General features: G+C 35.5%; 5 protein-coding genes and 1 long non-coding RNA gene across 13 annotated transcripts; 2 read left to right on the forward strand and 4 right to left on the reverse strand.

Annotated features, from left to right (window-relative positions):
* Positions 1 to 18,566: 18,566 nt before the first annotated feature.
* LOC113042538 (neurogenic differentiation factor 6-A-like) lies at positions 18,567 to 21,551 on the reverse strand. Of its 2 annotated transcripts, none has more exons than XM_026201460.1 (2): positions 21,417 to 21,551; positions 18,567 to 20,935 (listed from the first exon to the last, which is right to left on the reverse strand). In XM_026201460.1, the coding sequence occupies exon 2, from the start codon at positions 20,921 to 20,923 to the stop codon at positions 19,946 to 19,948; it is 978 nt and encodes a 325-aa protein (XP_026057245.1). In that variant the 5' UTR covers positions 20,924 to 20,935; positions 21,417 to 21,551; the 3' UTR covers positions 18,567 to 19,945. The 2 variants fall into 2 exon arrangements, with proteins under 2 accessions (XP_026057245.1, XP_026057246.1); XM_026201461.1 differs by having other exon boundaries at positions 21,397 to 21,551.
* Positions 21,552 to 30,516: 8,965 nt separating this feature from the next.
* Positions 30,517 to 45,724, forward strand: LOC113042539 (uncharacterized). The gene is made up of 17 exons (XM_026201462.1): positions 30,517 to 30,771; positions 32,399 to 32,596; positions 32,921 to 32,969; positions 33,141 to 33,178; positions 33,766 to 33,822; positions 36,496 to 36,544; positions 37,400 to 37,474; positions 37,572 to 37,774; positions 38,587 to 39,062; positions 39,146 to 39,206; positions 40,036 to 40,160; positions 40,664 to 41,599; positions 44,201 to 44,328; positions 44,422 to 44,533; positions 44,742 to 45,011; positions 45,109 to 45,157; positions 45,615 to 45,724. The coding sequence occupies exons 2-16, from the start codon at positions 32,488 to 32,490 to the stop codon at positions 45,154 to 45,156; spliced, it is 2,736 nt and encodes a 911-aa protein (XP_026057247.1). The 5' UTR covers positions 30,517 to 30,771; positions 32,399 to 32,487; the 3' UTR covers position 45,157; positions 45,615 to 45,724.
* LOC113042542 (uncharacterized) lies at positions 40,183 to 46,525 on the reverse strand. The gene is made up of 4 exons (XR_003275592.1): positions 46,402 to 46,525; positions 45,873 to 46,025; positions 44,828 to 44,944; positions 40,183 to 40,301 (listed from the first exon to the last, which is right to left on the reverse strand). It is a non-coding gene; the product is annotated as an uncharacterized LOC113042542 (long non-coding RNA).
* Positions 46,526 to 47,226: 701 nt separating this feature from the next.
* Positions 47,227 to 48,819, forward strand: LOC113042541 (protein phosphatase 1 regulatory subunit 17-like). Its single transcript, XM_026201471.1, has 4 exons — positions 47,227 to 47,283; positions 48,165 to 48,249; positions 48,471 to 48,593; positions 48,689 to 48,819. The coding sequence occupies exons 2-4, from the start codon at positions 48,180 to 48,182 to the stop codon at positions 48,757 to 48,759; spliced, it is 264 nt and encodes an 87-aa protein (XP_026057256.1). The 5' UTR covers positions 47,227 to 47,283; positions 48,165 to 48,179; the 3' UTR covers positions 48,760 to 48,819.
* Positions 48,820 to 48,903: 84 nt separating this feature from the next.
* On the reverse strand, positions 48,904 to 118,916 carry pde1ca (phosphodiesterase 1C, calmodulin-dependent a). 7 transcript variants are annotated; one of them, XM_026201466.1, is made up of 19 exons: positions 118,583 to 118,916; positions 109,305 to 109,355; positions 108,688 to 108,853; positions 70,569 to 70,682; positions 68,810 to 68,992; positions 68,423 to 68,489; positions 65,339 to 65,455; positions 64,827 to 64,967; positions 63,566 to 63,666; positions 63,351 to 63,479; positions 62,481 to 62,582; positions 62,190 to 62,310; positions 59,310 to 59,391; positions 59,103 to 59,223; positions 58,334 to 58,506; positions 56,581 to 56,931; positions 55,318 to 55,374; positions 54,181 to 54,303; positions 49,846 to 49,974 (listed from the first exon to the last, which is right to left on the reverse strand). In XM_026201466.1, exons 1-18 carry the CDS (start codon positions 118,665 to 118,667, stop codon positions 54,215 to 54,217), a joined length of 2,250 nt encoding a protein of 749 aa, XP_026057251.1. In that variant the 5' UTR covers positions 118,668 to 118,916; the 3' UTR covers positions 49,846 to 49,974; positions 54,181 to 54,214. The 7 variants fall into 7 exon arrangements, with proteins under 7 accessions (XP_026057249.1, XP_026057255.1, XP_026057251.1 ...); XM_026201467.1 differs by lacking the exon at positions 49,846 to 49,974 and adding an exon at positions 53,965 to 54,054; XM_026201469.1 differs by lacking the exon at positions 55,318 to 55,374.
* Positions 118,917 to 133,023: 14,107 nt separating this feature from the next.
* Positions 133,024 to 139,814, reverse strand: LOC113042543 (vimentin). The gene is made up of 9 exons (XM_026201473.1): positions 139,193 to 139,814; positions 138,134 to 138,194; positions 137,096 to 137,191; positions 135,782 to 135,943; positions 135,195 to 135,320; positions 134,652 to 134,872; positions 133,928 to 133,971; positions 133,556 to 133,638; positions 133,024 to 133,473 (listed from the first exon to the last, which is right to left on the reverse strand). The coding sequence occupies exons 1-9, from the start codon at positions 139,717 to 139,719 to the stop codon at positions 133,435 to 133,437; spliced, it is 1,359 nt and encodes a 452-aa protein (XP_026057258.1). The 5' UTR covers positions 139,720 to 139,814; the 3' UTR covers positions 133,024 to 133,434.
* Between the last annotated feature and the right edge of the window lie 3,798 nt (positions 139,815 to 143,612).

Below are 143,612 nucleotides of genomic sequence, written 5' to 3' on the forward strand. Positions count from 1 at the left end.
TGCCAGGCTCAACACATGAGTGTAATCCTCTTTAAAGGGCATTGAATGGCATTCATGACTGGGGGGTGAAGGCTGTGTGAGCATTTCGAACACCTACCACAGCATGACAGTCTGAAGTTGAATGTCTGGAAAATAATTATTTGCAATGATTAAACCATTTAACCGTTTGCATTTTGGGACAACGCAAGGTCCTTTTAATAACTCAAAAATGCAACATAAGTGTGAAAAGTAGTGTTGGGCATTTTGTTTCCACCAAAAATATTTGTTCACTGAGTTGTGAGTCAGCTGAATCATTCATCATTTACCTTCCATATCAACTGCACGGAGTGACTTTTACCAAGCTTTAAAAAAGAATAAGCCTAAATAAACTTAAAAACTATTTAAAATTGTTTCTAGTGCAAAAATAAAAAAAAACCACACACCATCACAACCTTGTGAGTCTCTACTGGTAATTGGTCACGTTCTATTGGTGGCTTGGTAAAACAAATTCTATTAGAATATGTCCCAAAACACTACAGAAAACTATTTTAATGGTTAAAAGTTGATGGTTTGTAATAGTAGGTTATTTGTAGTTGAAACCATTAGAAGTTCGGGATGGTTCTATTGTTAGATTTGTTGTTGTTTTCCAGCAGGGTCAATGTTGTAACAGCACAATTTTGTATATGATCATCAGTCATTTTTACATATTTCTAAACCCCATATCTCTTTGTATGTGCCTATTATCAAGCTATAAAACCGCAATAGCCCAATCAAACACAAATTATATATATATATATATATATATATATATATATATATATATATATATATATATATATGTCGCACTTATTTTCATAGTTTGGCTGGTCCTGCGACTTATAGTCAGGACTTATTTATCAAAATTAATTTGACATGAACCGAGAGAAAACATTACCGTCTCCAGCCGCGAGAGGGCGCTTTATGCTGCTCAGTTCTCCTGTAGTCCACCCCTGAAAACATAGAGCGCCCTCTCGCGGCTGTAGACGGTAATGTTTTCTCTTGGTTATAGGTAACGATTCGCTCGCTACGCAGGGAAATCTGTGTTTTTTTCCCCGGAGTCCTGCTTGTAAAAAAACAAAGACATTTTAAGACTATTAAGATGTGTAGCAGAGAAGTGCTGAGTTTAGTGGCTGGTGTCTGGATGAGACGGAAACAGACGGAGCACGTGTGGATGCCTGGGGCTGTCCACCGTCCTCTTCGCTCCACTTCATTACCTTCACCAGACAAACACACAGAGTTAATGATGGATGTCTCCGATTCATCAGCACGCGCTTCCTGCTCTTAATGCGTTATTGTTTTCTTTTTCCCCACTCATTTTAACAATCAGTCCATTCATATCTGAACAACTGATCGCTATCACTTTAAAGCCATTTTACAGCTCACTGAGTTTTATGCGCTTATTGTGCGTTTAAATATGAAAAAGGAAAGGAATGGCTACGCATGCATAGCCTATGTATTAATTCCACATGAGAGCTTGATATTGGACAAAACTGTTAAACGCCCGTCTGGCAGTCAGCAGATTCCATTATTTTGGTTTGTGTTTAGCCAGAGGCCAGCCAGCTGTTAATGTTTTTGTGTGGTATTGCATTCCCGAGCATTCACCCCTCTCCACTCACGTCTCTAATTGATTCAGCTTCAGATGCTGTGAATGCATTGCGGGTTGATATTATTGATAAATAATTCAAGTGACACTGACCCTGAACTCCAGGTTTTTTGAGTAGCCTATATCGGTCATATCTGACCAACAGGCCGAGAATTAAACCGAGAACCGGTCTTAGTTTAAGTCATTCTGCAGTCTAATGTTCAGTGGATTTAGCTGACGTGAGGAAATTGGTCTGACATTCTCAGTTCTCACCTGCTAAAGTAGGCTATATTACCTTTGAGATATGGAAAATTAATTTATGAATTCTTAACATTTATAAACCAGCCTAAGATGAACACTGAAACAAGGAGCCTATGAAATAAAATAATTAATGCGCAAAATGTCATTAACAAATAGTTTAAAAGCATGTTAAAATAAATAAATAAATGCATTTATAATTTAAATGTATAATTGTGACAACCTGCCCCAATATGCCATTTGTCTCAAGTATGGTTTTTATAATTAAATCTGTCAAAAGCATTATTAACTGAAGTAAAGCTGAAATTATAAATATATATGCAAAATGAATTTGTTAGATGAAAAAAATAAGCAAAATGGGAAATGTTTTAAATTTAAGTAGAATTACTGAAATTAATACATTGAAATAAACAAAAACTGAAATGTAAAAAAACAAAAACTAAAAAAAAAACTAAAGAGTAATGTTGAAAGGAAAAAAAAGACAAAAGCACATAATAAAATGACAAAAAAAAAAAAATTATTAACAAAAAAATTTAAGAAAACCAAACTAAGGCTAATTCAAAACATTCATTAAAATTTTACTAAAATAAAACTGGTCTTGAGAACATGCTTCAACTTTTTCCAATGCTAATTATCTAATCCATCTTTATTTTCACTTGTTCATCCAGCAACTATACTGCAACATATATGATAATATTGTTATGTTTGTTTGGATGACAAAATTGAGAAATATTACTCTAATTTAAATGTATTAGTTGTTTAAAACTAACATATAACACAGTTATAGTTCAATTAAACTTTTCATTCTTTATAGTTACCTCCTCTCACTCTGTGCTAAAAAAAATAAACTCTACAACCATTATCTGTGCGAACTCTTTATTAATCAATCATTATTCCTTTGAGAAAGGAAGAAAGACATGCTCAGAGAAGAAAAGTTGCACTGATTTCCCCATGATCTTTGCGAGAACGCTGTCTGTAGAAATTAATCTATATGTCAGTGCTTTTGAAACCAGCAGATGGCGATATATAATTGATATCGGTGTACACCTACCTTGCCAATTTATCACTTTTGATAGATTTAAAATAAAATATTAAAACTGTTTTCTGCGCACATCTTTAAGCAGACGCATCCTATACACAGATAACATACTCCGTTGAAAGCAAAGCACTGTAGGCCTCTATAAAAGTGTAATGAATGCTGACATAACATATGGTGTCAGTCCCTCAGAGCCCAAACACCCCCTCTTTTCACTCTACACACTCAACCTCAAAACAGCAGCTCCTCAAAAAGATGGCATTCATCCAGTTCTTCTGTTCTAGTCTTAGCTCACCCTTCATCAACGGAGCAGGTTGCCAGACACATCCGCCGTTTGCTTTCGGAGACACCTGAGTTTCTAGATTGTACCTGGTTCAGTGACCATGACGGGGTGCGGATCTGCATTTGTAATGTTTCACGGGAAGGAGGTGTAGAGCCTTTGCTGCTAATAGCACCAAAATTTCCCAATTAAAATAGGGAACAGGGGACTGCGTGTTTTCATTGGCTCGTGCTCACGGTGTTGGCATCTGCCAGGGAAACGGACGGTCTGGCGTCGCTACAATATGTTTTTCTGAGTGATCCGTTTTTAGAGATGAGAAGGGAGTCGTTGAGAATGGCTGCGTACCATATGCATGCAAAAAGAGTGCACACTTATACTTTTTTAACATGCTCAGATAATGTATGTACAGGGTTACCTGGCGAGACATCAAACTTGATCGTAATTACATCTTTTGGAATTTTTATACTGGTTCCTCTGGGTTTTGTGGGTCATCCTGGATGCCTCGGGTGTTTTGTTCATGGAGATCAGCTTTATAATATCAGCCAGAGAGTATTAAACAGCTTTGACTGGAGGTAGATAGAACTGGTGATGATAGTAACGCTCTGGGCCTCATTGTAAACAATAGCAACGTTCCAAAACCAAGCAAGCTTCCTATCTAGACAGCTTGAGGTGTCACAGACTTGGTCCCAACATGAAGGCTGTTTGAAACAGTATGCAGAATACTAATTATTCAATCTAAGATATTCTAGACAAAATTTGAAGGCAGAATTGTATGTATACTTCAAGGTTAGGTTTATTCCAGAGCAGGTTTTTTTGTAGTTAATTAAAACTAAAATCCTACTTGAAATGAATTTATCTTAAACTGAAATAACACACACACACACACACACGTTTGTTTCTGTGAACTGTGGGGACTTTCCATAGACTTATATAATTTTATACTGACCAAACAGTTTCAATCCCCTAACGCATTACAGAAAACCTGTTTGGATTTGTACACTTTTATAAAAAAAATATTTTACTATTTTTAATAATTTTTTCCCCCTCGAGGGGACTGCCTCTCAACGTAAAAAATAAAAAAAAGAATTCAGGTTTTATTATTCATCTAAAATTAAGCGTAATTTTCTACGTCTTGCAATATTCCAGTGCAACATTTGTTATTTTAATTTAGCTATAAAATAACTAAAACTAAATAAATAAAAATAAAAACTATGTAGAAATAATTTTGGGAGTATTTAAAAAATGAAAAAATTTAAAGTGAAAACAATACACACACACACACACACACACATACACACACATACATATATATATATATATATATATATATATGTATGTATATACAAATTAAAAATAATAATAAAAACTTAGTATCTTAATAATACTAAAATAACCTATCCTAGAACACGTAGAGTCAAGAGTTTAGAGACATGTGAAAGCATACAAGCAAATGCATTGTTTTACCTGTTCAATGTGATGGGGTTTAATTAATGTCCCTAACAGCTCCTGTAGTCCCATTTATCCACTTTAGCAGCTGCCTATTTCAAGACAAAACTTTAGAAAACACAAGTGATATTGACAATGGAACCAAAAGTGCTAAAATGCTAACTAGTGGCTGACAAAAATACAACATCCTTTCAGCACTCTATTAGAGATTTCTTTGTTAGCTTAGCAACATGCTAACATTTGTGTGATTGTGATGATTTTGTAAACAAATAAATTTATTTATGCACCCTCAGGTCATTCAAAACAGTTTTTCATACAGATATTTCCATACAAAGGTGGTTTAGTGTGAGAATCAAACATTTAGGACGTCATTGTAAGCAATAGGCAGTTATTAAGCACCTCAAAAGAATTTGAAAGCTTCTTATTCATATTAAATATAAGTACATGAAAATCCAAATTAAAGGACCTTACATCACAAAATCTGTGCATCAATGTCAACATTTCATGTTATGTAATGGTATCTGTGAACTGTAAGCTTTCACAATCTGTGCAGTCCTCAAAATGCTCCATACATGAGGAATGTGCATGTGTCTCTTCTTGTATTTGGCCAGTTGCTGCAGTATGTGTCAGGCCGGTCTGTTGCAGTATGGGAGCGTGTTTTGATACAGGAGAAGATGACGACCCCCTACAGAGAAGCCTAGCTGCTCGCTGCATTTCTGAGAGATTTCAAGTGATTTACAGCCTCCTGTCGCACACAGAAAGACAACTTGACAGATACACACACACACAGTCAGACATGCTCGTAACACTCAGTCAGACATAAAGACAGGACTGAATACCAGCAGTCTGCCTTCGACTGAGAACATACGCGCTTTATAGAATTTCTTTAGACCAGAACATGTTTGTGGTTAGGCAAGGTTTGTTGTAGGGTTATGTTTAATTATTTATTAGATTTAAAGATATTTGTTCATTGTTTGTGCAAGCTTGTGTGCTGTATTAGGGTAAACACTACTTTAACTTAAAGTATAGATGATTTACTTTTTCAAACTGAGAAAACTCCCTAATTGTGGGCAACATTTTCATTAAAATACCATTGCAAGAGAATTTTCTTTAAGGGTTCCTTAGTATATTCCATTCAAAATAAAATAAATTAAAATAAACTAAAACATTTTTTAGATTTAAATCAAACCAATCATTTACAAAATGAATAAAAAGCACAGAATCTGTAAAGAAATACTTGCAGGTTGTAAACAGTTTGGGGTTATGAAATGATTCCTTGGTTCAAAATGTTTGAAGTAAGTCAACAAAAAGAATTTTACAAAATTAGGACATTTTTAATGAGGGGGCGGGGCAGAAGGTCATGATTGTTTTACAGAATATTAATTTGCCAAAATGATTCGCAAATGATTTTTGAAAATATTATATTTATCATATATATTAAATAATATAATTATCATTGTGTTAATTTTTTAATTGATCTTAAAGGTTGCACTTGGCTTCCTGTTATCAATAACCTGTTTATGTTCTGAAAAGTACTTATTTAGATTACTTAATTGTTAGAATTATATTATGTTTATTGTGGACTTTGGAAAGGGTGACAAAAACTTCATTATCCAAAAGTGAATTCCTCTTTTTCTCTCTGTCTCTCTCTCTCTCTCACACACACACACACACGCACACACACACAAAGTTCAACCAAAACCACATTTTTCACAGGTGTTTACCTGTTTTATTTTGAATTATCCATGGCATTGTGTTGGTTTTTTAAAGAAAATGTCCATAAATTAAACAGCAGTCATTTCCAGTACCTTTTGCATTTTTATATGTATTTTTGTCTTACATTGCATATAAATGCATATAAATTGTTTAGTTTAATTAGGTCTGAACAAAACTCGCTTGTATTTTCATGCAAATTCCCTGATGAAGACATTACCTCCATAGAGGCAACACACAGGCTACTGTAAATACCCTAATTGACTAAACAAACATTTGTCTTGATCAAACAGTCTTAATGTAACAACATAATCCCACTTCCTCTATTCTAATGAGCTGCACTCATTTCGAACAGCAATTCTATTAGAACTTAAAATATCATTAAGCAAATGTAATGAATGCATTTTGTTTTGTTCAGTTCTCTGGATGTATTTATAATGTATTATTTCACCACAACTGTTTCAAAAACTTAATTAAATATCATAATTAAACTTAGAGTGTTTTGTTAAATTCAAATGTGATTCAACAAAAAAAAAAAAAAAAAAAAAAAAAAGAGAAAGAGAAAAAAGAAAAAAACCCCATTTGAATGGCTCAGTATGCTGCTTATGTTTATATTACATGCAAATGAATAAACACAACAATTTCTAGAATTCAACATGATGGAGATTTTAGTTTGCTTTGACATTTGCTTTTTCCCAAAAGACAGGGTTTAAGATACAAAATCCTTTCCTTTTCACATTTTCTGTTCCATCGTCTTATTTTAATCTTCCATTCTCATTCCAACACTGTCAAACTTTTAAAAAGTGGACCAAAGTGCTTTTAAATAGTACGGAGCATGACTAATGAGAGAAACATGTTAAAATCATTGCAAAAAAGTCCTTGGAAGACAAATGAATTTTCAGCAGAATAATTAACTTAATTAACAAATTTGCATGCATATTCATCAAGCTACTGAAGTCTCTCCAGCCCGGCTTGATGAACGTAGCCGTAATAACCATCTCATTTACATTCTACCATCTACTGCTATTTAGAGATGAAAATGAAAAATAAAAGAAGTGGCACATTTCTGAATGCACACGCACGAATGATCGTCTAGTGTATGATTTCACAGAACCTCAGCCCACGTTTGCTCTATCGTGTTGAGGTATCGCTGTAATGAGCTCCAGAGGAAGTATCTGTGTGTGTGTGTGTGTGTGTGTCTCCTGCCCTCGGCCCCATCCTCTCTCTCCTGGGCATTGTGTTGGCAGCCGTCCCTGACTCGCTGTTCTCTGGGGCTGGCAGACTGTGCTACTCGCTGTCTCTGCAGGGCAATCTTAACAGGCAGCAAGGTGTAACAGCACAGACTGCCGCACAAGGCCCGAGGATACCATCTCAACCCAGCCCACCTCAAACACACACGCTCATCCAAGCAGGCATCAGTGCTTTAAATGTAGCTGCATTTTTCTACATTATCCAAGCATCTTTTTAAGCCACTTTTATTCACAATGTTATATGAATTTACATTTATGAATTTGACAGGCACTTTATGCAATATGACTTACACTGTATACACTTCAGTTCATGGGCATCGAACCCATGACCTTGGAGTTGCTAGCACCATGCTCTACTGTTTGAGCTACAGGAAATATAAAAAATGGCAAATGATTCTTTAATGATTCTTTAATCTAAAATATAGCTTATACTTTATCAGTTCATTCATTTCCTGGGATTCAAACCTATGACCTTGCCGCTGGCACCCTGCTCTACTCTTTGAGCTACAGAAATGCAATTAAGAAAAAACGGAAAATGGAATGCAAAGAGAAAAATAGGGAACAGGAATTCAGCAACATATATTTGCAACAGAGAGTTTGAAGTCATTCAACTTCAAACACAAACGCTTATTCAAGGAAGCATTAGTGCTTTAATTGTAGCTGCATTTTTCTGCATTATCCAAACATATTTTTTCCTATGTCACTTTTACTCACAATCTTATATGCATTTACAGGTATGCATTTGGCAGACACTTTTATCCAACTTTGTATATGCTTTATTAGTTTATTAATTAATTCCCATGGGAATTGAACCCATGACCAACATAAATATGCAATAGTGTTTTAAAGTCAAATTCAACTTGAAACCAGCATCAGCTCATTAAATGTCACTCTATTTTTATGCATTATCCAAGCACTTTCATTTACAGTACTATATGAATTTACACTCCAACACAACGTACATGCATTTAAGGTTTACATTTGTTCAGTTCAGATTCAGATTTAAAATTCATATCTGATCAAATACATAAGCAAATACACAATGCCACGGCTCCATTTGAAGCATTTAAAAAGTTAACGGTAAAAACTGCAATTTGCTGCATTTCCTGTGTGATTGTTTTTTTGTTTTTTGTTTTTTTAAACCTGTATGCTGTTATTTTACATTTACACATTTGGCAAATGCTTTTATCCAAAGCACCGCCATTACATTTCATTAACAGCCATGCATGCATTCACTGGGAGTCGAACCCATGTCCTTGACAGTGTTAGTTCCATGCTCCTCTGATCAAGCTACAGGAAGGATAACTTTTTTAAACCTAAAATATGTCTAAAGGTGGCATATTTATATTCCTGCAGAAGCATTTCATTATTGCACACGTTAAATGTAGTACATTTATGTTGCTTTCATAAGATTTTTGTCATTTTTGGAACTTTAAAGAGCTGCATGATGAGCTGCATCTATTTGTGTATCCCACATAAAAAAAATAACAACATATGGATTTTATACAACATGGGTGATTAAATAATGACAGAATTTTCATTTTTGGGGGAAACTATTCCTTAAAGTGTGCATGTGTTGAGCATACAACAACTCTGATTTATGAATTTATGGGTGTGGATGACAGTTTTTATGTTAAATTGCTGGAAAATGCTTCAAACAAATAAGATGGTGAAGTTTTATTGGTTTATTTCATTCTTTTTTGTCATTTTAAATTTAAGAGAGTGTGTTTCTTTGCATATGGAACAATTAGGAAGTGACAGCAATTCACAGACATGTTTGAGAGGTTCATTATAATTGCTCTGAAACAGAAAAATCACCCAAAGGCCTAACCTGATCACCAATCTTATGACGGTTTCAACTGAACGTAACATATGCTCGACATATTCTAGAGGGCTATGTTTCAAACAGCATCTCCCTAAAGATTCATTCATCAGATTTATAGAGTAAGGGATCAGAATCAGGGAGATGAGTCTGTATTTTGTTAATGCATGTCACTTTTAGCGGTTTGTGACATTTTTATTAAGTTTCATAAAATGTGAGGAGACAGTCAAAGTGGTTTTTGTAAGTGTGGATAATTTGCATTATAGAGATTTCGATTTTAAAAACATTTTGCAGTTTTGCGGAAAAACATCATTTTGAATAAACAATCACAAAAGATACCCAAGGGATTTTCTCTACAAGCATTAGCTATTTGTCCAGCTTTTGTACATTATAAGGCTAGATGTTCTAATATGGTGTTTCTGCTTATACTGTGTCTGAACCTCGTTGTTCAGAGATGTTTGAACTGATAGATCTGTCTTGAGGGCATCTCTCAAGGTTTATACACTCACCTAAAGAAGAATTATTAGGAACACCTGTTCAATTTCTCATTAATGCAATTATCTAATCAACCAATAACATGTCAGTTGCTTCAATGAATTTAGGAGTGTGTTCCTGATCAAGCCAATCTCCTGAACTCCAAACTGAATATCAGAATGGGAAAGAAAGGGGATTTAAGCAATTTTGAGCATGGCATGGTTGTTGGTGCCAGACGGGCCGGTCTGAGTATTTCACAATCTGCTCAGTTACTGGGATTTTCACGCACAGCCATTTCTAGGGTTTACAAAGAATGGTGTGAAAAGGGAAAAACATCCAGTATGCGGCAGTCCTGTGGGTGAAAATGCCTTGTTGATGCTAGAGGTCAGAGGAGAATGGGCCGACTGATTCAAGCTGATAGAAGAGCAACGTTGACTGAAATAAACACTCTTTACAACCGAGGTATGCAGCAATCATTTGTGAAGCCACAACACACACAACCTTGAGGCGGATGGGCTACAACAGCAGAAGACCCCTCCGGGTACCACTTATCTCCACTACAAATAGGAAAAAGAGGCTACAATTTGCACGAGCTCACCAAAATTGGACAGTTGAAGACTGGAAAAATGTTGCCTGGTTTGATGAGACCCTGATGATTTCTGTTGAGACATTCAGATGGTAGAGTCAGAATTTGGCATAAACAGAATGAGAACATGGATCCATCATGCCTTGTTACCACTGTGCAGGCTGGTGGTGGTGGTGTAATGGTGTGGGAGATCTTTTCTTGGCACACTTTAGGCCCCTTAGTGCCAATTTGGCATCATTTAAATGCCACGGCCCACCTGAGCATTGTTTCTGACCATGTCCATCCCTTTATGACCACCATGTACCCATCCTCTGATGGCTACTTCCAGCAGGATAATGCACCATGTCACAAAGCTCGAAACATTTCAAATTGGTTTCTTGAACATGACAATGAGTTCACTGTACTAAAATGGCCTCCACAGTCAACAGATATCAACCCAATAGAGCATCTTTGGGATGTGGTGGAATGGGAGCTTCGTGCCCTGGATGTGCATCCCACAAATCTCCATCAACTGCAAGATGCTATCCTATCAATATGGGCCAACATTTCAGCACCTTGTTGAATCAATGCCACATAGAATTATGGCAGTTCTGAAGGCGAAAGGGGGTCAAACACAGTATTAGTATGGTGTTCCTAATAATCCTTTAGGTGAGTATATCTATCTATCTATGCGATTGTGTTTTGCATGTTTTTTGAGCGATATTCAGACATGAGTGCTTAAGGTGCTTTACCCTCATTATCATGTCTGTGACTCGTCAAAGAGGTTGGCACCCGAAGGCAATGATGGAATGAACACTTGTGCCTAAATTGTCTTTCAGAACTGTACACCATGCTGATTCCTCCCTCCAGTGGAGCTGCACAGCTCAGGAAGTGTTTGATGGTGATATAGATAGAGAAAGTTCTGAAGAAAGTCCCAGATTTACAGAGGGATTTGATTACATCTATCCATTATCCACACAGTGAGTGATGGAGTCGCTAACCATCTGTCATCTGATTCATTTGCATCATCAACACCTGCCTGCCTGTTTATGGCTCACCATATTTTTTTTATAACCCTCTCACACTTTTTTGCCACTTTGATGGAATCTGAAAATGTTTTGTTAAAACAGAAATGAAAGCACCCTTGCTTAAAGCTATGCTTCACTTCATTACGCTGAGGCGAAGCTGTCATCCCTGGCTCGAAATGGCACAATAAGGCAAAGAGAAATGTGCGCTTGATTCATGATGCTTTGGCAGTAGAAGACATGAATCACTCATCTTTTAAATTTTTTTTTTATATCTATTGTGATAATGCATAATATTGCTCTATTTTGAGTAAAACTGCTGTTTAATTGGAGTTGATCAAAGTGTCCTTTTGTATGGGTCATACTAACTGAAGCAAACAACCAACATGAAATATTTGTCGTCTTACATGACCAAGAACATTACAAATCTAAAGTTCAGTTTAAAAGATATTTTAATATCTGTTTCTGACATAACACAGATTGTATATATCTTTGATGCTTAAATTTGTAACTATGTAACAAAACTATGTATAATCTATAGTTTTCATATTATACAATATTATTAGAACAGTAGCCTTTATACTCTCTCTCTCTCTCTCTCTCTCTCACACACACACACACAACAGTTCAATAAAAGAGACGGTTTATAGAGTCTTTCATTTCTGGAATCTGCTCCACAGGTCACATGTGTGTGTGTGTGTGTGTGTGTATATATGTATGCCTCCTGTTACTTATAATGTTCACATGATATAGTTTATTCTATAACAACACAAAAGACAAAGCCTACCTTGCTATGCTGTTAATGTCCAATGGAGTCTTGGGGAATGTTGTCCACTGGAAACAATTAAGCATAAAGGCTTTGTCGCATATGAGATCGGACCTCTTGTTGATTTTAATGAAACAGCCCACTTGCCCACTTAATTCAGAACCAAAATAAATCTTTAGAAACTTCTACTGTTAGACTGAAAACCTGTGTATTTTTTTTTTGGGGGGGGGGGGGGGTTCATTTGGTCAGTATCTAAAAGTGGGGCTGCACTGTTGCCTTTTATGGGAACAAAAACGGAGAGATTTTCGCCTGAAATCTTCTTCACCATTAACTGTGGTGATAATTTATGGCACTGAATCTGGAGCCAAGAGACCATTTGGTCATTGTGTCTGTGTCTGTGCCATTTTACAAAGACACACACACACACACACACACACACACAAAAACACATGTGCATTCTCAGTCACCTATGTTTTTTCTCTTTTTAAATTTGATAAAGGACATTTTCATCATGTTTTTTGTTGTTCAGTTTTTAATAACTGAATTGAAATAAGAATTGAGTTAAGTGCAAAAATATCAGGATTAATCATCACATTTAATACAATATAAATTATTTACGAAGTAGTACATTTTACTGCAAACTGCATTTCAGTGCAAAAACTCTGGATTAATCATCACATTTAATACAATACAACTGATTTAGGAAATAATACATTTTAACAGTGTCTGTCTTCAGCCTTGAAAACCAACCACTGACACTGATCGTATAATTCCCAGAATAAAGTCACAGAACAAAATTTTGGACAGATTCATACACAAGTTTATGTAATAAATAGCAGGTGAGATGAACATGGAGAGAACATGGTTCAGATTTGTAGGTCAGGCCTGTATCTCAAAAACCACTTAAGCATTCTGATCCATATAAAATGAGGTTCTCAATTGATCTTCATGCCGAGATGTGCGCTTAGGGTCCAGGCAAAGACATTCATCAGAAATAGTCATTAACTTTCCTTTAGTCTAGATTTAACATGGAATACAAATTACTTTACTGTCCAACGTTCGGTTTTAATGGCTGCATAATGTGTCTGTGATTAGCCAACATCGACTTCAGACAAACTTCATGTAATTTGTCCAAATGGGAATAGTTCATACATTTTTAATATTAGGTTTTGAAATTCACATTAACGACCAACCAGATTGATGAGCTCTAGGGCCTCTTGATGTCACGATCTCTGCCAAATAGCTGAAAATCAGCTTTAGTTGAAATTCAGATGACTTTGTGACCACTGACGGTCAGGTTCAGAGATTTGCACCCGAAAAATTGCAAGTCTCTATTAGTTTAAGTTAAGCTTGTGGGTCAAATTTAAGGGCTGTAAAATAACAGAGAGATCAAGTACCCCGGAACCCTCATACTGAAAACACAATCACGTCCCGTGCCAGGATACGCACACACCGTGCCAAGTCTAGAAATAGGGGCGTTCATCTCAGCCAGGATGGGTGCCAAACTGACACCAATCTAATATGCAAATGAGTTGCTGGCTGATGATGTGGTTGCTTCTGTGGGGAGGATCACCTGCACCTCCTTTCGCAGGACATGGTTTTCAAAGGGGTTTATCTCCTTAAACCCTCTAATTAAAATGAGAAATCCCTAAGCCACCAGCACTAGCGCGAAAAAAGAAAAGAAATAAAGATTGTTAGGAAAATTCTATGTCCCTCACCATCTGCGACCCGGGACTTGTGGAGATTTTTTGGGAATGAGACGGAGAGAGGGAGCAGGAGAGGGACTAACGTATGACAACACCCTTTCTCCACCCGTTAGAGGGGCGTCGAACAGATAAATCAACATCGCACCAGCTCTACATTCTTCATTCCTAATTACCGTTATTATTAACAAGCAATTCATTCCAGAAACTGTCTCTGAGGCTCTCAGGTGTGAGTTACCGAAAGCTACTGAGTGAACCTTCATTAACAACTATAATCAAACGACCTCCCTCTGAAGCATGCCGTCAGAGATCTCGACATCTGCATTGCATGTTTAGCATGAGCTCGGAAATGTGGGCTGCGTCCAAATTCCCCGCACTTTCAATAGTGTGCATTAAATTTAAGAGCTTCTCAATATTAGGTGTGTGTTTATTAGGAATACACTTCTGGAACATCTATAAAGCTATTTGTTACGCATTCCCATTCATTTCAATAGCATGCAGCCCTGGAAGTACACAATCTGAAATCTGCCAATCTTCAATTTTGCTGCCAGGTTGTTTTTAAACAGTCACTTGATCTGTGTATGCCATGTGACTCTGATGCCATTGTGACAAAGCTGATTGGCTGAGGGCCAAATAGCTATGCATAAAAAAACATATTTTGAAGAATTTTGGTAACCAAAAGGTTTCGGGTTCTATTGACTTCCACTGTACGAACAAAAAATACAATTGAAGTAAATGGAACACAAAACTGTTTGGTTAACAAAATTCTTCAAAACATCTTTTGTGTCCAACACACACACACAAAAAAAAAATCAAATTTGGAATGACACAAGGATGAGTAAATAAAATAAAATACAATTTTTAGTTTGGACAGTCTGTCCTAGACTTGAGATGAAAAGTCCACTGCATGCTTTAATATCCCTACAAAAACTGATAAACAAATACCGAAATATTATTTTAAATGTTTTTTTGCTATCATATGATGTAGTTGGAACATTGTCCAGCTAGGGCAGAAGGAACAATGATAACTAGTAGCATCCATAGGCTGCATCCAAGTATGCACACTTGCCTTCTGGTGAAAAACACAATATGAAATGAGTAAAACAGTATGTTGAAATTCCCAGTACCATCTTAAATATAAAAGAGAAAATAACCATTATCTGGTTCCTCAAAGAACCTTTCAATGAAGAGTTCATTAAATAATTAGGTAACACTTTAGAATAAGGTTCCATTAGTTAATATTAGTTAACTACTTTCGTTAACATGAACTAAGCAAGAACAATCCTTCTACAGCATTTATTAGTCTTAGTTCATGTTAATTTCAACATTTACTAATGCATTATTTAAATCAAAAGTCGTGCTTGTTAACATTAGTTAATGCACTGTGAATTACCATCAACTAACAATGAATAACTGTATTTTCATTAACTAACATTAACGAAGATGAATAAATACAGTAATAAATGTATTATTCATTGTTTGTTCATGTTAATTAATACATTAACTAACATTAACTAATGGAACCTTATTCTAAAGTGTTACCAATAATTATTTAAGAACTTTTTAATAATCCAAAAACCTTCTGTCCGATGTAAAGGTTCCATGGATCTGAAAGAACCATCAATGTCTATAAAGAACCATTATGAGTGTATTCATCAAAACAGCAGGCAAATAGTAAGTAGAATACAAATATCTACTCAGAGAGTATATAATGAGGTCATAATGGCAGGTTGGCATTGACCTCTGACACTTTATTCGCGTTTTGTTTAACAAGTCCAGTTTAACCACAAGAAACCACTTGCTTGGTCCCTTGCACTTACACTTAAAAAAAGAGCCATTTATAAAAACAAATCTCATGGCCAATGCATACATTTCCTATGGCCTTATGGGATAACAAACTTGAGAACTGCAGCGTTAAGGATTGTTTAGCATAACACTTAGATGTTCATTCTGTTCACATATTATATATCAGGATACATAACTGGATGGGTCATTCGACCCAACTGACCATGTACAGCTTAACCACTCTGGACAGATTGTATTTGGTGCTCACGTTTGGTGTGACTCATCCTTCAATGATAGGATCTGGAACAGAAGGGTTGACATTAGAACACAGAAGGGAGCATCACACGTGGACAAGAGCTGAGTGATCGTGATTGGGATCGTGATCATGAACGTGAGTATGTAGTAATTCACCTCCAACTGCCCACACATACTAAATATACGCCCACAAACTTGTATGTATACACTCACATACACCCACCCACATACATCTGTACCATATGCTCTTCCACACAATCAACTCAAGTAATTTCATTTAATCATTCAAACGAGATGAATGAAATTCATACTCACCTAGAATATTAAAAACAAATGACAACTAAAGTTTTTAACAAGGGTATGGCATCTTTTAGGTTAAACGCCATATTGAATTCTACGCGGATGAAAACGAGGCTGTGAGGATAGACTTTACAATGGCACGCACTATAAAGTCCTAGATCACGTAATTTTCACAACTGACAATTTTCCAAAGGTTTTTTTATTTTATTTCTGTATGTTGTTGAACACCAGTATAAATAAACACATCGTTGCCTCGTTTGTGTTTCACAGCCTAGTTTTCATTCCTGTCAAAAATTAACATGGCTGTACTTTGACTAAGGCCGCTGTACATTATGTGAGCTAGCTGATAAAGTTGAGTGATGATATTTGAAAAATATATACTATATTATGGTCCTTGTCACTTATGCACATTTGTATAGCATTTTCGTTTAGTCGTCTTTTACATTTTTTTTTTTTTTTTTTTACTTTTTTTATCATTTAGGCCTAGCCTAATCATATAATCGTATTTTAATAGATACCATGTTGGGACAATAATTCAACTGTCACATTTGTTGTGAATTTATTATAAACAGTAGCCTATATGCTGGCCAGAACAGGTGTTTCACAAATTGGTTTGTGTTTGATAATAAAAACATAATAATAATAATAATAATAATAATAATAATAATAATAATAATAATAATAATAATAATATTTTGCAGTTTCAAAAGTACTTTAAAGTGTATTTTATATTTTACATTTTATATCGAGTGCTATCTATTTGTTTAGGAATATAATAGGCTATCTATTACATATAATTTAAATAGGCTAACTTGAAACAGGGGCTGGCTAAAATAAGGCATGCATCTTCTCCCTCAGTAAACATATTAGTTAGGTTTATCTAAAAGTAAATAACGCTCTAAAACGTCGACAGAAAGCGTGTAGTGAGAACTTTCCACTGTTCACATAGAGAAGTGTTGCTGCTCATTTTTCAGCTGTTCGTTCCTGACAGCTTCGTCTCTGGGGTGGCATATGTTCTGCCTCTCTCGGAGTTGTGCGAAATATCGCCACTGTGGGGTTTTTCTGACACCTCAACATCCCCACAGCAAATCAAGAGTCTCGTCTCACACGAGCGGTGATTGTGCAGGTTGAATTTTTGCACCTGTCAACAGCATTAGGTGTTTTAGGACAACGTGATGATTAATTGGATATTAACGTAAATTACTGGTCTATTTTTTCGTTGAAAGCGTGAAAAAGAATCAATTAGGACTATAGGCCTACCAAAAAAAAAAAAAAAAGTCTTGTGAGATATTGCCATCTAGTCAAAACTGTCAGTGACTGTGAAGCTAACTTTAATTATGGACTATTTTGCTGAGCATTTTTTCCTATAAAACAATTCACACTGCATTCATATACATATACATATCTGTTAGTCGGGAATCGAACTAATAACCACGTTTTTTTATTTTTTATTATACATTATTACACACACACACACATATACTTTATATATCGTAATAATAAACTATTAGTTGTATGGCTTTTAAACCCATTCATTGCAACCTACGTATTATAAAGGCTGTCACTTTGGTTTCTCGGGGATAACAATGCACATTCGCGGGGGAATAGCTGTTTTTGGGCTCCTGATCCGCAGTCTGTCGCTGTTTGGCTCCTGTCCAGCTCACTGCTGAACTCAGAGACAGGAGAGAGTCCAAGCCAGACAACCTTTACTCCCCTAAACCCAGTCCTGAATAGCATCTCAAGAACGTCTCATTTTACAATTAACCTTGACCAACGCGTCTCGTATAGGCGTGCAAACTAATGCACGAGATGGATTTGGTGATTCTGGCGACTTCATGACTTAAATTCCTTTGTCCTCTGTTGATAAACGGGTGGATAAACAGATGTTGGTAGGAATTTATGACCTCTGTAAAATGGTTATGTGATTGTAGCAGATAGGCCTATATATTTTAAGATTTTAAATTTATAGATCTGAATAATAGAGGTTATTATCTTCGTCAATTTTAAAGCGTTGTTTGTGCATTAAAGGTTTTGCAATTATCCTAGAAAACAAAATGCGCCATTGCATTACATTTTGTTTTCGTTTTTTTCTAGGGATATAACGAGGTTTAGATAGCATATATATATATATATATATATGTGTGTGTGTGTGTGTGTGTGTGTGTGTGTGTGTGTGTGTGTGTGTGTGTGTGTGTAAACTAGACATGTCTATTATATTTTATTTATGATTTGATTTTAGAGACTGTCGTGCATTCAGAGCAGTGTTTTCAACATATAATTGTATTCAATTAAACTTTATTTTACTGTACAAAACAACTCGACGGTGTACAAAGACCAGTTTCAGTGCATTCAGTCATTACACACAACAGAAAGATCCCGTTTGGTGATAAAAATCAATTTTTTATCAATGCACAAATCCACCACTGCAGACGTCCATGACATTGCATAAATGATGCGTGACAAATATATTAAGGCAGGTTTTCCCGTGACATGAGTTCACTAGACAGCACACAGACCTTTCCATTAGAGAATTTACATGCATAAAATGCATTTGCTTACAGTGATTGTTCCGAGATTGTACGTAATGCCACCAAATATATCGACGACTTTACATTTGAGAAAACACAGAATTGTCAAACAATCTGTTGCATAATTACATCGTAGTGTTGTGATATTCCTTCATCATACTTTTGAAAATGATGCGCATAGACAAGTGTGATATATTTGAAATATTTGGAAATTAAGAGGGTGCTTAAAACTCGATTGTCCACATTTGTAAAGTTAAAATACACATATTGAAATCAATGAAACAAATGTTAACTATAGCTACCCTTATTTTTTCGTTTTTCAGAATTACATCCATTGCCTATATATTTTAAATATATCATATTCTAAAGGAAAACAAATTGATTCAATAATTTACTCTTAGTGCTGGTCGTTAACATATTATTACTATGATTGTAAATGATAATAATAATAATAGCCAATTGCTGAATACATTTTTGCCAAGATATAGTGCACTGTGTAATAGCCTACATCACGAAACTTTTTTAAATAAAGATTAATTGTATTCAAAGGAAATAAATACAACTAAAGTTCTTAACGTTTTTATGTTATTTCTCATAAACGAATAAACGATTTTATGTATTACAAAATGATGAGCAACAACAAAATTTTAACACCAACATTTTGAAGTTTTTGCGAACATTATTCAGACAAATTAAGTGGATAAATAAATGGCCAGATCGAGAATTCTAGATTTGTGTATTGCATAGCACCCTTAGCAATTATTGCTCTCCTATTTTACTGAATTTTCATCGCAGATATTTGAATGACCTTATAATCAACAGATGTATTTTGGAGCAAGACACCTTAAAGACAGATTTAGAAATACTCACACACTCAATTGAATACCGAAAATAAGCAAGAAACTCTGCGTAAAACAGTTATTGTTTATGAATTGTTTTTCCATCAGATCACATATTTTGTCGAACAGTTAAAAAAATCTATAATTAGGAACAAGTACGTTTCCAATTTAATTAAAAAGGATAAATAATAAAATATCCGATGGCTTAAAACCCAAATCAGAGATGACTTTATAATTATACATGTGCGATTGAAAGTCCTGCATTTTCAGTCCTTTTCACTCACGTTTGACTTTCTCTCATTAATTATGAAAAGTGTTTACTTCGTCTTGCATGGGGTAAAACTGGCCGCGGAGGTGAATGTCATATGGGAAATGGAGATCCGAGGAGCCTCTCGCGCTCTGGCTGATGGAGGAGCGCGGCGGCACGGCGCAGTAGCGCGTGCTGTAGTGGCAGCTCTTTCCGTATTCGACCGGCTCTTCGTGCTTGAGGGAAAAGATCCCGTTAAAGTTAATAGGCGGGCTTAAGGGACCGTCAAACTGAGGGCTTCCGCATTCCGGCGAGACACTCTCGTAGAAAGACTCATAAGAGCTGCAGTAGTTGAATGGCCTGAAGGGTTTGACCGCATCTACCGAGGGTCCCGAGGGCGTCACCACACCCGGACTGTGGTAGGTCGTGTACACGGATTCGTATGGTGACCTGCTGGAGAACGACGCCTCGCTGTTGATCTGATCCGTGATGAAGTTCCTGGCATTCAGCTGCAGGCATCCGGCCACTAAGTTGGTGGTGGGCTGCGAGAGCCCTTTGCACAGGGTCTGAACAAAGGTCAGGAGGTCAGGCCTCTTCCCAGTGCTCAGGATCTCGGAAAGCGCCCAGATGTAGTTCTTGGCCAGCCGCAGGGTTTCGATTTTCGATAGTTTCTGGGTTTTGGAGTAGCAGGGCACCACCTTGCGCAGACTGTCCAGGGCGTTGTTCAGACCGTGCATTCGGTTCCTCTCCCTGGCGTTGGCCTCCATGCGCCTCATCTTGACCCGGTCCACCCTGGCTTTGGTCATTTTCTTTTTCCGAGGCCCTCTCCTCCGAGGCAGACCATTCTCGTCCTGTCCGTCTTCCCGTTCATCCTCATCCTTCTCCGAATCCTCGTCCTCCATCGTGAGCGTCTCTTCCTTTTTAAATGGCTCTTGTTTAGTGACCTTCATTTCACCCACGCAGTCCCGTGGAAAGTTTGCCCCAAATTGACTGTCCATTATGACAGGATCATCAAAGGGAAGAGTCAGCATTGTGCTCTTTTACTGGGGATGATGAGAAGATAATAGATCTTCTGAATCAATCAGCAGCGATTTAAAAAACAACCTATGCATGGTGCTCAATAAATACACTCTCGCAGGTACAAAAGATGTCACTGAGGTGGTACCCTTTATTACTAAAACCTACCTTAAAGGTACTAATATGCACCCATTAGGGGTAATCATGGTACAAAGGAGTACCTTTTAGAAAGATACCAGTATGGTGACACCTTTTGTACTTTTTTCTGGTGTATTAACATAACAATTACAGACAGAATTCCAGAAGATATAGATTCTCTAATCAAATCACAAAAATGTAGCTCCAACCAACAATGCAACAGAAATACATCTGTAAACTTGTCTTCATGTGTGAAATTGCATCACATTCATGCATTTACAAAAACATAAAGCTTTAAAATTAGGTGAAAAGGCAGACACAGTCATGCAGCACAGATGTCCATCCTTACCCTCAAACAATCCAGCTTACCTGGATTATGATGGTTTTCATATTTCCTATTTTGAACTTTCTTTTTTCCGCGTGCTGTTTTAGCAGGTGATCAGCTCGTGCGTTTTTCTCACCTCCCCACTGTTCTCCTTGTCTCGCGCTAAGAGAAATGACACTGATGCCAACTGCCAGAGCTGGTACCCATGCCATCTGCCGTTGACGTCACGTGGCATGGGTTGGTCACGTGACCGGCTCCCGGGGGACCTGTATTCCTCCCCTGATCATCTGGCGTGTGCCTCGAGCTGTGTACCACTGCAAAACCACAAAGCAGCCTCAATAAAGGACCGGGTACCAGCATCCACCATTAGAATCTGATGCTGTGGATGAAGAGGAATGCTGTGAGACGGTCAGGGAATTACATTTCTTAGTCTTTGCTTATAGAAATTAAGAAATTGGGATTCGATTTTCATGCATAAGTGGACTAATTCTAAATAGACCCAAAAATAGCTTCTTATTTATATATTGTGTAAACATGTATGAAAAAAAAGGTCAGTGCTGGTTAATGACAGGAGGAACTGGATGATTGATGGCTCTTGTTTGCCTGGTAAGTCTCTTCAAGGGCGTTTGCCAAATGACTGATCCTACTGTCTGTCATCATGAAAGCATTTTCAATGTGACTATCGCCTGATTATGAAAACATACATTTAGATAAAGTTTAGATTAATGGGCCCAGTCAACATGGATTCTGAGATTTTAACTTAGTTTTTCTATATGTGAAAATAAATCTGGGTTTTTGTTTACACTCTCTCACACATGCACACACTCACACCATCACTCCCCACCTTCCTCACACACATTTCACTTAAAGACGTTATACTGTGCATGAAGAAAGTGCCGCCTTTTTAAGAGCTTTATTTTATTGTTATTTGTTGGATTGTGACGTCTTTCCCTCAAATTCTCAGCTGCTGTGCATCTGAATGGTGGATTCTCATTCCTGCACTGTCAATTTACATGTAATTTACAAAATGTTTTTACATATTTTGTAATTTTATGTGATGCAAAGCTAAACTTTCAGCATCATTACTCAGTCTTCAGTGTCACATGATCCTTCAGAAATCATTCTAATATGCCGATTTGATGCTCAAGAAACTTGTTATTATCAATGTTGAAAACTATTGTGCCGCTTAATATTGACACAGAGTCACATTTTATTAGTTTTTCGGGAAAGTTCAAAAGAAAAGCATTTATCTGAAATAATAAAACTTTTATCTTATAAATGTCTTATTCACTTTTTAACAGTTTAGTGCATCTTTGTATAATTTTCTATAAGATTGTTTTTTTGTTTTTTAGTGAATGAGAACTGGAAAAATTTAATATGTCCTCGATTGTCATCAAAATGTGCTAAATTGTCAAATAATGTCACAAATATGTAGGCCTAAGTTTTAACTTTTTAATTTTAGGATCATACTGAACAGATTTGTGACCGGTTTATTGTGAGATTCACCCGTGTCCAAAATCACACAAAGATTTTGGAGCATGGTCATCTGGCTTATTCTTGTAGCAGTATTGGCCAGAGCTTTGGCTCCTCCCACATGAAGACCTGACACTCATGCATTCCATAATCAGTGAAAGCTCCTGCTGCTATTGAACCTGTGCCTGGCCTACTCACATGCACACACATTCATAATTCAAATCAGAAGCTCTTTAAATGCCCCCCAAGTGCATTTATCCCTCTCAGAAGGACGCCACAAAAGATTAATGCCACATAAACGGCACACAACACCTTTCTGTCCCTCTCTAAGATTAATTGACTCTTTAACCTGATATTGAATTAATTTGGTGGTCCTGTTAGCATTGAGCCAGCTAGACACAATCCACGGTTAGTCATGAGTGATCTTGGTAAAACTGTCTGCTGTATTTTTCATTGGGACAGTCGGCTTGATCTGCACTTATCAGCTCAACAACAACATAATGAACACAGCATACAGATGCAGTTTGCTGACAGCGACAGCTCAGTCACGCATGATTAGCGGGTACCCTTGGATGTTTGTGTTTAGTAACACACACACACAGAGTCCCCTTCTGTCCCCCTCCAAAAATGCCTCAGCTGGTGACGAGCTTTCCGGTTCAGCACACACACCAGCATCAGATGAGTCAAACTTCCCCATTTCAGACTAATCACTTGACTGCACTAATTGCAAATGCAAATATGCAAATTCATATTAATTAATTACTCTGTTAATTAGTTCTCTGGTCTTTTTGGGCAATAAATCATTGTGTTGCAGAAAAGAAAAGGGCAGGCCCATCCCGCATACAAAATTTAGCATGCACTCTCGGAGAAGGACGGGGTGAAAGGACCTGTAACATTATAAAAGAGCAAAGACCAGAAAAACGACAACACAAAAGCAATGGCTTGGCCAGACACATGCTCCCCTGACAGACTCTTGCTCCCCTGACAGACCTGCTTTATACCCTGCAGACTCACAGTGGAGGACTGGCCCCTTCTCATGAGGAACATTCGGCTGACAAGAGCTGTCTGCCAGTGATTTCATTAACACATTATCAGCTTTTAAGGACAGTGTGATGCCAGGAACAGGCAGCAAATGAAGGCATGGATGTTCACACGTCAAGTGACACACACGCACACACACACACACACACTCACTCAAGTATTAAGATCACTAGCTCTGCTAAAGATGGTCTTTTGAGAGTTCTAGACGTCTGTTGATGATGGGCCTCGAAGCTAATCTCGAGCACACGTATTTGATGAAAAATAAAAAACTAAATATTATCATCAATAAAAATTCATTTTAAATAAAAATAAGGCATTTTTCATTAAATTTTTTTTTATTAAATATGCTAAAATATTTTAAATATAATGAAACAGAGTTGACACACAAAGAAACCCGTGTGTACAACAGCCACAGTGTTAATGGTTTGACAGTATGGCATATGCATAATTCATAATACAGTTTTTAAAAATGAATAACATCAGTTTTTCAGAAGAGAAGGACGGCTGCATGCAGAAGGAACTGTTGCTTAAAATGGCACCTTTTTGTTAATTGTACATAAATATTTATATATAGAATGATTTCTGTAGGCCCATCAAAAACAACTGGAAGCATGTTATAGAAAATGTGCAACAGTGTACTACTATAAAATAATATAATATTTTTTGAACATATTTTAAAAATATAATAAATATATTTAAGTATTTTATTATTGTTATGTCATTTTTAATGTGCTAATATATAATTCTTTTTATTTAGTTCAAGCTAGTGTGTAATCTGTTTTCCAAAATGTTTTTTGGCATACCTCGACTTACAATGGCAATGATTTAAATTGTAGAGCTGTCAGGATGGATTTCGTGGGAAGTGCATACGGTACTTTCATCACTCCTGCGTGTCTTCTCATGTCCATAAGTAAAGAGAGAAGTCCCGGCTACTATTGTAAAATAAGACATCTATAGATATATAGATACATGACTCAAACCATTCGCGCACAACAGCACAACTTACATTATTAACCATACAATATTCCTCCGTACCAGTTAAGAAATAAACACATAATAAACAGTTAATAATATAATGTAATATAGTATAATATTTGTTATTGTTAAATGTTAATTATACATTTAAATAGATTTATATCACAGAAGAACTTCATTGGTGCATCAGTAGTTCTAAAGTGCTCCTTTCCCTTTTCTCGTTAGAATTACAGTTACATGCAACCACATACCAGCCAAAACAAAATATGAACTTGTGCCATGCTTGAAAACAAAGGCTTGCATGAAGAAATGATCTGCTCAGTGCCGCTGATCCACACTGTTAAGTGATTTTAATTTCACTCTTGTGCCCACCCAATGCTATAGTCCAGGGACTAGTGGGAGCGGATGGGGAAATGTGTGTGTGTGTGTGTGTGTGTGTGAATGTGTAAGGATGCCACATGCCAGAAATGTTGATGCGACTGTGATTTATGTCAGAGTCATGCCAAGGATGTCCATCAGGGTGAACCTTCTCCGAGCAACCTCACCCTGTGTGCAAATCTTATCTGGTAGGAAGCTGGATGTATATCTGGCACGAGTGTAATCTTTGGCATGGGTTAAATGGGTCGTACCCTCTCTTTTGGCCCTGTGGAGTCACACATTGGACCGATGCTGTCCTCTACAGTCTCCTGCAGTCCCCTGTGCATGTTGCCCAGTCCAGATTAGGTTCTTCTGGCACGGCTCATGCTGGGCTTCTTCCTAAAGCTTCTGGCATCTGCTCACGAAGCAACCCTGAATGTGGCGATGTTGGGGCCACATTTGGCTCCTCATGTGACCAGAGTTGTCTAAATAAAATAAAAGATCCATTTTGTGATGTATTCAATAAAAATATCATCTGAAATTTTTCCTGAGAACTAAGCATTAGTTGTTCAAATGAGTTCGAAACATCTTTGTACAAAAATGCAGGGCACAGCCGTGATGTTGATGAGACGAGATCGGCTCTCTACTAGTTGTTGTAACACGAACGTTGCTGGAATGTTATGGAAATGTTATGCATGAGTGTGGCCCCAGCTGCTTTTTTTGCATGTCATTTCATCACCGGCCATCAGCGGCCTCTCCAGGCTTGTCTGATCATCTGCCCAGATGCAATGAGAGGCACTACAACAAACACTGTTTTGGAAATCGGCCTGTTTTGTCTTTCATTGTGGCTTATCCTTCACTTTTACCTAGAGAAAAATCATCTCAGAAGTTCAAATTAATTTTTGAAAGCTCTCCGGTACATTATTTTTTGAGTCTTTAGCAGCTAATAAGACTCTAGAAGTGTTTTAGAGTTTTTAATGATCCATGGCATTAAGAAAGAGATGACAGAAATGACTTAAAACAGTTGTTGTTGTTTTTTTCGAAAAGATTTGAAATGCTATTCTTCTTTTACTCTGCAAATCAGAAACAGACTGTGCGCTCATTAAAACATGCATGGGTATCTACAAAGACACACACAAACACTTAGAAGTGTGATTTGTTCCATTTAGCGCAACTTGTATATTGTTCCTCTAGTGCCAAAACCCATCTGGCTGTAGTCATATCTCCAGTCGCTCCCAGCGCAAGGATCCTCACGCTGGAGCCGTTTGGACAGCCTGCTGGACAGATCACCCTCAGGACCGAGCCTAAATGTCCTTGGTTTCAGCAGGCAGCTGTCCCCACTTAGGCCTTAATTTAATCTCTACTCTCCGACCCTCTGAGGCTCCTGTGAATGTTTTGGAAAACAGAATCTGGCAACCCGGACACTCGCTCTCATTCAAACGCACTCGCTCTCTGAAGCGAGCCACCAGGGTTGATGTTTATGAGATATCTGGTACATTTGTTTGCTTACATTGGATATTCTTGGGGGCCTCGCTCTAATGTTATGATAAGTTTATCTTCAGTTTGCAATATCTACATTTTCCATAAACGTTGATAAAACGATTACGTAACAATGCCACTGTGGTTGTTCTGTGTTTGTTCTTGCCTTGTCTGAAATGTTGGCCTGCTCTTATTTTCAGGAAATCTGAGGGCCCCATCTGGTCAGCCTGGTGGGGTTTGGATTAGTCATGGTCTGGACCCGGTGACCAACCAAAAGCCTCGTGAGGGTCTGCGCAACCCACCCACAGACAGCCTGTAACGAGCTCCATCCAAAACGAGCACAAGCACACAAAGTCACAGTCAAAAGCACTAGCGCCATGCTGCCAAGACCTGAGACAGTGAGACTTAAAACCACACGAGATGGACGGAGTTCACACATATAGAATCTGTTGTGAGTATTGTTAATAATATGACATTTTCATCCAACAATATTTAAAATTCCCTCTCTAGATTATAAAAAGTTCAGTCAGAACAATGATCTCTTCGAAAAGCTGTCTTCATAGACAGTGTAAAAAGGCAGGTTTACATAATAGCTCATCTAAGCTATTGAGATGCCTTCAGCTGTTTCAATTTTGAATGTGTCTAGATGTGTCTTTTACAGATTATTAAAAACAACTTGCTAAAAAATGACCGAAAACAAATGATTATTCATTTCCTACTTTTATTGACTAATTTGGACACTAATTTTAATTTTATATAAAATTTATGTATGTATAAAACCATTCTTATTTAATAATGAATGCAAATAAAGTATTTATTTTAAAATAACACTAATATTTAAATATTATTTTAATGTTAATTTAAAATAATTTGCATTAGATTTGTATTGATTCGTTCAGATAAATGTCATTTTATTAATTTATATTATATTTATTCTTTCTTTACAATAACAAAAGTCCATCAGTTTCATTCAAATATTTATTTTATTTTATTAAAATAACACTAATGTTAAAATGTTTATTTTAATATTAATCTTATTAAATTTGCTTCATATTCATTTTTTAGAATAAAAAATGTCATTTACAAATTAATTAAAATACTATATGTATATATATATATATATATGTATATATATATATATATATATGTATATATATATATATATATATATATATATATATATATATAGTATATTCTAATGAGAAATATGCATTGCAATCACTAAATATTTGTGTGGTTGTCTCTAAAGCTCACTTGAATATGCTTTAAAGCATTAGATGTGATCTGAAATTTTCCTTATGCTAGAACATTGTCTAGACTTGGTTTTAGACACAGCTAACATAAACTCTCCTTGAACAGTTATTCACAATATTTTTTGTTCTAAAGCTTTCTCCTAACAAAAACACTCTACATTTGTATCTTGTAGCCAGATCTTGGTGTGGAAGCCAGAATAATTGTAACAGATGTTGAATGATTAAATTAGCAGTTGCAGGCTGCTCAAATATTCATGTCGCGTTGAGGACATGTACCATTATGAAAAAAAAAAAACATTGAATACTACTTGATTATTCTATGCTTTTGTTTCCTTCACATAAGACAAAAATCTCCAGAAGATATTCTAGGTGAAGATATCTGACTGTTTTATGCCAGGGTACTCGTGTAGGAGAAAGAGATGTGTTAAAGCCCTATAGCCATTTAAAACCTTTTCAGCGCTGTACCGCTGTGATTACAGCATTTTATTCAGCTCTGAGGTTCATGAAAGTTTAAGAAACGGACTCTAAGTGATGTCATGGGAAGCATCACACTATGAATTGAAGGGGGGAACTGCTCTTGTGCCCTGGAGCGAGACACTTCACACCCGTCTGCTCCAGATGTGCTCAGTGCCTGCCCCTGTCAGGACGTGTCAAATCCCTCTCACAATATGCAAAGTCTGCATGGAGATTTACTCTAGGACTTGCCAAAATAAGATTCAAAAACAGTAAATAAAACAAATAAGAGTATAAGACTAAGCATTTTTATTAGCCCTATTAAAAACTTAGGCATAGTTCTTATATCATTAGGTGATAAAGTGACCCCAAAAATGATTTAGACATCTAAGGTGCAAGCAAAAAATTAAGAAATGTCAATGCATTAAATACTGAACAAAGTGGCATTTATTGTTCGTGTACAACTATCTACATTGATAAAGACAGAACATAATGCGAAACTCTGACTGTCAAACGTTATTGGATCATAAATTTAATGTGATTAACTACACCTGGTTGCTCTGCTAGAACACCTGTGTAAATTAGAGAAGAACCGACTTCAAACATCTGCTAAGAAATAACCAATACACAAGCATTACAAGCCACTGAGCCTTTATGTGCAACATTTATTTTCAGAACTTTTTAATTTAAAATAAAGAATTGCTAATAAAATATGATCTGATAACAGTAAATAGTAAATTATGCTTGTTTATGTGAAACGTTCAGGCTTTAGGATTTATATTCTAAAATATAAAAGTGATTGGGTTGCTTTGACAAAACATCCAAACAAACAATGTTCCGCCAGACATGCATAATGCAGTCCAATCTGTGCCAGTCACCTAGTTGTTTGTGAATAGTTTACTGGTCCTTAGTGTGCACAGAATATTAATTCACACAGAGATATGATCTAGTTTCCACCTTTTATCCTAGGGAAAAACTGCCGCACATTTTTATAGCTTAATTATGCGTGGTGGCATTCATTATTATTGAGGATGGAGGCATCAGCTCATAAAGCTTTTCATATGCATTACAGTTAGACCTTCAGTGACATCTAGTGGTTCGAAAACAGAACTGCAGTCAAATCAACTTGGTTTAACAAACACAAATACAAATACAACAATACATAGTTATAACAATAATGATATATAATTATAATACATTTGAATGTGACTAAAGTGTCTAAATATTTTAGACGTAGCTACAAAGCTACAAAGAACAGTAAACAACGTAAGGGGCGTGTTGTAACATGGGGTTAGTTGTAACGCTGTCCATTTGACCAATCAGAAACAACCTATGGTGATGTCACTGCCATTTCCATTTTGAGCTAACAGAAGTGAGTGACATGTATCTTTATTGAGAATTTTATCACAAAAAAAAGTGATTTTCAGGGGGAAAAGTATTATTTTCTTTTAAATCAAGATTATTTTTGCCTAGCATTCATCATAGCTAATGTAGACAAAATTGTTTACTTAAATGATCTTAGGTAGCCATTATTCTAGTTCTAACAAACTACAACACACACACACACACACATCAATTTGTTATAGTCTTGAGTTTAAAGTTGCAGAATATTTTGTTAGTTTTAAATTGTTCATTTCCGTTTTTTAATAAAATTCTTGCATAATCTGGAAAGTGTCAATCTTGTTTGACCAAATCTATCCCCATAGTGTTGCAACTCTCCTCAGTGGGGTCGGCTGTAACAACGGAACTCTTTGTATTTGACATTGACTCACATAATCTGTGATTACAAATTTAAGTAAGTTTTATTTGTAGTAGACAAACGTATCAACGTTTGAGAGGTCTAGCATGAACAACCACTAAATTACTGACCCTAAAAACAAAAAGTGTTACTATCATCCCGCATCTCCCCATATAAATTAGATTTTTAAAGCGGCAGAATATGTATATGTTTGCGCATAATTTGTATTTAAAAAAAAAAAAAAAAAAAAAAAACTTATTCGCACACTCACTTCAGGTTCTTTGGCGGTATTTCGAAATGCCACAAACTTCCTTCTAACTGGTTAGGCAACAAATATCATGTTTCTGCACGCAGGCAGAGCTCAATTCCTCTTTCAATCGTGCTCATGTAAATACTCATCTGGATTAAAGCAGAAGGCGATAACAGCGTTCACACATCGGCTTTATGCTTCGGGGTGTTTCTATGCACTTTATTTGCATACGCGTTCAGCTTTTTTTCCCTGTAGGCTATGTGAACCAAATTAGTTCGTGTGTTTCTGTTTTTAGCCGAGGTTTATATTTTGAGAGCAAACTTTAAAGCAGACGAGCTGTTGCAGGTGTTCGAGTCTGGATGTGCTTCGGTAAAGCTCAGGTAGGCTAAGTGTTTGAGATGGCGCTCATACTGCGGTTGATTACAGATCTTGATACTTTTATAACTTATTTATAGTGTTTAATAGTATTTGCTAATCATATGATTGTTTAAAATCGTTACTAGTTTAATCGTAATCTAATATTCACCCTAGTTTTAGTGGTTCATAGTTTATTGGTTTATTTTTGTGAGTGAAAAAAATCTGCATTTATTCACCGATAAGTTTGCATGTGGAGCATCCCACATGAAAAAATACTATAGTAATTTATAGTAAAAACTAAATACAATGTTTTTGAACCGTGCTATAGTAAAGTAGGCCTGTTTGAATTAATTTGTTGTGGTAATTCTATAGTTGCTGTGGTAAAATAATAACTAATATAAACAAATTACTTTACCCAATACTGTAGTAAGTTTTCCACAGCTACAGGGTGTAATATAGCCTACAATACACTACAGTTTACTGTAGTAAAAACTAAAGTATATTACAGTATTACAGTTTGTCAGTTCACTATACTACAGTATGTAGTGTTATAAATACTATAATATATACAGTATAATACACTTTACTATAGTATGGTTCAAAAACACTATAATATTTACTATAAATAATTACTATAGTATTTTTTCATATGGTATCTTCTCACAACTTCTGAAATGTATGATTAATCCTATAATTTCTGAGGTGCCCAATCCTGTTCCTCGAGATCGACTTTCCAGCAATGTTCAGTTGCAACTAAAATAAAAAAACACCTGAACCTGAGCCAAGTAGGTTGTTCAGGAACATGTGATCATTACAGACAGGTGTGTTGGAGCAGTGCAGCAATACAGGAACAGTAGACACCCATCTTTTATAATGAAAGAGAAAGTAAAATTAACATTCAAATAAAATATGTGTAAAAATTATGTTAATTATATGAATGTTTTATTTAGTCATTACTGTATGTGTAAACACACAAATACAAAGACACACACACTACTTTCTTACTTTTTTTTCTTTTGTTTCCAAAATATACCATTTATAAACTATTGGTCAAATCAAGTGTTTATTATATTTTTTATTTTTATTTTTAGGCGCAATCTAATATCTTTAACTTTTTGTAACCTTTTAACTAAGTAGTTTAGTATACTTCTGTATTACTCTGATTTATACTGTTTTTGTGCCTTTTTGTAGTGTACATCTTGCAGTGTTATTACAGACATGATTACAAATATATTTTCATGTATTCAACAGATAACTGAAAAACTCTTTATTTATTCACCTTAAACAAAACTCAGTATTACTCAAGTACTCTGTCTTTCAGACATTCTCATTTACCACATAAATCTTCAAAAGCTATTAGATCCAATTACATCAGATTTGATATGTTGTCATAGTATGCAATGGATTAGGAATATATTGCAGTAGACAAGTATTTAGAAAAGTAGGCCAAGTTTTGTGTTTGTGTTGTGTTTTAGTCTTCAGCCCGGTTGTGCCATAGATAAATTCAATAATGTAGCATGAATGAAAAAGCATACATACAGTATATACCACGAATATTAAATATGCTTGGCATTTTCATGTACATTGTGATTTTTCTTTTTCTGACTGTCATCATTTGGGAATTAATAAACACATATTTGTATCTTTTAGTGTTGGAACAGAGAAGATGAGCTGATCTTGAGGTGTTTGCTCACTACCGAGGTTGATTTTTGAATGGGTTGAATCGCGTGACCACAACAATGTCTACCAGTAAATCTGTGGCCAGAAGAGCAATTCTACAGGCCGCCAGGAATCGGTGGAACAGGACGGATCACTTTGATATTGCTCCTATGATCAATTCGGACACAAGTGAGTAACAGATATGTATTCCTGTTAGATGTTGCGCTGTTTCATGGAACTGCAATGCAGAGTTTGATATTCGAGTTGTTTCAGTGAACTGGGAAATTTTAGTATGGTAATCAGTGTTAGTCAGTGTTGGTAAAATTCCATGGATTATCCTTAGAAATCCTATCACTTCACTGAATATGCAAAGAAGTGCAATAAACAACACCCATTTATGAAGCTCTGTAATCCAATGTCTTATCCAAACCTTAAAAAAATGTTTTTCGAAGCATACTGAACATTTAAGTAGCAGGGTGAATGTAACAACTGGCCATCCTTTGTTTTGAACAGGAAAGTGTGATGAAGATAACGTAGAGCGCTGGTTTACGGCAATCTCAAAGTAAGCCGAATCTCACAAGTGTTCATGTCTCTTTCTTTGAGGGATGAACCTTTCTCAAAAGGTTTCATCTGCTTTACTGTGCAATCTGTTATAATTAGCATTTCTTCCCTTTTATACTCTTTAAAGAATTTCCGCTATGGTCACTAATATAATTTGACTTCCTTATTTAAGGGATGACACGGAACCAGAAGTTGACCTGGAAATGTCAGGTAAGTTTACATGTCCCATTTGCACAAAAAACAAAAAAAAACAAAAAGAAAGATAAACTGAGTTTATAAGATTGCAATCCAGTAAATGGTTACGTTTTACTTCATGTACACATTTTAAAGTAGTAATAATTAAGAATATAGAATAAAATGTTATATTTGTATTTATTATTATAACATTACAAAAAATATATGCATTTTTTATTATTTATCATCATTTCCCAATAAAATAATGCTAAGAAGCTGAGGGATAAAATGCAACATTTGAGAGTATTTTGGTTTATATTTCTTGCTTCGGTAGACTGTTTGATAAATGTGATCAGCTCAATGCATATGCAGTGTTCCTGTGAATGCCTCTTTCACCCTGGAGCTCTGTGTAAACGTTGTGTTGGATTTGTCATTAACATACTAATATGATTCACAATGAGTCAATTAGTCATTTCTCTGTGATTGTTGACAACAAGATGGTTTATGTAATTATAACAGGGTTAGCAGGTCAGCTGACCTACTGACCCGAGGGCATGACTTTAATGCCTCTGAATTTCACACTCCTAAATACTGTATTGTTAAATATATTGCTTTGTTTTCAGTGAAGACTATAAGAAGAAACAAGAGCGGAGAAGATGATCTGGCACTGGGAGTGGAAGGTAAACATTCTCGGTTTTATTTTGCTCTTTTCAGTTTAACCAAATACCCATCTGAAACAAGACATATGAGCGATATGAATGAGTGACGTTGGTTGGCATCAAGGTCTGAGCTGTTCTTTATTAAAGTACTGAGCGTACAGTGGCATATGGGGTCTGTTTTTTAGAATACATTGACTGATGTGTTCAGAAGGACTGTGCTAACCCTGGATTTTAAACATTGTCAAACCTCTTCATGCCATCTAACACAAACATTGGCAGAAATTGAGACAGTCCAGTCTCTGCTTGTCTCCTGCTTCAGGGGGCGTCAGTCTGAGATGCGTCACGGCATATTTGTGGAAACTTCACCTGCTACTGCATGATTTCCAGTTACACAGGAAAGATAAGGAGTAGATAAAGCAGACGTGCGCCTTAACTTAACATGATTTACCCAAGTACGACATGTGCCTGGATCAACATCCGTGTAAGTCCTGGAAGAAAACTAAACAATCAGGGCATCGTACAGTTTCCCGAAAGCATTGTAAGCCTAAGTTGATTGTAGCTCCATTGGTTTCAATGGTTCTGCAATGTACTTAAAGGAACACTCCTTTAAACTTTTATTTTTTTGAAAATAGGCTCATTTTCCAACTCCCCTGTGAATCTAACCGTTTTAGAATCCATTCAGCCGAACTCAGTGTCTGGCGAATGCACTTTTAGCTTGGTTTAGCATAGATCATTGAATCAGATTAGACCGTTAGCATCTCGCTCAAAAATGACCAAAGAGTTTCTATATTTTTTCTGTTTAAAACTTGACTCTTCTGTAGTTACATTGTGTACTAAGACTGACAGAAAATGAAAAGTTGTGATTTTCTAGACCGACATGGCTAGGAACTATACTCTGCAGGAACTGTAACTACAGAAGAGTCATGTTTTAAATAGAAAAAATATAGAAACTCTTTGGTCATTTTTGAGCTAGATGCTTACGGTCTAATCAGATTCAATTGATCTATGCTGAGCTAAGCTAAAAGTGCTACTGCCAGACCCGGAGATCAGCTGAATGGATTCAAAAATGGCAAAACTCAACTGTTTAACTCTAGAGGAGTAGGAAAATGAGCCTGTTTGCAAAAAAAGTGGAGTGTTTCTTTAAGCTATGATGCTTTTGGGAAACGTAGCCCAGATCAACTAATCCTATCAGATTTTAGAGTTAGTGTTTATGGGCTTCAATAGTATTCTTATCAACTTATAATTTCCCATTCAAAGTTGGTTAGAGTTAAGGATACTCTTCAAAAAAAGATTGTAAGTTATTAATGCAGAAAAGGTCACCTGAAATTGACTTGATTGTTGTAGTGTTTTTGTTTACTTGCCACTCTGAAATTTTCAAGTGATTCATTTCGATGTAGCTTTCCTGTACTTTTATTTTTAAAGAAAAGAAAATTGCACAATAGATGAGTTAGATTTATGATTTATAGTTCAAATACACCTACACTGAAAATTCTTTGTAATTAAGTCTTAGTCACTCTTTCCCCAGAAGGCAATGGGCCATGATTAGTTGCATTGCATTGTCTGACTGTTCATTTATAAAGCTGTTGTTGATTTCATCACATTTAGTCACTTATTATCTTATGACATTCAGATTTGTTTGTTATTCTACTTAAAATGAATGTTAGTTCAGTGAAGATGTTTACTTAAAACAATTAAAATAAAAAGATTAATAAAAAAATTTGCAAACCGTTGCCTTCATTTTTAATTTCTATGAATGCTTTGATATACATGGAGGTACATGTCCTACTAGGCTAAATCATCCTCTACATAATTATTTTGACTACTGGTGTTAGGACATATGAATGCGATATATGAATGAGTGAAGTTGGTTTGGCATCAAGGTTTGAGCTATTTTTTATTAAAGTACTGAGCATACAGGTGGATATGGGGTCTGTGTTTTAGAATACATTGACTGAACTGTTCAGAAGCACTGTGCTAACCCTGGATTTTAAACATGGTTACATTGGTTCTTAACTAATTTTAAGACAAATGCAGAATAATAGACAACACAATGGATATAAAGACATAATGATACAAGAGCATACAATCAGCTGCATCTCTAAATGTTTTTGCTTTCTTGCCAGACATTCTTTATATCTGTTAACATTTCTGAATGATCATATTCACGTCGACCACCTATAGTTGTTTTCTTTCTGCTCGGTGTGCTGTCTTTCTTCAGGGTTCTGTCTGTCTTCTTATCTGGGTTCTTCCTTTTCAGGGTAACTTTGTGAATGTCTTCACTCTTGTCTGTTGCTGTTTGACTCTTATTAGGAAAAGTTGATCTCTGAAACTCTCATTTATGTCAGTTGTGCTGCCAGACACTCCCCTTTTAGTGAATGAGGTGCTTTGGTTTTGTAACTCAGCTAGTAGCTGGAAGGTACAGGACGGAATGGATCGTTGCTCTTCGGAAACTGCTGAGATTAAACAAAGATGCTGGGCACTTTGGATCAGGGTCCGCTTTTGAGAAGACATCAGCATGTCCCTGACAAAATGCCAAAGCCTTCTCTACAGTTGTTTATGAGAAGACATCAAAACAACAATGAAGAATATTGACCTAATATAGCTACTGTACTGCTGTCTGGAGGTGTTTAATTGAAATCGGAGATGTTTTCCATCTTTATAAGAACTCCTTTTTGTTTTTTCTGTCTGATGCAGCATCTTTATATGGCAAACACTCTCTCAAGACTGTACGAGAGCTTCTGAGGTAAGAACAGATTCAATGTTCATTTTCTTTTAAGCAGTACTTTCATTTATAACTTTAATAACTTTGACTTATTTTATGTGATATGATATTCATATGATAAGCTAAATGATAATATTTACATATAATGGCAGATATTAACATTTTAAACTATTTTTGTCACTAAATCAAAACTAAAAGCAACTATCAAAAAGTGTGAACAATGGATATTCATTTTGAGATTTACTAAATATTACATTTAACTGTTATTAAATTATTCGTTTTTCAAAATTAACCTGAAATGAGTTTTAGATGACAGCAAAAGTCATCTAAATGTAAAAACTAAGAATGTATGATTAAATATCCAAAACAACCAATATGGTACCAATATTGTGAATCCCAGTTGCGTTTCCGAAATTGATCAGACAAAAATTATATAAAAATGTATGATTATATAACTGCTTGCAATTTTTTGTAACAGCACTGTTCTCTATTCACTATATAAAGGAATACACTGCATATCTGTCACATCAAATTGTTTTATATGACCTGAAGTGGTACATCTGTTATATGAATATGTACTATGTATGCATGTGTATACACTATATATCAGACGGAGTGCTGTGTAAGAGTGTATATATGTGCATGATGTAGGCTTGTTCAGGCACCTGTCAGAGACCTTGGGCACATTTCCCATGCAAATGCTGATTTGCTGACATACCACTTCGTGGGATGCTGGGTGGATTTGCATGAGGCGGTGTGTCACTGATGGGGAAGTGAGATAGGAGAAGGGCAATTCTGACCGGAAATGGGTGAAACAGAGGATAATGAGTGTTTGTTTTCTATACACTGATGTTTGCTGGTGTCATCCACATGCAGGTCATCTCAAGATCCTCCTGCTCTGTCAAAGAGGAACAGTGTTGCATCGAATGTCTCAATACCATCTGACGTCAGGTCTGGTTGTCTTCAATAGACTCCTCCACCTGTCGATCGTTTACTTTAAGATCTTAATGTGTTGATATTGCTGCTAATGTTGTTTTTTGTTATGCAGCATAATGGACATGTTGAACATACTGCAGGATGACCCTGAGGAACTGTTGCTGGATTTGGGTTTTGGCACTGAGGAGCCTGACATTACAGGGAGAATCCCAGCCCGATTCCTCAATAACAAGTCCTGTGCTCGTGGCATCAGCTTTCAGCTCTTTCTGGAAGCTCAGCAGAACCGAATGGACATTGAAAACGTGGATGTCAGAAGTGAGCAAGCTTCCTCAAGTTCACACAAAAATGAAAGTATTTTTTCAAAACGCATGACTTTCGAACTCATATGACTTCTTGTCTTCCATGGAACTCAAACTGTGAATTTCTGAAAAGCATTCTTGCCACAGCTTCCTTAGAATGAATGTGAAAGGGCCTGTCAAATTCCAATTAATTAATTAGAAAAATTACACAAAACCGGTCTGTATGACTTGTGCATTATATAAGTCTTCTTAGGCCAAAACTAATGTATGACTTAAGATTACTTTGAATATTGTGCACTAGACATTTTGTCCTTTTAAAGATTGAAATATACGTTATTATAATTACATAATTAAAATGTCTCCTTTTGCTTTCTGTGGTAGAAATAAAGCATACACACATTTTTAGAGGTGAATTACCCTTTTAGGTACCTCTCTTTATAGCCACATGCTGAATGTTACAATTCAGAAAACCATTCAGTGGAGCGGTAGCTTATGGTTCCATTGACGTTAAACGTGCAGTATGTATTACTGACAGCTTGTGGTTGAAATGGGTACAATATTCAAAATACTGGAGAGAGTTGTTAAATAACATAATACAGGGCCCTTAAAGGTTCTTAATGGAACTATGGATTCCACTGAAGTACTTTATTGGTCAAGAGTGTAGGATTTTTCATTTCACAATCTGTTCTTTTTATCGGATATGTAGATTATAATACGGTTCTTGGCACTCCTTTCTTGTGCAGCTGCAGTGTGTTGAAAGTCTGATAAGCAGAGTTTTATGCATGTCAAGAGTCTTGAAACACTATCTTTTTTCCTCCCGGTGTTCAGATCGGTTTAGACAACTCGAGGTTCTTCAGCAGGTCACCACAACGTTCTCCTCTCTGGTCGGTGGAAATACTCAGAATGTGGACACATCTACAGCCTCCCAGATGTCTGCAGAAGCACGAGAGAAGAAAAAACGTATTGCCATGATTCTGCGTAGAGCCTACAAGAAGAGCCTCAGTCAAGCCAAAACGTTACAGAATCAGCACATGCCCTCTCGTGTGACCTCCTCAGCCATATCCAGCCCAGAATCACCTGGGATGCCAATGGTAGATAAAAGGATCCCTTCCAAACGCACAATATTGTTAGAAAACGGTCTCTCCCCATTAGAAGAAGAGCAGAGCATTAATTTAGAGGCAGCTGAGCCGGTTTTAAACAGTCCGACGGTAAGAGGAACATCAGACCTTCTGAAGCTTGACTCTATCCCATCTTCAACTGAAGAGAGTCTGCAACGGCCTGCTGAATCTTTTGAGCTGGAAGAGGTGAAGTATTATTGCTCTGCAGTGATTCCCTCTGTATTTACTTCCACATTGTTCCCTTTTTAATGTTGTCGATTGCTTTTCAGGTCCAGAGTTTCGATGAGGGAAGTGTACCTGGGAGCTGCAATGGTCCAGTGGACCCTGGAGGTGCATTTGGTTTTTAAAACACCCTAGCAACTGCATAGCAATTTTCAAAGCCCTGCTAACTGCCCTTGCATAGCAGACATAACATTTAGTAGCAAGTTTTGAACAGGATAAAGCCCCTTTAACACCAAGAGCAAAAGTTATAACGATATTAGTGTAGACACCAGCAGACAATATTGTATGTTAATTCTAAGCACACGCTCATCTGCTGTTTTTAATTCTGGAGCTCCTTATAGCAGGATGGATTCTGATTGGGTGTCAATGTTTGTATCATTCATCATTTGGAAAAAGAATCACTCTGAAAGTGATTCCAACATTATCGTTTCTCTGTGCCTTTTATTGTTATAGCTGTGGTGTTGACGCTGCTATGCTTTAATATTGAGAATGGTTTTTAGAACTACACTATCTGTATCGATACCTTTATAGTTATCCTTATCTTATCTTTACCTCTGTCCTTATCTTATCTATATCTTTATACTTAAAGATAGTCCTATAGTCCTTGGTGTGAATGGGCCTTAACATCTGAACTTCTGAAAAAAGTTCTGATTTAAAATGCAATATCGGTCCTTTTGCTTCCTGAAAAGCGAAAGTTTGTAAAAGCCACCGTGTGGATTCAAATAGTTTACTTAGGACAATTTCCATCTCTGATATTATGCAAATGTGATTTTCGTATGTGCAGCAGGCTATATGGTTTATAGTTGAGGTAATGTCCACCTGACCACGGTGCTATGGTAAAATGGAGTTGTTTGTTTATTCTGATAAAGTGGCTTTAGTGTTCTTGAACGCTTGTGAGATGTGGACGCATGCTTATCTTGATCTTGGTTCATTGTAGGTGAACGAAACGGGTCTTGCGTGATGAGAACAAACAGTTGTCAGTCAGACAGCAGCGGCTTCCTAGAGGAGCCCTTCATACCTGCGCTATCCCCGCAAAACAGCCCAGGACCCAAGCTCACGAAGGTAAGACGCATTTTTTGTTCTTTCTTTATTTACATACCTCAGAAGGTTTAAGTGCATGTATTGATGCTACAGAATGTTTTTATCTGTTATTGTGTTAAATCTTGTTGTTTCCTGTGATGCAGTGGTTGATTAAATGATTTCCTGTAAAAAAAAATAAGAAAATACAATATTATCTAAAATATTTTTTTCAGAAATATCTTTATATATTTTTTTCAGAAATATCTTTATATATTTTCTTAATCCATACTTTAAAAAAGGTCACAATGTAACGTGGCCAGCCAATATTACTGTAGCTCAGTTGAGTTTGAGGTGGGATCGGTTTGTTCAAACAAAACAGACATCAAAGTTTTGGGGAAACCTGTTTGGATACAATATCTATAGCCATTATTTTTACAGTTACTTTTTGAGTTTTTAGTGGAGTAGGCAATCTGGATAATATGCACTTGCTGGGGTCTGTTTATGAGTATTTGTCTGATTTCCCATGCCGTTTCTGCTTTTTGAAGATGCTGAATGCAATATCAAAAGATAGTAAAGAGGATCAACAGAAGAGATTACAACAGCGAGAAATGGAGGATCCCCCTGCAGGTGAACCGAATTGTGAAATGGAGTCAAACCAAAAACCCTCGCCTACAAAAGACTCTGGCAAAACTGTTTTGGGAACAGCAGACTCTGAAACTATGTTTGACTCAGGAGAGTTGAGGAAAATAAGAAGTGAAAAAGAAATCACTTTATCCCCAGATATTAGTAAAGTTGGCAGAAATAATGTTTACACTCTAGCATACTTTGTTCAAATGGATCCAGTCCAAAATTATCCTACCGAAATTCGTGACCGACTGCGCGGATCAATTAGTCCAGACAGTCGTGTTTATAGGGAGGGCATGTCCTTGCTTGAGGAACTGAAATCTGCTGAGACGAACTCACACTTGAGTCCTACTGATCTGAGGACAGATGTTTTGGAAAAGGGGGTGGGTAACTTTACAAATAACCTTGAGGTGAGCAAAAAAGATCCAGCTTTGGATTTGATTCAGGAATCTCCTGCTTCTACCCACAACAAAACCGTGACCTCTGATGCAGCCGCTGGACACAATTCCCCCACAGCACTCAAACTCAGGAGAGAGTCTTTCTCCAGGAGATCCTGGTCTGATGGGATCACAGATAATGACTCAGGAACAGCACAAACACCCACTACACAGACACCATTCACATCTGTGGACACATCCCCACCTCACTTATGGAACTCAGTGGAAAGTTCTGGAGATCTTGGGCGTTTGCATACGCGGTCGATATCTCTGGACACGGGACTGTCTTGTGAGGAGGAGGATCACAGACTGCAGGATGCATTGGGGGCAGGGGCGCAGAGATGCTTCTACTGTGGGTCCCAGATTGGCTACGACAATGGCTGGGCAAAACCTAAACCTGATCTGTCTTCCAGTCTGCCTGTAAGTAGAAGTTATTAACAATAATCCTTAACTATAACGGACTGGGGAGTTTAATTCCAATCATGCTCTATATTGTACATTTAAATTATAAGAGATGCACGATATTGTAACGTGGGGTTTGGGTTTTGTTTCTGGTTAAGGTTTTCATTTACAGCAAAGACATAAAACATAATCCAAACAGGCTTGGCTCAAAATGACAATAGTGATGGCCGCTTTTGAAACATTGCTTCATGAAGCTTCGAAACCTTTGCAAACTATTTGTTCTGAAACAGTGGTTCAGAGCATGGATAAAAATGCCACAGTCACATGATTTCAGTAAACGAGAGATTTTCGAAACGTTTTGAAATTTCAATAGTTGGCCTTTGGGGGGCGATCTCTGTGAATCTGTGAATCCAAGCGTCGAACCATTGATTGTCTATGATCTCGGATCAGTTCTATCAATTTGTAGACATTTTTAACGAGATGTGGAATTAAATTGAGTTTTAGTCTCTTACTAGCCTTTTTAAGCTCTCCATAAAACAAACAAATCAAGCCCTGCAAATTAATAATAATTATTTAAAAAACGCATTTTATACAGACACTTCATATTGAATAGTATTTCATTATTTTGATTGCATTTTATATATTATACTTTCAAGAAAGCATTTACTTTGGGTTTGTAAAAAGCAATTTTTATGCATGTTTTAACCTGAGTTTTTGTTGCATATACACAGTTTTGATCAGCAGGTGTCACCAGCGTGTGGTGTTTCGAGCGCTTCTAAACAGTGAATCATTTTGCGAAAGCGATTGGTTCAAATGATTCAAAGCTTTGAAAAGGTTAATTTCTCCCATCACTACTTGACAATGGCTAGACATAAACAACTCACCAACAGCAGGGTTACAACTTCAAAGCTAGACAAGGAACAATGGCAAAACGAGGGCTATAAATACTAAACAATAAGGGTCACATGACAAAATCAACCAATGAGGAACAAGTCACATGACTAAAACAACCAATCACAACATGACACATCTAAATAACCAATTAGAAAAAGACCCAAGAACAAGAGGATCACATGACAGGAAGCTATATAGGTAGCATATTGATTATGAGTTGTTTTTTTAAATTATCATATCAATATTGGTCAGTATTGGATATTGAATTGCACATGCCTTTTCCCTTTTTTTAAAATGTAGATTGCTATAATTTAAAGCTCGATAAAATTCATATTTTAAAACAGTAATTTAATAACACTGTTAAATGTGATCTGTAGCAAATTTCATAATGACTATCCAGTATATATATATATATATATATATATTATAATGGTGTGATACCTAAACTTAGTACTAGTATTTTACTTTTATTAAATATTTTACGTTTAATTTACTAAAACTACATTTTATAAACAGAATATATTTTTAATATTTGTCATATATTGGTTATCGTCCATAACATTTACTTTAAATCATTTTTGTCTATTTGGTATTTTGCTAGAATTTTGTTGTTACTGTATCCCTATAAATCATACACTGGTTTTCATTTATGAAAATTATTATTTGTAAATCATTTAAGCCTTTTGCATGAAATTCAGCTGAATGCAGAGGTGGTTTACTTAAGAATTTTTGTGTAAACATTTTATAATTTTATAATGCAATATAATTTTCACAGAAATTTCTTTTCAGTTGTTGCAATTGTGCCCCATTGTTTTTCTATTTGGTTTAAAAAAAAACACATACTGGTTGCTTCATAATATGTAGGAGGAGCTTCACATTTGAAGTATGGATTTCCATGGGCACTTTCCTACCAGTATATCTTTCCTCTGATTTTAAGTATAAACTAAGATTAAACATTCTATTCTGGGAACAGCTCTTCTGCCACTCAAACATCTGAAATTAAAAGCTATGTGCACTGCTTATGTTTAATGAGGCTCATTTGAATTTGTATAGTTAATTTGCATGTGTAATGGAAAACAGTAGCGAGCATTGACCACTTCAGAACCTTCACAGGTTTTAAACACATGCACCAAAATCCCCTTTAACTCACATCCTTGCTTACAAACACTTCACTGAAGCTGCCTGCATTTGGAGGTCAGAGGTCGCGAAGTGCAAAATACTCCTCCCTACTGGAAAATCCAGCTAAAACCCCAGCTTCAAGCTAGTTTTATTTTTGTATCTCAAATATATATATATATATATATATATATATATATATATATATATATATATATATATATATATATATATATATATATATATATATTCTCTGTTTGTTTTTTATTTCAGGTTTAATGATTTTAGTGCATCGGGTTAATCTATATGAAAATGAGATGTTGCCTTGGCATCTTTCTGAAATAAAATAAGCTTAAGTGTTTTTTTAAATCTTTTTTTTCAGTTAATGTTTATTGTGTTGACAAAAGAAAAACAGGTTTTTGATCTGGATTAGGTGGTTTATCAGTTGGACCTACCAGTTGGCAGGACTGACGTCATGTTTTAACCAGCCTCTAGCAATAAAACAGCTGTTATACAGCAAAAACCAGCTTAACCACTCTTAAAGACCTTGTTTTCCCAGAATGAATCACGCAGGAGTAGACAAATATCCTTCTATTTCTCTATTTCCAGTACTCTCTGGATGAGTTTGAAGACATGGTGAAATGTTTGAGGAAGTTCCAGGCAGTTCTGACAGAAATCGAAGAGAGACTAGAAGAAGAACACGCATCCGTGATCAGATCTCTGTCAGATTCCCACAGGTGATAACAAATACCATCTTTAAAGATTACTGATTAAAAGTGGTCATCAATAGCATGTATTTTGCAGTGTTTAAAGTTTACTTTATGTCTTAGGGAGGAAGTGGAAGATGTTTTGAGGCTACGAGAAGCTGTCAAACATGAAGCTGGGACGCTTGAACAGCAGCTGTCTGATCTGGTACATCACTCTGATGACAGCATTAAAATGGTATTCAATCTACTCATAAACTTAACATCACACAAGGGTCAGAATGTAGGGCTTGGTGCAAAAATGCCACAAATTGACGAAAATGTTTCAATATGGGGCAAAACACTTTCTAGCATGAATCTGAACCCACTTTGTTACCAACCAACATCCTTCAGTGGTGCAATGTACACAACACCTTTGCTTAATCCCTGTATTTTTATGTTTATAGAAGCTGAATCGGCTCATGGACGAACAGTCTCAGCTGTGCACCCAACTGCAAATTACCCCCTCTGATATGCATCATTCAGAGCCCACCTCTACCAGGAGCGTGGCCATTCAGTGCTGCCTGCCGCCCGTCACGTCCAGTCAACAGCAGTGTGTCCATCATCACTGCACCTGTCATGGGGCATGTCAAGATCCACACCGGTTCCCCTGTCAAACCCAATGGGAGGCCAATTACAAACCAGACAGGCTAGACTTCGTAGCTTTTATTAAAAGTGTAAGAAACATCTTCTCATACCGTCATCATCAGAATAATGAGATCTGATAATGATAATGTCCTAACACATTGTTAATTGTGCATTTTTATCTTTCAGTTGAAAAATTCACTACAACATTCAATGAAAAATAATTCATTGGAATAAGGTTTGTTATCTTCTTTAGTCTGAAATCAAAAGTTAATTTTACTTAATGACCCAATAAAATAATTTGTTGATAATGGTTTATATTTTGTAAATATAACTTTCCCTCCACATTCTGATTTTACATCTTGTAATTCAGTTATTTTTGTTTCTACCACAGAATTAAAAAAGATGACTGGGACTTTTTATCTTTTTTTCTCACATTTGCAAGTGTATATCTGACTTTTCACAATAATTGACTTAATATCTTACAATTCTGACTTGTCTCATTGTGAGAAAGAGAGCATAACTGTGATATATATTGTCTAAAAAAATTACAGAATTTATCATGTGGCAGAAACCAGTTTCTATAAATATATATGAGAAAAAAAATACAAATATTTTATGAGGTCTGAGTGGAATTTAATTTGACTTGAATGCAACATACAAAACCAATAATTTTGTTCTTTCCTTTAATGTAGTGATGCAGCAGTGATGAAGACCCATTTCACCGTTTTTTTGAAAGTCACTTATAAAGTGAAGTGCTGACTCTTGAGCACAGAACTAATAAAGAATTATGAATATACTATTATCATGCGTCCACTTGAGTTTTTATGTGTGCACAGACGTCTCTTAATGTAGAGTGAACCTCCTCCCAGTAGCCTAACCGTCTCTCCTGCTCTCTTCATCTTTGTGTCTTTGTAATGAAACACTTCATATCATTGTGGTGTTGCACTTACCATATAAGGAAACTGCTGCTCTCCTGAAGAAGCAGTGGATGACATAGTGCTGGTCCCCCGGTCTGATTGGACAATGATCTGATGGTTCCTCCACTGTTCCTGAGATGCTCTCTCCAGCAGTTATGGCCCAGTCTCAGGAACTGAAACCATTTGCTGTTGAAAATGTCAGTTGGCCTACTTTTTAATAACTTCATTTAAGAACGTTGTTGAACCTTAGAAATAAACTTTTCCCAACTGGGACAGCTATGGGGACCATTTAATACTAATAGTGTTACATTTTAGAATAAAAAACTATTCATAGATTTAAAAAATCCAAAGGTAGCTATTATAAGTCATCATAACAGTTTTTAAAACACGTTTTGTGCAATAACCATTCAATTGTTTATCATATTAAAAATATTTTGGGCAATGTTAAGGAGTTTTAAGCCAATGTTGCTGTTAAAATGCTTTGTGCCTACAAACTATTCAATGTTTTGCCAAGTAACAGAACAATACGGAGTAATAATAACACTGTGAGAAACATAGCTACCTGTTTGAAACGTTTTAGCAAAAATAGGCCTCCTTCGATGTCACTTCCTCAAATATGTTCTCAGAAATACAAAAATTATATTGGTTCAAATCGTTGTCCTACCACCTAAACAAACGTAAATGTATCAAAGAAACAGATCAGTATGTGTTTAAAATATCAGTTAAAAAGGCGCTTTCAGAATTTAGGGATCATGTGTAAAGTGCCACACTGTATCCTTATCCAGACTGACCAGGTTTTTACGTTTACATTTATGTTCTTGGCAGACGCTCCCTTACCAGGCGTATAGGTTGGCATATGGACTTGTTGTGTTCAACAGGGTAGTAGAGTATGGTTCAGTGAATGAAAATATAATAAAAACCACTTCACACGGGAGGAAGAAACACCATTCACATCAGAGGAGAATAGAAAGACATCAAAGCCTGTCAATAAACAATGTCCACATTGTTTTCCATTATTATTCATTTCCTCTTATTCACGCTCTCAACTATGGTAGTCACGAGCTGTGGTGAGTGTAGATGTGTAAAATTATGTTAAATATAATTAGGCTATTTATGATGTGGTATATTTAAATTATATATGGATGCACTTAAAATGAAAACCAAATGAAGTGGGAATAACTGAAGACATAATCTTAACACACTCCATTTTACCAAACCTCACCTTCATCGTGTTTGAATCACTGCTTAAAGTGTTGAAGTTGTTTCATTAACCTCGATGACGTGTGTTCATGGAAGCTGGGATGATTGACACATGACAAGGGCCTCCGTCACCATGACAACAGGCTCTAAAGGAGACAGAAATAGAGGAGGCCCCTCCTCCTGAAGTACATAACCCCTGTCTTTGATCTGGCCTGCACTCGCTCTCCATCTCTGCTGCACTGAGGTAAGGCCTCGCTCTTTCTTATAATTCACTTATTTAGTTCTTTTCTAGATTGAAAGATAAATACAAAAATATTTCAGAAGATGTTAATTAATTAAATAATAGTTTTAATAGTAAAATGTTTGCAGTATATAATCAAAGTTTTTTTTTTTGAGTATTTAAACAGGTATTTTTTTTTGTTTAATGTTTTATAATTTATTACCATTTTATATATATATATATATATATATATATATATATATATATATATATATATGTTATTTGTTACTTATTGAAATATGATTTATTTATTTTCATATATATCAGATAAATGTTAATTGATAAATTCAATTAAATGTAATTTGTGTTGTATTTTTAATTTAATTTTACTGAATAAATTAAGTTTGGTCAGAATTGTATTTTTATTAAAAAATGTTTGACATGCTTATCATATATATATGATTGTTGACCTAGCCTCAAATGTAAATTTTGCACATCTTTAATTGCATTGTCATGTATTGGCATATATATATATATATATATATATATATATATATATATATATATATATATATATATATATATATATAAATATATATATATATATATTGGCATTTTTTGGGGGGGGGGTATAAACGTGTAATTAAACATGATAACAGTATTTTGTAAATTTAATGTGATGCATTTAAGTATTATGCTTTGACATTGGATAATTAAATTAACTATAATAATATTAAATTCAGAGCCCAAAGTGAGAAGCTGTTTTGCTGAATTGGTTTGCTACCATTAACACATTCAGCAAATATGCTTTCCAGTAAATATGACAGAGCCTTTGTCATGTATATGAGTGTGTGTGCATGTGTGTGTGTGTGCTGAACACGAGCTGTTATCTGATACCTGAACAGACTGCTGTGGGGAGCATGTCCACTGACTGTGTGAGGTCACTCTCAGACAAAGCCGAACACACACTCACCATGCACGAACATCTCTGTGAGTACCGCAGCCTGCTTTTCAATGCTTTTTTGCATGGATATCTGCATGCACAAATGTTTTTTTTTTTTAAAGGAAAATAAATATGTAATGACAATAAAAGGGTCAACATTTAGTGGAACAGTATCCAGTGGGAATAACAAGGCGTAACAGATGGCGGCAGTCTGACTGATGCACACAGACCAGTTTTGTGAACCTGTCTCTGAAATGTTTTCCTGCAGATGGGAAGGCTGAAATGGACAACCAGAAACACAGCTCCAAGGAACATCAGCAGGACAAACCGGGACAGAAGAAACCCCGCAGAAAAGACACTCCGGTACTCAACAGCCCTCCACTCATACCAGGCAAGTCTTTGATTTCTGTCATCCTTTCCATCAATCACCCTCACGCCCTGTCCATCCATCTCTTTGTCTCAGTTCTTTGCGCTTTTCTTTCACAGGCGTGAGACTGATGAAGACAGAGGCTCAAATGATTCATCAGGAGGATGAGGAGAAGGAGATGACGAAGTAGATGTCTTTAAAATCCTTCAGTTTTCATTCTTGTTAATGTTATTTTTGATTGTTGTCTGAGCCTTCATTAAAGGTTTTGCAGATATTTTTTTGCGTTGCCATTTCATCATTTGAGTGTTATATGCTGTAGAAACACAACTTGCAATGATGCAAAGAAATTTTTTTTTATTTCCAACATGAACATCAAAGCATAATAATTGGAAAAGTGTGAATTTGGTGCATGTGTTTTATTTTTATGTCATACAGACAACAGAGACGATATTTATCTACATTAACCTGCAAAACTTCTATATTAATCCTGAAAGTGGTGCTTAACATAGTATGTACATGTACAGGGGTTTTTAGTATGGATTACGCATGAACAGCAGCTTACATTAACTGGGTACATTTCAAGACCCTCAAAATCAAAAGAAGAAATGTGTCTGTGTGTGTGTATGTATACATTTTTCTTTTGATTTTGAGGGTCTTGGAATGTACATATATATATAGCGTTTGCTACATAATTCTCATGACAATTTAAAAATTTCTGATTTTTTTTAAGTATTCATACTTTATGGTAACATTTATTGGAGAGCCTTAATGTTGATTTACCTCTTTTTTTTTGTTATTTGTATTACACTATTTTTATATGGAATCAATTAAAAGCATACATTAAGACAATGTGCATCACAACCGAAAATAAGAATGAAAAAAAATAAAATAAAAATAATTTAAAATAAAGCACAAGCTGTCTTTCCTTCCCAATTGTTATCATGGTTAAAAATCATAATAAAAATATTATATATATAAAATTAAAATGTAAATAAAAATAGATTTTGTTTCTATTTTAAATTAATTCAGTTGTTTATTTATTATTTTATCTATTTATTTATCTTCTGTATACAAAACTGTAATAAGAATCATCAGCAAAACTGCTTAATTCTGGAAGTCCTGTCTTCATGCAGAATATAATTTTTTGTTAGTTTTTTTTCTTTTGACTTTCGGTTGAAACAGCATCTCTCAACTCCATCAACAGTGCAGAACAGACAGAAATGTGCGTGCTATAGATGGGGTCACCTCCCCCGTCTCAGAGAGATGCTCTGTAGGTGTCTGGCCCTGCTACGGGGGTCTGTGGGTTTGCGGTCCTCTTTCTGCATGCGGGAGGGCAAGTAGGAGTTGGCACAGTAACTGGGTTTCTTACTGTATCTGACCAGGTGGTATTTGCGGCGAGTGGCAGCTGCAAAAAACAGAGCAGATTCTTAACAACCATTCTGTTAATGCAGCTTCTGTAGATATTTAAATCAAAATGAAGACTCAAACCCGTCATCTGAGCCCTTTGAGTAAAGATTTATTGTCACAAAAGTGCAATTAAGGAGCATCAAAACAAGCATGATCACATGACCACACCTGCCTTATGACTGATTTTTTTTTCTCTTTTTAAAATAAAAAAGTAATGAATGCATCAACAGACATTAATGTAGAAAAAATTATACTTTGGGACGTAATAAAAAGGTAAACAAAACAATGTGTTGTTCTCCAAATGTGTTTGACTGCAGTGATGCAGTACACTAGATAGCCAACAGATGGCAGTACAGCACTATATGATTTATGCTGCTAGCTCACTGCTGATCAGAGCATCCTTTCATTTTACTAATAGAAATTGGTCGAATTGTGTCAGTGTTGGAGAAGATACACAGTACATGAAGATAAAAAAAAATAAAAATAAAATAAAAATAACAATAAAATAGCTTAGTTTTGACATTGAGGTTTCCTGGCAAACACATAACTGAGCTGAACACATTGACAGTTACTAAAGCAGAACTAAACACACTTATTAAGGCAGAATCTCACTGTGCCATATTTACTCATAAACTTCAATATTCTATAAATGTACAGCATTTCACCTAAATAATCATACATTCTGAGCCTATGTGTGCTTACAAAAGACTTCAAGACCTCAACACCTCAAGATCTGAGAGGCAAGACATCTCTAAAAACACAGTTATAGTCAGAGAGCGAGTGTGTGTAACTTAGTATGTACTCATTTCATCCAGCAGGGAAGTTTCTTAATCAGTATTTGTGTTGTTTTTAATTTCAAAAATATCCAAACATTCTTAAAGACTTTTCTCCTTTTAATCAATAATTTTAATATATATATATATATGTTTGAAAAAAGAAGAAAAATCTTTAAGAATCTATCTTTCTATATCTATCTATCTATCTATCTATCTATCTATCTATCTATCTATCTATCTATCTATCTATCTATCTATCTATCTATCTATCTATCTATCTATCTATGACATTGTTCTATCTGAACAATACTGATTTAGAAAATGATATTTGCAGAATGTCACCAAGTCTGTGCTTGAGGAAATTTCATCGGAGGGGAGGGGCACTGAGCAAAATTAAAAACAGAACAAAATGATATCATTACTACATTTATAACATTTTATAATGGCACAGTATCGACCAATCGAATGAGTTTTCAGCTTTCACAGCTGAGAAGAGCAACATGCTGCCATTCACATCTGAGTGGACTCTCCAGTAAAATCAAAACGATGAAATCACATCAGTGTCTCTTAGATATGAAGAAATGATGGGTGATGACTCAGAATGGAGTCAGAAGAGGACAATTAAACAGGAAAGATGAACACATACAACAAATATTCGATGAACGTCAACAGAGAATAATTCACAAGGATTTGTAATTAATTATAGATTTAAGGCAACGATGCTTCTTTCTTTTTTATCTTTCATTTTGCTTTCCAACCAATGACTCATAAGAAGTATGCATGAATGATGGCTTGCAATGACCTCCAGATAAATGGCATACAGACATTATAATCATCTTTGGTTGAGGCAGCAGAGACATTTACACAGGATTTTGCTGCCTATTTATAACAGCCTTTTTACAAGGAGGCCTTTTTTTTCTTATTTTTCTTATTTCCTTTTTTTTCTGCATTTTACAATTTATGTATGAAACTGATTTACAGAGATTCACATGGACAGGTGCATTATACTTTGAGAAGATGAGCGGCACAGACAGGGACATAAATACCTCGCTAGCACAGTGAACTAAAGTGTAATATCAGCACCTGACAGAAGATGCTCGTGCTAAAACATACGTTCTAAACGTTCTGTTTCTTCTTTAACCAGATTGAAAAATACAAATAAGATTCCTTTTATTCTCTGTCATAATTCTCTAAGAGATTTGATTAAGCATTAATAGTACACCTTCCTACAATTAAGCTATTTTGTTCATTGTTCATACCAGATTTCCCTATAAACACTTCATAAATAATATAATCTGTTATATACATTAAATACAAAAATAGAAGAACTCAAACTATATTCAAACTATAACCTAATGTCAAAATAATTACATTTACTGCATTTACTGGTTTGAAGAGTTTACAATGTTTGCAGAGGTTTAATTGGCCCATCGTATTTGGCTCTTAATAACACAGAAATCAGACAGAATTTGTTATTTAAAAGGGCAACTGTACTGTCATTCATTTTTAAAAGAATAGTTCACAAAAAAAAAAAAAAAAAAAAAAAAAATGAGCTCACTCTCAGGCCATCTAAAATGGGTTTTTATCATCTGAACAGATTTGGAGAAATTTAGCATTACATCACTTATTCACCAATGGATCTTCTGTAGTGAATGGGTGCCGTCAGAATGAGAATTAAATTACAGTTAAAAGGCCTTAATGATGGATTTGATTCCTTACAAACATCCACTTCACAATAGGTGAACTGATGGACTGGAATGATGTGGATTATTGTGATGTTTTTATCAGCTGTTTGGCACCCATTTACAGAGAGGATCCATTGCTGAGCAAGTGATGCTATGCTAAATTTCTCCAAATCTGTTCTTGTGAAGAATCAAACTCATCTACATCTTAATTTTCTTTTGTGGATGAATTATTCCTATTATGTAGAGTGGGGTTCAAAAATCTGAAGCTAATCTAATATTTTTTTCCAATTTAATGAAAAAAAAAAAAGTATTTACCGTATTATTTTCATAGCTTGGCTCATCCTGCGACTTATAGTCAGGTGCAACTTATTTATCAAAATTAATTTGACATGAACCAAGAGAAATTAACCAATAGAAAACATTACCGTCTCCAGCCGCGAGATGGCGCTCTATGCTGTTCAGTTCTCCTGTAGTCTACACTGAAGACATAGCGCGCCCTCTCGCGGCTGGAGACGGTAATGTTTTCTATTGGTTCTTGGTTATAAATAAATTAACTTATAGTCCAGTGCGACTTGTATGTGTTTTTCCTCTAGGCATGACATAGTTTTGGACTGATGTGACTTATACTTAGGTGCAACTTATAGTCCGAAAAATAGGTATTCAAAAAATGTTTCAATTACAATATACTTAATGTATTAACAATTTTAATTAAAAGTTGAAAAGTGTACAAATTTATATTTATTCCTCATTTTACATCATATATATATATATATATATATATATATATATATATATATATATATATATATATATATATATATATATATATATATATATATATATATGCGTATATAATTTTTTTCCTCCCCCCAAGAAAACCCCAGATTTTCAATGTGGCTTCAGACTCTTGGACCCCATTGTATAAGAATTAATTTTCTTTGTAATTTCACAATATCCAGCTGACGTGTACATATATATACGTCAATCATTGGAATAGTTTGTCAAAGTTATGCCAAATTGTGACAGAACTGAACTATTTGTGTAAACAAATTTCTATGATCAAAGTGATGTTGACAGAGGATACTGGCAAAGGATTATGGGTTGTTAAACTATCAATCAAACCCTCAGTCACATACATGGTTCGACATCAAGAAGCTCTTGAAAGCATTTCAACAGAAGAACACACATGATGGAAACTGTACAGTATATCAACGCAGAAAAAAAAAAACAGGACGACAGCAACATCAAATTTACAACTAACAGAAATAAAAATAAGCAGTTCTTCAGACATTCTTTGGACGCGGTAACGACGGCCTGGTGAAGGTGCTCTGAGGGACTGAAGTTCTTTGAAGTTCTCTGCTCGCTGTCTGTGAAGGTTTGGTGCTTCAGCGGTCGGCAGATGTTGCGTTGTCTCCAAGGGAAGAACATCTGCTGGGGTTGGTCTTCATCGACTCGACAAGGGACACATTTCATCTTCATGCGTGTGGTTTGGATCCAACAGTTTCCAAAAACCACCGTGGCACCATGCATTACTTTTTTAAAACATCCAGTATGCACCAAAGTCTCAGTTCTCTACTGGTTTTGTGTACCTCTGAACCAAAACCTGAAGTATACATCCTCAAAATCAGATGTGAATTAAAGAAAGAATGAAAAAAAAAAAAAACGTCAGAGAAAGAAAGATCTGATTTTAAGATGTGAAACGTCCTCAAAAAAGGAAAAGATGAATAATAAAAAAATAACCACCAGGTGACAGCACAGTACAGGATTTGGAGTGCTGTTAGTTTGCATCAGGCGCAGACGCAGCGGCTGCAATGTCTGCCAGTGAAGAGGGCGAGATCCCACAGTGACTGTGCTCGTCTTCTGAGTCTGCAGAGGAGAGCAGATATTTGGCACATTTAGAGCTTCATTCCACAGCTCTGACTGATGTCTGACAGGGGAATGAGGCGCTACGACAAATGACATGCCACGTGTTTACAATCAGATGGAGGAATTGAACTAACCACATATATAAAGAAAATCTTTGTAGGTGAGTATGTACAGTAGAACATCCTATCAGGTGATTTTAAAGGTTTCATACAGATTTTTTGGAATACTTCAATTAAGAATGAGAATTTGGTCATGTCAATTCAAACCCATATGATTTTCTTTAGCGGAACACAACAATTTTACAGAATGTCTGTTCTTTCATAAAAGTAAATTGAATTGGAAAAGTGAATAAAAGTGAATTGGGAAGGGGCTGTCAAAGCTCAAAGCAAAAAAGCACCAAAGCAGCAATTAGAGCTCAGTTTAACATCAGTCAAACAGAAGTATTGTACATAATGTTACATGGACTGCTATTTTTCTGGACCTTTTTTCAGAGCAAGAGCCCCATTCACTTTACAGACCAAAACGTCTGGGACATTGTACCTGAAAGAAAGCCAAAGAGGTTTGGAACAACACAAGCCCAAGTGCACTGATTGATTTTTGGGTGAAATGCAGTGGTGAAAGAAAATGCGTGAAGATGTCAAATCAAATCACCATGGGGTTTTCTGCCAATCGTCCTGATGAGAGGAAATGAACCTAAAGTAGCTCTCCTGCTGATGGCGACTGAATCCCATTTTACATACGATCTGTTCTAAATAAGAATGAGCTAGGGAGTGTGTACCAAATCATAATATGCTAATATAAAAATGATGCCAAAGGTGACCCGATAGCAAACTACTTCCAATAGATTTTGTAGCCTCGTCCTCATTGGTTAAAACATGGACAGACTTGTAACTGCAAACTTGTCGTGTCATGCCTGGTTAGGACACAGTGCTGCAAATTTAGGTTGCTAGTATGCAAATTAGCATTCAGCCGCTATGTGATGCCTACAGCAGTTAAAAGAGATGATGGAGTTACCGTCCGATCTCTTGCTTTCACTGTCGTCACTGTCAGGAGAGTTCAGTTCCTCGTTCCCTGACATCCAGATAAAACACAGGTCACTAACTGAGTCCACTCAGGGGAAACAAACAATCAGACAAACAAAGAAAAGAAAAGACGAGCGCTTATCTAACATAAACATCCATTTGGTCGTTCTTTCTGGAAAAGTGTAAACTCTGTTGTATCCTTTTCTAGCTCTAGTAAAACAAGTTTGACAAGAACATAAATGCATATGCACACAGAATTCAGCATACTGCAGCACACAGCGCTTGCAAAACACAATACATTGCAGAGTGCAACACTAGTAAGTAGTATAAACTAGTTAGTATACTTGCTTGAGAATGTTAAACACTATACATTGCATGACGCTCTACACACCGCACAGCACACTGTAAATTGTACAGTACAGAATACACTATAACAGGTAATAACATGGACCAGTATGTACACTACAAAATGAAGAGTATACTAATGTATATTTAAAAGAAAACATTTAAAAACAAAGCCACCTTCTTTCCAACATAATTGTTTGTAATAGTTTGCCTGCGATTGTGCTTGGTTACAACAAACACAATAGTACGCAAGAAAAAGTGGTAAAGCAAGAATAGTCGTTTATGGTAGTGAGTGATAGAACTGTTTATACGGTCCCACATTTATACATTTTGGAATACTGATTATTAGCATAGTATGAGAACTTTGTCATTATCACACTCTACATATTCTGTACACAAAACTTTTTTTTTTTTCATTTTGAGAAAAAAATGTGTTTGTGTAAATTACAATTGCATAATATTTTTTTTTAATTCTGAGGAAATATTTTAAAATAGATTTAATTTGGAAAATACATAAGTTATTTAAATTCAGCAATTTCGTTACTTTTCTTTGGGCATTGGATAAATATATAACAATAAACAATATTATTACATATTTAAAAGATTGTTTTTAAATATTAATGTATTTTTTGGCATCTGCTAACAACAAGCCAGTATATGAATATCATTATTGATTTTGGCCATTACCACTGGTTTACATCATGTGCATTTTTTAGCAACATTATATACAGATGTAATGTCAATAATAATAATAATAATGATAAAAATATTAAAATAATCAAAACCCATATCGGTCAACCACTAGTTTATATCATGCATAAGTTAAAGCCAAATATTGGTCAGTAAAGGTGTTTAGGATTAGTAATAGTTTAGGATGAGTAAAATCCAATGTAAAAACTTTGACCCTTACCGTTGTGTGCTCGCTGGCTGTTGTCCGTGTCACTGCTGGTCTCGGGCTCTTTGGCATCGGACACTGGTGTTTGAGCCCCATTCACCCCCCCTGGGTCTTTATTGCCCTCTTCCTCTCTGGGCTGTTGCTCTGTGGGCTCCTTGTTATCGCCTGTAGCATCTCGATCTGTCTTTGAATCCTTCTCTTGTCTCGTGTCTTCCTTCCGTTTGTCTTGAGATTTCACACTCGGGTCTGTGTTGATCTCGTCTTCTTTTTGAGCATTATCGCCTTTGCTGTCACTGCTTTGTGTGTCTGTGTCGGTTTTATTATCTTTCTCCTCGTTCTCTTCCTGTTTGGCCTTCTCTTCCAGATCTAACACAGACAAATTCAGTTCATCATTACTGGCACTGTGAAAGTGAGGTCAAATTTAAGCATGAAAGGTTACAAATATGGGATATTCGAATTCTGAATACACTAGTTGTGACCCTGGACCAAAAAAAAACTGAATAAATAAGCTTTCCATTGATGTATAGTTTATTAGGATCTGACAATATTTGCCAGAGATACAACTATTTGAAAATCTGGAATCTGAGGGTGCAAAAAAAATGTAAATATTGAGAAAATTGCCTTTAAACTTGTCCACATGAATTCTTAACAATGCAGATTACTAATCAAAAATTAAGTTTTGATATGTTTATGGTAGGAAATTTACAAAATATCTTCATGGAACATGATCTTCATTTAATATCCTAATGATTTTTGCCATAAAAGAAAAATCAATACCGTAATTTTGACCCGATATTGCAAAAAATATATACCCCAGCGACTTAAGACTGGTATATAAGACACAACTGTTTAAAAGTTTAGGGTTAGTAAGAATTTTTACTGTTCCTGAAAGAAGTTTCTGATGCTAACCAAATACATTTTATTGAGCTATATTGTTAAATAGTATAGCTATTTAAAATGACTGTTTTCTATTTTTTTTTTTTACATCTTAAAATGTTATTTATCCCTGTGATGCAAAGCTGAATTTTCAGCATCATTACTCCAGTCTTCAGATCTATAATCATTTCTGTTTATTATCAATGTTGACATTTTTTCATCATTTCTGTGGAAACCATATTTCTTTCAGCATTTATGTGGAAACCATTTTTCTTTTTCATTATTTCTATGGAAACCATATTTTTTTTAGTATGAATAGAATGTTCCGTTCTCCAGAATTTGCCCTAGTATGAATAGAAATGAATGAAACAGGAAGTCTAATGTGACCGCAGCTTACCAGTATTGCCAGAAAACATTTCTTTGAAATGATAAAGCATTCCTCTGAGATCAGCTGTCACATTCTAAATCAATCCACACATGTACTGTAGTCAATCGTGATTTAATATCACAACATTTTTCATCTACAGAATCTGTGCCAAAGGGAGATCTAGATTCATGTTATGAAGATTTATTTTTGTTTATTGGTTAAGCCTGAGCTCTTAAATCATGTCTTCATATTGAATTCATTTATATTTCTGAATGAAAGCTAGATTTTTACAGGTTTTTAAGAGATGAGTGGTGCTTGGCCTTACATACTAAGGAAATGCAAATAATTGCCATGATATTGCTATACAACTGATAAGTTGTAACAAAATAGCCAAATATTAATATTTTAGGGGTTTGTTTGAATCCCTAACTCTTAGCACGAGCGACAGGAGCAAGCATTACTAATAATCTACAGCACATCATCTCGATTTTTTTTAAGTGCATGTGTATATGTTTGTGTTCATACCTTTGGTAGCCTGTGCTTTCCATTTTTCTCTGTTTTTATGCACTTCCTCATTCCATGTGCTTTTGAAGGTCTTAAAATCGACAGCGCTTATGGAGCAGTTCAGGGAAGGGCCGCTCTCCGAACCAGAGCCTCTCACAGTAGAGCGTTTACCGTCCGACGGGATGTTATTCAGACTGCAAAAACCCACACATAGACACATAGAGTGAGCATTTATTTAGCTTCCAGTAAATGTTTGTCTTTAGATTACACAGGAGTACATCACTTTTAAGTGTAACATCATTAGCTGATGAAGTTTCCGTGATTTCCAAGAGTTTCCGTGAATAGATATAGTATGTGCGTCCAAATACTACATTACTCACCTGACACCCAAGCGTTGTCTGGTAGTTCACACATTATGACCTCATTCAAGTATGACTTTTCCAGATGTTTAAGAATTAAAACAAATCATTTAGATTCAGATCAATTCGCTGTTTACTCATTCGGACTAATTTGTGAACCACTTTGACTGACTCACTGAGACAAGAACAGATTTTCATTTAAATTTTAATTTACACAAGCGCAATGTCTAGTCGATAAATATGTTCAATTTTAGCTTTTCAAAGGATAGTAAGCTCAAGTTTATAGTCTCTTAAGCTCACCAATGTCATATTTATTGATCCAAATACAGTAAAAACAATTGTGAAATGTTACAACTTAAAATCATTTTTTAGAATAGAGCTTTAATATTTTAATAGACCAGCTCTGTTGCCGCCCATTCATTCGTCCTCACCTGGAGCGTCTGAACCCGGCCAGGCCGGAGGGTGAGGCTTCTTCGATCAGCGGAGTCACGATTTTCTCAATCATGTCTGTCAGCACAGTGAAGGTGGGTTCCACGATGAAATCAATGAAGCCTGTTTGGGAAGTGAAATGAGCATCATCACACACAGACGTGGGTATAACATTTACTATTAAATCACACACAAGCTTGATCACTCACCGATCTGAGACTGGGCCACCATGGTAGACTTGCGATCACATAAAGGAGAGAAAGGAAGTCCAAGCTCTGCCTCCTTATCGCCCTAAAACAAAAAGAAGAAGAGCACCAGCACCAATTAACATCTTACCAGGTAAAGATTTCTGATTATTAAAGTGGTCATATCATAGACTGTCAGTATATCTTTAGTTGGACCTCAGCACTATTTCAGCACAATTAAAGTCTATTAAACATAAAATTAGCAGAAGATATGAAGTATAACAGTATATTATACCAAAAGTACAATTGCAGGGTATTTTTTATCAAGCACACAAATATGTAAATGTATTTGTAGTATACTTAGCTCAAAATAAATATATTTCAAATACATTTTATTTACTCTGTGTATGCTAAAATTGCCCAATTAAATCATGTTTTCACTTTTTGTGCATAATTTTCCAGCTTATTTGGAAATGACACAACAAAAATATGCAGCTCACAAGTTATATTTACTAATTTCTCATATTTAATTTTACTAACACCATTGTCTTTTTTTCTGTAAATTTAAAAAGCACCAAAAATAAATGATGAAAACAAAGTAAAAACTTTTATAATGTGACACTGATACAGTGTAATACCATATATATATATATATATATATATATATATATATATATATATATATTATTATTATTTTTTTTTTTTTAAGTCTAAACCTTACAGAATGGATACTGACTTTTTTATATATATATATATATATATATATATATATATATATATATATATATATATATATATTGATAAATTAGATAACTTATTATATGACCTCTTTGGTTACTGACCAATCCATAAAAAATAAAGCTTTTGGTTTAGGTTTCAGTTCATTTGACCAGAACGGAAATCCCTCGTGTTCAGCTCCGCTGCATTCTCATTATTCTCTGAATCAGTCCATAGCACTTCATTTACAAACATCAGATAATCCTGAGAAACAATAGCTGTAATTATCTTTGCTATGATTGTCTTTTGACCAGATAATACAGCTATGACCTCTAAACAACATATCTCCTATACAAGTGACGTTCCTCTGGATGTTTTGCCAGTCGCACTTTTCATAGTCACCATTAATTTCCTGCGCAAAGCTGAACAAAATTTCCTTCATGACTCTTAAATCGCAATTGTAATTTCTGGGGGTGATTTACCTGTGATGAACTGATCATTTATTAGCTTCAACATGTCAATAAATCAAAGATTTAATTTCACTCTTGTAGGAACACTAAGATGGGACCGGTGTGATATCAAATCAGACAATGGGAAGTTAATTGGTTTGGCACTGTGAGGAGATACTCATCTCTTAAAAACACCACTGTGTTTGGATCAGAATTAGATCCGTTCTCATTTAGCAAAGAAATTGAGCTCTACTTCATTATTTATTCAATCATACAACAAAAAAAAAGTCCTAGAAAGCAATTCTGAATGACTTTCGACATCTTCATAGAGATGCAAAAGCCGATGGCATAGAGTGAAGCAGCAGAGATTCAAATGTTGAGGTTAGAATGCAAGAAATGGATGTTTAGAGGAGATTAATGGGATTTTTACAGTGGACGTTACAGGCTTGGAATGCTAAATAAGATTAAGACTCAATTCGAGATTAGATCAGAGTGCTGATGACCACAGAATAGGAATATGGACGATGAAGTGAGAGAGCAACAGATAGAGAGAGAGAGAGAAAACTCTCTCACTGTATGATTGAAGAACTATAAAAACGTCTACAGGACACTGCTCTCTGCTTCAGACAGCATAACCACAGGCCATTCACACCCCGCCTGATGCATACTGCCCACAAAAATAGCAAGAGCTTTCTCCAAACTTCAATCTGCGGTCTGATTGTGAACACAATTTCCGGGAGTCAGGGTGCTCAGGGTTTTTATAGGCCCACTGGGAAACCGAGTTGTGTTTACAAGGTATTGGGCTGCTGCAATGATGAGCACTTCCTAGAAAGATGGATTTGCAAGGTTTTCGACGAATGAAATTCAAATCAGAGATTTGTTCGAGGCACTTATTTGGTTGCTAGTAAACAGGATATTCTCGACGACAACTGTGTATTTTATTTTGTTTACATAAATTTACTATTAGTCTATGTAGTTATGCAGCATTTATTCTAATCAAATCAGAAAGGAAAAATAAGAAATAATAATTTTCATATGGAAATACAGTATATTTTTTTGTTTTGCATTTGCACAGTACAGTTTCAAGACAATTAAGGGCATTTTTTTGTTGCAATAAATAAATAAATCAATCAAATATCATTTTAATAATTAATAAAATAATTTAACTTGTTTTTGTAATACACACACACACACACACACACACACACACATTATAGTATAGTTTAAATATATTTTACTTTTATTTATTTTTGTTCACTAAACTAGTTAACAAACTGAACAATACAAAATATGTTGTCAATGTTAATTTCAAAATTTATTAACACATTAAAATAGAAAGTCCGTGTCTGATCATATTATTAAATGTGAGTTAACATGATTGACAATGAGTAGTTACATTTTTATTAACTAATGCTAACAAAGAAATAAATACTCTAATAAATATTATTAAATAATGTTTTTATTATTAAATAACCTCTATTATATAAATAACCTTTAATCTTTATTTTTATATTATTTAAACAAACAATCAATTATTATTTTTATATTTTGAATTTAAAATAACAATCACAATACATTTTATGGTCTTAAAAATAGGCTTTTTTGTTTACTTGTTGTCAGGCAAAATACAGAATTTGTTATTTCTTTCTTTTGAGTTCATGAAATATGCCCCAGAACAAGCTTTGAAGAGATTTAGATGCTTTTATAATTATTATAAGAACTGTCTCGGGACACTGACCTGCCTGAAGAACTCCTCCAGCAGTGAGGTGGTCCAGCGGTGGTGCATGTTCCAGTTTTTGGCAGGGTGGCTGATGTCAGCGGTGTGCAGTAACAGGGATAAGGCCTTGGGTTTATCAATCCTGCAGAGGACAGAGATGTTCAGCCCCTCAGAGCTGTTAAAATCACTCTGTCCAACCTCTCATTATGTGGATATGAATATCTGTAGATGCAGAAATGTTTTTGCGTGAACAGTGTGTGGTTAGCTAAAGCCCCTCCTCCTGGTTACCCTGATGTGTGCGACCGCACTTACGCTTCAGGCTGCTGCAGGAAGTTCTTCATGGCCTTAATCTGCTGGAAGTGACAGGACATGTCAGTGGCCAGGACCATCTCGACCACCAGTGCCCGCAGTTCTCTGAAAGAAGGAGACATTTTCAGGATTGACTTTAAAACAGGTTACGTTCAGTCTTCTTATGAAAAACCTGTTATAATGTACATGGTTCTTAGGTTGATTCTATATATAATATTATACTTATAACTAATAGCATATTAGTTACTTATTAATTGCTAGATTCTATAAAGCAGGGGATTTTTGAAACTAGGGTCTCAAGGGGGTTGGTGAAAAAAAAATGCATCCAAAAACAACTAATAAAATGTATTAAATTGTGGCCAATAGTGACTGTTTCATTCTGTTTTCTTCTGGACGTCCTGGTCAAAAATCATGAGTACAATTACTATTATTTTACTTTACTGACAGTCATCGTTTTATTTTCTGTAGGTTTATGCATTCTATATTCCATAGGTTTACACATCTAAAAGCCAGAAAACAATATACAGAATCAAATGAAAAAGGAAATATTTTTCAGAACACATTATAATATATATATATATATATATATATATATATATATATATATATATATATATATATATATATATATATATATATATAAAATGTAATATATATGAACTATATATGAATGTTATTTATTATTATTATTTTTTTTGACACTATGAAGTATATCTTTTATACATAAATTATATTTCAATTTCAAGGGCATGATCATATTTAAGGAAATGGTGCACCAAAATGTTTGAAAACTTTTTCTATTAAAGCACCAGAACTAAAATCAAAGTTAATTGTGCATATGTTGTCCTTTGAGGTTTGCAACACTTTTCTAACCTCCAGTCATCTTTCGACAAATTGAAGAGGATGTTCATTTCATCATCTTCCTGCAGGAGGCGATACGCAGCGCTAACATGGTGGTTCTCCTGTACGGCACGGTCATTGTATAGTATGGCTGTGTCGGATCTGTCAAACACACATTAGTTCTGTTGAAGACCGCTGATGTATTCGCTTGCTGACTGAATGATGACAGGGTTTAATAGCAAGAGTACCTAGTCTGTATGTGGAAGTTGTTTGTGGTGCCGGTATGTTCGTAATCGTGCACAGCAGCAGCGAACAACATAGCAAAGATCTCCAACTCAGTTAACCAGTGCTGGAAGAAGTGAGATAACAAGATGAATGCAGTAGCAGCAAAAAAAATTCAATTTTCATGGAAGTGTTTTGATACAGCCGGTTCAAACTTTTGGGTATATTGCTGTTACAATGTCCATTAGGCCAACAAGTGAAAGAAATTCTCTCTCTGCTAATGCTGTAAATTATACAGGACAGTAAAAGAACCGAGACATAGGAGTAGGAATCAGACTTTACTGCTCATCCAGTATATATACGATTCACCAAAAAGAACCGGCTCTAAAGATTCATCTGTTCAGAAATCAGACGACTCGTCACTCAGTATACGTATATCTGATTCACTGAAAAGAGCTGACTATTAAGAATAATTTATTCAGGAATCATCCTGGTTCAAGAGAGTTATTCATTCAAGAATCAGACTACGCTGGTCAACCTGTAATTTATTTGATTCACTAAAACGAACCGACTCAGAGTCATTTGTTCATGAATTAAACTACACGAGCTGTGCATGTTTGTTTTAATATGCAGACTGTGAGGAAAGCAACAGATGGAAATTTCATACGAACAGAAGCAAAAATATGCTAAAATAATCGCTCCAAACACCATTCACTTCCAATGAAAAACTCCTTATCAGAAAACGTAAAGCCCTATTACCTGTTCTTTAATAAATAATATTGTGAAGATAAGCATGAAAGGAAATGAAATTATATTAGTTCATTATTCTTCTGTGCATAACATTATCTTACATTAACACTAAATCACCAAAGTGCCAGAATGACTAAAGAAATCATCAGCGGCGTAAATGCTAGGGGGCAAATCATTTGTCAGCACGGCGGTGTGATGTCCACACATCACAGAGAGGTTAATGAGCCCACGGCGGGAGTGACAGGAGCGTGTTTTGAGGCGTCGAGGGAGATTAACTTCCTATTGATTGGTATACGAGCAGCATCTACTTCCTTTACAAGAAGCCCAACCTCAATAAATACCTCAAGTGCAGTGTCAGGCTTAATAAAACATACTTCACCGGCTCGGTTCAGTAGAAATAACAATAATAAACAACAGAGGGGGCTCGATGTACATGATTATTTTACCCAAGCATACATAAGCATACACAAATATTGCTTGAATCCACATGGTCTAGGACTCCTTTTTTTGCGAAGGATGTTACAACCGTGGACTTACAACCATGCCGGTCTTGAGCAGGAGGTAATGCACTGTCTGGGTGACGTCTGCGGCGTGGATTAGGTTGTGGTAAGGGTTTCTGTGCTTGCCGTAGCCCACCTCCAAGGCCTCCACAAAAGACACCAGAGCAGAAACAGGGATCTGAGGAGACATACAGTGTTTCAAACAGCCATCTGAGTGAGGATGATCATCTGGACTTTTCTATTAAATGTCATTATGACATAGCAAATGCCATTTCAAAAGTGTTTGTACGTATTGGTAAATACAAAAATACATTTGGCAGTATTTCTCAGGTTAACATATTAGTTAAAAAATTGTACGTGGAAAATAGTGCTTAAAGAATCGAATTAAATAAAAAAGAAAATCTCATAAATAATAATCAAATATTTTTAAAACTGACCAAATATGCTTTGTATTTTCCTGTTATGATGTTCTCAGATCCACAGATATCACTGAGGAAATCAATTTTAAAATAGTGTACTTTTAATAAAAAGAAAGTGAGAGCACCCTACCTTAAAGCGATTGATTATGTCATATCTGGTGAGAAGTTCATAAAAAATAAATTTCAGTGCATGATCTCCGCTGGCATCATTCAGTGTGAAGACGTCAAATGACCACGTGTCCACATGCTAGACCAACAGCAAAAAAAGACATCTTTACCATTACCATCAAAATATTAACTGTATTATTACCAATCCAAAAGTTTGGGGTCTTATGTGCAACAAGCCTGGATTTATTTGACCAAAATTATAGTAAAATCCTAATACTGACTGATATCTATTTGAGTATCATTTAAAATGTAATGTATTTCTGTGAAGGCAAAGTTGAACAGCATTTATTTGAAATAGAAATCTAACATTATTAATGTGTTATTTTGAAAATAGAAGTATTAATTTCATTCAAAAAATAAATATCTTCTTGACACTACTTTGTGTATAGCAGTGTATACAGTATAGCTTTTAGTAACTTCCTATAGAAAAGAAAAATCCCTTAGTAGATCTCTTTGCATCTATAAAATAACAACTGAAACTTTATTTTATGAAGCCTATAAATGTGATAAGATGTTCACAGTCCTGGAGCCTCAGAAATCGCTGCTTTTACATAATGTAGTAATACCAGCCTCATTTCTTTTTTTTATAACGTATAAATTACTTTCACCACCCTTATAAACAGGGTCTGTGATGAACGATGTGTGATTCTATGGTTGTGCATTCCAATCCTGAGTCATGAAATGAACATCAGTAATAATACAGGAGATTTGGTCTACGTTATGGCCGCCTGTGGTTTATGCGTTCTGGATTTTTCTCTCTCTCTCTCTCTCCTCCATCCACTCTAAGTTTGACCCTCCGTTATTTCATCTCATCACTTTCAAAGAAAGTTCTGTGAAGGTTTGATTAGTTGGTTGCAATGAACATTTGCAAAATGCTGCATTAAATATTCACATCCTCAGATTGGAATATTTGTCCTGCACTCCGTCTAAGTCACGGCTGAGAGCTTTCAATAGCTTTAGGCTGTATGTGGAGATATATATGCAGATTCACGGACTGCTGTGAAATCAAGAGAGAGAGGCCGAAATCATGCTGCAAAGCCACCAGGACATCCAGTACAAACCTGCTGCCTCATTTAGAAAACTTAACTCTTACAATCAGATCTGATCTTAAAATCTGTGCATTTGAGAGACTTTTTTTTTTTTTCACAAGCATGCATTAATTACATATTAAAACATATTGAACACAGAACAGTTACTGTAAACTATAATAATATTTCACAATATTACCGATTTTAAGTATTCCTGATCACATAAATGCAGTTTTGGAGACTTCTTTAAAAAATATTAAAACATGTGACTCTACACATCTTTAGAAACGAGGTCTGGACAAAGCGGAAGGATTAAAAACTCTTTATATAAAAGGAAGCCGTCATTCGTTTCAGCTTATTAACTTCATTTTCTATTAAGAAAAGGTGGACAGAGCCAGCAAATTACTGCTATTGTTTGACAAGAACGTGTGAATTAGTATTCTGTTACTTATCCTTCTCACCTAGCAGACTTTATACATTTACCTGCACATAAAGCAACGAGAAGCAAATGGACTCACTCAAGGGCACAAGAGTTATAAGGGACTGCAGGAGATCTCTATTCCATTTCCAAAGTTTGAACCTTCGCCCTTTGTCATAGCAGCCTTGAGGCTTAACCACTAGGACACCACATTATTCTGTTCATCTGACTTTCACCCGCACACCTCAGAAAAAGGTTTGTGCTGTGTAGCATGTAGAATTTAAATGGGGTTGGGTGTTTACAAATGCTGTATGTTCATAAAAATAGATGTTTACTCATAGTACTCAACAAAACAGAGGCTATGGGTAAACGCATAGATTTTTTTTACATCTGAAGTGACCATATTGCACACTTCTTCTGGTTCATTTGACACAATAAAAGGATTAGTAAGAGTAGAATATGATATGATATTTCATCACTTTTAGAATTTTAGAATCACAATAGGCAACAGAACAAAATAATATTATAAAAGATTATAGATTTATGACTAATATGACAAAAGGGAGTAACTCTAAGCCGTCCCGCCACAAATTGTTGACATCAAAAATGAATGAGAAGCTGATAGGAGAACAGATGCGGCTGATAACAGCTCTGAAATGGCATTCATGATCGAATCACAGCAGATAACTGGATGTATAATTTAGACTGTAATTTCATGTGGAGAAAAAAGGATGCAAATCAGCATATTTCTGCATTTGCCTAATACACTAGCATTCAAAAGTTTGGAGGTTGGTAAGTTTTTCTTATGTTTTGGAGTCTCTTGAACACAAAAGCTGCATTTATTTAATCAAAAACAGCAATCTTGTGAAAAACTATTGCACTATACCTGCTTTCTGTTTGATTATATTTTATTCCGGTGATACAAAACTGAATTTTCAGCCTCTGCTGAAAAAATCATCAAACCATGCTGATTTGCTGCTCAAGAAGCATTTATCATCATCAATGTTGAAACCAATTAACATCTCAGTGGAAACAGTGATACTTTATTTCAGGATTCTTTGATGGACAAAGATAAAAAGAAATCTTTTGTAACATTTGAAATGTCTTTATTGTCACTTTTGATCAAGTTCCTGCTGCTGCTTTGCTCAACAAAAACTTTCATTTCTTTTAACCGTTCAATCTTTCTTACTGACCCATGTTATACACATCAGTATATGATTTAGATTCTTTCCACAGACATTTAAATGAATAAAGTGCGTGATTTTGTGCATTTGTGATAAAAATAAATCTCTGTTGTCCACATATGCTGCATTCTATTAGACAACCATCTGAAAAAGAGGAACCGCGCGTGTGTGCCAGGTAACCCAGCTGGCCGAGGGAAAGATCAATTGTGCACTTCGGTTGATTAAACAGGGCTGTTTGCCTGGAGACGGTTTGATTTTGCAATCTCCCCCTTGTTGTTTCTCACATAAGCTATTGTGCATACAAAATGTGTCGCATTCACACATCTCGCATTCATGCTGTGACCAGGTTGTGCGTGTGTTTGTGCATATGTGCATTTGAGGTCACAACCTAGAATCTGATTGGCTCGTTCCATTACCTTCAAGGCCGTGATCACGCTGGGTGGATAGCTCAGCCCCACCATGTTGGAGGTCCGTCGGTACATCCTGTCAGAAAGAGATAACACACTCCTGTCAGTGTGTGAGAGCTTCTGAGAAATGAAGAAGGAGGATATCCCTTGTTTCACTCTGGATGTCCTTTACATTAATATTTTAGGAGCATGCAGTGTTGGAAATATGAGACTAGACAGGAAATGCACAGCAGGGTCACAGGTCGGAGTCTTGATCGATCTATGAGTCAGGCCCTGCTTAAAATGTATCAGCTCTTTATCAGTTCTTCGAAGGTTTCCATCTTTTACCCGTGGGATGCCTATAGGGTTTAAATTAGTTGACTTTATACCGTAAGCTTTGGAGAAACCCTCACACACCTTTCCACAAATATCCCTGCTTGCACTGCATGCACGATGCTGCGAAATCGCGGCTTCTCCTCCGACCGTCTCAACATCAGCCCCATCTGACGTGTGAAAGTTGACGCCAGCCAGTCGCGCACTTCTGAGGGAACAGAGTCAGACTGGATGTCACTGAGCTCATCTTCTGTATCCACCAAGCGCCTGCAGGAACACACACACACACGCACAGAGACATATAAGACACGATTACGGTCTGAAGACACTAAATGGGTAAGTCATGTCACTTTCGATCATGTCAGATGAAATTTCAGCCAAAACGCCTTTGAGCAAGAGTGATGGAAAGAAAAAGATATACAATTCCACTTCAAAGACAAGGGGAATACAAACTAACATATCTGATCACCTAAACATAACTTACATATGGAAAACCATCTCCACCACAAAAACAAAAACAAAAACAAAAAAATCACGTTTTGATAAATAATAATTCTAAGATAAAACGTTGTTACTGTGACAGAAAAAGTCTAAATTCTTTATAAGATAAAGGACGAATTATGACTCAATTCAAAATTGAAATACTGATAATTATGACAAAAAGTCCAAATTGAGAAAAGTCCAAATTATGAGATAAAAAGACATCATTTCGGATAGTTGACATACTAAATGATAATTCTGATACAAAAAGTCCAAATTATGACGTTATAATGAGATAAAAGACGAAATTATAAGTCAAGTCAAAATTATGAGATAAGACATCATTGTGACATTTGAAATTGACATACAAGATAATAATCCTGACGCACAAAAAAACTAAATTATGACATTAAAAAATTTAATTGGATGTCAAAATTTTGACAAAAACTTAAAATTGGCCATCAAAATTACAAAAGAAAAAGTAATAATTGTGACTAAATTGTAACTGACATACTAACTCATATTTATGCCAAAAAGTCAAAAGTATGAGTTAAAGTCATAATTATGATAAGACGAGTCAGAATTATGACAGTCAATTATGACATAAATTAGACTTTCTCATAATTATAACTTAGTATTTCATAATTTAGACTTTCCATAATGACGTATTTTTATGTCAAGCCACATGGTGCTGAGAGTGGATCACTGAGTTGGTCAGAAGAACTCTAGTCTGATTTAAGATTGAATCACTGAAACTGGTTCTGTAAACAGAATCAAATAGTTCATTCAATATAGCATTGCTATTTCCCTCATGAATTCTTATGAACATGCTGAAAAGAGTGAGGAAGGATATCAAGACTTTTTGTTTATTAATTTGGTATGCTATTTTTATAAAGTTAAGATATGGGAAACCCAATATGGCACACAAACTTTTATGAACTATAATTATGATACTTTATGGCATTTTGCATCCAGTTTGAAATCTGAAAGCTCCAGTCCCTATTCATTACAAGTGCATAATTTTTTTTTTTCCTTTTTAAAAAGTATATCAAACAGGTTTGGAAAAACATAAGGGGGAGCGAATGATGCAAAATTTAATTTGGGCACATTTCCCTCTCAGATGGTTGCCAATGTTTCCATTTCTGTCTGAACAACTGAATAAAAACACATCAAATGCTGGAGCACTCATGGCAGTAAGAAGACATCATTACAGAGCACATGCAATCCCTCTCACAGAGGTTTAAGAGCAGCTTTAGAGATTAAACACACTCTAGGAACAACATATACCTCTGACCCCAAACTTGTTGGTTTAATATTTGCCAAATAAAGACAGGGAAATTCACAATGTCTGTATTGTGCTTACCTTGTTTCTTCAATGTAGACAGATTCCAAAACGGATGCAGCATATTCTAGGTTTTTCTTCAAGTCGACAACAGAAGCCTCACCTCTCTCCAACTGTTTCACCAAACATCTCAGCCTGAAAAAAAAAAAAAAAACTTTTTTAGGAAAAAGTAGTTTTTGGATTCAATGGCTTGTATTTAACTGAACAGGGCAGTGGAGAAAAAGATAAATAAAATAAAATAAATTATTTTCAGTCTTGGATACCGAGTTCCAACAGTGCTAAAATCCATAAAATAATAATAGCTATGCAGTGAAATGCCTGCTTTGCCTTAGTTTAATGTCCTCTTGTCCCCCACCCCCCAAATATTAGCAGCATCAAGTCTCGGGCACCATGGCTATAATTCAGTGAATAGTCTGCATCACTGTTTTGTTTATGAGCCACACACAGTATCTCTGAAGTGAACTATGATCTTCAGTCATGTGGACAGAGGGCCAGATCATAAGGCCAAACGTCCCAGGTGTGTGCAGCAGAGATATTTTTCTGCATCGGTCTGGGTGATGAGGTGCATGTTTGCATGAATGGAGAACACAGGAAACACGTTTGACCCAGTTCCAATCCCAAAAAACTGGAGTGAGCGAGCCAGAGCAGCATGCAGGGATGAGACAGAGTGAAATAAGGCAGTCAATCTACTGTATAAGATGATATTCCAAAAGCACATTTAGGAAGATGCTGTTTTTTAACCATTTTATTTGACACTGACTGTAAATGTATGGTCAAAAAAATACAATGAAAGTTAATTGGAACCAAAACTGGTAATAATTATTTTTTTTTAAATATTGCAGTGACGTTTTTTTTATTTTACTCAAGTTATAAAGTCACAATTGTGGAATATAAATTTGCAATTGTGAGAAATAAAGTCAGAATCGGGAGACATAAACTCACAATTTCTTTTGGATTTTTTTTCTTGCAATTGTGAGTTTGTATCTTGCAATTTTGATTATTTTTTATATTTTTTTATAAGTTATAAAGTCTAGTTGTGAGGAAGAAAAACAATTCTGTTACATATCTCTTAGCTCGCAGCTGCGAGTTAATATCTCGCAATTCTGACTTTTCTCTTAAAAAAAAAAAAAAACTATATGTAAACTCAAAACTGTAAGATACTGTAAAAAGTTGCAATTACCTTTTTTATTTTTTATTTAGTGGCAGAAACGGACCTCCATATAAGGGTGAGTAAGGGCTCGCAGAATAAATGTTTTTGGGTGGGCTGTCCCTTTAAATAAAAAACTTTCGGATTTATTTTAGAAAAATAGTATGGTTTGACTGTAAATGCATAGTTGCATGAAAGCAGTCTTGCAAAATGCGTCTTGATACACTGAATTACTTATTTTTAAGTTTGGTTAATTAAATTGAAGCAGTCTTTATTAATTGAAAATTTGGGAAAATTACCATTGAAAAATTTTAATTAAATTAAATGATATTTCTGTGGCATAGCCATGATACTGAAAATAAAATGAAATTGGAATTATAAAAAATACACATTAACAAATCTTGAGAGTGATCAGTTTACAGGTTTACAGGTATTTACATATTTAGTCCATTTCTACAAAAAAACGGACAACTTGTGAGTCTTCCCTCAATGATCTCTTGTCCTCTGTCTTCAAGTGGTCGGCAGCTGTGTTATTTGAATCAAGTGCTCTCGTTCAACTGAAAGCGTGACGTCAGAAGCAGGGTCGAGGACACGCTGTTTGAACAATGTTATCAAAACAGGCGAAGCGGAGCAGAAACACATTCCGCTGGTGTCCCCAAGGAATCCCCTCCTTCAGACAAACACACAATCGATGCCGCAAGTCAATGCCATCCCATTAGAGGATTAGTACTTCCTAGAATCTGTCCAGAGCAGAAATGATAAGAGCAAAAATTCTTTAGACATGCGCGTCTGCTCGGCCACCACTGCACAATGTATGACCTTTCTAATACAGAGAGAGAGTCAGATTAGATGCTTATGATTAGACCATTAAACCACGCCTTCCATTTCAGATTGGGAGCAGATCGGATTTAGACAGCATGTTTCAAATAGGAATGTAAATGTGTTTTTGTCATGATTTGCGAGCTCGGTAATGTCTGTGAACAGGAAATGGTGAAGCCTAAATGCAGCAACATGTTGCAATTTCCCTGAGCTGAATTCTACAGGGAAATTCACTTTTAATGTCCATCTGACAGTCAGTGGAAAAAAGGGAACAGCTTTTATTGATTGCTTGTGTGTGTGTGCTTTTCTTAATATTGCACGTGTTGTTGATGAGGATGGATTATGATGTCAGTATACCCTTTGCACCCAACAAAACATTTTCTACTGCATAATTTTCTATTATATACTATAATAGAACCGCAAATTCACACAGATTTTATTTTAATTAAATGTTAACATTATTATCAGGTTTTGGTCAATACTTTAGGCTTATATGCTAGTTGGTTGTATTAATACTAATAATACATTTATTATTATAATTATTATAATGTTTATTAATAATATTATTGCAAATGATAAATAATATATAAACAATGACATGTTCACATAAAATTTTAATAATAAATAATAATTAAATGTAAACATAATAATCAGGATTTGTGTAAATACTTGTACTTTGACCATACTTTTAACCCATTGATCTTTGTTGGTTATAATAATAATAATAATAATAATAATAATAATAATAAAACTACTACTACTACTACTACTACTAATAATAATAATAATAATTATTATTATTAATGATTACAATTATTATCAAACATTATACATATTATTTAAACAATGACATTTAAACAAATCATTTAAACAATGTTGGAACTTTCAAATTGGTATTGAAGAATGTAAAAAATAAAATAAAATAAAATAAAATGCAACGCAACAACAAAACAACCTGGCAGGCATTATCATAACCTACAGTTCAACAGAGCAACAGTTTAAAGTTAAGGTAGATCTCTTAAAACATTCTAGCTGCACGACTAACTCCACATTCGTTTTAATGTCACAGACATTTGAAGGAAACTCTATTGTCCCCTTGAGCGCTGAGGTTTGTCACCATGACAGTAGCACAAGAACGCACGTCGTTATGTACAACAGGACGCATGCAGAGCATTGGCCAAGCATTTGTGACTGCATTTGCATATTTACATAGAGTATGTGTGTCTGGCCAAAGGCGAGCTTTGTATGTAAATATCATTCTATTCAATGCTCATTCACGGTCATATTTTGTCTGACAGACATGCAGTTTGTTTTGTACGAACAGACCACCAGTGGCATCACACACTAGGCTTCCTGTTCATTAGCGGCTCCTAATGAGGATGTGTGCTGATGACTCATCATGAATGTTTGACTTTCGCAGAGCAGATAAACTCCAGCCTAAGGGGTTAAGACTGCAAACTTGTGAAGGAAGACGTCTAAGCTAGACTCTATGGCTATGTAAAAAAAAAAAAAAAAAAAAACGGTGAGCTTCTTACATAGACAGCATTTAAATATATAAAATGGCTAGATAGATAGATAGATAGATAGATAGATAGATAGATAGATAGAGATTGAGAGGTAGATACAGATATGCTTAATCTTATTAGTTTTTATATTGTATTTTATTCAACATGTATGCCTGCTACGTGTTTTAATGTCATATATTTCAGTATTGTGTTGTTCACTTGTGTTTAGAACAGAGGTTTTGTCACCATTGCCTTTTATGTCTGTGCCGAGGCTCCAGATCTCAAGGGCCTCACAACCAGATCACTCAATGGAGTATCAGATGCAGCACGAACAGGGAAACACTATTAAAACACAGACCTCTGGAGAGACGTGACAATGTGTGGACTTTCTTGTCTGCCTTTTTTCACCTCTTGAGATATTCCAAGGTCACTTTTAATCCTCCTTTTGATCTTGTCTCCCACCTTTTTATTCTTTATTTTAAAATATAACACACAAACACATACTGTATGCATTAACTTACACAAACCGCTTACCCGAAAATCAACACATGCCCTCTTTCGTTCCACCCTCCCCCACGCTCTGAGAGATTTCCATTTTTCTCTCTCTACTGAAGGTCAATGGGTGGTCTTTTTTAAGGTTAGTCATTGAAGATCTGAGCTATTATCACACTTTACTGACTTTGCGAAAATGCACAAAAGCTTCGGGACGTCTAAGGACACAGAATTTATTCAGGACGCCCGTGTCACGCTTGAGTTCCTGCATTGTTGCACTGGCAGACGTTTCCCTCACTAAGCAGAATCTCTGGATGGTTAGTTTGACAGTCTGGCCATCAGATTGAGGTTCTGTTCCAAATCCTCATGAGTTGCCTCAATGTCTACATACTTCTTACTTGAAATAAACATGCATAACTGACAGATTTGGAGTGTTCTTCATATAAAGTAACTCATACATTAGTGTTTTACATACTGTATAACACTTGAAGAGAAATCAGTTCACAATTGATTTCAATGAAGTTTGACGTTAGCATGTTGCAAACAGCAATACTGATTATGTGCTGCATTCAAGGAATACATTTTCATTGGTTTATGCATTCCCTGGCTTGGGAATTGAACCCATGACCTTGGCAAAGCTGTAATACCTTTTAAAACCTTTAATGAAGATTAACAGAGGACAGAGAAAGAAAGAAAAAGAAAAAGAAAGAAAGAAAAAGAAAGAAAGAAAAAGAAAGAAAGAAAGAAAGAAAGAAATGGAAAGAAATAAAGATAAAGATATTTGCTTGACAAAATGGACAAAAATATATAAATAATTAAAAAGAAAAGTTTCAAATAAAATAAAATAATAAATAAATAAATAAATAAATAAATAAATAAATAAAATAAGAAATAAGAAATAAAACAAAATGCATGGCCACAGAGACAAAAGATTTGCCTGACTAAATGTTGGGAAAATACATAAATAAAATAAAAATAAACAGAGGATTGATAGATAAGAAAAGAAAGAAAGAAAGAAATATGTTTAGCCAAATAGAGAAAAAATAAATAGAATAAAATAGATTTGCTTGACAAAATGGAGGAACATTTTTAAATATATTTGACAAAAGAGAAACAAACAAAACAAACAAACATTTTCTCATTATTACAAAATATGCAAAAAAAATAAAAAAATAAAAATAATAATCATTGAATTTAAATCGTTACTATAATCCTGTGAATTCTGTTTTGTCAGTCTTGCACAGAACAGCATGGCTGCGTGACATAGCAGGAAGTGTTAGGTTGTTGATGGGTTTGTAAGTCATGTTTGCTGTCGTGAGTTATTTCTCCTGGGTGTTTGTGCTGAGTGGACTGTTTACTGTGACCTTGACGGATCTGGTGAGCTCAAACTCTGTTATTATGAACGCAACGTTCCGGCATAGCGGAGGTTGCCACGGTGATTCACGATGCGTCAGTCGACTGGCACATGTAGCCTGAAACATATGTGGCGTCCACGGGGGGGCCCAAATGCCTTCCTTCCGCATAGTGGGGGACTGGACCACAAGGATATGCTGGTAATCAGGTCCTAAACAATCAGTGCTTAAATCTCCATCCGGATGTGGTTTCAGAAAGGAAGAGGGGTCAGCACCCCGATTTCCCATTAGTTCATTAATTCCGGCTCACAACCGGAGTCCCACAGGGATGAATACTCGACCAGGGACAAAGATACAAGAAACCACTTGGATTGAAAACAATGACATAATATTCTCCAGTGACATCTCCTAAACCTCCAAAGATCAAAGACAACAAAATAAACATACCATAAGCCTGACAATCTTTTAAACCAGATTGGTCTCAAAACACAATTAATTTTTGATGGGAAGAAAGAGAAACACTATTAGGAAATCAGATTCAAACTGTGTTTCTCGCATAATAAACATATTTCAATGTGTATTAAAAATGTAAATATATTCAGATGTTTCACTCAAAAAATCAAAAAGAAATCCCTACACGATTTTGAATATAGAAAACATTACCCTAATTTTGCATATTTTTATGACATTTAAGCACGTTCCACCACAAAAAAAAAATTAATTCCTGTAAAAAATCTAATATTTATTAGTTTACTTATTCTAATGAAAATCATATCTAAGAATAAAAAATCAATTCAACAAATACAACCCAACCATGATTTATGCATACAATTTTACTTAAAATTAATTACAATTTAAATAATAATATAAATAATTTTCTCGTCAGCAACAGGTTCAGTGTGTTAAGCCTTTCCAAAACCAAAGCACAGTGGTGGATGAAGCAGAAAAACCAATGTTAGGCCGATCTTCTCAAGCACATCGGGTTTAAACCTGTCTGTAAAGCACCACACTGTAAAAGCTCTATAAACCCTTTAATCAGGCTGGGGAGAGCAGGACTAAGTGCGCCGTAATCCCCTTTAACGGCTCTCTAATTGGATTTTGGCAAAATTACTCATGCACATACAGGACTGAAATGATGTCTGTGGCTCCAATAGCTTCACTAACTGAACTCTGACAAATGTGTAAACAAGGGACCAAAAAGAAAAAAAAGAAAACTGAAGGTACTGTTCCCGGATTAATCATTCAGGATTATAAACAACACATTCCTGGCACATCCACGATGATATCATGTTGAGCCATATAAGAAACACTAGTATTATCACAAAGGCTGCATATTAGATGTAATCATCCACATGTAACTTTACATATTATCTATTTTAAAACCTTTGACGGAGAGTTCAAAAAGTGTTAAATCATTCTGACAATTGAAAAAAGGTTGTCTATTGCATTTTCCTCAGTATTACAAATTACACTGACACCAAATCGCAAAATAAAAACTTTTTTCGCCCTGGAATATTAACATGCTCATATGTCATGGTCTACGATGGCTGCACTTTTTCTTTTGAATGCTTTATCATCCAACCAGGCAGGAATGAATTACAATAGAAATTGTAGAAAAGTAGAAGAAATCATTTCAGATTTCAATCAACCCAAAAATAAGGAGACTGTCATCATTTATACACCCTCACGTTGTTTCAAACTTGTACTTCTGATTTACTTTCTTCTCCATACAATGAAAGTCAAAGGGATATTCAGACCCCCAATGTTCTTCAAAATATCTTTTTTTTTTTCTCCTTAATAATTAGGTTCAGGTTTTTTTTTTGTTTGACTTAGCCAAAGTATGAGCAGTAATAATATCAATGCTTGCCTTAGCAAACACCACTAATTACTGTTACCATTATTAAAAGTCACTTCTGTGGTCAGGTCTGTAATGGATTGGTTTGTAACTCTAATCTGCACAAGGACAACTAGCAGTCACAGTCAGGCTCAAACCTCTAGAGAGAAATGTGTGGCTTACAGTGCATTGACTCAAAGCGTCGCAATACGGCAAATCACAGGACTGCCCTAATCTTCTCCAGTCACATGCAGAAACTATATCCACACACACACACACACACACACACTCACTATGCACACAATGGGCGATGCAATCATTAAAGAATTCACTTTATCAGATTCACTCCATCTGTCAGACATTATTTTCACTCTGTTTTTAAAACACTTTTTTTCTTATGAAGCACTAAAACAGATTAATGCATTAGGCAGGCGATGTGAATATATAAAGTAGGTGATAAAGAGACTGGAATGCTTTTGGTCTGCAATCTGTTCATTGGTTTGGAAATGGAAGTGGGATGTCAGCTCTGCATGTTAAATATACTTTATAGACTATAAACAACTAAAAAGAAGATGGATTAGAAAGATTGTCTAATTACTAAATCTACAAACGTGCGCAAAGAATTATGGGTATGTCAGTAAATGATCAACAGAGGTGATTTTGTGAGAAAATGAGATAAGAACCAGTGAAATATTTCTAATTGTTATCTTGCTGAAATGGGTTTTGCCTCAATTCTCTAAAACAATGAATGGTCAAGATTCACTAAATACCAAACCTGCAAATGTGTGCAAAGAATTATGGGTATGCCAGTAAATGATCAACAGAGGAGAAATTGTGAGAAAACGAGATAAGTAGAGATAAGAACCAGTGGAATACTTCTAATTGTTAACTTGCTGACATGGGTTTTGCCTCGATTAATCCAGAAAACATCCACATGGGAAGAGATTATTAGTGAACCAATGAGAGGATCAGAGAGGGAAAGTCCAGTGCCTTTCAGCACTACTACACACCACTTCATCTGTTCACATTTGTTTAATTACAATGATAAATTCAAATATTTTAGTGAAGTTACAAATGGAGATTTCAGTGATATTTCCAATACTGCATGCTCCAGTCATAAACAGTAAGGCTGTGTAAAATGTGTAAAACAGATGGTTTATGAGTCAGTCCTTCTACTGAATCATTCTAAACAAACAAACACAAACTCTGAACTAGAAACCTATATCTGTAATACATCATGGATATCGACTTGTTAATATTTTTTAGAATATATAAAATTAGAAGTTTTACAGCATGATATGAGCACTGTTCCTTAAATATACCCAAATGAATCAGAAGAATTCAAATCAAAATTTAACCAAACTGATGGTAAATCAAAATATTAAATCAAATCAAGGGCTTGCGAATCAGAATCTATTTGAATCTGAAAATGCACCCAAATGAATTAAACAAATATTAAATCGAATCAAGAGAAAAAAACGAATCAAATCAAGTATTCAATTAAAGCAATTATTTAATGAATCAAATAAAATAAAATCTGTAAATGTACTCAAATTAATCAGATCAGAATCAATCTAATATCAAGTGAAATCAAATAATCAAAACCAAATCAAATCATATTGAATTTAATCAAAATAATAATTCAAACTTAATCTAAAAATTTACTCAATCTAAACAAAACTAAACTAATACTGAATCAAGTCAAAATCAAATCAAGGGCCTATGAATCAAAATCGAATCTGGAAATGTGTATTTTTTATTATTTTTTTATTTTACATTATATATTGTAAAATGAATAAAGATTTATTGTATATATGTATTTGTTTTACATACAATAATACATATATTGTTATTATTTATTAATTATAAAACAGTTATTTATTTTTACTTTTTTAATGTATTATTTAGCTACATTTTAGAACATAAAATAAACAGTTATACATATGTCTTTTAATTTGTCCATTTAATACTCAGCTATAATGAATGGGGATGCTAACAGTTCTCCAGCTGTGGACCTCCTTGGCCTGCTAATGGGCCATATTTAAGTCAACTTTTTGCGGCTTAATAGTTACAGATACTATTCCATATCGCGATTTGATTTAAAGGTACAATTTGTAAGATATTTGCAGTAAAATATCAAAAAACCACTAGGCTAGTGTTAAATATTTTGTCCAGTTGACTACTAACAATCTCTCTAATATTTTTTTTAAAGTACTTCTAAATTATGAGAAAATTCCCATTCTAAACAGGGACATGGGGAAGTGCAGTCACCTGTCAATGAAGTTAGTTACCTTTTGTTACCGCCTTTACTGACATAGAAATCACACGACAACAGTGTCTTGGACAAATGCGGAAGTAGTGTCTAGCGTCCAGCAAACCACTTGCTTGCTTCAAGAAGTTCCTTATTTATTTCTTCTTGCACATTTTATGGTGGACTGTGTTACTTATTAATGGAACATAATCACCGTTTACCGTTTGCCGCTGGTTCTGTCAACAAGGACAGCTCCCACAATCGTTAGCGTATGGGCCAACCAAATGACCCAAGAAGAGTTTGGGACAAGAGGAGAAAAAGAGCGAGGATACATATAAGTGTTCCATTTTCTAGATGGAGAGAGCTTCACAACAAACGTCAACTAGAAAGAGATGCCGATCTCGCTTGTGTTTTACTCGACAGGTGAGTTGCTATACAGAAAACGTATACTTTTATAACGATCAACAAGATTAGTATTATGGGGCATACACGGCAAACGCGGGGCATCGCGTCTCTAGACCCGCGCGAGGACGCGTCTGATCCATAGTCTGATAGCGTCTTTGCATTGACTTTGTATGTTACATTAATCTACTCGTGCAAATCGTTGAACTCGCGTTTGCTATGTTTTTAGTTGTAAACCCTTTCATTACTCGGGTCTAATTCAATATAATAAAAATATGTCATCAAACACAAAATTAAAAAAACTTTACCTCATCCTCATTAAGTCCATGATTTATCTTTCCGTTTGATTGCGGTTGGGTAGAAGACAACAAATCCCATCATTCCACACTCTTTCTTAGCGTCTTCAAACCACACGATTGTTATTGTTTAGGTAGTGCGCCCTCTAGCAGCAGGTCCTACAACCTGTACCTTTAAGTGTCATTACCTACTTTTGATTAATTCAATCAAAATTTGACAAATTCCGTGACATTCCGTGTTAAACTGTGAATTCCATTTTTATGACTGGACTCCGCGATTCCGTCAGCGTTTTCCGCATCAAGGAAATCATAGGGCCCTATATTAGCATGTGTCATAGTGTATGAATAAGGAACTTTCAAAATCCTTTGAGTTATCCTTTATTACATTTATGCGAGTGATGAAATCTGCAAACAGCTGTGGGTGAAAAACAGTGGGATGGAAAGAGATTTTGGGGCTGGCACAAAAAGAGGCAACTTGGGCTGATTTGAAGTGACCATCTGTGGCATGGTGAAAATCATGTTCTTCACGAAATAGCATTTATCCATGCTGCCACAGGCGTTCACAATGCGCTGGCAGCTTTGCAATAAAGGGCAGCTTGTTTATTGAGCGGGACACAATATCTCACAAATGTTACTGTGGTATGAAGGTCAGTCAAAGCTTCAGGTTACAGGTCACATGCTTACTTTAACTGCCTTCCTAAACTAAACAGACACAGGGCAGATGGAAAAAAAGATAGATGGATGGGAAGAGAGAGAGAGAGGAATTCATTAAATATTCAACTCCTATTTTGTTCAGCAACACTTCAGTGGAGACGTAAGATTGATAATTGGTGAAGATCCAACCGACACTGAACTGTCACTCAGCCCTTACAATCCCATTTATCCTGAACCCCCCTCACATTTCACTCTCTGGTGACGACATGAAGGTCACTGATACACAAAAGTACACATACACACTTCACTGCACATTCTACAGGGAATTTAGATTATTTAGCTGATTTGATTAATTGCACATAACTAACTACTCAGGGTCTCTTAGACAGCTTTGAAATACGACCTGGGTTTGACTGTACAGTGTGTTATATATAGCCGTAGAACAGAACAAAACAGGGTTCCATACAACTATGGATCCATAACCTTGCTGTATGACCTGATCACCCACACCCAGCCCCCACAAACCTAGCAAAACTGGTGGTTATCACAGAAAACGCTTCTGTCTACATGCTAAACCAATTTACTCAATGCAATTCATTAAAATTCATCTTGTTTGCTCTCATTCACGATTAATGACCGCAGGTAATCTGAGGTTGAAGATTTGAAGCACTAGAGGAGATAAAACACAGCTTTAATGATTTTTCCACATCTGAGAGTAAACCAGAGCATCAGACAATTGCAAGGAGAGAAATCAAAAGAAATTACATTTCTTTGCAACGAATGAGAACGAAAGAGCTGAAAAAAACACTATAGCATTCAAAAGTCAGGTCAAAAAAATTTTCCTTGAAAGAAATCGATCATTTTATTTATACAGAAATATCTTATATTTTTATACAGAAAAGATGCATTAGATTGATAAAATGTATAATGTTACGAAAGATTTATATTTCAAATAATTGCTTTTTGTTTGAATTTTCTATATTTAATAAAAAATACTGGAAAAAAAACGTATCATAATTTCTACAAAATACTAATAGCACAACTTGTTTTTAACATTGATAATAATAATGACAGGAATAATTAAATTTTAAAATATATTTAAATAGAAATCAGTTATTTTAAATTTTTATGTAATTCTAATAAATAAATGCACTTCATTTCTGACACAATTTGTCAGTTAATCAAAATACAATAAAAATCATAAAAATCATGCATTAAATTGATGCTTTTATCCAGTGTGTCCAAGCATTTTATCAGTAAAAATAATAACAATAATAAAAACACCATACATTATAATTTTTATAATTATTAATATTTATGTAATATTATGATAATGAAAAATATATTGTCCATATACATTTTCTTATTTTAATTTCATTAAAATTTGTAATAATAACAATAATAGTCCACTGTCAGATTTGACTGGTGATTTGACATACTATTAATATAAGAGTATTATGCCAACACTGATTTTATTTCTATCCCTTTTGATTTATCGATATGGGGATGCAGCAACTGCCAAAATTGCCACAAAGTGGACTGACTTGCCTTTAAGGACTCTGGCTCCATGTCTACAGTCACTCAGTTCCTGCTCGGAGCACAAGTCCTGGCACTGCTGGACTGCGATGAGCTCTTGGCAGAAGTTCCAGAGAATGTGTCCAGTCTGGGAGGAAGAGCCCTGTTCCTCTGTAACCGTGGAGACAGAAGCAGCGGTGGATCATGGGCAGTGTAACCAATGATGCTAACAGTGGGTGAAAAGTTTAATGGCCATAACAACACACCATTTACTGCCCGTCATCACTAATTAAGACCAGAGAGGCTGGTGTGGAATTGGCCAGGATGGGGAAACTCTAAATACAGCCGCTGTTGTCTGTTGAGCAGCTGGGCAGACAGAAACAGTTGACTCTGTTGTGTCTGTTCTGTCCAGGTCACTAATTGTCTCAGTGGCTGGTGCTCTGGTGCGAAGGCAACGAGAGGTTGAAGGCCAAAGTGTTGACACAGCATTTGCCAGGTCCATCTGGAGTCTTTCAGAAAGGTCCAGACCTCCAGAATGGCTCACGGGGGACAGAATCAATGCCCGGTCTGATCTGATTCAGTCACATGACAGGATAAGACATAATATATAACAGAAATCCAGAAGTGCACAACTGACCCTTTGTTAAGATCCCCCCACTTTGTTTAATATACTTAGAGAAGCTTTACAACAAATTTCACAAGAAAGAAAAAAAAACACCTTATTTGAAACCAATTATGGACAGAACAGTTTCTAATGTTTCCACAATTTTAGACTTACACTAGAAAGAGCAAAAGCTAGTCTGTATGATGGACAGTTGTCAAGGTTGTCAGACTTTTTTTAAACAGGGCTTGGGAAAGTGACTCAGCGCAACAATATAAACCGACAAAACGGTTCCTAATGCTTCCACAATGTTTGAAACATTTAAACAAATAGGACTGTCCCGAATTTATTTCAGAAAAAAACGGTAGAAGTTGGTCTGGCAACATGATGGATGGCAACAGACGGTAAAAGGGATAGTTTACCAAAAAATTTAATTACCCTATCATCTACTCATCCTTAAGCCATCCTTTTCTTCTTTCAGATGAATACAATCTGACTTATATTAAAAATGTCCTGGCTCTTTCAAGTTTTATATTGGCAGTGAATGGAAATTGTGTTTCTGAAGCAAAATAAAGTGCATCATAAATCATGAGAGTATATCATGGGGTAATTTAAATTTTTGGATGACCTATCCCTTTAAGGAAGGGCTGGTCTGTAACATTTTAAAGGCGGGGCTTAGGAAAGGCTAATATATTAATGTTAACTGCTAAAACGGTTCCTAATGTTTCTACAGTGTCTGCAACATAGGGCTTCAAAAGACTTACATCAGAAAAAGAGTAAAAGATGGTCTGATAATATGGTAACAGTTTCTAAGGAAGGAACGGTCAGTAACATTTTAAGACTTAGCAAAGGCTCAATTAAAGGCAGCACAGATCCTCGCTTAACTCCTCCCCTGTTATAAAAGATGATAAATGTCTGGGTTTAAGGTCAAGAGCTTTGTATAGCTGCAATTATGATTTTGATAGGCCATTATGCCACTGATTGGACATTTTCTATGCTGTAAACTCAGTTTCACAGTATGCCACTTTGCCAGCTATTCCCACGTAAACAGACATCTTACTTTATTTCACACTGAGGCCATCAGGGCTCAATTGTAGATTTCTGAATATTAAAATGAGTCTCAGCACTGAATGCAAATTCACTGATAGTACCTTAATAACAGAATCAATCGTTGTCTATTTCTCCATCAACCCATTTCTCACTTTAGCCCGATGGCAGTACCCAGTTTCGATTTAAAGCAGTTGTATTGTCTGATTTCCAAGAGCCAAGTCAAACCTGGCACTGATCATCTGAAACATTCCCAAGGCTGGCAGAACACAACGAATGGTTTAAATTATGCTGAAATGAGTTTCAGTAAAAACATAAACCCTTCCATCCCTTCTCTTTCCCAAAATGAAGTTGAAAGCGGCGGCCACGAACGAGTTCATCCTAACAGACAGTCAATACAAATCAGCAGGATCCCAAGGCAAAATGGAGAGCCTGGTAAAATTATGATAAACTAGAAAAGCAGGTACAGCAGCACTCTGCTAACCTTCACAAGCAACTACAGCCTATTTAGTCAGCAAGATGATATTTTTCTTTGCAGATTAAGTGGTACGGAAAACACAAAAACACGGGATGAAAATTGTCGGATGGTGGAAGGGGGAGATTTATTCACTAATGCCCACACAACATGACATTTCACCACAGCTTAACAGGTTGAAAGCATCTGCATGCCGGATAAACATCCCTCTGTATCGCCTGATTATTAATAAATATTACTTTCCTCAGGGTGGGGAATGAGTGACAGGGAGCGAAGAATCATTATTTAAATTAGATTTTTACTCTTTCTGTATAAATGGCTTTGCCACACTGCAGAAAAATCAAACAAATTTAAATTTTTGAGTTAAAACATCAATTTGCTTAAATGCAACACAGCAAAATTTGATTTACTTATTTAATCAAAAAAAAAATGCTGTAAAATAAAACATTCATTTTGTTAATCTAAAACAAATGTTTTGTTGGATGTTTAGAAATATTTACTGCAAAGGAATTTGCAAAATCCAAATCTATTTTTTTTTCTATCCACCTTAAACAAATCTATGTCTTAACACTGTAAATATAAATATCGCAAATTTCCTCAATAAGCCACATGATAATCTCAGGAATAACGTTTGTGGTTTTATAACCCCGACATAGATTGACTCCTTCAGGAAGCACCACTAATAAAAATGTTTGCTCATCTAAGGGATTACATATAAAACAGAAAGGATTGAGAATATACCTCATACCTGCGTATTCATAGTCTGCAGCTGCAAAGCCTAACAAATCCACAGTGTTTTGCGTCTCATCATCCGGCACACAGAATATCAGCTTTAGAGAAAAGCTCTCCTAACATCAGAGTTAAAAACCTCAGATCTCCTCATGCCTGAGTGGCATTTCCAACTAAAGGTCTCTGCCAGAGACTGATAATAAAGATGCCGTTCTCCCGTGACAGATAGACAGATATTCTCAAGGCCTGCAAAAAATGTAAGTAAAATGGTTCTAAAATAGAGTGCGATGAGTCCCTGGCCTCATAATTCCCCATAGAGGAAATGAGTCATTATTTTTGCAGTTCTGTTCGGTGACACTAAAAAGGACACATTTCAACTAAATATGAAATAAATATAATTCTGGAGAGAATATGCATATGCAATATGCAAGCTGATTGTAAATAATGGTTTGAACATCGGCCTCATTCTGCTCCCACGACCCAAGCCCTGGAGGGGCCCCATCGTGCACGATAGGTCATCTGCGGCCAAAGTCATCACAGCTGTGCTGATTTTGTGCAGCTGAAGAGCTGTGTGAGCTTAGGCCAAAGCCAGATCTGCTCCAGGAGAAAAGAGTGTTTATCCCTCAACAGTATTTTTGCAGTTGGAGACTCAGTCATTTAATCAGTATGCCTTACAGATATCTGCATGGGAATGAAGAGTGAGGTCAGAGGTCACCGGTACTGTATATCCCTCATGCGATAGCAATGACCAGGAGCAGTGTATTAAAGAGTGTGCGAATGTTGCGGAGAGGCTTCTGGGTTTTAGCTTGCCTGGGGTGCAAACTGCTGATTTTCTTTGTGCCATTATTTCCAACCCATCTATAAATCAGATTAATAAACACAACTGAAGTTCCAAGGTCACGACTTTCCATCACAGTTATACCGTCTCCATCCACGCAAGCTATTTTTCTGCAAGTCATCCAAACTAGCTCTAGCAGAAACCAAGAAGAAGACCGACATTACTAAGTCATGGCAAGATTAATGCTGTTTGTAGCACATTACATTCTGAATTGTACAATACAAAAAACTTTTTCTGTGACCATTTATACAGCCCATCTTGTTGGCATTTGGCTATTTAAACTAACATTGGCTGAGCCAGATAAAGTTACAAAAGAAACCAAGCTGGAGGATGGAAACATAGCGTGGAGAGTAAAGTCATATCTACTGTTGGTCTGCACAATTGAGTGGGCAAATTCTATTCATTTTGATAGGAATCTGTGCGATTGGGAGTTTTTTTTGCGTGAGGGTGAAAAAGTTTCCCAAACAGATTATGCTTGTGTTGAAGTTGGTCACAAATTCGCTGTGATTAGCAACAAAAAACCGTGTGGCCTGAAAGTTACTTTTACGAGCAGCCCTTCATAAATCGCAAAAAAATGATAAAATGGAAATGAATGATTTGTGCCCTCAGAAACTTGCCTAAGTTGTGCGAACTTAACGCAAACTCACGCAATTAGCAACAGAAACTGGTTGGTTTGACAGTGACTTGTGAGCAGGGCACCATACATTGACGGACAATGGAAACTGACAATGGAAAATGGACCAATTCCACCTGCAATATTTTGCCTGAATTTCAAAAATGTGACCTCACTTTAAGGCCAGTGGATTTGATGTGACAATTCAATAGTAATAATATAGCGTATAATAGGAATTTAATTGAAATTGGATGTAGTGTGCACTGATCAGATGGGCTGAGCATTTCAGTATGTTAATCAATAAATTTGCAACCTATTTTACTTGAAAATAAAGTAAATGGGACCTCATTTTATATATCAGGAATTGACTGGATCAGGAAAATAATGACAGCTTATATTTTGGTACTAATAAAAAAACGATATAATAATAATATACTTATGGGCTCAACCAATTGCAGGAGTTTAGGGGACGGGACTATCTGTTTGCCTGACCAATTAGAGACAGGGAAGTGCTTAGGAAACCTGTTAAAAATACGTAAATAAAATGCAATAGTTAACACAAGTGGTGCAAAAATTACACACTTAGCTTTAAATTATGTTTGGAAATGCTTTTAATTCATTCCTTAAAAAAAAAAAAGATCTTTCCCGATACTTGTATATCATCTTGCAGATCATAATTCAAGCCGTCTGAGCCTCCAAATTACCTATTTTTATTGTCGGCAGGGCGGTTTGTTATGATGTGCATGGAATTCATCACAAATGAATGCTAGTCAGCACCTGTATCCCATTATTGTGTGGGAGCAGCAGGGAATGAGGGGTCGTCGTGTGGCCGGAAGAGATTGCTCCCTGCTCTGGGAGATAAACCCAGACTCATTTCTGCTCTCCATCTCACTGCCGGCAAATTGAAGGACAGATCAGAGCGAAGCATACGTGCAATCGGCACTGCACTCTTCAACAGAGCAGCATATTTAATCCCCGCAAACCCCTGTGGGCACGGGACTCTTCAGGAGAATGGAATAATACGATCAGGAAAGCTCACTCGAGGTCTATGCGGGAAGTGCGTAAAGATAGACTAAAGGATGACAATGGCATCCATTTTGTCTCCCTGTTTTGTATTCAATTGACAAAACACACCAGCGACGGCTGCTCCCCGGGGAGGGCATTGGTGTTGTAAGGTGAAATCGCTTGTTAAATATGTCACTTTTTGACTGGAGTAATTATCTTGTTAATTATCAGGTGAGGGGGCTGTGATTCAATGGCTGTGAAGCGATCAATTAACAAGCTGAAATCAGTCAGCAGAGGCATGACGAGACAACACCCCGAGAGCCGAATGTGCAAGAAACTCACAAATGCCAAAACGCAGCTCTGGATCACTGACGACTCAATCGTTTGAGATGTTTTTGTGTAAAAAGTCGAACCACTCCAATGCGAAAGAGAATTTTCATCTGTCGGTGGTTTCTAAATATTTATCTCTGCTTCATTCCAACTTGGAAAAGCTAATCGGCTTCACATGTAGTCTATCAGAATGACACGACGCTGTGAGGAGAAGAAAGTCGAACGCAGACAGACTGTTGGGTTCAGACCACATCAAAGCTAGTTTCCACACCACAAGAAGTCAAAAAGAAAAGAGAACCTCACGATAACATGTAAACAAACCCCATCTGCGCAGGGCTCTGGTGAGTTTGAATGCCCCAGTGTTCATTATGCCATGTGTGAGAAACAGATTGAAGTGCCATCGGGCTGCAGGAGCCTGTAATAGCTGTGCTGCCTCTGACTGGGAAGCCAGTCTTAATTAGATCATCAGAAAAGGCCACAATGATGGCCGTTATACACTCCCTGGATTCAGTGGCTCGGGTATCAGTTTGGATCAAAATGCAAACACTGGACTAAATGCCAGTGGCAGTACAAATGTATTGCCAAACATTTGCCCCTATAAATACCTTCTTGAGTCAAAGAAGATTAAAAATCACTTTCGTCCTGGCCAAGACTGGCAGCTAATAATAATTATAACAATTAATTGGCACATTGGACTAATCAAGATGGTCTTCATCAACAGCTTGTCTTTTGATAGGAACATCTTAGAAATGTTGAAATCTATCATATCACATGTGCCCATCACATTTAGTTACGAGCTGTATTGGCATGCCAAATAATCCCCTAACCAACTCAAACCACAATGTGTGAGTCACTGAGAGTGTGTTGAAGACCATTTGGCAAATGGTAAAAAATAAAATAAAAATAAAAACACAAAACCTGTGCGTGACCCAACTGAATTTGACCTAGACTGTGGTTTCTCTTGGAGCTATAAAATACATCACACATGCTTACATACAACAACATGACACACTTTATTCAACTTTTGTTGCCCTCAATACAATAACAATTCCAAAGTGAGGTTGCCAAACAATGCTGGTTTGGTATATAGTCAATGAAAGATATTTTTTGCATACATTTATTGGACATAATTAACATTTTGCTACCATTTATCCAAACTTCAAGCTGCTACAACACCTTATTATTTGTATTTTTTTGTAAATAGTCATTGGTTCTTGGGTCTTAAGGTCATAGCACAAAGAGTCTGAAATTCTCAACAGATATTTTTGCATGTTAAAAAATAAGTACAAACTTATGTTGTGTCAATCATGTTTACACACTGCCTCCATCATTAAAAAGTTCGGATTGGGTTCAATTTTCTGAATTTTCGCATCCGTAACAAGCATGTTGATAGGAAAGGATGACCAATACAAGAAGAAAGAAAAAAAATGCATACAAATTTTCAGACTTAGTGTGCAATGACCTTTAAACTCAAGATTTTGATGTACAAAATAATTTGATGGTGTTATAAGGTCATTTTTGGATCTCAGCAATACATCCATTTTTGTTGCGTGAAAAAGACTTGGAATTCCTTTTGAGTTCTTCAGAAAATAATAATAAAAAAAAAAACCTGGAAAAACCTGTTCCTTCACTGCACAGCGGTGTGGATGAGAGATTTATTTGAACACGCAAGAATCTCTCACGACTTAATCATCAAGAGACATAAATCCTGTGAAGGAATGAAGTCATGGTGATAATTACTTCAAATTAAACAGCTGCCACAAACAGCCCCACCAGCGCTGTATTTCGCCTGAGAAAACGTCACTCTTCCCTATTCTATATACACATAAGATAAAAATGAGGACAATGCTGATTTAAGCTGATTCTTATCAAACATTCTCACTAAGTCTTCTGAGCACAAAAAATAGCTATGCATAGCCAAACTTTTGACTATAATGTGTAGCTTACACTGGAGAGTTTGAAAACCAACGGTTGCCCACTAATATAGAAAGAGATTGTTGACACGTAAAGTGACCAAACTGATTTTGTTTTGTCTTTGTGTGCCATTTAGGAGTTCATCAGAAATAAAATATAGGATGTGCTGTCTAAGCTTGAGACTGGGCCCAAAATAAATTCCCGAACTGGGTTTGGTGAAACAAAAACCATTATCAAGACAGATAAAAATGTCAGTGATCTATATGATCTGATGTCTGAACAGCCCGTGACCTTTCACCTTGATGGGCTCTTAAAGCATACTGTATCTCCCTCAAGCCCAATTCAAAAACACACAAACACACACACACTTCCCTCCAGCTCTGCACACAGTCATTGACATCTCCAACACTGCCCTGGCATACCATCAAAGCCTGACAAACACAGACATTGTCATGCACACACACACACACACACACACACACACACACACACGAAACAGTGAGAAGGGAAGGACAGGCATCAGCTGCTGGCTGTTTATGTCTCTCTCTCTCTGTGTGTGTGTGTGTGTGTGTGTGTGTGTGTGAACACACTCTCAAGATCCTAGTCATTACTGACCGGTTAATGCTTTTTTTGTTTAGTCTCTGGTTGATGTCAGAGGACGTCTGTAGCTGTTCTATTTGGGTTTTGTTTGAGTGTGTCTTTCAAATACCTTCAAATACTGTATAAACAGCTAGACTGATATACTGGATCTGAGACATATAGAGATAAAAAAAAATATCACAATCATATTCTTCTATTCACCCTTACAGAAAAGTACCACGGTATAGTGAAAGTATCAAATGCTAATGAAACGGTAATTTGAAACAAACTATGGAACTGGATGATTAAAATATATGAACTGCAGTATTTATATGTGATACTTCAATGCATATGTTGATACTAAATGTCCATTAAAATGCATCACAGTTTTCGCAAAAATATTAAACGGAACACATTTTTTAAAAGAAATGTCTGAGCAGCAAATCAGCATATTAGAATGATTTCTGAAGGAAACTGGAATAATGCTATTGAAAATTCAATTTTGTATTAAAGGAATAAATTACATTCCAAACTATATTCAAATAGAAAACTGTTATTTTAAATGATTGTAATATTTGACAATTTTGTGTTCTTGATCAAATAAATGCAGCCTTGGTGAGAAGACTAATTTAAAAAAACTAAATTGTAGTCATTCAGTACCATATATAAAATGTACTATGTGTATTATTATTATCTAAAACCTTCACTTCACCATCATGGTATCAAAGCACAGTTTTGTAAGTGTTCTCATATGCTAATGCAGTGCTCCATTCACTTGTGATAATGAAAGAAAACTGCTGTTTATTTCCTACTGACAACCAGTAATTAAACACAATGTCACAACCCTCTTCTGCTTTCAGACTCTGTTTTTAGCACAAACCAAACCACACCAGAAAACTGTGACCATACCTACATACAATAGATATGGTTTCTGATTACAACCGATTTCCAGCAGAAATAAAAAACTCAGTTTATGCAAATTGTTTGCAAACAGTTTTATTTGCTCATTTTCCCAGCTCATTTTTCATGTTGAGAAGATGATATCTGTTGTCTGAGTGAATATCTTACCTCTGTGACGTCTTCTTATATTTTCGCCTGAAACAAAAAAAATATGGATATAATGGATAAATGCATCTGGCATAGGCCACTGGGGCTAGTTGTCACATATATTTCAACAACAAGTTTTTGAATCAAAAGTCCAAATACTCAAACATGAATTCTACCTTAAAATAGAATTCATTTTTTTTTGTGCATTTTATGCATTTATATTCAGGCATATATATATATATATATATATATATATATATATATATATATATATATATATATATATATATATATATATATATATATATATATATATATATATATATATATATATATATGCTGTTATTTTATTATAACTGATTCATTTAACTTTTTTCATGTTTTTGTGTTACATTCATTTCATTAATTGTTTTGAGTGTCATAACTGTCTCACTTTTTGAATCTGAATGTAAAAAATATATTGATTAACATTTTAAATACAACTTTTAATTGCTTGCATTTCACATTTTAAGAACGTAAACAGCAATCTTCAGCGTCAATTTCATTTCCATTTTGAAATTTTGTCCAACTTTCTATAAAATATCAAGTGAACTAACTTTTTTCATTAACATTTTTTTTTTTTGCCATACCTTTAATCAATGTGTTTATATATGGTTTTATTTTTTGTAATAAACGTACCCTGAAAAATATTAACTGGATTGAAAAGTATGACCACTAGCCATTTGATATACAGGCAATAATAGTTAACAATCTTTAAAAAAAAAAAGTCAAATATAGCAGCTATATAAAGTTAAAATAATTGATTCAAATGCTCGAATCAAGGAACACATGAACATTTGTGCAAAAAAGGAAAACAATGACCCTCTTATGATGGACATCTGAACATTTGGTCATCTAAATCCAGTTAGTGCATGAATGCTCGCTCTGTTTCGCACGTAGAGAGGAAATGCCTCTTCTTTTAAATCAGCGTTCAGTAAAACATCTCAACTGCAGCTGCTGTCAAGCCATATGAAGACAGACGTTCTGATTGGTCAAGTTTGATATTGATGACATCACCTTCAGAAGAGCCTAGAGCGACTAACACACAGTCGCTGCTATTTACATGATCAGCGACCTTTAACCTTAACTTCCTGTCGACTTCATCATCAAAACGTCTTCCTCTCTTTCTATCTACCACGAAGAAAACGCCTGCCTTTATTGCAGCCTTAAACTTTCATATATGTGCGTTTTTCTCTGTGTCCAGTGGTGTCTACACGCATCTCATTTCACTTGGAGCTGCCAAGTGTATGATTAAATTCTTAAGAAGCTCAATAAAATGGGCCTTAAAGGGAAATAAAGCTGGAAACAGGATGACTTCGGTTCAATCTCGACCTGACTGGTGGCGTTATGACAATGTTGATGGCCCTTGTTTCAGGACAAATAACAGCTGTCTGAATTCTCCACCTGGGTTCAGGGACCCCAGGCTGACGGCGACTCCTCCATCACGGACAATGCAGCTGTCATAAATCTAAAACCAAACCTGGAAGATATTTTGCCATTTATAACAGGGATTAGCATTCAGCGGCCTAATGTGGGATGACACAGCGCAGGATTAGATCAATCCCTGCAACGGCAAACTATAAAATCCCCTTGTGATAACATACACGGTCATTACTGTCCACATAAATTCAGAAGAAGCCATTCCTTTCATTAACTGGCAATAAATGAGACGGTGATAGGAAATAAGTTACACATGCAACTAATAAAGTCATCCACAGGCATGATTTTCTGCAACATTATACTCATGAACTTTGCCTCTGCACCACAGGACAAGAATTAATTTTAATAAAACTCTTGTGTCTTCAAAGAAAAAAAGTCATGCAATTTTCAGATTTTTCAGTTGAGTCTATTTTGGTGCATTTATTTTCTTGATCTAGCTTCAGTGACGAGTTCAAACATTACATTTCCCTTTTGTAATTTCTTCCGCAAATACTTGCACTTTGCAAATATTTTGTTTTAATATGCTGGATCCGTTGGCAGCCTGGTTTTCAAACAAATGCATTCTAAATAGCGATCAACTGGAAACACTTTTGAAGGAAGATGAGGCTGCTTTTGCGTCTGGGAACCGAGCCACACATGAAGAGGATGTTTGTACTGAAAGTGACCCGTTAACCCTGACCCGCATCTCACTTTCACAAATATGTCAGCAACACATTAGAAAGCCATCAACTGCAAATCTCCCCCTCCCAAAAAAACATGAAATGTACTTTATAAGTAAGTTTAACTCTACGCCATTTCTATGCATTTTATTATTTTACTCTTTGCACTGTATGATTACTTAATTCATAATTTTTTGGTTTAATTTGATTTTTTAATTAAATAATCATATTTACAACTTAATTTAAAGCTTTTTGTAATGTAAGATCTTTGCTCTTTGCTACTTTTATCACGACTCATTTTATCATGATTAATTCTTGTTAAAATGATACTTTTATACTTTATATTGCTATGAAATATTATCATTATATTTTGTAAAATGTAATAAATTATTATATCATTATAGTTTTACTTAATTAAATGTATTGAATGTGTGAAAATAAATAAGTTAAATTTTTTTACAAATTTTTCTCACAATAACAATTTTGATTAATTCTTAATTTATTAGCAATTTCTATTAATGACATTGATCATATTTAATATTCAAATCCTTTCCTCTTTGTAATGTATCATATTAATTTCAGGTAATTTTTTTATATTTTGTGATGTTTCAAAATGTGATTTTCTTGTACTTTTATACTTGATATTCTTATAAAATATTACTAATAATATTGCGTTATTTCGATTTTTATGGTGCTCTCTCATGCACATAGACAGAAAGTATAAAACTCTACTCACAGTCCTCGCAGTCTGAGCCAGATCTTCTCAATCTGATCCGCTTGTAGGTACTTCAGAGAGTTGTTCTCGAAATCCTCAATCTCTTTGGTGGGCGACTCCATGTCAAAAAAGTCGACCAGGCAAAACGACATGAACGAGTTTGTATCTGGACAGGACGGACACAGAGGCAGTTTGTAGAGCAATCGGCAGCAGCAGCAGCAACAGCAGCAGACGCCGAGTCTGTCACAGAGACAGCTGTAGCACTTCCCTCATCCTGTTCCCCTCTCTCTCTCTCTCTCTCTCTCTCTCTCTCTCTCTCTCTCTCTCTTTCTCTCGCTCGCTCACTCACTCTCCGTGGTTGTGGGCTTGTGTCACCAGCTCTGGTCAGGTGTACAGAGAGGAGCGCGTATGGCAGCACTGCAGGGGGCCGCATTCTCACCCTCTCCCTCATAATTACAAGGCAGTGGAGAGGAAGAGGAGGAGGAAGAGGAGAAGAGGGGATTAAACAACTGCTGTTGATCTCTGTATCAGAGTCTTGGCTCCATTCAGCCACACAAACAGAGAATAAAATGCAATTGGAAGCATGGACTGATGCACTGTCTGGGATGAGTTGAGAGACATAAAAGGCAGGAAAAAGAGAAAAAAATACAAGGGGAAAAAAAAGAGAGGCGGACTTGGAAAAAAGGATGTGTCTGAAGTGTAAATAAAGTGTCTGAGAGAAAGAGATAGAGAGGCTTTGACTTAGTATGTAAACAGGAGGAGAAAGGTAGTATAGTGGTACTACAATTAAACTATTTGTTTCCGAATATACAGTTATACATAAGATTTTAATATTTTATTACCTTAAATAGGTATATAATGCATTACAACACACTATTAATGCTAAATGTCATTGGTTACATTGTGTAATGGTGTGTTGTAAATGCAATGTATTACAGGTTTTGAAGGTCGATGTGAAATCAACACATAATAGATGTTCCTGTCTTACTGTAAACGGGGCAACAGTGAACGTTTTCCAAAAAATGTTTGTTTGTATCTCAAAGCAATTTCCGTCTCAGCTGTTGGATGTCGCCAAGTCCTATTTTTCAACCTCCTCTCCAACCACCTGGATCAAAAATGATGACTTTTCACCATCCAGTCAATTTCCGATGGATAAAATCAAGTCAATTTCTTGTTTCAAAATATGTTAGTTAAATAAAATGGGTGGCAAATGCAATTTCATGATGATTTTAAAGGTATAACTATAAATGCAGTGCAAAAAGAATTCACTGTAATTTTCTGCATTATAAATATCATACAATGTAATTAATTTAATACATTAAATAATAATACAAAAATAATAAACAATTGTGACCACAGTTTTAAGAGATTAATGTACTTTACTAAAACGTGCCAAATAAGTAAAATATGTATAGTAATAGTCAGAAAAGTGTATTTTTATAAAAAGAGTAAAGAGAGAAAATATGCAAGTATCAGATTCACATTTTCAGCAGCAGCAGCACTTAAAGTAATAGCAGCCAAAACAGCATAAAAGCCCAGCTTCTGTGATGTCTGTCAATCAAAGAACAAAAGATAAAAAAAGAGGAAATCAATCACTTTTATTGCTTTAAGGATTCATCTTTATCTAATTGGGAATTTAGTGTTTGACAACTTTGTATATTTCCTAATGTTTGTTATAATGGGTTTATGTGAAGATTGTTTTAAGAAAACAATTATAAGTTATTTTTTAAAAGTCAAATAAATGTTAAATTGATAGCTCTCAATTATACTGTAATGTTGAATGGCTATAGTCAATAATTAAATATTAGAGGATGTCTTTTAGTCATAAAAAATGATGCCATTAAAGAAATATTAAAATATACTGTATAAAATATACTTTATGTTGTTTGTACATTAATTTGAAGATTGAATGTGAAACTATTGCAATATAAAAGTATATTTAAAAACTTCAATGTTAGGTGGGATTAACCACAATTAATAAAAAAATGTAGTGTATATATGTGTGTGTGTGATATATATATATATATATATATATATATATATATATATATATATACATACATACACAGTGTGCTCATAATAATGTGCAACTGTTTCACTTTTTATTTCAAAAATATAATGAACTTTTGACTAAACTCAGACCTTCAGATGGTTTTATGATTGAAATACCCTGAAATATAGAGAAACCACATCACATTCTGTAGGAAACGTCAACCATAATGCAACAGTAAGAAGAATAAAATTCCCACTGTCATTAAACATAAACTGATGTGCGTAAATGTCACTGTTCCTAAGACGCGAAGCAAAACAGCAGATGGTTAGCACAGAGATCGTATCTCTGTCTGAAGAACAGCCACAGCTTGACGTGAAAATACAAATTATATCATCATAACAACAGATAAAACACAATGGCTGGAACAGCAGAGGGAGGACACCACAACCCACGCACTCAAATCATGACAGCATCAATATCCGACTGAGCTTTAGACTAAAGCACCATTAGACGGAGTCATTGTGATGATGCTTGACCACGCTCCATTAGCACGAGACACTCAACAGTACATCTGCTCTGTTTGCATTCGCCTTTGATGCAGATGTGGAGAATTAATAATTAATAGGACGCCATTTTCTTCTAGACTTTTTCTGAGTTATAGACCGTGCTATATTGATAAGGAGGACTGGAATCAATGAGGATAAGACCGAACAAGCCTCAAAACTCATCCGTCAGGTGAGAAATAGCAGGTGTTGAGAGATGGGCGAGAGGGGAAAGCTGCAGGTGGAAGAGCTGTTAAGAATTGTGATCAAGATGACCGCTGAATTCATCATAGGATTCTGTGGTAATACTGTATTTGGTGATCACAGGGAATCAGCTGAAATACAATCAGTCCAGAGCTGTGAATAATTCCATTAACACCTTCATACTGAGCCAAATACTCCAATACAGCACATCTCACTGGAACAAACACACTGTTTGTTTTCTTTGTTTTGCAATATCGAAAAGCTTCACAGTCATGCAGATATATGATTCATATAATGAGAAATGGTGTTTACATCACAAAATACATCACAAAAACTCATTGGATGCACATTTATATTCATCAGACGCTTTTATCCAAAGCAACTTACAGTGCATTCAGCAGAGGTGGGTAGTAACGAGTTACATTTACTTCGTTACATTTACTTGAGTAATTTTTCGGGGTAACGAATACTTTTCGGAGTATATTTAAAGATGGGTACTTTATACTCTTACTTGAGTACATTTTTTGGGAAAAATCTTTACTTTTACTTCGTTACTGTGGGCGACGCCCCTCTCGTTACTTTATCTTAATGCAATAAATGCTTCAGTTTATTCCAAACACGCCGTCTACTTTTCTCTGGACAATGAGCGATGCCCATTCGCGAATGGTTCATTCTTTTGAGTCAACTCTGTTCAAAGGCTTGATCAAACCAATTGGCAAACGAGTGAATTGGTTCATGATTCAGTTTGATTGAGTCGTTCAGTTCCATGCTGCACGCGCTGAGCTCTGAAGCGGTTCACTCAGAGTTGTAACGTTTAAGAATATTAGCCGCGTTGAAAACGGGGCTATGGAACTGCACTGAATTGAAAGCTAATCTGCAAAGGCTAGTATTCTTTGCTTGCGATGGAGATCCTTATTAGATGAACGCGTGTGCTGTCTACTGTTTAACAGGTAATAACTTGGGCTACATTCGATTACAGTACACGATACCACTGTGACATTAGTTTGTTGTACGTGTGTGGCTTATAACAGGTTGAATGCAGCTTCCAAAAGACAAAGAATAGCCGATTAAAATTTTATTAATTTTAATACAATCACACCAGTGCGAGTACGTTCAGCAAGTCATATCATCAGCTGCTAAATTCAGATCTGTGATCGCTTGCTGGCGCTGAGCCAGAGACAGACGCGTTTTTACAGCGCTGCGCATTAACCAATCACACACGGTTCTGTTGAGCTTTTGAATGCAATGGCCAATCAGAGGTGTTCGATGAGTCATCGCTGAAATGCCGGTGCTTCCTTCACTCGCTCACTTACTGAATACCTCTTTCTGCCGAATTCTCTCGTCAGAAACAACAAAGTGCAGATGTGTGTACGAATCTATAATTAAGATATTGATTTCACAGTGTTAACAGTTTCAGTGATTTTAATGGTAGTTTCTGAGAGTGAATGAAATCTAGACTGTCAGTGAAAATTATGTTTAATAATGTAAATGTTATTTGCTCTCTTTCTGAACAATAAAAGATTAGTAGCAATATTTATATCACATTAACTTTCAATGTTAAATTCACATTTAAAATAAAGTCAGTCGTATTAAAAATATGTTATGGCATGACACCTATATTTGTTACAGACAGGGTTTTATAATAAATTACATAAATTGGATTAAAGGCTGATGAAATATATACATTTATACACACACACATACATTACATACATTTTTTGTCTATATATCTATATAAAAAAGGCTCCGTATATATGACCCAAAGTAACTAGTAACTAACTACTTGAGTAGATTTTTTATCCGATACTCTTTTACTCTTACTCAAGTAACTATTCAAGACTAGTACTTTTACTTTTACTTGAGTAAATATTTCTAGAATTACTTTTACTTTTACTTGAGTAAAGTTTTTGGGTACTCTACCCACCTCTGGCATTCAGGCTATACATTTTTTTTACCAGTGTGTGTGTTCCCTGGGAATCGAACCCACAACCTTTTGGGCTGCTAACGCAATTCTCTACAACTGAGCTACAGGAACACATACAGAATGCAACTGATTACCACTGAAAATAATCTCTACACTCATCCTTCAAAATTTACAGTAATGCACTTACCAGACCAAATAAGTAAGCAAACAAAGAGAGTTCAGTACGCCCACGTTTAGGTGCAGGTTAACAGGTTAAATCTGATGATTTGAAAACATAAATACTGAAAAAAATATAAAGTGATCCAAATGAATGAACATCTGATTAATGCATTAGAAACATTAATGTATAAGCTCCAAGTAAAAAATTATTTAAAGTTTTTTGACACCAATATCATGTTAACTCTAGTTTCATTTTAGCATTTTATTATTATTTTTGTTTTGTATTTAATTTTAGTTACATTTTTAGTCAAATAATTCTGTGCTTTACAATGATTGATTTACAAACGACGTGCAAATTAAAGAACACAGATGCAACATCTCATTTACATATTGTATTGTAAATTAATTGGAGTTTAATTTATAATTTATTTCCAAATAATTTATTTCCAAAAATTTTAGTACTTTAACTTTTGCCAGTGCATAAATTTACATTTTCGTTTAGTCAGTTTTCCTTCTAACATTTTGATTAATTGCAGCTTCATTTTGTTAACAAAAATGTCTTTAATATTTTATTTAACAATAATAACCCTGGCTAACATGTAACATTAACATTTTGCAGTTATATTTTCAAAACAATGTGAGTTGCATATATAAGTTGCATATATATTGCATGCATGAGTTGCATATATAAAAATATTTAATATTTCTATTTCACTATTTATGAACACTTTTCTCACAGACTTCTAATTACATTTTTATTCTTTGTTGTTGTTGTTGTTGTTGTTGTTACTATTTATGTTATGTAAACAATTTGTTACTGACAGAATGCACACATTTACAGACTTAACCTAATTTAAGAAACATTTGGTTTTGTATGTCAAGCACAGATATACATGCTATATTAAATCTGTGATATAAAAACAACTGATCTACATTTTAAGAAACTATTTTCTCTACAACTCATAATTACAGTAATTATCTGTTAAGACTAAAGCTATTTGTAAAGCATGCCAAGAGAGTACTTAAGTGCAGGTTCAATGTGAGAGGTCTGTATGATCCTCTTAGTTCTTTAGTTTGCATTTATGATGATGCTGACAAAGGAGATTCCCAGCTACATACAGTTTTAATTACACAACGATTATGATCAGAGTTTAGATTATAGTCAGAATTAAAAAAAATATTAGATTCTTCCACAAACATCAGAGTGTATTCACAAATCAAAACACTTTCACTTACTAAACCCCAAAAAAAAAAATATATAATTGCATGTGTAAGCATTAAAACTGAAATCACGCTGTGGAACTCCTGCTCAATGTTCTAGACAGAGCAATGAACCAAGCTGTAATGATGAACTATTTTAAAACTCTTCATCATAAAAGCACCATGTTCTTTCCTATGTGAATATATGGCTCAGCAAAAACTAATTTTTCAAAGAACATTCCAAAATGAATATTCTGCCATTATCTATTATTAACTTCACGTTTCATTCATTTTGCTGATATAATCATTATACACTATATACACTATAACAATTGATTCTAGGACGTACTACAAAATACAAAAATAAAATGCTAAAAACTATAATCATTAATTTTACAAGTGAATTATTTGTGTTAAATTAAATTAAGTAAAATTAAGTAAAAATGCATATTCGTTCAAATAAATAAAAGACAAATATAATCTAAATGAAAAAGCAGGGTTAATTAGCATTCAAAATTAAATACCCAGTATCAAGTAATAGATGAAATACCTTTAAATAAATCTGATAAATTAAAAAATAAATAAAACTCTAATATCAGCCAGCATCTGATATGTTACATATATTCTGCATCCCTGAATATGTCATAATAATGGCTTACATTTTGGTCTGTTTCTAAAATGCTTGTAAAACTAAATGCACAAATGCAAGTACAACTTTCATGGTTTCTGATGTTTGTCTAATTGTCTGAGCTTGACAGCTCCTTTTCAATATGAATTGCAGAGCTTCAAAAACTCCTTTTGTGTTCTAAATTGCAAATAACAGGACAAAGATTTCAAAGAAAAAAGTGAGTAAATATTGACACAATGTGAGCAAAAATGGCTTAGGAAAGAAACTACACTTTCCTGAAATATGTGTTTTAACATTTGGATGTCGTGAACTGGAGTTTTAAAATCATTGTTGTTGGGCAAGTCACTCAAAAAGCAGTGGATTCCACCTTGTTGAGTCCTAGATTTTAATCAACTGAATTTAAGTGGGAGACGTTTATTAATTTTAATAGTCTTTTTGTATTTATTTTATGTTTTTATTTTATATTACACATGACATGGACTCGCCTGTACTCTGAAAAATTTCTGCGTCCAAAATTTCTAAGTCCGAGTCCTGAGTCCAAGTACCACAACTCTGGCAAAATGCATGACTGCACAGAATTATTCAAATCTGACCTTCCCAAAACAAATATGCAGGTAGAAAGCAAACAGCAACAGCACCAGACATGAATATTTAACAGACAACAAAAATGAAAACCTCCGAGGGGAGAACAACAGCATGCAGTTTGTTCTTCAACAAGCTGGAGTGGGTGGAACTACAGGGAAGAGACCAGCCTGTCCATAACCATGCAATCAATGCCATTTAATGCTCAACATGGGAAGAATTCTCTAATTACATTTTTTTTTATTGATTTCATCATTCTATTCACTCAATTATTTGAGCAAGAATATAATGGTATTAATGAGAATGAAGGGTGATGGAGAGAGAGAAAGAGAGAGAGAGCATGAAAGAAATGAAATATATCTGCATTATTAATTAACATAGCTGGCATTTCTAATCATGCAAGTCATCGGTCTGCCTGTGTAGATTGATGACCTACCGGAATATTCCCTCTTCATTAAAAAATAATTCAAATTGTTGTGACTAAAACCAAGTAGCGAATTTCACAAGTGAATATCCAATTATATATATATATAATATCCAATTATTATATAATAACATAATGATGTCCAGTTATTATATATATATATATATATATATATATATATATATATATATATATATATATATAAAACTGGACATCATAATACTGTGTCATTACATAAAACCAATAACACTTTGGTGACTAGTGAAAGTTATCCTCTGCCTTAAACTCAAGGGCAACACAAATACAAAGCCGGACTGGACAAGCTAATTAACATCCAGTCAGTGCATGAATTATTGAGTTTTTAATCCCGTCAGCTCACAGTAGGGTCTGCACTGGGCAGGTCAGGTGACTTGGTGGAGGGAGAGGGAGGGAGACGCTCATATTGAGTAACAAGCTCCCTAAACATGACAGCTTCTGGTCTTTGAGATTTGTAGGTCAGAGAAAACAAATACTCTCCAGGGCCTCCTTTGTGGACAAATGACAGGATAAACAAAGCTTAGGAAAGAAAGGATGCGGATATCTTTTACAGGTGATTAATCACCCTACATGAACTGCCTATCAATAGGATGAAACTTAATTGGTGAGCAATCTGCAAATTGCAGCAGCTGAATAGATAAAATATTTAAATTCAATATTTCAAGTTGATAATTTAACCCTGTAAAATCTGACAAATATCATTTCTATCAGGAGCACTATCATCAAAGATGACTGACAATTAGCATACAATTTGGATTGGTGTTCAGGTTCTGTTCTGGATAAGAACTCCCTGCGCATCCATGCAGTCTAGAATAGACAGCAGCAATAATATTTTGTGCAATTGCGAGGTTTTTTTCTTGCAATTCTCGCAATTCTGAGAAATAAGCCACAATCGCGAGAATTGCAAGAAAAAATTTTGCAATTTTGAGAAAAAAGGTCAGAATTGTTTGTTTTTTCCTCAAATTCTAAAACTGTGATGTGTAAACTCACAATTGCAAGAAAAATAGTCAGAATTATATGATAAAAAACTCACAATTACCTTTTTTATTTAGGGTGGAAACTGGCTTCCATAGTTAAAGGGATATATGAATATTAAAAATGAAATTTTACTAATTTTCTGTCTGTGGGTAAATAAATGATGGCTGCATGTTAATTTTTCCACAAACTTTCCCTTTAATGCTGCATTTAACTGTTTTACATTTAAGCTTTAACTCCAATCACAGCTGGACTAAAGTGTTGCCTGACTGGCACCTGCCCTGTTTCCCTGTGTTCCTGTAAGATCCCGCTCAATCTTGCTTTCATTCACTCAGTTCATTCTACTCAACAGGGCTGCGCTCAACTGGAAAATTAGGTTTCTCCACTAAAATGAGCTCTGCCTGCTACAGACCTATCAGAAAGCCGGCAGAAAGCTGGGGCTAAAAGAGAAACGATAATCGAAAGAAAAACTCGCCGTTTGGGCAAAATGAGAATGGGATGTCCACCTGTGTACGCTCCCACAAGCCCCGGCTAAAGATCGGAGGCGTGCAAAGGTCAAATCTTCCATAAGTCATGAGAAGCATCAGGAACAGCTGATGTAAGGAGAGACAGACGCTCTTCTGAAACAATCCTGCTGCGCCTCGCACCTCAGACGTAATGAGTTCATTCAGAGGAGATGAACCTCAGCCTGCTGTGTTACACATGAATTTACTCCAGAGGAAAGAGAGAGAAAGAATAAGAGATAGAGAAAGAAAGAATTGAGCGAGAAATGAATGCTACCGAACAGCACCATTAGAATGGAAAGATGCATAGATGCATGACTGCAGTCTGTCTTCCAAGCAAGTGAAAATCTACAGATAGTCAAGAAAGAGTTGCGATTAACCATTATTTTGATAAGCAACTAATCTGGTAATAATCCATTCAATTAATCTTAAAAAGTAGTTTTATTCATTTTTTATTAACAATTTCTTCATATATATTTTAATATATTTTAATTTTATTTATTGGTTCAATTGCACAGTTTTTCTTTTCTTTTTTTTACCATTTCAATAGCATTTAAATACATTTACATTGTAATTTAGTAGATGCTTTTATCCAAAGCAACTTACAAATGAGGACAAGTGAAATAAAAATTAAATGAATAATAATAAAAATAAATATATAAAAATGTTATAAATTCCAATTAGAATTTTTAGCAATTGCTTTTGGAAATTACTTATTTTTAAATATTAAAATTCACCATAACTTGTCATGTATTGTTCATGTTACATACATAAATAACATGGATTCATATTAAAGAGCTGTTTTATTACTTGTCCAAATGTTCAGAATTTATAATCTACTAGATTTTTGTCCGGTTTAACAAACCCCACAGACTTGCATTGAATGAAAAACTGAAGCCGTATTATATCTTTTAATATTATAAATATGAATACATTTTGTAAGTTTGGGGGCAGGAATATCAAGGATTTTAAGTAATTGCATTAAGATATGTTAAAATTCACATTCACAATTTTTTTGCAATTGTTTTCCATAACACATTTTTAATTTTAAGCATAAAAATTCAGTGTAACTTGTCTGCCTTTATTGTAAACTTATTATTTTCTTCATAAAAAAACAATCACAGCACAAGAGATTTGAGCTTTCAAGTGACATAAATGTCAAAAAGAACCAAATCAAGAAGCTATCTTAAAACCATAGAGAAATGTCCAGGATGTGCAGTATTTCTGGACAGGCCGTGTAAAGGTGAACGTGTCTGTCATAGAGTTAAAGTCACCTCTTAGTAAATTAGAATAATAAATGTGGCTGACATTCCAATCTTTGAGGGTCACACTGAATCAGTTCAACTCTTTAGTCACACAATTTCTAGATAAGACTAATGGAAGAGCAGTCCTGCCAATCTTAATATCTTACCCTGGGGGAAGAAAACCCACAGACCTCTGCTTGACATAAGATCAGACTGGTCCTCTCCAACCTCACTTAAAGCTGCATTACTTTACTTGCCTTTTTAATTAAGTGCACAGTGCACACACAACTCATCAGCCTGGAACAAGCACAATTCCACAAATTCCATTGTCTAAATGTGTCTTTGACTTAAATCAATATTTCACCAAGTACATTAACAGCAAATTCGACTCGTACACTATATTCCAGGTGTATTCATTCAAAAACCTTTGCATCCAGTTAATAGGATCAGTGAGTTTAACCAGAGATACTGATGAGTCTGATTAGTTTACTTAATCCTTCAGTGATGTTCGGACATCTTTAAATGTTTTAGTTTTTTTGTTTTTTTACTTCATTGGAATGGTACAAAACTTCCTATTGGCACTTGCTTTGTGCACACACAAAATTCTTGGTCATACAAAAGTGTAAAAGGTCTTGAAAAAAATATTTACACTTGTTTTGGAAACGAATGGGAAGCAAACTTCATCCAATGGTACTGCGGCAAAACAAAATCTTAATGAAAGCTCATTTTTTAAGAGATCAACCTCCAATTTGGAACAACTTCTTTAGACTTATACCTTTGTTTTTTAATGCAGTGTAATGCATGATTTAGAAAATATGCATTTCATATAAAATTTTATTTTTGTGAACATTTTAAAATAATACATTTAGAAATGTAAAATAAATTTAATTACTCTTTTATAATCTGCCAAGTGTCTTCTTTAAAAAGAGATCAAACTTAAGTCTGCGATTCAAAGCATTCAAGATTCATGACAGTTTAAGTTGGTCATTTCATTTGAGGTCTATGCTCAAAAAATCTTTAATGGTTTTAAATGAATCACTATTACGTATTATTTATATTCCCTTATAACCCCAAAATGTTAAATTAAAAACATTATTGGATAAAACATTATTGATAAAATATTGTACATTTAATTTCACTTAGTACTTTAGAGGACTTAGTAGTGCACAAGTCATTCACGCTACTCTATAAAAAAAACAAAAAACAAAAAAAAAAAAAACGTTGAAAAGAACTGCTTCATGCATCATGATTTGGACTGATATGTTTCTCAAGTTCAAGTAAAGGACACCATTATTAGTGAATTATAATACACTGATGTCTAATTTAATATGGTCCAATATAGTATATACTTAGCATATAGTGCATGAGACATTTATGCTACTTATATTGTGCTACTTCATTCATGATCACTATGAAAAAAAAACTATTTTTAATTCTTTATTTCGGTCATTCTGTTTGTCCATTGACTCTGTCTCGCTGGTGAAGGGTTAAACTCTCTCTGTGGGACATCTGATGACAAGTAGGCAGGTTTTGGCATGCCACATTCTGCCATCCCAACATGCCATGTTCAGACTGGTTACTTCTCAGCTAGGAGGGGGGTTCTCTCACCTGCAACCCCTCACAGGACCTGCCGAATATGCCCCCTCGAGCTGCCCAAGCGCACAATAACACACTAATAGAACATTAAGGATTCACTGGAGCACAGTTATACGGTGGATATTTATAGCAGCCGGTGCCTGGTGCTGACGTCAGGACTAATGCCATGCGGTTCTCCCCTCCCTTCCTCACACAGGGTGATTAATGAGGAGCCGCTCACTATACAGAACATCACAGTCTACTGGAGTCTCCCTGTTTAACACAGCCGGTCGCACCAGCATACAGCTGAGTCCAAATATCATTCAGTTTCATCATTCATTTTCCTGCCGTTCCCTTTCAGAATGCCACAATGATGGGATTTATGTGTCTGACGTTTGTGTGAAATCTGTTCGGGATACATTAAGATTGGTATGGATTAGGATGGTTTACTGACGGTTTAAGACGCTGATAAATTTACATCCTTACTAACAAATGTTAAAGTATAGGTACTGAATGTGATTTGAATAAAATAAAATAAAATAATGAGTTTGGCCAAGAAATACATAGTTTAGACAGACGTATGCTATCTTGCATATTTCATAAAAAACTTTTTTATTTTTAGCAATGATGCATTACATTGTTTAATGGTCATAGTAAAGACTTTTTCATTGTTAAAAAAAAAATGCATATTTTTTTTAAATAGATGCTGTGAAATCCTGAAAAGTAACACAAAAATAATAATAATGATAATAATTGTTTATAATAAATTGTTTTCTACAATGATAATAACATAAATGTTAATTGAGCACCAAACTAGCATATTAAATGACATCTGAAGTCATGTGACAGTGGAGTAATGGATGCTAAAGATTCAACTTTGTCATCAAAGGAATAAATTGCATTATAAAACCTGAACTGATATTACATCTCATGCTTCAGATTACAAAATTCTGAAAATACAAGGCCTTTTGACTAAATACAGGCGTGAAAAGCCTATACTTTAGCCAATCCACACAGTTTTTTCTATAAAATATGATTTTCAAGAATGACACCACAATCTGGTGACAGGCTGAGCATTTATACTTATAAAAATAAACTGTAAGGCCACTTCTTTTCATGAGCCATTTCCTGTATAGGTTTCCTGAGTTGCCATATGCTCTCACATATATAGTTTCATGAAAAACTTTAAACATCTTTGGAACTTTTTCATTCCACAAAAGGTTCTTTATAGTGGAAAAAAAGTGCTTTTGGAAACCAAAAACAAAAACAACAAAACAAATAGGTTCGTAGCAGTCAAAACCTAAATTTGAAACCTATACCAATAATAGTTCTTTGATAAGTATATAAATTACATTTTAAGGTTCTCCTATCATCATATTGGTTCTTTAGCTCTTAAAAGAAACAGAAGGTCTACTAAATAACTAGATTGTGAAACTTCTTAGCAGGGTTTAAATATGTTCTCCTATGGTTTTTGTGACCTAAAAGCCTTTGACTCCAGCTGGAACCTTCATTTTTGAGAGCGTGGCCTTTCAGCAGTGAGAAGCCTGCTGTGATCTGTAATAGAAGTGTTGGTTTGACACCATTGCTCCTAAACAAATCAATAATCCTATCTAGGCCTGCCAGCTGTGCATATGAGTGTAAATCACTGCATAATCACTGCATAATTCCTGCTAACAGAGCATGACCATTCACCAAGCTTCACTTTAAAGTGCTTTTAGATAACAGCTGGTAAAGAATTTCACGAAAGCAGTTAACGCAGAACCAGCATTGATTGATCGAGAGCAGATATCGGCCCGTACTGATTGATGGAGGTGTGAGTGAGTGAGTGAGTGAGTGTGTGATTCCCTCCAAACCTGATGGCGGTCTTCTCCATGGCATCAGGACTTTCGACAGAGGGCAGGTCATCAGCTAGAATCTCCTCCGGGCTCCGCGGGTCAATCAGGATACCCCGCTTGTCTTTGTCCTTGATCCCGATGCCTGCTGTGATGGCGTTCCACAAAGCATTCTGGGACTTGGAACCTGATGCAACAATCAGAGATCAAAAGCTCAGAGGGGTGCAGATGACAGAATGCAAGACCAGGGCAGAGAGAGAAATAGAGGTAGAAAGACAAAGGCAGAGAAACAATTCTTGCCTGTTTCCTGTTTTGCAAACATGCAGTCAATGGGGTAAAGGTGTAGCTGGTTAGTCACATGATGTTAATGCTTAAGTGACTGGGTTGAATAAATATTTCCATTACTGAGTGCCTGTTGGCAAAGATGGCAGGATGCAGGTTGCATACTTTTAGAGACAACCTGGATGATTTCTAACACCTCTCACTGCTGTTATGATTACAGATGAGTGTGTTTGATCAATGGAGACTGTGAACTTTTGTGTGTCACCCTCATACGCGTTTGCTCACTGTGGCAGGAAACAATTTTAAAGTAAAAGGGAAGTCAACAACAAAGTTGCAATTTGATTCCACATACTCACGTGCGAATCGTGCCAGAGGTCTCGCACTGCTCTCTCCGGTTTCATTCGCCACTGTGGAGAGAAAGAACGAAACGTGTAGACCTTTCTTCAACAATCACGATGACTCACCAGAAATCATTTTTCTCGCCACAAATCTCAAGCTTTTTTCAGAAACAGTCATGAAAGTACGAAAATTACTTCTAAATCAATGCTGTTGTTTATGTTGTTTACCTGATACACATTCCTGCACCGTGCATTAAAATTAAGCATAAATGATTACGCTCAGTTTGACATTTGCATATCGCTCATGAATATGCAAAGGATATGGTAATACAATAACAGTAGAGTAAATGTATAGATATATACACAATACAAGGGTGGAATATTTAAGTATTTTGCCATTTGTCAAAAATGATAGAGTATGGAAGCCACTGAATAAAAAACAAATAAACGTAATTGTGACTCATCTCACAATTCCAACTTTTCTTTCTCGGAATCGAGTGATCAAAACACAATTGCGAGTTATAAAGTCAGAATCACAAGATATAAAGCCAGAATAGCAGGGCAGAAACTCTCAATTCTGACATTATTGCATGCAATTGCGAGTTTATATGTTTGATAAAAAGTCGCAATTACCTTTCTTTATTTTTTATTCAGTGGCAGAAATTGGCTCCCATACTGGCAGATGAGAATGAGAAATGAGGAGAAAAGGAATTCTTTTGGAAAGATAAATCATAAATTAAATCTCTGTTGTTTTTCCTAAACATAACTAACTGAAACTCCCGAAGTCTGCTTCAAATCAAAGGCTTCTCATAAGAAACATAATCTAGTAATCTCACATGCCTCAAGGGTTTTATATGAGATCTCACAATGTCTCAAACTGTGCTCAGATGCTAAAGTCTGCAAATGTCTGGAATTTCTATGTGAACTCAACATTTCCCATTAAAGGCAGGGTAGGTAAAAAAGGCAAACCAGGCAAAAAAAAAGGAAGACAGTAACAGTATAAGAAAAGGCAATGAACAAAAAGTCTTTGGATAAACAAAGAAATAAAACGTGAGTTAATATCGGCGTGGCTTTCCAGCGATGCGAGAACTGAGGGAACTCAAGGGGCTGAAAAGTGACTCCTTGATGGCTTTATTTCTGCTGGACAGGTAAATCTTTATTTTTGTATTTTGATCATACATATTTTTTTGTTTATTTTTTCATGAAGCATGTGTCATTAGCACACGTAGCTGCATAATATAGCTAACATAACATTACTTAGCGAGCCGTAGTAGAGATGATAAATAATCTATAGGCCTAGCTCAAGATGATAGCTATAGCGTGGCTTTGGAAGGAGCCCAGAAGGGAGGGGGTGGAGTGAATGGAAATAATGAGCTGTCTTTAAAACAGTCGTGAGAGGTCTACAGACACTCGATTTTTATACTTTCTTTTTCAGAGTACTTACATTTTAATTATGTATTGATATATAAATAAAGTTTAAACAAATTTGGAAAAAATTTTTTATTTATTTTTTACCTACCCTGCCTTTAAAGTCCAAAACATCTGGCTATGCCATCCATATTCATTACCTATATAACAACTATTAGATTGACTTCACCTCTTATTTTACAATAAACAATTGAAAACAGAGTTGATACTTACATGAAACATAACTGAAATCATCTCTGAATCTATGAAAGAGAAACAAAATAGTTTTCTACAGAACAGAGGAGGGGAAAATGCCGCAGATGTGTGCGGTCTGATTTATAGTGAATACAAAAATGAAGGTCACAGATGAATGTGTGTGACGTGTGTGATACCACAGTCCTCCTTCATTCTCTATAAATGCAGACATTAATCCTGCTCTGGTTTAATGGCTGTCAGCTGCTGAAAGGACACCAAACCAAGCAGTTTTTCTGTGTTTACATTAAGAGTTTTTACTTAAAAAAAAAGAAAAGTAAATCCTTTTTAAACTGTGCAATGGCTTTTACGTTTCTGAGCAGTAAAATTGTCAAACAACCTCAGGATTGATGAGTAGAAGAGGCCGTATGAGGTCAAAGACGCAATTTGCAGCTGTGTTGTTTACACAGAGGAAGTGCACTGCTATAAAAACTGAGCGAACAGCTCCCCCTGCAGGCCACCTCACGACACTCATTAATAGCAACTGCTTGCTGCAAACCAAATCCATAAGAGGTTTAGAAAACCTAATAATAATTCAGAAGACAAATCTTATTAGCAGCTTCGACTCTGAACATGTGAATTAGTGGCGTCTGATTTCGTGAGTAATTGGTCATTCCCATTTAGTCGGTTCACTCAGTACAACCATAGACAGTAAGAGTACAACACTTGACTCTGTGATACCGCGCTCTTGCGCCATCTGTTGAAGAAACCTTCAGCGTGAATATGTCTCGCGATATCCCACTGTCATGTGTTGTATCTACCTCTAATCCTCCTTCTGGGAACAGTGGTATGCATGCATAACTTAACGTTTTTAATGATTCATTTGAACCAAATTGTGAATCGTTTGTTAAATGATTCAGATATGAGAGAGAATTTTTTTAAGATTCAAAACTTCAGTTCTGAAGAAAAATTCTAAACAAAAGCGGGTTAAATACACATTGAATTTATAAATTTATTGAACATATACAAAGATTCATATTCCTAATAAAAAGGAAAAAAAAATAATATTAACTTAGTTTGAGCTTTTCTGTTAATAGTGCTACCATCATAATACTATAGCCTAATTCAATCCCTATACAAATTCTATTTGAAAATAACAGAAATAATTTTATGAAAGTGTAATGCAACTTTAAGACTGAAGAAAAGTTTGAAAATTATTTTTCAATAAAAATTTATAAAATAAATTTGATTTGTATTACATTTTTGATACATTAAAATGGACTCCAATTCATTTTTATGAATATTTCATATTGTCTTTATATTTTCAGTGCATTTTAAATGTAGTTGAATTCTTAGTATTTTTGCATTTTTATAAGTTTAGTTTATTTTTTATCTAATATATTTTATTTCAGCTTTATTACAATAAATTTTAGGTAACAACATCAACCCTGGTGCTATAGGGATTTTTTTTATTTTTTTGAAGCTGAACATAAATAGCCATTTAAAGGCATGGAAGATAGTAAGAAAGACAGAGAAATGATGAACCACTGAGAATCACACAGGTGAATAAAAGAGCTGAAAGAAACAACCATTACATGAAAAAAGACAGAGAGAGAGAGAGACGTGAGGTTGTTAAGTGCGGACTGCCGGTCCGCGGGGGGCACAGGGGTAATGAGAGGGAAATCAGAGAGGAGCCTTTAACACAGTGAGTTTGTCAGGCTGCTGAGTGTCCAACGAGTCTGTACTCAGGAGAAGAGGAAGGTCTCTTCATTAGTGATAATGACTCCCTTTGGGCAGCTCACACTACTCCTCTAATGTGCTGACGACAGAAAGTCCCTCAGTGAGAGGCGCACGCTATCACCCACAGCTCCCCTGCCAGGTAAGCAGCAGAGACCCCTTTCTCCATTCAATCCACCCCTCTGGATCTCCATTACAGTACATACAGGTCTCCATATGTATATATGTATGTGTGTAAATAAATCATAAAAATTACTAGTGTAAAATATTGATTATCTTATTATTATATAATTATATAATGACTTACACATGATATAATTATATGATACACACACACACACACACACACACACACTAGTGTTCTATATTAGATAATAGATTATAGATAGATTAGATATGCCACCTATAGATTATATACGTCTTTTATTTTATATATATATATATATATATATATATATATATATAGATTTATCATATAAATATTTTATTAATAATACTGGCTATATCATAAATATTATAAAGAATACATTAACACAATTATTTTAGAAAAATAATATAAATGCATTCATAAATAAGTTTATAAATAAATTTGAATTGTTGTATTATAATTGATACAATTATAAAAAGAATATACATATTATTAATATATTAATTAATCATATGTATAATATAATATTAATATTGTTTAATATTATGTGTGCATGTGTATGTGTGTGTGTGTATATATATATATATATATATATATATATATAATTAATAATTATAAAGTAATTCATTCATATTTCTAATACAACATTTTTATTTAAAAAAAAACACATACACACATACACACATATGAATGAAATAACTATTATTTTTACTAAATTAAATAACTATTATTATAAAACAACTATTATTATTACCAACACATTGCTTTGGGGTCCTTATTTAGGGACTCCTCTGCATCTGCCCCAGAAGTCTTAATGACTCCTCAACAGGTGCTCTAATGAGACATTTGTTTTTGTGAAAAGTGGGGACATCCCATAGGTGTAATGGTTTTTATGCTGTACAAACTGTATATTCTATCGCCCTTCACCAACCCTACACCTAACCCTAACACTCACAGCAAACTTTTTGCTTTTTTACTTTCTCAAAAAAACTTATTCTGTATGATTTTTAAGCGTTTTGAAAAATGGGGACATGGGTTATGTGCTCATAAATCACCCTCTCCTTGTAATACCTGTGTCATACCCATGTCAAGTTGTGTCCTGATATGTCACAAAAACAAGAGCACACACACACACACACACAAACAGGCAGCACTATGGGGAAACAAATGGGTTAGGGTTGTTTGTCAGGAGAGGCAAGAATCACTAGGTCATGACATCACATCCTGTCTCTGGTGGTGACCATGGAGACGGTAATCGCAAAGGTAGCATGGGAGATCCACAGGAGAACACCCTTATCATCAGTCCAGAGCGATTTACAAGCGTGACTGTTTGTGTGGGTTTCGGTTTAGTGATAAACACAGATTCCCGCGAGAAATCATCCCATCAAACAGAATTAATCTGACAGGACAGAAGTCACAAAAGGAATCGGAATGAACACATGACTATGTTTTCCACCTGATACCTTTGATTTGAGCACAGTTGTGGTTTCTCCACTTCTTCATCTCCTGATTGTGGTATGTTATATAAGCCCTTGACCTTTTAGGAGTATAATTACCACCATCCAATGCTCTGCCCCAACGACTGTCATGTCACTTTGCCGTTCGAGCTCTCTTTGTTCAGCGCCTGCCTGAATCGACTAACCCTGTCAGAAACATCAACGTCCTGATGTTGCGTCCCTCATCATCTGACAGGGCAATAAAAGACTTCACGCTTCTCGGAGAACACAGAACACTGTGACTCATTTTGAACCAAAAAAAAGTTGTTTCTTATGTAATCTAATTGTACTCAGGCGACTCAGAGCAACCCAGAGAGACTGAAAGAGACATAATCACTTTGTTGCATTCATGTTACTATGACACAACAGAAAATAGAGTTTGCATGCAAGGAAAGCGATCTCAAGCTGTCTTGATGCAAATTTACTAAACCCTTTTGCTTGTGTTATGATCAGTGACTGACTCATTGAGACATTTCTAAACCCTTTAATGAAACCTTCACATATACATAAACACCAAAATTTAGAGCATACATATGCTAATTTAACCCACATGCTCTATCAGGGTCTGAGAGACCATTTGATAAATAGAAGAGACTTATCTGGTTGACAGTTAAAGGGCTAGTTCACCCCAAAATAAAAATAAAAAGTATTTATTTCATTTTTACCTCTGGTTCACACAATGTCTGAACTGTTAGAACTCTCCGGTGCACGTTCTTTCCATAGACTGTATAAAAACATGGACGTTGTAGCAGAAATGAGTCGAACCAGACAAATTAAAGAGTCTTTCAGAGCTGTGTGCATTGAAACGAGAGCCGAACTCCTCAGGAAGTCATAAATCAGTTCTAGTGCCACAAGAACCAAGCAAGATAACCAACAAACCAACTTGTTCACACAACAGCTTTCAACATTAACACCAATAGAACAATTATTGACAATTTTAATTCGAAGAAAAGATTGTCAAATTTATTGTTCGTGATTGAAATGCAACGCTGGACATCACATGTAAACCCAGGAGATCAAGTTAAATACTTGCATTGACTTCCCCCCAGCCAGCAGAACCAGACTGAAATTCCTAAGGGGGAAGGGCTTTAAACCTTTGTCTTCACAGAAAAGTCCCTTTGCCAGAGAATGGCAAAGAAACTGCTTTTTGTACATTATATATGGACTAGAATGAACTCTAAAAGACTTATAAATGAATCGTTCCATTGCTTAACTCCATATTCATTTATGTGTAACCCACACATTTGACTATCATGTATAATCACTTATCGTGTATGTCTTTTGATAACTATAGGATACATAGTCATGTCTAGTATTGATATAATCAAATTTTCTTGCTTGATGTTGTCCTGACAATCATTTATTTGTAAAATATATCATAATCATGTTATAGGAATCATGTCCAAAATTAGACCCTGTGAGGCAAGAACCACATGCTTGGTAAGATAAACAAATGATTTATGATACCCCAGACCCAAGACCATATCTGATTGGTCAAGGCAACATTTGAGGGGTGGCCAACAAGGAAGTTTAAATACTTTGGACCCCATGAAATTTTGCTTTTAGTTCTAGCATTGCTTGTGCTATCAGTCATGCCTTGCTTTTAGTCCCTAGCTGCTGCTATTAGCCATGTCGGCTTTTAGTTCCAGCCTTGCTCGTGCTATCAGTCATGCCTGCTCTTAGCTTTTAGCTTGTAGCTTTGCTACCTAGCTTTAGCTTGTAGCATCTAGCCATGCGGTTAGTCATCATTGTTCTTTGAGCGTGGTTCCAGCGTGCCTGCCTGCTGCTACTATGCCACGATGAGAAGGAACACAACCTAGTCTCGTCAAACTTTATTTCTTTTCTTTTCCGTTTGAGAGTTTCGTGTTCTGAGTTAAGTTTTGTAACGTCGAGTCTCTGACGCCTGACCTCGGATGCCGGTTCAACTTCGACCAGCGCACACGACTCTGCACTTTCAGCCAACGCCCAACAACCACGGGCTTCCCAAGACGTCACTTCACTACTGAACTTCCAGCCAATCAGCGACACCGGGATACCCCTTTCAACGGGAGTCCCTTTCACAGGAAACGAAGGCAACGTATCCCCAGATATTTGTTGTGCTGGTGTATCTAATATAATTTTAGTCACATTGAGGAACTCAATGCAAGGGCTAATTACGTGATTGATGGTTGTTCATGTCTATGCAATTTAACGTATTGCTGTAAACTCGGAATTCCATATTTCCATTCTATTAAACTCATCTTTTCCTAACTTTCGATCTTCCTGCAACTTGTGTTAATGTGTGAGTGCGTGCGTTTATGTGTTAGATTAGTTTATATGTCTTATATTTATCTAATAAAGCCTTATTCATATTGAAAAGAGAAGTATCTTGTGTTTTGTGCTTACAAGTTAATGTCTTAAACTGCCGATCTTGCTACTGTGCTAATTGATAGTGTTTTCACTATAGTTTGGATATTAGTATCCAGCGCAGATTTGATGTTAAACGGCTCGTTCACTGAACCGCAGGCGCGTCTCCGTGAACAGCCGTGAAACAGTGATTCTGTTCAAATTCCCTTTAAAATCTTAAATGATTCCCTTTGAGCTAAATTGACCTGTTTCCCTTACAACGTAGTGTCCGTAACGTCACCCGTAGACTCCTGAAGAGCATTTTTGAAGCCGTTATTATTTTTTGAATCAGGCTATAAACATGTTTTTTTTTATGCTGTAAATTTTGAAATTTTAACATTGGGAGTCTATGGGACTCCCTTCCTTTTGCAGCCAGCCTCGAGCGGCCAGTTGATTAATTTGTTGGCTTCACGAGAGAGAGCGGGAGGTTACCGCTTGGTTCTTACCAGCAGGCACATGAAGCTTCTTCTTCTTCTTGCTTTACAGTGGATCACAGACTTATAAGTGCATCTCTCAAGTGGACCATTGACACTCCTAATTGAGATTCTAGATTGAGTGTCAATGGTCCATTTGAGAGATAGGTGGCGGTAATGCACTTATAAGTCTGCGATCAGCCTTAAAGCAAGAAAAAGAAGAAACCTCATGAGCCTGCTGGTGGTAACAAACACAGGAGAGTTCTAACAGTTCGGAACACTTGGTGAACCAGAGGTAAAAAATGAAATAAATTTAATTGTTCTTTTTTTTGGTATGTTTTTATTTGATTTTTTATTGTATGTTTTAGGCGTGATTCCCATTTACTTATATTATACGTGTGATAAACTGCAACAGTTTGAGCTAAAAATCTTGGTTTGTGTAATACTAAAGAAACAAAGTCACTTACATCTTATATATCATTGCTCTTTTGTTGTTGTTGTTTTTCATTGCTTCCATTGTCTTCATTAGTAAGTTGCTTTGGATAAAAGTGTCTGCTAAATGACTAAATGGCTAAATGAAATGACATCTTGGATACCCGGGGGGTAAGTAGATAAACATCAAATTTTCATTCTTAGGTGAACTATCCCTTTAACGACTTTTATAATCGTATGAAAAGTGACTATAAATGTGTTGACAAGATTCAAAACACGTCCTTCTAAATATCTGGGGTTTCAGAAACCTCCAAAAAACTAAAATATGTTTCATTGCAATGAATTTCACATAGTAAGAATTTCTGATTTGGATTTATTGAATTTTTCGGAATGTTTTTTATTTATTTATTTTGCTCAAACTGAATTAAAACATATAGTAACAATAGTATAACATAAACAACAATACTATATTAGATAAAAGTCGGTCACTGTTTCGTAAATGCATGAAACAAAGCAGCAATAATATATTTCAACTCTGATTTGATATTAAAAGAATATAAATTAATAATCATTATCGTAATAAACTACAATTATTGTAGTTTTGGTTATGATAAATTATTATAATAAATACTACTATTATTGTGAATGCAATATTTTATCAACATTTATTTAGTTAAAATAATAAAATATATTATTATTCATAATAATATAATTCACTAAAATAATACCAATAATAATTAATAATAAACAGATAAAATTATATTATTAGTAATAAAAATAATTATTATTATTTATTGTAATTTATTATTATTACAATTATTAATATACAGCATTGAGGTCTCTGGGACCCTTAAAAATAATATAACAAAGTAAACCCTCGTGTCATGTTGAGATTTACATTTGCTTGAGGTGAACCAAAAAAATGGGTTTTCACAAACTAAACAGACTAATTAATGGATTCAGAAGCACAAAGGAACTTGCAGTAGCACCATGTTCACTCATACAAAAAAAAAAAAAAAAAAATCTGTGCTGTAGCCTACACAGAAACACACATCCACCCACACATACCTGACCAGCTGTTCTTACCAATAGTGAAGCTGAAGCCATCAATGCTGAAAGTGGCACTCCGGCATTTTTTAAATCCTTGTTTTTTGGAGCTGAGCTCTGACATGTTCTCCAATTGTTTCTGTCCGTCTGCGAAGGGAGAGAAACTCTGGAAACAGACTCCACAGGTGGAAAAGCGTGCTCTGAGCGGGAACCTCAAAGATCAGAGAGGATCATTAATGAAGGAAGTCACAGGGTTGACATCTCCTGCAGGGAGCGCATCCCATCTGTAAAAATCCCTCTTGAGCTCATCATACAGCCTGCTTCTCTGTTGCCTGCCTTTCTTACACTGTAAGGACAATAAACTCACAGATGGGAGATGTTTCTCTCTCTCTCTCTCTCTTCCCCTCCCGTTCACACTGTGACCCTTCCCACTGTGCTTGATTGCAGGCTCTCTCTCCCTCATTCACTGTCACACTCACTCGCCCATTTACTTGAGCACTAAGCATATATGTATTCACTGATCTGAGTCAGTGATACATGCTGATGTTTATTCTTGGACGCTTTCACGTGTGCCTTCTTAGAACCTGTGTGGTTACTTATGTGTGTGTGTGTGTGTGTGCAAGCACATACGGGCAAGTTCTATTGCGAAAGGACAACCTTTTTACAATGTTTAAACAAAACAATCTGACAGAAATGCTGGTTGGATAAGATTAAAAGAAGCTTATAGCGGGTATAGTGTACCTTATGGTATAGGACCCATTCTGAACTACAGTTTGTTTACAAATTCCACTTAAAGGGAAAGTTCATGCAAAAACCACACAGAATTTTGTCACTGTTTATATTATGATATGAACAATGTCAGATTAACATTGTGTAGTTTTGGATGTAACAATGCAACAATTCTTGGAAGCTTTTTGTCAGTTAATAGCACATTCACCTATTTTTATGCAAATCTGGGACATTGCATAAGAAATATACTTGAAAGAAATGCAAAGATGCATATAAATTCTAAAAATGTGCATGAAAAGTGTATGCACTTAAAACTACAATGGAAGCATATTTAACAAATAAATCCTTTGATGCGCAGCAAACACTTGATTTTGTGATTTTGTCTCAACAGTCGATGCGATTGGACAACTTGACTAACTAGAAGACCAGTTTCAATGCACAACATCTCAAATCTTTGTTTGATCATTCTGAGCCAAAGTCTGTCATCAAAATTACTTGGTTTGGTTCTGGTCTCTCCCAGAACTCTCTCACACGATTGTGTTCACAAACACCAAACATACTGTACATTTCCAAATGCAAAATAACATGACAGAGTTTATTGCGATGTATGAAAAAGAGCCACAGGTTTGTTTGTTTTTTCTCGACTGCAGTAAATTTCAGTTTTATTGCAGATCTTTTGTGCTAGTTCATCAGCAAGTGACCTTTTTTTTTTTACCCTGGAACAATTGCTTTATATTGCTTTATTCACAAATCTTTTATGCAATATTCCAAACATGTGATAAAAATGTAAATAAAGTTAGTTTGTAATGCTAAAATAACAGACTTATTTGATCCAATTACACACATTTCTTATTATCTCTTTCAAAACAGCTCTTTAAAACAGGACTTTGAGCTCATTTGAGTGATGCAACCGTTCAATGGTGTTATGTTACAACCCTGGGGCACTTCAATACACTCTCTGATTAGCCCTTATGATCTGAAAACTGCACATACATGGCTGAAGCATCAGCCATTCTGTATCTCTATTTAAAGTCTTGAATTACATTATCAAGAGACATTTACATTCATAAACCCATCTAATATCTGGAGATCTACTGTATTATTAGCTTTTGTTAGTGTAGAACTGATTGGACAATCTTGTAGAGCGGTCGAGGGGTTCTGAACACATGTTTGGATTTTCCTATGATGTAAGAACTGGGTGTAACAAAATATTTGTTCAGTGCTTTATATTGCACTCCTAAGCATTTTTAAGTTGAACTCCGCACTTAAATCATCAAAATTCCTATTGGACATTTAGGGATTTGAACAAAACTCCTAAACACAGGATAAAAATTCAGTGCTGTTTGATCTTTTGTGCTTCAGGTGTAAATGATACATCAAATTTTGCTGCCTGCTTGTTAAGGAGTAGTGTATATGTGCTATTACTTAAGCAATCTTACTAATAATTTCTTTACTTTGACATTGGTACCTGAGCCATATTTATACACCTCTTGAGTTCTTTTGACTTGGGCCAGTAAGTAACCACTTAGAAACCACCCAGAACACCTTATTAACCACCATGCAATGCTTAAGAGACAGTACAACATCGGCGCCGATAGCCTTTTGGGCAACGTTTTGACATAGAGCAGTGTTGAGCTACAGGTGTCCCGAGTTCGAATCCTTGCTTGAGGACCTTACCAAACCTGCTGCACTCTCTCTCTCCCACTTCACTGTCCACTGTCCTATCACCATTAAGCCACACCCCCCCCCCAAAAAAAAACAAAAACAAAACACAAACAGCACAACAAAATACCAATAACCACTCAATAGCAACTAAATAACAATGTTACTTACAGTACATTTTCTTCATTATTATATATATATATTATATATATAAAATTAATAAATTGTAGTAATATTTCACAATATTGCTGCATTGTTGTTGTTGTTTTTTTGCATCAAACACATGCAAGTTTGGTGAGAGTAAGGTATATATATATATATACACACACACACACACATACATACTACACTATACTTTACACACACACACACACACACACACACACACACACACATATATATATATATATATATATATATCCTCCAATAAAAACACGTCTCTGTCCACAGTGTGTTCCCCAATACAAGTGAAATAAAAACATAAATAAATTTCTGTCGCCATTCACCTGAAGGCTAGGAGCCAATTTTGGTGTCACTTAGCAACCACAAAAAAATGTCCTTTAGATCTGAGTCTTATTGCTGTAATCTATTTTCACTAGAATTCTGTCCAGTGTCAGAAGGTGTCAGATCTAAATCAGAGGAGTGTGCTTAAGTGAAAATGAATGTTGTCTGGATATCTATGTTTTTGTAAAGAAGAGGTGAAGGGGTTATTCCATGTGTCTTGTATTCACATACAGCAGTTGGTGCATAGTTATAATGAAACTGTCATATTAGTTCAAGCCTACAGAGTTCCTCAGGAATGATGACCCATTCATGCAGTTTTAAAACATATAGCACTTGTTAAAATACTGTGTGGACGTACACACGACTCTCTCACATGACTGCAATGTGATCTACCTCATGCACACAAGCTGAGTGGACGTTCCCATTCAGCTGTGTTTTTGAGCACCTGTTTTCCAAGTCCCCTCTCACCCACCTGCACAGAAAACAGAGAGCAAAGTACAGCGTCATTACCCAGAAACACCTGCTGTAAACCTGCTGAGATTAAAATCTGCGAGTGATGATTCTGCAAGTGGCTCTCTCTCTCTCTCACAAAGCTCACACACCTTCATCTGATGTGTTTTTACACCCCTGCACTATTTATAGATTTACACATACATGTGTGAAAATATACCCACACCTTTAATTCAAAGAGTCACAGTGAGAGAAATATAGTTGTTTCTGGGTCATTAAAGGGGTAGTTTAACCAAAAATGACTATCATCATTTACTCACCCTCATGTGATTCCAAGCCTGCCAAACTTTCTTTCTTCAACAGAACACAAACAAAATCTTTAGTAGAAGATTAATGCTGCTCTTTTCTATAAACTGAATGAGAAAAATGACAATAAATAAATAAAAGTGGTCCCTACAACACTAAATCATATTTATAATTTAATATATTGCAGAGAAATGTATTATATAGTAAATAGCATATTATACTGCGGGGTCATTGAATGCTTGAATCTGATTAGTTGACTAAATTTCTAAGGTGTGCAGTTATTTTTAGGGAAATGCTTGGCAAAAGAAGTTCCAGGCAAGTAGTTCTATCATCATAACTCACATCACCACTTCAGGTGTGCATTATTTTCTAATAATTCAACAGCCTGTTGTCTGTTGCTGTTGTATTTACATTTATTGCCATATCAGCTTCACATGCTATTTTGTTGTAGATACAGATTCAACATTTTATAAATTCAATCTAGTGCTGTCAAACAATTAATCATGATCAAACGCATCCAAAATACTATATATATTTACTATGTATATATAAATACGCATACATACAGTATGTATATATATATATATATATATATATATATATATATATATATATATATATATATATATATATATATATTAAAAAACATATATATAATATAATTACACACAAATACAGTATATATTTTGAAAAAAAAATGTATATAAAATATATAAACAACATATTATATATATAGATACTTACATGCATTTGTATTATATTATATATATATATATTTATAAGTCAACTTTTCGAAGGTTGGAAGTTTTAGGGAGAATTTTTTATTATTATTATTGTTGTCTCAACACATAAAGAATTGGGCAAACCAAAAATATTTTTTAAATCTCAAAATTTCAAATTCAAATATATAAAATATTTATACAATCAAAAATTTAAATTGGACTGGAAATAGATGGATGGTAAATGTTTCTACCTTAACTGTGTCAATCTCCATTTACCTTCATTCTAAGGAGAACACCAGCGTGCACATTGTTCAAAATATCTCCTTTGGAGATATGGATGACAGAAAAAGCATAAGGTTATATAAGGTAATCTCAAAATTGGATTGTAATATTCTAGTTAAACAATCATCTCACACATCACAACAATTTCAAAAGCAGTAGTGTTTTTCTGCAGAAGTGTTGTATAGTCAGTCCAATGCCAGTCCCCGATTCACTCAAACAATGCAACAAGTGAAATAAAAACTCAAGGTCAGCCTACACTGGCACTCTGACAGAACGCCAGAGAGAGAGAGATGAACCTCAAGGACGCCGAGAGCAGAACCAAGCAGGTTAACTTCTTTATCGCTGAGTGGGTGTAGCAGGATAAAAGCTTGGTTTATCCGATTCTGAAAAGACCATAGTCCACAAAACCCCACCCAGGTCTCTCACCTCAAAGGTTTCCATGGCAACCAAATACAGTCTGGTTAAAAAGTGCCTTTTCTGTGGTTTCACAACATGCTATGTGCCTGAAACATTCAGCATATTAACAGCTGTTGGCACTCCAGTCAGAGCTCCTGAGGTTGGTTGGTTAGCGAGTTTATATATCATTTTAATCATAACCTTTTTCTGTACATTTCTGTACATTTCAGCAAACTTCCAAAGGAGACTTAACATGATAAAAAAAAAAAAAATAAAAAAAATAAAAAAAAATTATATATATATATATATATAGCAACTTTTTGTATTCATTAAACTTCTGGAATAAAATATAATAATAATTTTGGTTAATTGTTTTACTCTACAGAAACTGCAGAAGTTTGAAGCACGTGAGAGAAAGATTTAAGTGAGGGCTTCAAATACTTCCTAGGACAGTCGGGGCCATGAATCCAAAATTTGAGAGTTCCTGCTATAGAGCTGCATGGATTTCAATAACAATTCAACTTGTACATAATTCAGACATCTCAATGTGATTATGAACTCAAACATTTCTCATCATTTTCCCATCATTCTCCTCCAAATTATATGGGGTGCATTTCCCAAAAGCAACTATGCTCGCAAGTTCTGTCGTTACCAATAGAGTTCAATGGAACTCACGACTATAGCTAGCTAAAGATGGTTTTGGGAAATGCAAACCTGATAAGTGCCAACCAAATTTATGTTATATCTTTATATTTTTATTGTACTATATCTATATGTCAACAACTGGTGCCAATCAATTCGTTTTTGTCTAAAGGAATTCTTGGTTTCACATCTGATAAAGCTGCAGGAAGAACAAGTGAGGAGTATATAGAGTCTCTGGTGCAAACTCTGAGCAATAAAATCTCCAGTTCAGAAAGCTCCAGTTCTCCAGTTCAAAAGTTTCCAGTTCGGTTATCACTCCTAGAGTACTGGCGTATCCCAGCTGTCTGAACTTTTAACATCTAAATCACCTGTAAGTGCAAAAAAAGGTTACGTGTAAAACAATCCACCATTTTCATTTAAGATCACATAAAGGATCCTGGAGGAGTTTTCTATTGTCTCATAAATGTTTAAGGAGCTCTTACTCCTTATTCAGAGGTGGAGAGAGAATAAGATGCTTTACGCTTGGTCAATTCCACTCTACGCATTCGGCTCCAGTTACCTGCTCATCACAGTGAGAGCAGCAAACACTTGTAAGAAACTCTATCGCTCCAACAACAGGCCTGATAAACCAATACACAGCTTCTGACACGCTCGGCTGCGCTCGCCACATCAAATGTCTTGTTCAAGAGTTTGTATGATTGAGCTGCTAAAAGACTAGTGTTAAGCTCAAGCAGACTATCTAGCTGCTTTAACTGCAAGTGATGAGCAGAGTGCATTGCATTGGGTCTATGCTGCCCACCTTAGCACTCACAAACACCTCCACATCTCTAATCATCCAGATTGTAATGCTTCACTTAAATATCTTTCTTACTTACGCATAATTAATGCTTCCCTAGTATCATGTTGGAATAATTATATTTGGTGAACGCACCTGAATGCCACTACAGTGTCAATTTTTACAGACCTTCTGAACTGGGAACATGTAAATAAGAGAATTAAGGTCTTTTACTGTTGCCATATACTGAAACAGAACTGAAGGTTTTAAATATTTACCTTTTTTTTGTAAGTTTGCAAGCTATTTGGTTTGATTACCACTAACTTATACTGATTAGACACAGTTGCTCTCGTCTCGTCAAAATAGAGACAAAATGAAAGAGAATAGCCCAAGACGTTCAATTAAATCGGACCAAAATCACTTGTATGGTGTCACTTCATAATTAAACTATTTAGAAGAATCAAGTCAACTGTAGCAGTTGCGTCACTGGAGAAATGAGTATGTCTACAACAAATGTTGAACATCTGGAAGCTGAAAGTGAACATGCAAAGACTGACAACTTGAACCCTGTGTTGCCAGGGTTGTGGTTTTTGGACTACTTTTATAATGTACCACAGCCACTAACAGGTTTATTTTGATAAATGTGTATAGGTCCTTAGAGTAAATACCTTCTTAAGAAGTGTGCCATTCATAGATTAATTCCACATTGATGCTTGTGTGTAGATAAAACAGGAGTGAATGTGGAGAGAAGAAAAGAGAAAAGAGTATGTAGGCTATTAATAATAATGGTCTTGGCTGAGATCAGAAAATATCAGAGAGGATTTTAATTTAATATATGAAGAAAAGCTGGAGAATTGGGGAAGTGAAAGGACAAAGCACATTTTGAGGACCAAAATAGCCTTTAGACAAATCTATCTATGTACATTGACATATTAAAATTCATATATTTTCAGTAACCTAAGAGGAATAAAATGGATTCAATAATCAAATGTGCACATATATAAACTAAAATCGTCCACAGAAAAATTTAATATATAGAATAAATGTGATGGGGGGGGGGGGTGGTATTTTAAAGATATTTATGAGAATCCTTCAGCTGTCATCTGTCGACACGGGAACATTTTGGACTAGTTTTCATTCCTTTTGGGAGAGTTTGGTTTCAGTTTTGGCCTGAATTTTGTTTCTTCTCTGAGCTCTGGCAACCCTGCCTAGTGATTGACTGGACAGAAAATGTGCAATGCCTCCTCCGCAATGGAAATGAACAACTCTGAAGGCAATGTAATTACAATTCATATTCTTTTACAGCACAAGACATGAGTCAAAAGAGCCATTTAGCATGAATCTGAACTTTCAATCCCAGCTAAGTAACCATTCATCTGTCAAATGATCCTCTCTCCCAAAAGGCCAATCTTTAGTAGGCTAAGATAAAAGACTTAAGACCTTTTTAAAGAACATGCGCGCACACACAAATGCAGACTGCCTCAACAGTCTCAAAATTGAAAATCACATCAGTAATGTGCTACAGAATTGTAGGCTATTTACTATGGCACAACCCTGTTGAAAATCCAGTAGGCTATGCTGCTTAGGCATGTTTTGAAGCATGACTGCTGGTTTGCGTTGGTTTAAAATGGTCCTTAGCTGATGTGCTGGTCATAAACTGGTTCTGAGCAGGAGCTAGTTGCTTAGAACCAGCACATGACCAGCTAAGGACCAGCTTACACCAGCAGCCATGCTTCAAAACATATGTAACCAGCATATGCTGTTTTTTTTTTCAGTATGGTATCAGGGTTGTCTCATAGTAATGATGTCACATATTTTGAACCAAAAAATAAGCAACCGTATTGAGCCCTAGCACCTATATTCAATGTAAAATAGTGTTAGAATACCTGTAGAATATTTTGTATTGTACTGATTAAAAAAATGAAAAAGTAAAATAATCACCTGGTCCGACATGAAGTTCCCGCGCAGGCGCTTTTTATTTATTTATTTGTGTGTGTGTGTGTTTTTCTTGGACCGCGCTTTTCTGTTCAGTCGCTGTAACAGCTGAATTTCTTCCGAGCTTGCTGTCTGATGGAATAAAAATACCAATACCACTTTGATAAAGGTAAGAAAACAAGTCTTTCTCTTGAGTTGCCCTCGCACAGTTTGCTTAGTGTCTGACTACACTATGTCCGAGATTATCAAACATTCGATTCACTGAGTGATTTATGTTCTCTTTTTAGGTTTATTTTTAATTCAAAAACCGCGCACAAGTCCGAATTTATTTTTTTATTTTTTTTAGTAACGCAGAAGCAGTAGACTCTGAATCATGAACTAAGATAACTAAAAACCCACCTGATAATACCATCAGGCTAACAAGCCATTGAAAGAACTTTTTCAGAGCTGTTACTGAGTCAACATGTGACAAGAACTAGTCTGTCAGTAAAAACCAAGCATCATTAGATCATTAGGAATTAGCCATTAATGATTTCTTTATTTCTGCCCAATTCTGGGCACAATGCAGCACTGTAACTGTAGCTACATTAAAAGACTTATTGTCTTTTAATGTAGCTACAGTTACAGTGCTGCATTGTGCCCAGAATTGGGCAGAAATAAAGAAATTAATACATTAAAAGACGTATTGTCTTATATATACATACATATATATAAAGTTGGAGAAATGTTTTCCATATGTATAGTTGTTGACTCAAATAATATTTTGGCACACATTTACTGCCACCTGGTAGAAGCTGCACAGGCAGATGGCAAAACAAACCAGTTTTGTGAATCCTCATCCTCAAAAACCAGCAACATTTGCTTTAATATTAAAAACATTTGGCTTAATTTTACAATAAACCATTTGGTACTTTGTTTAAATGAAGAGTAGCAAAACAAGTTGAGATGCACAATTTCCAAGCAGTGTACAAAAACACAGTTTCAGAGATAATTTATTTAGTTATTTAGGCCTAATCAATTTTATATGCAGATATACCAAATGTGTTATTTCTGTGTAATACTGTATGGTAATATACATAGCTAAACTGGTACAACACAACGGATTGTACATGCTTATAATAATCATCTTAAAGTATGTTTTTAAAAGGCAAGATTTTCCAAACAATTAAAAAAAAAATGCTGTTTCTGCAATCAATAAGACAGAAGACCATAAAACAGATGGGATTCGAAATGAGGTAAACCACTAATTTACTGAACTCGCAGCGTGCAACTGCTTTAAAGTGCGCTCTGAAACAGACAGCTATCATTTGTCACAATCTGACACCAGAACTTAGTTATAATGGTTCTCTGATTACTTTGCCCCTCTTGAACACTGCAATTAATTCTGCTCTCATAGCTGAGAGTTAAACAAGAAAACGAGTGTTTCATCAAGGACTATGGTAATTAAAGCCTCATCCCTAGCAATTAGCCCTTGTATTACAGAGAGGAAGAAGTTGCTCAGAAACGCTCATCTTTATTAAAGCCACTGCATGTCAAACATGAATAAAGTATAACTGAGCTCTTCTGTCATTATCCTAGTCAGCCACATGCAAATGCTTAAAGGGGTCATATGCTGCTAAAAAAACATAATTTGGTGTAATGCAATGTGTTTATTATTTTCCATATAATGCACATTATTGTTTCTCCTCTATGCCCCACCTTCTGAAATACGTCTACTTCTTACAAGGCTCATTGTTCTGAAAAAGCTAGATGTGCTCTAAATGGCCAGCTATCCTGTGCGTTGTGATTGGTTGAATACCTCAAGCCGAAAACTGAATACCTTTGTAAACCAAATAACTTAAGTAATTTGTGGATTAGTGCGTACTGGAGACACAAACCGTTTCAAAAGAAAAAGTGACTTGACATACAGCCAAGTATGGTGACCCGTATTCAGAATTCCTGCTCTGCATTTAACCCATCCAAAGTGCACACACACAGCAGTGAACACACACAGATACACCATGAATACAGAGCAGTGGGCAGTTATGCTGCAGCACCTGGGGAGCAGTTGGAAGTTAAGTGCCTTGCTCTAGGGCACCGAAGTTGTGGTATTGCTGGCCCAGGACTCAAACCCACAACCTTAGGGTTAGGAGTCAAACTCTCTAACCACTAGGCCACGACTTCCCCTTGATTCATTTGGTGAACTGGTTCGACCGGTTTAATAAGAAGATCCAATTAAATAGAAAGATTCGTTTGCGACCTAGACATCACCAGACCAGACAAAACCAATAAAACCCAGTACAAACGAGGCATTTGTTGTAACTAGTTGTGCCATAATTACTGATTATAATGGCTTATACTGTCTTTTTACGTTGCGTTGCGTATCGTGCTGTGTAAACATAAAAATATGTCTGCATTTGTGATCTGAGAAACAACAAACAAGCCTACTCTACACTGCTCAAAAATCTAATTTGAACCATAATTGGCAAAATATTTAAATATAAATAATGTACTTGCAAGCAGTGAGTCAGAAGCTACCCAACTTAGAAACAGCATTGTGCCACAGATGTGTTGCAAGCTACTGGTTCAGGAAACAGTCCTCATCCTCCATAAATGCGCTGCACACGTCTGAATATTTCAGTTGGACTGTTAAATAAAATTTATTGCAACCACTGATTTCTAGTTGTGTCCTCTTTTGGAAGGCAAAACAAAGTAGTTTCGCTTTCACAACAAAACACACAAGCATCTCCACAACAGCAGAGAGAATAAAAGTTACAACTTCTTTCTTTGTGTGAACACTTGGGCGGTGTTATGCAAATCTTCCCACATAGTGACTTAGAGATGTGGGACGTGTTAGAACAAGCCGTTTTCAGGGGGTGTGGACGAGTCTTAACTTTGATAAAGAATATCTCTTTGGATTTGAGACTTTAGTATTTGCAACTTTACAGATCTTCTTTATGCACCAAGAGCTTGTAACACTCCAAAGAGAAAGGAAAATTTTGAATCGCATCATATGACCCCTTTAAATATCTGTAAATAGAATGTGTTTAATTAACCCATCTGGGCACAAACTTTCACTCTGAACCAGTTAAGATCAAAATATATGTTCAGAAATTAGCATAACATGTACAATAAAGTAAAAAAAAAAAAAATAGTGCAGTTACTAATACGTACACAATACTTTTGCGACAAAAAAAATGTTTTGCAAGATAACACAAAGTTTTTCTGAAATCAATGGTTTTGCAAGAGAACAAATCTTTTACAAGAAGACAAAGTTTCTCAGAAGAACACAATACTTTTGCTAGAGAATGCAAACATTTTGCAAGATAACGGAAAGTTTCTCAGAGGAACAAAATACTTTTTTGAGAGAATGAAATGTTTTGCAGGGTACAGGGGAACATGGTACTTTTGCAATAGAATGCAAATATTTAGCAAGATAGCAAAGTTCTTAGGGGAACGCAATAATTTTGTGAAAGAGCGCAAATGTTTTACGAGTGAATACTTGAGGGAACGCAATATTTGTGCAAAATAATATCATAAAGGGGTGCCGTACAATTGATCGAAACAAAATATTCTAGAGATCCATGAAATAAAGTAAGTCTTGCAGTTCAGCCAGTTTTTACTTCACAAAAAAAAAAAAAAAACACAATAATAGAAATAAAACAATAGCCTTAAAAAAAGGCTAAATGTATCTGTATATAAAGCTTAATGAACACATTAAAATGATTGTATTACAAGTACACATTATTTAATATATAATCACAATAAGAACAGTGATGAGAACCTGCACTGCCATAAATGTTTTTAAGCTTTTTGTTCAAACTGACTTTCAATTTTAGTGGTTTGAAAAAAGTAACATTCTCTGTTTTGACAGAAATCTCTAGAGACCACCAATGCTGTATCTCTCTCATTCTCCCATATCCCTGCTGATGACACAGATTGCCCTTCACAGTGTTTCTGGAGGAGGTAATGAAATCTGTAATGGAACAGCAGGGCTGTGGACCATTTTGGATGCCTGAGATGAGTCCCTGCAGCTGCTAGAGCTGCAATTACTGAACGGGAGCAACACCAGTCAGGCACTTCTATGCTGGAGTTTGTTAAACACAGTTTAAGGGCCGAGTTATCCATGTCATGTTCAAGTTTTATGGTAAGAGACGCACACTGCCACTAAATAGATTTTCAGTTGAATGAAAAATAGATTTTCTGAGCTCTGCAGTCTCTGTCTAATCATTTTTAATTTGGGACAGTATCAGTGATTAAATGATGGCACTATACAGGCACATTCTTCTCATCAGACCCTGTGTGTTCATGATTCTAATCAAGCATAGATAATTTATTCCTGTCTTTCACTTAATCAAGCAGTGTAAAAAAGAAAAGTAGTTTGTTGTAGGTGCAACATCTTCATATGAGACCTCTAAGATAGAAGAGCTGAAAAGAATTAAATTAAATGTATGCATTTAGCAGACGCTTTTATCCAAAGCGACTTACAGTGCATTCAGGCTATCAATTTTTATCTATCATGTGTTCCCGGGGAATCGAACCCCCAACCTTGCGCTAGCTTGCTTGCTAACGCAATGTTACCAGTAGAGCTACAGGAACACTAATTAATATTAATTAATTAATTAATTACAGGAATAAAAACGTGAATGTAGATTGGCCAGTAAAGTATTAGGATGCTTAAATTTGGACATTTTGAAATGATTCCAGGTGGTGCAATATGGAAGCAAAAATACAAAAATAAAAAGAGAATTCCCCCCTCCCCCCACACAATAAATGTAATACACACACATACACACACAGCTTAAATTAATTAATCAGAATTCTGAGTTCATTTTGAGTTTATTCAGTAGGCATCTCTAAATATATTTTTATACATTCTCCACACATGTGCAGTTGAAACCAATGTCCACTAGAGAGCAGACAAGTGAAGGTTTTGGGCCATAGAAATGGAACTGGATGCAGAACGGTTCCATTTACATGCTAATGCAATGTAAACAGCATTTTAAATTGCTTTAACCCTGTAACGGTCAAATAAAAATAAATATAATTGAATTCAAATATAAAGTATTTCAGTTTTACCTAGATTATTCATGATAGAATGTCTGAATTTCCTCAGCCTATAATCGGACTAATTTAATGATAGAGTTATTAAAATGCTGTTTTAATCAGGTGAAGGCGATAGAAAAATGTTGTTTACAGAGCAATAACATTTAGCTCAGCTAATACTTCAATTTGATATGAACTGAATCATTAGAATTTTTATGTTTTTTGTATTTAGACTTAGTTTTGTAGGTTATTATAGTTAACCAAAAGCATAAAAAAGTGACATTTTCATTATCTGAAATAAAAGAAACATCAACTGGGGTAAACTAAAATAATGAGAGACTTATTTTATTTCAAGCTAGTTGCCAAGGCAACATTTCTCTATCTAATTAACTTTAATCTGGTGCACTGAAATACCAGAAATATTTAAAAAGACAACAAAAAACACAACAAAATTACTGAAACTCAGAAATTATAAAAAGAACACATAGAAATAAAATGTAATTAAAAAAAAAAAAAAACTATATGATGTCAATGATACCAAAATAACACTGGTACAAGGATGTTGGTTTAATTTCTTAATCTTGCATAGAATCAAAGCCAATATGCCAAATCCTCCTTCAGACTGGCACGATTTGCCTGGTCTTTACCCTTTGCTTTCCCCCTCTGGGAAAAAAAATTATTTGGGATTAGCTCTTAGTTATGAAGGTACATAAAATCATATAAAAAAAATAAAAACAAACATGTGGAGGTCTTGAAACTGGGGATTGATTGGCAGCTATTTAAGCATGCAGAGACCTAATAACTAAACATGATGAGATGATGATCTCATTAGAGCTCACCCATTAGGACAAATTATCCTTAATTAGATCATAGAAATATTCTTGTGTTGCTCATTGCCCCGACAGATCCTGCTAATCTGTTTATTTTTATGACGTAGACGATTTTACTGCGCAACAGAGATTCATTTGAAAAAGCCCCTCAGATGTTTAGCTGATTTGGCACGGTAATAAGAAACGAAGGACAAATACTGTTCATAAAAGAAAGCAATCTGATTATTCTTTAAAAGGTTTATTGAATTTGTGGAAATTTGTCGAACAGTTTGGTCTTCTTGTGGTGCAAGAGAGTTGAGTTCATCAAGTTTTTGGTCATTTGCAACAATTATACAAAAAGGTGTAGCAGTATTGCTGTGGTCTTCAACAGTGTAAACTACAGACATCGTGGTAAACAGAAACCTGGATAAAGCTGGTTTATTCAGTGGCCTACGTTATCTTTTCAGCTCTAATACAGCTCTATCAACAGACCGCTCTAATGTGGCAATGCAAAAAAAAAAGGCACTTTAAAGCTGTTTTTCTATTTAACTCTCAACAGAAACAAGAAAAGAAACTCCATTCCTCCTCGTTCTACTCCAGCATGGATCTTCAGCTCTCTAGTGCCACTATAATGGTCACATGTTCACATGCGGCTCATTCCAGATCGTCATTTTGGGTGGACTCATTAATAATCTGTGGTGGATGAAAGGTCAAAAGGTTGCGATTTTCATATTGTAACTTATTAATATGTGTAAAGACTTTTTATGCCACTCACATGTCCATCTCTGGTCTCGATGGTCTTTATCACCACTTTCTTTGACAGGCTGTCAATCGCAGGTCTGATTTCCTTCATGGACTCTGCAGGTAAAAAAAAAATTTTTTTTTTTTTTTTTAAATGTTGGTTACAGAATGCATCTTTAATTTCAATTGTTTCATGCCCAAACCATGTTTATTCCCACTGCAAGTAAACGTGTATTTGATTTGATTTGAAATTGGATGCTATTTTAACAAAATATTCTCCATTTAAAACAAGAAAATATATATATTTATATTACAATCGTATCTATTCATGATTATCTGCTGTAATACATTATTTGCAGTCAGCATTGTTTTCCCACTGTTCACAGTGAACTAAAAGATACTGTACCTCGAAGGGTTAATGATGAGAGGTTGGGGAATGGTGTGACGATCCTAGAAAGAAAAAAAATAGAAATATTAAGTCAAAAAACATCTGTAGTATATTTGAAATAGTCAAGTCTAAAAGTTTCACTCAGTTTTCCCCTAATTAAAAAGGTTGTAGACCTAAAAAAAGTACTTTTATACTGTATGTATAGTCTTACATTTATAGTCAGTGAACGGGTGAACAGTGAACGGGCCTGACATTTTGAGGTCAAGTGACCAGTGAAATATTATTTGCTTTTTATTTATTTAATTAATTACAATTATTTTGTGAGCAAAAAATAACGTGTAGTTAACAAGGTTAAAAATGGTTCTAATGGTTTTTGTTTAAAGATGAAATAAAAATATTTGAAATGTCTGAAATATCGAAATAAAGCTGATACTAAATACAATAATTTAATGAAAAGCTTACACTAATATTTATAAATATTTAAAAATAAATCATCAACCACAATTAAAATTAAAAACTGAAAATAGAAAAGTAATAGCTAATTCATTTCACAATGTTAATAAAAATATAATAGCATATACCAAATCCTAAAATAACACTGCTAGTTAATATTTCTTCAAACAAAATTCTTGTTTCTGCATTTATTCCACTAGGTGTCACTATAAGTCCATGCTGAATGTGCCTTTAAAGAAAAGATAAGAATACAAAGTCAACATAAAGAAAATCAAAAGAAAATGTTCACCTGCTTTCTTCCCCTTCCAGCAGCTTCCTGTAGGTGGCGATCTCAATATCCAGGGCCATTTTAACGTTCAGCAGATCCTGGTATTCACGTAGATGGCGTGCCATCTCATCCTTCATGTTGCGGATGTCGTCCTCCAGACGAACGATGGTGTCCTGGTAACCGGACGCCTCCATGGAGAAGTTATCCTCCATCTCTCTCATCTGACGATCCAGGGACTCATTCTGAAATGATTATTTAAACATAAATAATGCATCGTAATATAAACTTTTTTATAGTTAACTAATTTTTTTTTTTTTTACTTGAAATAAAATAAGCATTAACTAAAATGGAATTAAATGATCTAAACTGCAAAAAATACTTCTTATTTTAATTTAGTTTAGTTATGTACTATACTAAAACTTAAATAATTTGTAAAATTATTAGTGGTTTTTTTTGTAAAAAAAACTCGCTAAAATGTAAAATATGAAAACGAAATAAAAATATGAACGAAATCTATAATAGTATCTCAAGCACTGAAGCTAATATAGTTTCTCCACTACTTACAGTTCCTTTAAGAGCTTCTAAGTCGCAGGTGAGAGATTGAAGCTGGCGGCGATAGTCATTGGCCTCCTGCTTGGCCAGACGGATCGCTTCGTTGTTTCGGGCAGCAGCTTCTGATAGGTCAGCAAACTACAAAGAAAGAGAAAGTGTGAGATAAAGATTAAGCTCCATCTGCCATCTCTGACGTTTGTTTTCTACACACAACTGATGACTGGGCTGGTTTCATGTTTGAAGATCTAGGTTAATAGATCAATGGGTCCATTAGGATGATCAATACTGTGACAGAGGAGCAGATGGTCTCTAAATCCACACAAACCTCTCTGTCGACCATCTGCCACGTCTAAAGGAGTTGATCCTCAAACATCTCACACTGTCTTACAGATCAGATCCTTTCTTGTCTTGTTTCATTGTTCATTTGTAACTTAACTAAGTTACTTCTGATGTTTCTTGTAAGTTTATCAACTTTATCTCAGGTGTTTCTGCGCAGACTGTGAATCTTTTATTAGATAGAGAAAAGACATGGAATATGGGGGAAAAGAAAGATGTTTTATTTTTTATTCTAATGATCTATTTTGTTATGAGGACCTGACCTTTGATTTGTACCAGTCCTCAGACTCCTGGAGGTTCCTGGAAGCCAGGGTCTCGTACTGCTGCCGGACGTCTTTCAGGGCAGCGGTGAGGTCAGGTTTGGCCACCTCCATATCAATCTGCACATGCTGTTCCTGGATCTGCATCTGCAGTTCGGCAAGTTCCTGCGGAGATGTTGGAAAAACTGACTTTAACAATCCAAATGCACAGTTTGAAACCTATCCTGAATATCGCATTGCATACTGTTGCTCATAAGTTCAAGGTCAGTACAATACAGTAATACTGTGAAATAGTAATGCAATTTACAATAACTGTTTTCTATGTGAATATATTTTTTAAATGCATTTATTTTTGTGATTGCAAAGTGTCACATGATCCTTCAGAAATCATTCTAATATGCTGATTTGCTGCACAAGAAACATCTGTTATCAATAATATTGAAAACAATAGTGCTGCTTAATTTTTTTTTTTTTATGGAAATAGAAATTGTTTGTTACCTTATAAATATTTTTGCACAACATAATTTTTTTAATTTATATATTTGTACAGTTTATTTCTTTCATTATTAGTATTATAAGCTTTTTTTTTTTTTGATTAATTGAATGCATCCTTGCTAAAAAAAAAAAAAGAATATCTGACTAACCCCAGCTATTGAATGGTAATGGGTAATAACTGTGTGCCATAATTTTTGGTTTTTGATTTGAACGTAAACTGAACAAATCTCATTCTGAAATACAATAGCAATAGTTTGTTAGCCCTGAACTAATGTACTTCCTGATCCTGAAACAATGTCTCCGCTTTATTCTCTTGGAATTACGCCCCATTTAATCACTATGGCAGCAAGTCACACATGCCTGACAATCCCCTGATATTAACAAGCCCAACAAAAGTGTCAGTCAGCCAGAAAACCACGACTGTGAGAAGAACGGTTGAATGGCCAGGGGAAATTTGATTCATTTTATTGTTCAGAGCTAATCTCTAATGGCTCAGGAGACTCTGAGTTGTTGTTTTTTTTTTTCAAAGGTTGAGCTTTGTCTTGTATCTTTCTCCTAAAATTCATTAGAAGAAGAGATTATGGATGTATAAACATATAGAATTTGGTCTAAGAAGAATGTAATAAGAAATGTTTAAATCTCTCATTTTTTAATTCATGTCCTTGCAATTATTGAGATCATTTCTGACTCACTCTCGAGGAGACACGTGACATTATTGGGCTGAAAATAATGTGAAATTTGGCATTTGCATTTCATGTTGATGCTATGAATGAGAAGCACCTAAGATATTAAAGATGTTTCTCTCTATGGGTGCTTCAGTACCTCATCGTGAAGCTTCTTCAAGAAAGCGATCTCTTCTTGCAAGGATTCCACTTTTCTCTCCAGATCCAGACGAGCCAGGGAGGCGTTATCAACATCCTGTGTGCATAAAATATATTAAATATTCATCATATGATCATTTGTGGAAACCTAGGAAACATTTCTCCTGCAAATGTTGTTTTAAACTTCTACTTCCTATGAATTCTTTACACTTCCCTTTTCTCATTCTTCTATTCCATTGCACAAAAAGAATCATATTATACACTACAGTTCAAAAACTTGGGGTCATTTTTGAATGTTTATAAGAAGAGTCTCTTATTCTCAACAAGGCTGCATTTGTTTGGACTAAAATACAGGAATATTAGGAAATATGATTACAATTTAAAATAACAGTCTGCGTTTATAACACATTAAAAATCTAATTTTCAGCATCATTACTCCAGTTAAGTGTCACATGATCTTTCAGAAATCATTCTAATTTGATGCTTAAGAAATATTTCTTATTATTATCATCAACAGTAGTGTTCCTTAATATGTTTGTGCAAACCACAATGCATCCTGAAAACATGTTAGATTATGGAAATTATTTTAAACTATTCCTTTCTGAAGTGATTAACAATAGCTTGCCTGCCGCTAACTGTTTGTAGTGCTGCAGCTGGTAGTGGCAGACACCCTTTAAAGCACACACACACACACACACACATCCTCTCCTCTGTATCCATAAGTCACCAGTGCACCCTGGTTAACACTGACCCCTCCCACTCATACAACAGTTTGCTTTGTCATGAACGTCCAGCCTGTTCTCAGACAAAGCTTTCTTTTCAGTTGCGTGTCTAAATCTGATGCCGGACAAGAGGGCAGCTTGACCAGGCCTGCACTGACCCTTTTATTGTGAGGAGACAATCACTCGTGTCTTGCAAACACTGACTGGAATGCTAACTGATCACATTGTAATTGTGGCTGTGGTAGCACCCAATCAAACATCAGGTCCAAGAATACTTGTAAAATGGTTGTGGTTTCTCTGAACATGTGAAGATGTACCTGTCTGAAGCCCCGAAGAGTGTTCTCCGCATCCTCTCTCTGGAGCATCTCTTCTTGAAGTCTGAAAATGAGATGAATATTTAAGCCGAGCCACACCCTGAATAACAGCCGAACCCACTGGAGCATCTCACCGGGACAATAAGAAAGCCTTTGACTTCAATCTAAATGAAATAAATGTCTTCTCTTTAGCTGAATCACAGAAATTAAACAAATAATGGGTAGTTTTTATCCTGGTAACGAGAAAACCCTATAAAGAAGAGCTTTGTCCTGACAGAAATTCAACTAGAATCATCTTAAAGAGTAAATAATAATAATAAAAATATTTTTTTTAAATAAAGGCATTTCTATTTGAATTTAGCCTTGATTTTATTTATCTAAATGTATATACTATTTTATTTAAAATGAAGATTTCATAAGATTGTAAAATCTATAGATTCTCTGTTGTCTAAATGCATCATTAAAATGCAGTTATTTTTATTTTTATCATTAGCCTACAGTTCATATGACATTTCATATGTTGCTCATTTGACATATAAAACAACATTTTGGTTTTATTTGACAAGGTAAAGAGAAAGCTTGGTGCTCTGAGAAATTAAACACCAGATTTTGATTTACACCCCCAAAATTAAATAATATGGGGTAACATCTAAATAAACAGGAAATATTATTAAATATACTAATATGACCAAATCAACCTATCTTAGGTTACACTAATAAAAATGTTTTCAATGATCAAGGCAGGTAGAACCAGATTCTTAATGTAATGACAGTACATTTTCACTTTTTAGTAAATTAAAATTTAAACTCAGAACAATGTAAATAATTAGGCCTATACATGTATAATTTTTCTTTAGGACTTTTAAACAGTAGACACTCTAAATCTTAACTTATACATTGTTTTGTTGTATAAATGCACCGCTAAAAATGCATTTATAAAGGCATTTTTCTTATTAACTAAAAAATAAGTTTGCAAAAGTTTGCAAAAAAATATCTGCACTTGGCAGATATTTAATGTAATTTTACACTTATAACCGTCTCTTGGACAATGTTTGGCCATACTTCTCTTTGAGGCGCTCGATGTCCTCTCCCAGATTGTCCCGGTCCACCTCCACTGCTCCCTTCTCGTTGGTGAGCTGGTCCACTTGTCGCCTCAGTTCTCTCATCTCATCCTCGTACAGATCACCGACCCGGGACGAGCCTTTGCCCCGCATCTGCTCCAACTCCGCGGTCAAGATCTTATTCTGCTGCTCCAGAAATCTCACTTTCTCTATGTAACTGGCAAACCTGTCGTTGAGATGCTGCATCTCCGCTTTCTCATTGGTTCGGTTGGCTTTGAACTCGGTGTTGATGGCGTCGGCGAGCCCGAAGTCCAGCGTCTCGGTGGCGAGTCTCGGCAGCGGGGCGCTGCTGCGCACCCTCGCGCCCTTGCTCATGTAGATGGATGGAGACGCGCTGCTGTAGGACACGCGCGAGCTTGCGCGCACCGGGCTGCTGTACTGCCGGCTGGAGTAAGTAGACCGAACTATCGCTGGTCGCTCCGCACCGAACATCCTTTTGTAAGAAGACGTGTTTGTTCGGCTGGCCATTGTAATCCTTTAGTTCTGGGTTATTGTTGAAGTAAGCGTCTACTTTCACGAACTACAGCACCCTGTCCAGACCAACCGAGATCACTGCAGAGGTTCTGCACGCATTTATAGTCCACTCCCTATGCTAATGACATAACGGTGCAGGGAGCTCGAGTGACGCAGACGCGCCGTCGGGGCTTTGGCAACAACAGGAGAGTAGATTTACTTTTGTATCCAATCATTCGTTTTCCGATTAATACATGTATTCTCGAATGATGTTGTTTTAATATTAGCTTGGGTATATTTGCCTTGTAATATAGGCTGCATAATATTACATTAATTAAATGTATCCATTCATTCGTTTACCATTAAATACAAAAAATATTAGCGAATTTCTGTTTTTAAATAATAGATATAAAAAAAGTTTGTAGTTTTCTATCTATCTATCTATCTATCTATATATCTATCTATCTATCTATCTATATATCTATCATCTTTAAAAAAATCACACAAATATATATATATATATATATATATATATATATATATATATATATATATATATATATATATATGTATGTATGTATATATATATGTATATATATATATATATATATATATATATATATATATATATATATATATATATATATATATATATATATATATATTAGGGGTGTAACGATACGCGTATTCGTATTGAACCGTTCGGTACGACGCTTTCGGTTCGGTACGCGGTACGCATTATGTATACCGAACGGTTCGTTGGAGTAATTAATTATATTTGGAAAAAAAAAAAAAAAAAGAGAGAGATAGAAATATAATGATATGCGTTCAACAAGGTAGCCCAATAACCCAAACAACGTAACAGGCAACGCCCCTGACACTCCCGAAGAAGAAAAAAACACCATCTTATATGTTTATGTTAGGCTACTCAGCAGGCGCTCGCTCACTCAGTACGCGCTGAAGGCTCGTTGCAAAATAGCCAATGCGTTTAACAGACTAGAAATGAGAAGATCCCCCAATAACCAACAGGTCTGGTGTTTGGGTGCACTTTGGATTCCCTTTAAGCTATAATGGTGATGGCAAGAGAGTGGTGGAAAAAAAAACAACGGTATGTCGCATCTGCAACATGACAGGGTCAGGGGCGTCGCACCCGTGGGGGATGTGGGGGTTTTAACACCCACACTTTTCCCGGTGAGAGGGTTCGACACCCGCACATTTTCTGCAGTTTTTCCGCAGTTTTGCACAAACGCCTTACTACAGTCCCTCGTCCGTTTCTCTGACCGCTCTGTGTCTGCGCTCGCCGCGGCTGCCTCCTCCCCCTCCCTCTCAAACTTGACACCGGCTTTGAGTGTGATCGGCTGATGATTGGCTGTTCTGCCTTAAGTCCCGCCTCTCTTGGGGTGTTATCGGTCAGCTCGTGCGGAGGAGGCGGGAACTTATGGTTATTTACATCTCCCTTTTCCAGGTACTTTGAATGAGTGTTTATGCTTTAGAGGTTTTTAAATAAGCTTGATATGTGTTTGGGAAGATGTTCTGTTAATCGTTTTGTTGACATGTCGAGTGTTTTCGGTATTATATTTCGTTTTTTAGACTAATGCTATTTGCTATTATTGGGATATTGTTTGCATACCTGTTGAAGAACTATGAAATTAAAGTGTATATTATTTTAATGTTTAAAAACAGTAAATTGTTACATTATTTATACCACCAGAGAAAAAGCTTTGTGTGGGCGTTTTTTTCTCTCCTTTTCTGATTTTGCGTTTTTTTCTTCCCTTTTCTGATTATTTTTTTCCCAGCCAAACGCTGCAAGCCGGAAATACCGCACAGTGCCAGAGAACTTTAAGCCCTGCATTTTGTACCCCTCTGTCAATGTGTTCATAATTTTTATTATTTATAAACAAACCACATCCATCCCCCACACTTTTGAAAAGCTTGCTACGCCCCTGGACAGGGTACACCAGCGGGAATACAAAAAAAAAAAAAAAAAAAAACACCAGCGGGAATATCTGGGATATATGCGTCAGTACTATCTGGGAAAAGACGAAAAAAAGGAGAAACATGCACGCAGCAAACTATCCCTGCAGCATTTAGACACTATAGCTTACAGGGAATCCAACCCAAACACCAGACCTGTTGGTTATTTTAGGATCTTATATTTCTGGTCTGTTAAATGCATTAGACATTTTGCAACGAGCCTTCAGCGCGTGCTGAGTGAGCGAGCGCCTTAGGGGCCGTTCACATATCGCTCCTAAAAACGCGTGGAAAACGCTAAGCACGTCTTTCTCCTCCTTTCCAAAGCGCTCGGGCAGAAGCGCTCATGAGGCGTCTGTCTTTGCTAAGCAACAATGACGTGTATGAAGTTATTTTTGATTCAAAACAACTGAACACCTGTGGCAGTGCGATTTGTAGTTGTAGAGAAAAGCCACACATGTGTATCAGTAAATTTGAAGTCACAGAGAGAAATGTTTTAAGAGTTGCAAACCTTTAGACTTTTTTTCTCTCACACAAACACAACACAACAGTTACACCTTCTCAAATTCTTCATTGCAGGTGCACAAATCCTATTCTACAAATCACACATTTAGAAACTCGTACGCTCACATTTTTGAAACAATTGCTGCAGTGAATGTGGTGCAAAACGCATTTACACACCCGCATCAAGAAATGTGAAGTCGTGCAGAAATGTTGAACATCCGCAAATCAATACGTGAATTCATCAAATGAGAGTTGCACACTTGTAGAATATTTTCTCAGAATGTCTTGTATATTTTTCTAACACAAACACAAAGTACATAACTACAGCTTCTTGAATCTTATGCGATGAATCTCAAACACCGTTTTTCGCTTTCAAGTGACAAGTTTCGCGCTCTCCCTTTTGCACTGAGATATTTGGTTCAAAAGTGATTTGTGCATCTGTAGAGGTAGTGGGCGGGGCTGTTTAGAGATTAGAGAATTTCAGCCAATCAGTAGAGCTACTTTGGCTCATTGCTGAGTAGGTGGAGGCTTGGGAACTGTAGCTGGTAGATATACGCCCCAAGCGGTTTTACGCCCCTGTTGGTCCTCATGCGTCCAGTAGGGGGAGGCTGCAGACCTATGACCTACTGTAAAATGTATTATTTATATTTATTTATAAACTGTTTATATACAAAGGAGACTGACTGATATATGATGTTGTGAATTTATATTAAGTTATATTTAGATATTAACCATATTCAGGCCATTAGACATACAGTACTGTGTAATCATATGGATCCTAAATGAAATATTTGCTGTACAATTCACAATTGCTCGTCATAGAGCAACAGAACATGTTCTACATAGCATTTTATGAAGAACAACACAATTTAACCCTTTTCTAAAGTTCCAAGGGTCATTTAAAAGAAAGAGACAATATTGTTCACAATAAAAAAATATATATTTCTTAACAGCATGACTCCTGTAGATGACTCTCCTATGGTTTGCCACTCTTCTTTAATTGTTTCTTTATCCTGCAGTCAAAGTGATCCCACTCACTGATAAAAATAAATAAAAAAGCAATAAAATAAAAATAAAATAACAAAATCAAAAGTGCCTTTTCTATATTAAGCACAAAACTATTATTTTATAGCAATGATCTAACATTATGGATAAACTATTTGACATTAAAAACAATGTGAATATGACACCATGCAGAGCACAACTAACACACAAGACCATACCTCTGGAAAAGGGACATCCATCACTCTAAAAATGGCTGGGTTAAAAATAACCCAATTGGCAACCCAGCACTGGGTAAATATTGGACAGAACACATGCTGGGTTAAAGTAACCCAGCATGCTGGTTTACACATTTTAACCCAGCATGCTGGGTTATTGAGAAAACCCAAGATAGAGTCATTTTTACCATTTGTGGGTTTGCATTTTTATGA

The sequence above is a fragment of the Carassius auratus genome, chromosome 24 (assembly GCF_003368295.1).
Source record: "Carassius auratus strain Wakin chromosome 24, ASM336829v1, whole genome shotgun sequence".
NCBI classification, from domain to species: domain Eukaryota; kingdom Metazoa; phylum Chordata; class Actinopteri; order Cypriniformes; family Cyprinidae; genus Carassius; species Carassius auratus.

Excerpts from the sequence above, each read along its gene's own strand:
- LOC113042539 (XM_026201462.1), top strand. The coding sequence starts at position 32,488 with ATGTCTACCAGTAAATCTGTGGCCAGAAGAGCAATTCTACAGGCCGCC. Across the intron at positions 37,475-37,571 it reads TCAATACCATCTGACGTCAG|CATAATGGACATGTTGAACA; the intron begins GTCTGGTTGTCT and ends TTTGTTATGCAG. Across the intron at positions 44,329-44,421 it reads TCTCTGTCAGATTCCCACAG|GGAGGAAGTGGAAGATGTTT; the intron begins GTGATAACAAAT and ends TTTATGTCTTAG.
- LOC113042538 (XM_026201460.1), bottom strand. The coding sequence starts at position 20,923 with ATGCTGACTCTTCCCTTTGATGATCCTGTCATAATGGACAGTCAATTT.
- pde1ca (XM_026201464.1), bottom strand. The coding sequence starts at position 118,667 with ATGTCAGAGCTCAGCTCCAAAAAACAAGGATTTAAAAAATGCCGGAGT. Across the intron at positions 108,854-109,304 it reads ACCTCTGGCACGATTCGCAC|GTTCCAAGTCCCAGAATGCT; the intron begins GTGAGTATGTGG and ends TTGTTGCATCAG. Across the intron at positions 59,224-59,309 it reads GGTGGCCCAGTCTCAGATCG|GCTTCATTGATTTCATCGTG; the intron begins GTGAGTGATCAA and ends CTTCCCAAACAG.
- LOC113042543 (XM_026201473.1), bottom strand. The coding sequence starts at position 139,719 with ATGGCCAGCCGAACAAACACGTCTTCTTACAAAAGGATGTTCGGTGCG. Across the intron at positions 137,192-138,133 it reads CTCTTCGGGGCTTCAGACAG|GATGTTGATAACGCCTCCCT; the intron begins GTACATCTTCAC and ends TTATGCACACAG. Across the intron at positions 134,873-135,194 it reads TAGAAGCTCTTAAAGGAACT|AATGAGTCCCTGGATCGTCA; the intron begins GTAAGTAGTGGA and ends TAATCATTTCAG.
- LOC113042541 (XM_026201471.1), top strand. The coding sequence starts at position 48,180 with ATGTCCACTGACTGTGTGAGGTCACTCTCAGACAAAGCCGAACACACA. Across the intron at positions 48,250-48,470 it reads CACCATGCACGAACATCTCT|ATGGGAAGGCTGAAATGGAC; the intron begins GTGAGTACCGCA and ends GTTTTCCTGCAG. Across the intron at positions 48,594-48,688 it reads CAGCCCTCCACTCATACCAG|GCGTGAGACTGATGAAGACA; the intron begins GCAAGTCTTTGA and ends TTTCTTTCACAG.